General features: G+C 47.0%; 1 protein-coding gene across 1 annotated transcript; it reads right to left on the bottom strand.

Annotated features, from left to right (window-relative positions):
* Nucleotides 1-46,031: 46,031 nt before the first annotated feature.
* SFRP1 (secreted frizzled related protein 1) lies at nt 46,032-95,075 on the bottom strand. Its single transcript, XM_081016465.1, has 3 exons — nt 94,224-95,075; nt 82,142-82,219; nt 46,032-52,263 (listed from the first exon to the last, which is right to left on the bottom strand). The coding sequence occupies exons 1-3, from the start codon at nt 94,912-94,914 to the stop codon at nt 51,941-51,943; spliced, it is 1,092 nt and encodes a 363-aa protein (XP_080872591.1). The 5' UTR covers nt 94,915-95,075; the 3' UTR covers nt 46,032-51,940.
* Between the last annotated feature and the right edge of the window lie 49,104 nt (nt 95,076-144,179).

Here is a 144,179-nt window from a genome sequence, read left to right as displayed (position 1 = left end):
AACCAAGCAAAGGAAAGACATAGCCATTCTTTTCTTGATTATTGTCCTCATCTGCAGACTTCTGATGTGTCACAAATATTGGGGAATCATGAAAGCCTGGTTAAGAAAAAAGTTCCAGAGCTGCACCCCACTGCACCCCTCCTTACTATGCTTCTGTTTTTACACTTCATAACTATTTACATTAAAAGCAAAAAAAAAAAAAAAATTGCCGGACTTCTGGAGGTGGCGCCAACGGCAATGGCGGAATCCCTCTAATTCAGAGGGAGACCGCTCCACAGAAATCGGGTCTAAAACTGCTTCGGAGCAGCGGGGACCCCTTAAACCACAGGCGGGTGAAGCCTGTGACCCTGGGACTCGGCGGGCACTGTTTGCGCCCCCCCAACCTGCAAAGGAACCCGGCAACGGGCTCCGGAACAGAGCGGGGAAGTGGCGCTGTGCTGCGAGTCGTCTGCTTCTTTTGTGGAGTGAAGCCGCGTAGCTGTTGCCGGAGAGCGCTGCCTTTTTTCCTGGACAATTCGGACTTTAAAACAAATATCCGTGAGTACCCAGAATTTGAACAAATTGGGACATTAAATGAAGATTAGTGAAAAGGACAGAATTGGACTATAAAACAAAAAAGAAAAATCGATTGAATTTGGTACGGAGCGGTAAGGGCTAAACAGGAAGTCACCCTTCCGCTCTTTTGTAAATATAACAAAGCAAAGACAATTTACACTAGAGCTTTGAAAATTGCTTTTAAAAGAGTGAATTCCAACATTTCAAATTGGGAATATTTTTTTTGGACTATTTGAAGCAGTAAAAGGAAGCTATTTTCGTCCTGATCCTGGAGCGGGGAAGTCAGGACTGACGTGAACCAATCAAGATATCTGTGTGTGACAGACAGTTAAAAGAAGAGAATTCTCGTGACTCTACTGTTCCCTTTCACATTTTAAAGGAATATATATGGATAAAGTATTTTAAGTAACATGGAAATGTAACAGAAACAAATATAAGTCTTCTCCCTAGGGGGAGCCTTAGAAACTGTAACTAATGCCAAGGACTTGACAGCTGTTACAAAAAATCGTGGGAGTGCAACAATGTTTTCAGAAGTTGTGGTTTGCCTGCTCAATGAAACAAATACTCTACTGGAAGAACTACATGATAAGGTGAACCAGATGGTCAAGTCGACTGGAAATCTTAGACTGGCAGTGGAAGGCGTTGATCAAACTGTGGGAATATATGCGGAGTCTATCCAGGACTCAAACCAGGAGTGTGTTTTGACAGAACAGGGGTTTGTGGCATTAAATCAGGAGTGTGGTTTGACAGAACAGTCTCAACAGGAGCTTGATCCTTCGGATTTGATAATGGAACTTGGAAAAAACCAGATATGGGAAGGGAAAGTTTGGCGTGGTTTGGAAATGGGGGGCTGGATTGACCCCCCTATGTTGGGATATCTGGACTCTTTAAATACAGTAACAGGCTGCGACATGTTTGGAATTGTGGGGGCCCACAACTTTGGAGGGCCCTTGAAGTATGTTTTTAAATACTACATGGATTGCAGCGATGAACAGGGAAAAGGATCTGAACTGATGAGAAGGGTTAAAAACACTATTAAGTTGGAGTTACTACAAGCAAGTGACTACAGCCACAAATATGAAGAAAAGCTGGAAGGGCAATGGAAGTGACCTGAGGGCCTCGGACATAAGGTCACCGGGTTAGATTGAGGAATAAGGACTGACAAATCCCGAAACCAGGAGGAAGGGACGTTGGATAAAGACTGGACTTGTTTATATGCTTTTCTCTTTTTTCTTGTTTTTTAACTAACAGAATGTTTTATAAAGTTGCTGAATGATAGAATGATAGAAAAATGAATGATAGAAAAATGTTGGAAGAAATTACCTGGCTTTAGTAAAGATGTATAAAGAATTATGAAAGAACATTATGAACACAAGAAGCTGGTAAAGTTAAGATCTAAATTTTAAATTTTAAGGTTTATTCTATTATAGAAAGATGGAAAGGATTTGCTGGGATAATTAATAACTAGAATACAAAGGAAGGGAGGAGGAGGAGGTCTAATATTTTCTTTTCTTCTTTACTATTATTTTTCTTCTGTATTTTTCTTTTTTTATATTTTTATTTTTACTTTTGTATCTTTTTCTTTTTACTGTGTAAGTTTTTGTATCTTCTATTTTTTGTTATTGTGTAATTTTTGTATTTTTTCTGAAATCTCAATAAATATCATTATAAAAAAAAAGCAAAAAAATTGCCATCCACATACAAATTAAACTATCACCATCCATTACAAATTAATATCTACCTAAAGTATCCATCTGTTCCATCCACTAAAATTAAGATCAAACTGTATTTCAGGTGTTGGGGGGTGGGGGAGAGAGATAGTATTAAAAGCTGTCTAAAACGAGTGGTTTTTTCCCCATAAGTTGCAATGCCAGCCTGAATTTTAAACTCTGCCCAAGCCACTCCAATTTATTCTTGGTGTTCCTTCCTAATGAGGTGATTAATTGACAAATTATGAATCAGAGAGCGGCGTCTCATTTCTGTTTCCTTACAGCGCTGGAGACTATCAATTTCAGAATGTTCTGGGGACTGAGTTTTACCTTTTCATCTCGAAAAAAGCAAACACAGCAATGTCAAAAAAGCAGGGAGCAATTAGAGAAACAAATACAGGAGACTCCATGCTCCAGAAAGAGGCAGACTGCTAATTGCATCAAAATGGCATCTGCGCTTATGGGACGCAGCCGTTGCACCCGTATGCAGTGCCCTTGCACATTCCCTGAGTTGGTCTGATGGCTGGCTCAGGAGGCATCCCAAATTCACCACAGGACACTTCGAGGCCCATGCTGTGTCCAGAAATATAATTCCAATGTTTCCCCCATCCCAACTATTTTCAATTAATGAAAAATGGATGGATGGCAGCTGTGACTGGTGCCCATTTGGGCTGGCAGGGTGAAGAGCAGGGAGCCAGGGGTCATGAGAGGCAGAGCCAATAAATTCTTGCTAACTGGCAGCAGCCCTCAACCCTGGGAAGCCAGATGAGCAATGCCACCCTGCCTGGCTGCCCTGCTGACTTGTGCATGAATGAGGGTTCTTTTCCCTGACAAAACTATGATTTCCACAGTTCCCTGGGGAAGAGGGACTGATGGTTAAATCAGACTGGGAACTGTAACTCCATGAGGAAGATTCCCTGGTCCTGAATTGGTTAACTGTGTTCCTAAAGGGCAGGGCAGCTGTCTACCAGTACCATCTGGTACGCAGGCTGAGACCCTACCAGCCTGAGGACTGTCTCACCAGAGTGGTACATTCTCTAGTTATCTCCCGCTTTGACTTCTGCAATGCACTCTACATGGGGCTACCTTTGAAGGTGACTCAGAAACTACAGCTAATCCAGAATGTGGCAGCTAGGCTGGTGACTGGGAGCAGCCACTGGAACCATATAACACTGGTCCTAAAGGATCAACACTAACTCCCAGTATGTTTCTAAGCACAATTCAAAGTGTTGGTGCTGAACTTTAAAGCCCTAAACAGCCTTGGCCCAGTAGACCTGAAGGAGCATCTCCTCCCCCATCATCTAGCCTGGACACTGAGTTCCTCTTCCAAGGAACTTCTACTGGTCCCCTCACTGCAAGAAGTAAAGCTACAGGGAACCAGGCAGAGGGCCTTCTCGGCAGTAGCACCCACCCTGTGGAATGCCCTCCCATCAGATGTCAAGGAGATAAACAACCACACAACCTTTAGAAGACACCTGAAGGCAACCTTGTAAAGCAAAGTTTTTAATGTTTAATGATTTATTATGTTTTTGTATATTCTGGGGCAACCCAGTCAGATGAGAGCAGTACAAATTTAAAAAATACGATGATGATGATGATGATGATGAACCTCCTAACAACTCTGAGCACTCTTAACAAACCTCATTTTCCAGAATTCTTTGAGGGAAGCAGGACTTCTTAAAGTGGTATCACAGTGCTTTAAGGGGGGCCTTGAACTGCCTGGCTTACTGGCATACCCTCTTTCGGAAAGGCCAGGAGAAGCCCCTGTCTTCCCTTCTGCTCTCCCTTCCCTGACAGCCTATAGAGTGAGCGCAGGGCAGTGAAGGGTGCACAGAGCGCTGCCATCCTGCAGCCCAGTGCTGCTCTTCACACCAGGAATTGGCCACTTAAGGCGTTCAGCTCCACCAAGGGAGCAGAGTGACTGGCATTTCTTGTGGGGAGAAAAGGCCATCATTGGGAACTTGAGGAGCTAGGCAGGGTGGAACATGGAGCCTTTTGATTTATTGAAAGCCATTGACTCAGACAAAGACAACCAAGAGTTTTGCTTGTGTGTGTGTGAAAATGAAATAGAAAAGAAGATCATTCGAGTACCTGCTGACCACTCAGAAGTTCTGACAAGCACAAAGCAGGACATTTTGCAAGCCTCAGCACCAAAAGCTTCTCAATAGTGCCACTGCCAGTGCCACCCAGCGCCACCTGGCCCTGTTCACAAAGGATGTGCTTACAAAATTGACTCTACCTGGCGGGGGGGGGGGGAGCAGGGAGCAGAAACTCCCTCTCCCTGCAGGTTTGCTTTCCCTACGCAAGTGTTTTTTTGCTTTGCACTCCCTGGAAACATTAACAAAGCCATCAGTATAAATAATGGTACATTATTCCGGACATAATAAATACTATTTCTTGTGTGTGACCCTGATGCACAGTTTCCACAGAGAAATTGGTTTATGTGCAGAGTTTGCCATCAGGTGGCCAATATTAGTATGGCAGCGGTGAATTATGATTATTTTTTAAAGCATCGGGATTTTTTCTTGTGACTTGCAGAACTTCTGGAAACACCTGCAGCACCTGAGCAAGGTAGACTCCAAGTGGAGCCTCTCCTTCAGAGTCCCAGTGCTGCTTGCCGAAGAGGCAGCCCCTTTCCCCATTTCTATCTCAAGGGTCTTGAAAACTATGTTTGAAGGGGTCATGGGCAGAGTGCGCCCTGGTGGGCTTATCTGACGGCAGCGGCATCACTCCAGACAGTGAATCTAACACCCTTTAAGCCTCCCACAACACCTCACAGGGATGTGGGGATGTCCATTCCAGTTGCCCTCTTATTCTTCAAGTCTTAACTTCTCCACATGTCTGCATCAGTTTGTAAAGTCCTTGTGAAAACGCAGCAGTATTCTTGCATGCAATATTCCCCAATTTACTGTATTGCCCCAAATATAAGCCACACTTTTTTTTCCAAATTCTGACCGTGAAAAGTTAAAGTGCGACTTAAATTCGTGACCTTAAAAAAATGGGCTTTTATGATATTGCTGCTGAAACAGACATACGGTAAAACAGAAAGGGTGTGAGTGCCTGCAGAATTTTAAGGGAGCAGCTTATATTTGGGTATTGTCTTTTTTCCCCTCCTTGAATTTTAAAGGTGCAGCTTATTTGTGGGTGCGGCTTATATTTGGGCCAATACGGTACATCTTTGTGCTACAATAATGAAAAACCACAATTCGGTTTTCAAATTGTTCTTTGAAGTGCAAGATTTCTTTCCATTCCCTATACAGTGGTACCTTGGTTTAAGAACAGCTTAGTCGATGAACAACTTGGATTAAGAACACTGCAAACCCAGAAGTAGGTGTTTTGGTTTGTGAACTTTGCCTTGGAAGCAGAACATGTTCCACTTCTGGAAAGCACACCTTGGTTTAAGAATGCTTTGGTTTAAGAACAGACTTCCAGAATGGATTAAGTTCGTAAACCAAGGTACCACTGTAGTTATGTCACATCAGAAATATTGTGGAGTATGAAAAGGAGCACAAGATGGACCACAAGCACTGGGTGTTTCTCAGAGTGCTGCACCTGAAAAAGAATTGGGGGGGGGGGGCAGGATGGGTGCCATCCTTGATCAAGAGTGCATTTACTATATTTTTATGTATTTTATTTTATCTGACAAGATATGTCAGACCTCTAAGTCAGTCACATAAAACAATATAAACAATATAACAATATAACAATATAAAAATACCACTAAAAACAAATGATTATAAAAACTGACATAGAATTTATCAAAATAGAAATAAATTCAGTTGTTTCAGAACAAAAAAATTGTGCTGTTATGGTCTAAGAACTAACACAATAAAAATTATTCAACTCACACAAGGAAATGGCATGCTAAAATAACATGTCTACTGAACATTGCTGTGTGGCACAGAAATACAGCTAATTGATTGATTACTTAATTAAAGACACAAATGGGTGCAAAATAGGAACAGCTGTTTACAAAGGACATGTAACAGAAAATAAGGACTTTGTGATAAACAGGACTCCCATGGCAGGCTCCTTCACCTCAGCCACGTGGCTATCTCCTTCTGGAGCCATGGGAAGGCAAGCTGTGCCCAGGTTGGGCCTTCAGGGCTGTGGTGGCGCTTCCTTCTCCTCACAGCCGGCAAAGGGATGCCCACCCCTGGGCAGAATTCCTGCTGGCTGGAGCCTGTACTTTTCTTAGGGCTTCCCTCACAGCATGTGTCCTTGGGCGAGGTGTGCACCCCACAGCAGGAGCGCAGAGAGGAGAGCCACCTCCTCGCCCAGGACCCACCTGCACCTGCCTTCACACTACTCAGCCAAGGAGAGGCGGCTGGGGAAGGGCTGTGCTTGGCACCTCGGCCTGCTCTCCGCCTGCCTCCTCCCAGACCTGCTGCAGCTGTGGCTCCAGCACTGATGGGACTCTGCCAGGCCTGCCAAGGAGTACCAGCTGCTGCTCCTGCCAGTCGCTCACAGAGCAGAGAGGCTGACCATGCTGATCCCATGCGCAACAGAATTTTTTTCATCAAGGATTTCTGGTTTCCAACTCATTGTCTGTTGTTGTATGCCCCTCATGCATGACAAGAAGGAAGACTTGAACGTGCTTATCCATTTCCAAAACCAGTGGAGTTTTGTTCTTAACAAAGGTGAACAGCTGTGCTTTTGCTTAGTCCTCTCTCATTAACAGTAACCCTCAGCGGGGCTGGATTTGTCCCATGGGTTTCTAATTTATTTAATTACCGGTAATTCATTCTATAAATCATCCCTCCCGTGTTCTGAACTCTGCAGCCTCCCTGGATGCTGACCCTTCACTTGAAGCCCAGGAGAAGGCATCATGATGTAGCCCCTCCCATGGAGCTTTTTCAGGAAGCCCAGGGAGGCTGCAGAGAAATGTTTAATGGGGAGAAAAAGACACAAACTCACTCACATCCCCACACACCACCTTTGGTCACCTTGTAATGTTTATAAGGCAAGCTCAACCCCCCCACTCACCCACTGAAATTTTAAAGTGCCCTGAGAATGAAGCAGAAAAACTGAAGGCTCTTTTGAAAAGGAAGAACATTTTTTTGTGAAATTGAAAGATACAACACGGTCCCACCCCCTCCCCGCACAGGACCACAGCAGACAGAGAGAGAACAAAACAGTCCATGGCTCTTATTTACATAACTAAAATATGCGCAATGAGTCCCTTCACATAATTAACACCACAACTAGTTGACCCAAGTCACCAACTCTGATCTCTCCTGTGCCACAAATCTCCCCTGGGAGAAGCTAATCTCTCAGCTGCTGTCCTCATCATAGCCGTCTGAAATGTGGGGATAAGGACAGCAGTCTACCTGACATAGTTGTGTTGAGGGTCGTATGACAGGATAACTGCCATTTTCAGAAGCAGCTTTGATTCTCCCTGCACACAGCAAGTCATCATTCTGCTGGCTAGCAGAACACAAAAACTCTCCTTTCAAGACACAGTTCCTAGAAGATGTTTCTAATTAAAGTGATTAATGATTTCAGCTCCAGACAGACTGAAGCATGTGGGACACAGTCACCTTATCTTGAAATGGACACAACACAGACACGTCATTGCTAACCAGGGTGAGCAGCGACTCATGGCAGATGAGGTCACACACACAGAGAAGGAGAGCTGGAGCGAAAGAACTTGTAAATCAGCATGCAAGTTTGCACACAGTCCTGCAGTCTGAAGGACTGGTGAGGAACAAGCTGATCCAACAACTGAGGATGCAGCTCTTGATTCTGAAGTTGGAAAGAGTTCCATCCAGATACATGGTCAGGGGCCCAGATACTCTTAGGGGCCACAGTCCCCACGTCTCTGGTCTATAACTGAGCTACACATTATGCCCATCATGAAGGGTTAACCTCATTGGCGGGAGAAGAGGGAGCACCAGGTCCCTGGGCAAATATAATAATCTCCCCACACCCATTGCTTGGACTTCTGTGGTTACTTGAAGGAAAGGCACTTTTCACTTACAAATTATAACTGAATCAAAAAGTGGAAAACAAACAGCTCACTGAGGTCTGAGCATGCTCAGCAGTAGGAATGTCAAAGAATTCCGATAAAAATGGAAGTGGGAACAGAAATGGATGATATTTGCTTATTCATCCCATGTCCAGAAAGGAAATCAATCCAATGAATACAATCAGTCTTCACTGTTGTTGTTGTTGTTGTTGTTGTTGTTGTTGTTGTTGTTGTTGTTGCTGCTGCTGCTGCTGCTGCTGCTGCTGCTGTCTGTCCTCATTTGCATTGTGTTTCCTTGCATTGAAATGGATGGTAGAATAAAATAATGATAATGTAATTTATGAAATTTATACATTTACACAAGTTATGTAATTTTGCCAAGGCAGACAGTGAGACAAATAACACAGATTTCCATGGAAGATGAACTGTGTTTGAACTGAGGCTATGCTGGTGCATGCAACAAACATAGAACAGAATGGAAAATGATGCCGTCTTACATGCACTGAGAAGTCACAGAGAACTGGGGAAGGGCAGGGCATGGCTGGCCAGCCAGCAAAATAATACCAACAGAAGCATCTGGGGAGCAGGGAGTGAGAAGAAGTAGTAACCATTTCTTCTATTTCTTAATATTTCACTATGTATTGGCATGGTGGTTGTGCTCCACTTGTGAACCACATTGGATCAGGCCATGACCCACTAGTAAGTCCTGACACACCTGGTGAAGACCAGTTGAAGTCATCTATTTGATTGTATTGTGACTTTAAAAAACCCCACCAGTGCTTACTGTAATAATCTTACAGAAACTGCTTTGTGAAAACAGTATACAAGAACTTTACATCCATAAACTCTACGCAGGAACACATTTGCTAACCAGTGAGGCTAGCAACATTTTGCCGCAGTTCTCTCTTGTGCACAACTTGAAAACTGACCGCAGAGGAGTCTACAGAGAGGAACCTAGAAAACATAGGTAAAATTAAAATCACAGATCATGCCCCAGTAGAAGTTACCCTTAAATTAGGAGAGAGAACACAAACCACCCCATCATGGTCCTTCAGCCCATCCTAACCACAAATAAACAAATTAGAGACAGTCTCACAAAAACTCTCCAAAACTACTTCAAGGAAAATGATGTAGACAATATAACAACTCCCCTCCTATGGAATGATGCAATGAAAGCGGTCACCAGAGGAGTTTGCATTAAAGAGAAAGCATTCCTTAAAAAACAAACCTCCTCAAAACTTAGCAAAATAGAACAAGACATCACAGCCCTCTCATCACACTACAAACAAACAGGATCTAAAAAACTCAAACTTATTGAACAAAAAAGGAGAGAACTAGACTTCCTAGAAATCAACAAAACAATGATCAACATTCTATACTCTAACAATGCTTTTATGAGTATGGAGGGGAAAACTCCAGACTATTAGCAAATAGGTTTAGGGAAAAAGCACTTAAAACAAGAATACACTGCATCACCAAAAAAGACGGCAACATAACATTCTTCCCCAAAGAAATAACCTCAGAATTTGCAGAATTTTACTCCAACCTATACACCTCCCATAACCCACCTGAGGAGGAAATCTGAAAATTCCTAGAGGGGCTGACAATGCCTACCTTAACTGATGAGGAACAGGAATTCATGGACAGTCCTATCATCCCAGAGGAAATAGATATGGTCCTCAAAAATCTGAAGCCCCACAAAGCCCCAGGCCCAGACGGCTTTGCAGCAGAATTCTATAGAAAATTCAAATAACCCCTTATGCCCTACATGACCCGCCTATTCAATGATATCATAAAAGGGGGAGCCCATCCCCAAAACATGGACCTACTCCAAAATACAGTAGTCTCCATCCCAAAACCACTGAAAGACAGCCTCAAAGTAGAATCATACTGCCCAATCTCATTAATAAACCAAGACTACAAAAAAAGGGGGGGGATGCGGGTGGTGCTGTGGCTTGCCAATCAGAAGGTCAGTGGTTTGAATCCCTGTGACGGGGTGAGCTCCAGTTGCTTGGTCCCTGCTCCTGCCAACCTAGCAGTTCGAAAGCACGTCAAAGTGCAAGTAGATCAATAGGGACCACTCCGGCGGGAAGGTAAACAGCGTTTCCGTGCACTGCTCTGTTTCGCCAGAAGTGGCTTAGTCATGCTGGCCACATGACCCAGAAGCTATACGCCAACTCCCTTGGCCAGTAAAGCGAGATGAGTGCCACAACCCCAGAGTCGTCTGCGACTGGACCTAACAGTCAGGGGTCCCTTTACCCTTACAAGATATTCACAGCAATCTTGGCCAATCACCTAAAAATCTTCCTACACAAGTTAAGAGCCCCAGACCAGACTGGTCGCAATATAAGAGACCCCATCAGGAAACTACTGAACCTGATTGAACACAGCAAGGCAAGTAAACTCCCACTGACAATTATGTCCCTAGACATCCTCAAAGCTTTTGATTGCTTAAAGTGGAAATAACTATTAGCAGTACTAACATGAAATTTGGCCCCAACTTCCTACAAACCCTCAAACAAATATACTCCCAAGCCTCAGCAAAATGCCGGATTAACAATATGGAGTCTAATACTATAGCAATCCAAAGAGGCACAAAACAAGGATGCCCACTGTCTCCCTTCTTATTCATCCTGAATCTGGAACCTTTAGCAATCTGAATCTGAGCAGCCACAGACATCAGACTACATTTTGTACGGACTTAAATACAGCATGTTAAAAGAGTCACGTTTCCAAGCATGTCTAATAACATCCCAATTTAAACTTATTAAAATGAAATTGTGCTTAAGGTTGAAAAAAAAGTAGAGAGTAGTCCTGGGCCATCTTCAATTCCAACACAAGTTCAGCCAGAAATTATTTATTGTTAAATTTCTATTCCCCACCCCCACCCCTTTTTACCCTCAAGGAGCTCAATGTGACCTGAATGGTTCTCCTCCTCCTCCATTGTATCCTCACAGCACCCCTGAAAAGTTCAGCGAGAATTTAGGAGGGTTAGGAGTTGAAATTGCCTTCTCTTTCTGCATTTTGGGGGATCAAGAACCCCATTTCAAGGGGGTGGGATTCAAGAGAGCTCTGTTGCTGTGATTATTTCATTTCATTAATTTTATTTTGTTCCATCTATGAACTACTTCCTATAAAACACTGCAGAGTGATTTAACAATAAGAAGGCCAATAACCAAAACAATTTCAAGTGTAAAATCAATTTAGGATACAGAGACAGACTGGCATAAAAAGAATTTCCAGCAAAGCAAAGGCTTGGCAATAGAGGAGCTCAAGATGGCCCATATGGTTCTCTCCCACCTCATTCAACCCCCACAACAACCCTGTGAGGGAGGTTAGGCTGAGAGGCAGCGAATGACCCAAGGTAGCACACAGGAGCTTCATGGTCAAGGAGGGATTTGAACCCTGGTCTTCCTGGTCCTAGTCTGATACCCTAGACACAAGTGTTTTTTTCTCCTGGTGGTACTCAAGGGTACGCAGTACCGGAACCTTTATTCTAGAAGAAAAGCACTGCATAAACACTACAAATTAATTATAATCGCAACAAAATAAATTATCACAACAATTAATAATAAAACAGGAGCTTCACGGTGGGAGGAAACTCTTTGGGATTAGCACCTCCTGTCCGTGTGTTTGCTTCTGCGCCCCCTTAAAACTTGCTCAAACTAGGCGGTCATTTCTGTTTTTCATGCTCATTGTTGCAAAGGTACTGTAGGTGGGTCTTCGGTGTTTTCTTCTCTAAAGGACACTGGCCTTTAAAGTTGCCATGAACTCCCCGCTGCTTAGGAAAGGGGGAAGGGACCAGGAATGTAAAAGTGTTATCCTAATTTTGACCAGGGCAATCCATTACCCACCAAGGCTGTTGCTCCTGGCTCCTCTTCCACCTCAGTGCTGAAGATGATTTGCTGCTTCCTGTGTGGTGCGGGCCAGTTTCCCAGCCTAGGATTCAGGAGGGGACACAGTTTTCCCCTCAGGAAGAAGTGTTGCTTGCTTAAGTCTGGCAAGAGTATGCTGGGCCAGAGCCAATTCCCCAGTAGTCCTTGGCTGCAAAGAATTGGGGGTGGGGAACACTGCCTCCCTCCCAGATCTTCAAGTGCATTCCCAGGCTTTGGGGGACATGCTTTATGTCAGGAAATGAAAATAAATCTTCGGCATCTACTTCCTCAGTCTGGCGGCAACTTGCCTACCAACTTTAGTGCAGAGGAAAGTAGCTCCTTTTTGCAAAGGTGCCGGTGCTCCAAGTGTGAGTGTCTGAAATGGGCCTGGCATGTCCACACAGGAGTGGTGGCCCTGCCAAGAGGCCAGAAGAAGAAACCATCTCAGGTGGTGGGTTGGGGGGGCAGTTAAAGATGGCCAAGTGGAAGTGTCAGGCAGCCCTGACCCACAGGGTAGGGCTGTAGCTCAACTGTAGAAGAGCATCTGCTTTGTGTGCAGAAGGTCCCGGGTTCAGTCACCTGTATCTCCGGTTTGGGCCAGGAAGGACTTCTGCTTGAAACCCTGGAAAGCTGCTGCTGCTCAGTGCAGACAGTACTGAACTAGGTGGGGCAATTGTCTGACTCAGCCCATGGCAGCTTCCTGTTGTTATAGGTCAGACAATTGTTATTTGTAAGATTTTGGCCTCAGCTGGCCAGTTATGTACCACCCTTTCCATGTCAAGAGACATGTTGCCATAGAGACAAGTGGGCGGGCCTGACTGACCTCACCTGACTGTCATCCTAGCATGGAGGCTAAGGGAGTGTGAGAGAGTTTTGGCTGGGGCTGGAAGGCATGTCTTGCTCTGTGCTGGACCCACAGCTGTGACTTAGGTCCCTGGACCCTAATGGGGAAGGAGGATCTGTGGGAGTGTTGATGCTGTGAGCCCCTCCATCCAATGCTCAGCTTGTATTTTTGTGGGAAATGCTGCTAAGCAAGAGTATTGGAAAGGAATGGAAGCTCTTGTTCAGGACTGGCTCCAAACATCTTGCTTACTAAGAGAGAGGGTGGCTGTGTTCTGCCTCCATTGTTGGGACATAGTATCCCTCTGAATACCAGATGCTGGGAATCACAAGTGGCGAAAGTGCTATTGCGCTCAAGTCCTGCTTTGGGGCTCCCCATAGACACCAGGATGTTCCTTGCAAGAAGAGGATGCTCAACACAGTGGCCTTGGCCTGATTCAGCAGGCTCTGCTTATGTTCTTCAGGAGGAGGAAGTGAAGTAGGAGTGATGGAATTATAATAAATGCATTATCTAATATGAAAAGCCCTGTTTGATCAGACCAAGGAACTACTGTGTGACCGGGCATTCCAACTTAGATCAGCCATATCCCTCTAGGATTCACACAGGCAGCACATGAAGTGGGGGGAAGCTTTCCTAGTTGTTCTTCCCAGCACTTGATATTTAGTGGTCTAGTTCTTCTGCTCATGGAGGCTCCATTTAGCATTCATCAATAATAACCATGGATAGTTCTCCCTATATCATAGGTCCCATCTAGTTTCTAATGTAGCTTGTGGTAGAGTCTTGACACAGTTATCCTTAAGGTCAGAAACTGAGAAATGACTAGCACAAGAATTCAACAAAACAAATGTTACATGAGAGAAAGAGTGAACATTGGTGGTCAGCCCATGTCACACAGAAGTTGTTTTAATATGCCATTTCAACAATATGTTCCTGCCTGAAAGGATGCCACGCCAAACAGAAACTCACTTGATAAGCGACTGGAGCTCAGAAATACTGTATTTTTCGCCCTATAGAACGCACTTTTTCCCCTCCAAAAATGAAGGGGAAATCTGGGTGAGTCCTATGGGGCGAATGCAAGCTTTCGCTGAAGCTTGGAGAGCGAGAGGGGTCGGTGCGCACCGACCCCTCTCGCTCTCCAGGCTTCAGGAAGACATCCGCAACCTAGGCAGCCCTGCGGGAGTTCCCGCAGGGCTGTCTAGGCTGCGGATAGCAGCCTGCTTCCCGGAGCGCCGGGTGCCCTGAAAGCAGAGCACCCGGCGCTTTGGGAACACATCCGCAGCCTAGGCAGCCCTGCGGGAGGTCCCGCAGGGATGTCTAGGCTGCGGATAGCAGTCTGCTTCCCGGAACGCCGGGCGCCCTGAAAGCAGAGCGCCCGGCGCTTCGGGAACACATCCACAGCCTAGGCAGCCCTGCGCGAGGTCCCCGCAGGGCTCCCCACGCTGCGGATAGCAGCCTGCCGCCCGGTGGGCGGGGCGCCCTGAAGCAGAGCGCCCCGCGCGCCGGGCAGACATCCGCAGCGTGGGGAGCCCTGCAGGAGTTCCCCGCAGGGCTCCCCACACTGTGGATAGCAGCCTGCCGCCCAGCGGGCGGGGCGCCCTGAAGCAGAGTGCCCCTCGCGCCGGGCAGACATCGGCCAGCCCCACAAGCTCAGGGGACAGCAGGGAGGCGGAGCGCCGTCATCCCGCTGTTCCTCGACCTTGTTCGGTTTCCCTGACCTGCTTTTGGGGGGAAAATAAAGGGGAAATTTTTTTCCTTTATTTCCCCCCAAAAAACTAGGTGCGTCCTATGGGACGGAGCGTCCTATGGGACGAAAAATACGGTAGGTCCTATCTACATCTAAACCTTTTTTCTCTTTTTTAAAAAAGCAGCTCGTCCAGTCAGAACATATGTACAAAATAAAGCAGGGCTATTCAGAGAAATTGTGACAGGCATTTTCACGAACCAAACGCTTCCCAATAGCCCAAGCTCATCTGTTTTCCAAACCCATGGAGACAGGGGAATATGCCACATTCTGGATTGTGCTGTTGCATTGTAAAAGAACTTTAATCACTCATGATTTATGACTTCAGGAGCCCGAGAGTTCCAAACGTCATGAGTTGTACTTTTGTCAACCAAATGGATTCTTTCTGGTCCTTATTCATGCCTTCTTTAAAATTCTGATTCTCAGTTCCCTTGGAGGGTAACCAAACAACACTGATATAAGATGCTAAGAGAGAATCAATTAAAAAATATCTCATTAGTAATAACCATGGATAGTTCTCCCTATATCATAGGTCCCATCTAGTTTCTAATGCTAAAGTGCTGCCAGAAATCAGAGACCAGCAGAAGGACTGTAGGTGAAAGCAGCATCTTAACCTCTTCCTCTCCACTTATTTTATACCTCCCACCCCCATCTGCTTTTCTCCCAATGAGAGAAAACAAGCAGTTACCAGCAACAGTTTTCCAAGCTCAGTTGCATTTTTGTTTCTTGGTTTTGACCACACAAAAGGTTTCCAGATCCATCCTGGTATCTCCAGGTGAGGTGATAAAGGACTCCTGTCTCTAATTTTAGGGAGACAGCACTGCCTTCAATGGATGGATGGTCTGCCTCTTCATAAGGCATCTTTTTCTTTTCCAGATGAAGGGTAGGAAGTTGGAAACAGAAAACTAGTGGAAAGGAAAGGGTTTATGAAGCCCATTCTCCCCCTGCCCCCCACCCCCCGCCAACCTTTGAAGAAGGCCTTCATTTGGAGACTGTGGCCGTGGGCAAAAGGTGTGGGAGACACTGCAGGGGAAAAGAATCATGAGCCAAGATCTGGTTAAGTTGTGCAAGGATGGTGTGGGGCAGGAATTTGATTAAGTTCACATTGAAAGGTCAGCCTACCTGATTTGCCATTTCTAAAACTCCTGCCCCTTCTTTTCAAACAAGAACAACTCAGACACAAACGAAGTGCAGAGCTGGCCTTCCTGCAAATAAAGAGCTTTAAGTGTAATTACAGGCTGTATAATCAGCATGAAGAAAAGAAATGCATTGTAATTGATGTCATATTTTATAAATATTCTGGCTGCTTCAGAAATTGAAAAAGCTCTTTGTTTTCAAAAGAAATACTTTAGCATAATGATTATAAGGGATTTAATGGGAGGAATCTATTCTCTGAAGCTGGATTTTTGGCTCAATCTCAGGAAGATAAGTAGGGTTTAATTGCCCTGGTTTGCCAGCAAGCTCCCACCAGCACACCCCAACGAAGCACACCCCCCTCCGGTGAGGTGCTGCTCCCTCCCTTAGTGAGCACGGCATATATAGAATCCCTCATTAGGTCGGCCACGTTTAATGGGCTAATCAGTTAGATCCATTGGTTTAAGGGATTTTAATCAGCTTAAACCACTGCTCCCAATTAAATCAGACAGTGGGTTTTTTTAAAGTATCGTTTTCAAAACAAGCACTTATAAAAGCTGCAGGTGACAGTTTTGGAAGGAAAGGCTTTTCTAAAACTTAGGAACAGAGCCTTCTTTTGGCCTGAGGGACACGCCAAAGGCAACGGGGGGCAAAATTCTTACTTTATACAGTAGGTTACATTCCAGCCACACAAAAGTCAAAGGTCTCCAGACACCCCTCTATTCTCCATCCACGCAACACACACTTCAAGGACACATGTAAGGGGTGTGGTCTGAGGGGAATCCCAAGGGCCACCTAAAGAAGACTCACGGGCCACATTTGGTCTCTGGGCTTGCCCACTTCTGTTCTAATATGTTGTCATCCATGGCTCATGGGAGCATCATCTTTACAAAGGGCAGTCTCGTGCTCTGGTTACTCAGAAGTTCCACTGGGCTTCATGGAGCTTACTCCAAAGTAAGTGAGCGTACTGAACACCATATAGGGTTGTACCCTAATTAATGGATTAATGGATTAGTTGATTAAATCTCATGCTATTAATTAAGTCTATAATCCTTTTTAAAAAATTGAATTTATAAAAAGGTAAACAGAAATTATTATCAAACATCTTTTTTGTCAAAAGTAAACCATTAATCTAGATAAAAGCACAACCCACGATAAAAAAAAATAGAAAAAATGAGAAAAAGAGAGAGAAAGAGAATGAAGAAAAAGAGAAGAAATAGTGGGAGGAGAAGAAGGAAGGAAAATAAAGAACTTCCAATTCTTCATCTATCAACTATTTGTAAACATTATTCAATTTATCCACTCCAGTATTATACCTAACGAAACCACTTTGTATAAACCAACATTCTCTTCAGTCTTCAAACCCAAATTTCATTAGTTTGTTTTCTTTTTTACACAGGTGGTAGCACATGCAAGATGAAAAGAAAGAAAAATTAATATGGAAAGAATGTGATGATCTAAAGTGGATAGGCAAGGGGATTTATAACCTCATTTTTTTAAAGAGAATATGATACTGTTATGTAAATATATGAGCAGGAATTGATAAATTGATAGCTGATGGATAATGGGAAAATTTAAAAAAAATTAAAAATAAAAATTGTAAATTGAATATAAGGAAGGAAATGTGAATTAGAGATAAATACGTAATATCAAGCAGCAAGGGGGAAAGCAGGGGTGCATCTAGGATGAAGAGCAGGAAGTCAACTTTTTTGGGGGGAAATTGTAATAAATTTGATGTAATTTGGCATTGATTTGTTAAAAAATTGGAAAAATAATAAATATTATTTGGCAAAAAAAGGGAGCGTTTTTTAAAAAAACTTCAAGAGGATCATCACCCCACATTTCACTCCTTTTCTTGGAGTGCATTTCTGGCAGCTGGGATTACTGGATTACAGCTCTCTCCTTCAGTGGGAGTCCCTGAAAGAGATGGTTAGGGTGCCGTCACATCCCTGGAAGTCCCCTCTAAGTCTACAATCCTGTGTTCCCTGAAAGGGCATCCTGGGACCAATAGATAAATCAGATCTCCCTCCATGACAGCGGAGATTGATTACTGAAATCAGCGAGGAAGATCTGATGTCAGATCTCCCCTCTCCCCACGGCCACATCATCTAAGCTATGTCTGAGTTCTAACGTTGGTAGGGCCAAAAATGGAAGGATAGCTGCTTTTTGAAAGGAGATAGAACAGGGCAGAAGAACATGAAAGCATTTCTCCACCGGTAACTTCCGCCTTCCACAGCTTGGGCTTTGGGGAAGTTGGATATGGTAGCTGAACCATCTTTGGATTTCCAGAACCAAAGTTTTAGGATTACAGCCTATGCTATACTACTGTGCTATTACTTTATAGTTTGCTTTCCAAGGTGCCCTAAAATGGGCCACATCAAATTATCACAATCAACACCATTGTTTTTCTGCTGCTGCTGCTGCTGCTGCTACTACTACTACTTATTATTTATAAAGCAGCTAAAATCTACTAGGCACTGTTCAAAAATTAAAACAAGACTGTCCCTGCCTGCAAGTTTAGAGTACGACAGACATGACAGAGAAGGAAAAGGTGATGGGGGGGGGGGGAGAGAGAGAGAGAGAGAGAGAGAGAGAGAGAGAGAGAGAGAGAGAGAATTAAAACCAGGCACCAGTTTTGAAAGTTACACAATTGTTTTTCTAATGACCAGCAATAATCGGGCACCCAACATTTGTACTTTCCAGAAACAACTGAAGATATTTTTGTTTCGACAAACTTTTCCATTTGGAAGAAAAAGTTTCTCTCTGCCTTGTTCTGCATTGTTTTTAAATAAACCTTGGGTTTTGGTATTTAAGTTTTAAAAGCTGCTTTGAAATGTACATGAAAAGCGGTTAATTTGTTAATTAATCAGTCCTGGCCCAAGACATTCAGCTGTTTGAAGTCCAAAGTGTTGTGGAGGATGGTGGTGAAAAAGAAAATCAATCCTCCTGTCAGACTGGGAATATCCCCTCACTCACCCAAGTTTAGGGTATTCCACCATACTCACGTATATGTCAAACGAAGCTTTAATAATAAAGAAAACGGTAACACAATAACACACTGTGAGAGAAACTGAAAGAACATCATGAGGCCAGAAGGACCTGAAATATACTCGGAGTCCTGCAGTGATTTCATGCTCTTTATTGCAGCTTGTAAAACAGTGATTGAATTTCCTCCCAAACCTCAGGCTTTTATATACATTCTTTACACAATGAGTCCCATCTGATTGGCTGATTCTGCTTCCCTCCTGGAGCCTGATTGGGCTGCTGCTGCAAGCCAATCAGTTGTTGCATTCTAGGATCCTACTAGCCTATTGTTCTAGGATCCAAGCTTAGTACATAACAGGACCCTTGGCCTCTCAAATGGAATGGGACGCCCAAAGCACAATACAAAATCCCCGCCTACCAGATGACAGACATTCTACTAATCCCATTAGGTCCCAGTGTTTTCCTAACAAAAAACACTCCCACCCCCACTGCCCCCCACATCGTCTCCCTGGTTAAGGGTCCCTTTTTAAGTGCTTTGGCTGCCCCCTTCAGACACCCTTTTGGGCCTTCCTCTATGCCCTGCCCCTCTCCTTCCCATGGTACCCCCTTCTAGCTGATCCATGTACCACTTCCTCTGGCTGCCTGGGAAGGCTGCCTGGAAGGCGATGGGTGGCCCCTGCTCCCTCTGCTGCACCCCAGTCCAAGGGCGGCTCGGAGAGGAGAAGCCAAAGGACAGCTGGCATCTGAGCCAGGAGGGCGAAGGGGCTCCAAGGTCTCACCTTTCCCATAACTAACAGGCAGACGCTGGATTTGTGGGCAGCCCCAGCTCCCCTGATCTTTTAACTTGTCTCCTATACCCAGATCCAAGGAGGTGCTTTCAAAAATCCCTGTTTGCACAGGACAGCGGGCTCTCTCCAAATGAGAGGGTTCAGTGGTTGCTGAGTGACAACAATGCCCTTTTTTCTCTGGCAGCAAAAAAGATCAGGAAGAAGAAACTGGATAAAATAGCCATAAACTGTAAAGTAGATTCAGAGTGCAGTGGTACCTTGGTTCTCAAACGCCTTGGTTCCCAAACATTGAAAACCCAGAAGTGAGTGTTCCAGTTTTCAAACATTTTTTGGAAGCCAAACGTCCAATGCGGCTGTCAACTATTGTTTCTGGGGCACCTGCACCAATCAGAAGCTGCGCCTTGGTTTTCGAAAATTTTGGAAGTCAAATGGACTTCCGGAACAGATTAAGTTTGGCACTTTTGTTTTTGCTATTTATTTTGTGTTTTTGCTTTTGAGGCTTTCTCAGTTAATTTGTTTTTGTGACTGTGTGGAACCCAGTTCAGCTACTGATTGATTGATTGATTGATTGTGTGACTGCGGAAATGGATTAAAAAAAAAACTCATCCAAACAATGAGTATCATCAGTGCAGGTAAGAAAAAATAATAATTTTAATTTTTATCATCTACAATACTGTCTTATTTATTTTATAGTACAGTACATTGATGACCTTGAGCCAGACATCGTGGAGAGTGAAGTCAAATGGGCCTTAGAATGCACTGCAAATAACAAGGCCAGTGGAAGTGATGGTATTCCAGCTGAACTATCTAAAATTTTAAAAGATGATGCTGTGCTACACTCAATATGCCAGCAAGTTTGGAAAACTCAGCAGTGGCCAGAGGATTGGAGAAGATCAGTTTACATCCCAATCCCAAAGAAGGGCAGTGCCAAAGAATGCTCCACCTACCGCACAATTGCACTCATTTCACACACTAGCAAGGTTATGCTTAAAATTCTACAAGGAAGGCTCAAGCAGTATGTGAACCGAGAACTCTCAGAAGTGCAAGCTGGATTTAGAAGAGGCAGAGGAACCAGAGACCAAATTGCAAACATGCGCTGGATTATGGAGAAAGCTAGAGAGTTCCAGAAAGACATCTACTTCTGCTTCATTGACTATGCAAAAGCCTTTGACTGTGTCGACCACAGCAAACTATGGCAAGTTCTTAAAGAAATGGGAGTGCCTGATCACCTCATCTGTCTCCTGAGAAATCTCTATGTGGGACGAGAAGCTACAGTTAGAATGGGATATGGAACAGCTGATTGGTTCAAAATTGGGAAAGGAGTACAACAAGGCTGTATACTGTCTCCCTGCTTATTTAACTTATATGCAGAATTCATTATGTGAAAGGCTGTGCTGGATGAATCCCTAGCCGGAATTAAGATTGCTGGAAGAAATATCAACAACCTCAGATATGCAGATGACACAACCTTGATGGCAGAAAGTGAGAAGGAATTAAAGAACCTTTTATTGAGGGTGAAAGAGGAGAGCGCAAAATATGGTCTGAAGCTCAACATCAAAAAAACGAAGATCATGGCCACTGGTCCCATCACCTCCTGGCAAATAGAAGGGGAATAAATGGAGGCAGTGAGAGATTTTACTTTCTTGGGCTCCATGATCACTGCAGATGGTGACAGCAGCCACGAAATTAAAAGACGCCTGCTTCGTGGGCGAAAAGCAATGACAAACCTAGACAGCATCTTAAAAAGTAGAGACATCACCTTGCCAACAAAGGGCCGTATAGTTAAAGCTATGGTTTTCCCAGTAGTGATGTACAGAAGTGAGAGCTGGACCATAAAGAAGGCTGATCGCCGAAGAATTGATGCTTTTGAATTATGGTGCTGGAGGAGACTCTTGAGAGTCCCATGGACTGCAAGAAGAACAAACCTATCCATTCTTAAGGACATCAGTCCTGAGTGCTCACTGGAAGGACAGATCGTGAAGCTGAGGCTCCAAGACTTTGGCCACCTCATGGGAAGAGAAGACTCCCTGGAAAAGACCCTGATGTTGGGAAAGATGGAGGGCACAAGGAGAAGGGGTCGACAGAGGACGAGATGGTTGGATAGTGTTCTTGAAGCATGAGTTTGACCAAACTGCAGGAGGCAGTGGAAGACAGGAGTGCCTGGCATGCTCTGGTCTATGGGGTCACGAAGAGTCGGACACGACTAAACGACTAAACAACAACAACAACAGTACATTGATTATTGCTTTCATTTTATTGATCAATGGTCTGGTTAGATAGTAAAATTCCTGTTAAATTCTTGTTTTAGGGGTTATTTTTAAAAGTCTGGAATGGATTAATCCCCTTTGCACTACTTTCTATGGGAAAGTGCACCTTGGTTTTGGAACGCTTTGGTTTCGGAATGGACTTCCAGAATGGATTATGTTCGAGAAACAAGGTAACACTGTACTAAATTGAAACTCAGTTAGTGTAGAAGCAGAAGAATCCCTGTTGTTAAGTTGTGGGTGAACATATCAGACGACACAGCGATTCTTCAAACAGCTCTTCTTTATTCAGAGGCCAGAACAGAACTGAGCTGAAGGGCTCAGTCAGCCTGCTTATATACAGCTCCAGTACACATAATTGTTACAACTTTCTAAAACTATCCAATCACTGAACGTCACTTTCGATCCCTTATTTGCATAACTATCTACAGTATCCCCCTGCTAGCCCAGGGTGAGAACTTCAGTACACCTGTTATCGGATATCTTGCATTAAATGTCTACTGTTTTTATTTGCAGATTCCTGAGTTATATTTTGTGATTGTATGAAATTGCCATGGCCCTCCGCTAGTACAATAAGCCCCATCATCCAGCCCAGACACTGAGGTCCACCTCCAAGGGCCTTCTGGTGGTTCCCTCACTGCAAGGTTACAGGGAGCCAGGCAGAGGGCCTTTTTGGTAGTGGCGCCCACCCTGTAGAACGTCCTCCTGTCAGAAATCAAGGAAATAAACAACACTCTGACTTTTAGAAGATATCTAAAGGGAAGTTTTTAATGACTGATGTTTTAATTTATTTTTATATTTACTAGAAGCCTCCAAGAGTGGCTGGGGCAACCCAGCCAGATGGACAGGGTATAAATAATAAAATATCATCCTCATTATCATCATCATCCAATATTAGGTGGAGCCAGAGCCAAAGAAAAGACAAGTGGAGCCAAATAATGCTACTTTTGTCCCGTTCTTTTGGAGTCTGCCAATGACACTCCCAACTGCCCACACTTGCATTATTCCATCAGGAGACACCTCCAGTCCATCCAACCATCCACACTCCTCACACAAGCAGGTCTGGATTGCTCTTCCTGAATATCCCCAACATTTAGTCACAATAATAGCTATGGAAATGCTGCGGCCCACTGATGGGAGTTGCAGTCCAAAATGTCTGGCGGGCACCAGGCTGAGGAAGCCTGCATCTTATGCACGGGAAAAAGCAGCCCCCCTTTCTGGTTGCAAAATGAAGTGCCCCTCAGGCTGGGCCTTCAAGAAGACTGTTCCCTATTTTTAATATTTGTTTTAACCTGTCGGTGAGATTTTTCTTCCTCCCTATGTAGCCGGGGCAGGGTCTGGATTTAATCAAGGCTGTAGTCCAAGTGTGTTTGGTTTGGGCGCGCTATTTTAGCAGAGCCATGGAAAGAGTTTCACCAAATGTATCAGCCCCTAGCAGATGGCACCTTAGTGTAAATATACATGATGAAAAGGGGCTTACACAGAGAAGCCACTCTCTGCACTTAGAAGCTCCCCCATCCACTCAAGTGAGTGACAAATGATGAAGGATGATCGCAAGCGGTGGATCTTTCAGCCGATGCTAAGTAAAGCTTTCAGGCTGAAACGGCACAATTTCCTTTTTGTGCCAACTGATGCTTCAGATGGTCAAAGTCTTGCTGGACCTGGCCAAAGCACAGAGTCCTTTGTAGCAGCCAAGCGACTCTGGAAGCTCATGCACAGAGCATGAAGGAGATGGCCTCTCCTAGGGGCTCGTCCCCAACATCTGTCATTTGGGGATATACAGCAACTGCTGCATTCATTTAGCCTGGCTCATAGCAATCCTATGCAAATTGGTAGAATCATTCATTCATTCATTCATTCATTCATTCATTTATTATATTGACAGTCCACTTTTCTTCCAAGTTGGGATTCAAGGCAGCTTCCAACATTAAAAAATTATGACAAAATGCTAAATAAATACTGTAATAGGTTAAGATCTGGTTAACGACAACAATTTTTTGTAATGTATACAAGTCTGTTTTGTTTTCTACATGGGTTCTTTCTTTCTTTCTTTCTTTCTTTCTTTCTTTCTTTCTTTCTCCCTCCCTCCCTCCCTCCCTCCCTCCCTCCCTCCCCCTCCTCCTTGTTTAAAATAAAATAAAATGCTAAATAAAACACATGTTTTTACAGTGTCATATACTTACTAAGTTTTGGGAGAAAGTAGTGGATTATACAATAGGACTGTGTGGAAGAAGCAAAAATTTTCAGAGGATAATATTCTTTTGAACTGCATGCCTACTATATGGAAGTTGACATCTGGACAATGTAAATGGATTTTCTGTGTCCTCACAATGGCCAAAAGACTTGATAGTGCTGCATTAAATATATAAATGTAAGATCTGACGACACTTGCCACCTGTGAGCAGACTGCTTATAGATGCAGACTTTGCATGGACAAGTATAATGAAAGCTGGAACTCATTTATACAAAATACAGTAGTAAAAAAAAAGAGAGTTATATGAGTGTATTAGAAATAACTATATATCTTTTTGTATAACGTCTATATTAGATAAGGATATATGGAATTGTAACTGTTAACTGTTAACATTTATGGCAATATACTATATCCTAAAATAAATAATAATTAAAAAATGCTAAATAATAAAAACAAACTAAAAACAATAGTTAAAATACATCACAACACATTTAAAATCAGCAATTAAAATCCAGTTTGCCAGTGGTTAGCATCATCTGCTCCTTGGTTCTCAAAGGCTTGTCTGAAAAGGAAGGTCTTAGGGTACAGGCAGAAGGAGAACAAAGAGGGAGCCAGTCTAACTTCTCTTGGGAGGGAATTCCACAATGTGGGAGTTGCCACAGAAAAGGCTCTCTCTCGTGTCACCACCAACCGTGCTTCTGGCTTTGATGGGACCAAGAGAAGGTGCTCACCTGAGGTTATTAGGGAGATACAAGAAGTAGATATTTCCAGGCTGCAGTAACCCAAGCTATAGAGCTTTAGATGTCATAACTTGGGACTAATGACAGGCTAGGGATGCATTTTGATTTGCATTTCAAGGCAAAGCTTTTTACCGCAGACTTCCCAGCTCAAGGTGATATTGTTGATATCACTGCCTGAACTCTCTTAGCCAAAATGGCTGTTAGTATTTTAGAACTGATCTTCAGACTGGGGAAATGTTTTTGAGAAAATCAAAAACATCAACAGATTCACCTATGGATCTGTTCAGTCTATAGAACCACTGCCTGAATCCTGACTCTTGCCAAAGCTTGAGGTGTGTGTGAGCATGTGTGCATAATGGTGTCATTTCACTGTTTGATGACCATAAAATTTAGTGACACAAGATAATTTAGTGTTGTGGATCAGGAAATAATATCTCTCAGAAAGTTGTAAATGTGATGGCAGCTCCTTATCCCGAGGAGTATGACAACTTCTTACAACATGTGAAGATTTATGGGTCTATAATAATAAATATCACAGTGAAAATATCCCTCTTGGAGGCTTTGCTGAAGAGTCCTGAAAATGCTGGTGCTAGATGTGGTCTCTGCTACTTCATCATACACAATGTGTGTCAGGTTACAAGGTTAAGTCAAGAACAAGTTCAAGAATCAGACACATCACCACCAATCCATTACAATGGCAATAGGATGGCGGGACAGATGGCTTGAGTAAATAGCAAGGGTTTTTTCCAAAACAAAGAGGGTGGTTAATGCAAAACTGCTCTTTATATTCAGTATAAACACTTCCCACGTTCAGTAATGCCCTTTGACCTCATGGAAATGCCAACATTTTCTTAACAAAACCTTACAGATATTCCTCAGCCTTCTGCAGACATATGTCTGGTGGTATTTTCATTGCTTAAGAAAACAGGTTGCTTGCACAGAAAATGTTCCATATGCAACTAGGACACCCTGGAGAAACAGCCACTCAGGGGTGCCTGACTGAATGAGCCAGGCTGCCTCAAACCTTTGCTAGCAAGCTGCAGAAGAGAACACTGAACTGTACTTTTTCTAATTTAATTCCCTTTCTCAACACCTGTTTTTTTTCTAATGAATTGATGCTCTTATATTTTGCAAATGTCTTACCTTGCTGCAAGTTTCTCATCGGCTTCTGATCTCTACCAAACAGCAATGTGGGCAAAGAAGAAGATGCCACTGAGAGAAAATATATATAAATCAGGGGAGCAAAAGAGTGATGAAGAGCACCAAACCAACACAAACAAGGTGCCTAGGTGGATGTAATGCTCAGTAGTTTGGCTGCATCCAATGGGCTGCTTCTGAATATCAAAACTGGAGATTTTTTGGCACAGTCTTCTTGTGATTGGCTGGTCTGGTAAAGACATGTCCTGCTGGCATCAGACATCTTCACCAGCTCCCAGCAGAAGTCCCAGGTGATTCACTCCTGCTTTCCTTCTCCTTCAGGTAGTTGCTTAGCAATCAAACCCCACTAAAGTAAACATTAAATTAGGACATTTTGCCCCAATATTCAACTCCTTACACTGAATTGCATTTGGCATTTTACTCCCCATTTCCCAGTCTGGAGAGATCCTTTCAGAGTTCTTCACAATCCCTGCACACATATCTCAGTACAGATACTTGGAAGACTCTGGTCTCTACATCCCTCGCTTGGGAGAATAGATCACTTACCTCCAGCTTTGGTTGCAGTCTGGCGCAGCAGCAGAAAGTCAGCACTGTCTCTGACACATCTGGGGGAAGGTGTCACTTCCTCCTCCACCAGGCATGATGGGTGCTGGGGTTAGCCGCCAGGGAGGGCGGGATACAAATAAAAGTTGTTGTTGTTGTTGTCATCATCATCATGGTTGTAGCCAATCACGGGTGAGCTAGGAGGCGTGGCTTGGGGAGCAGACCAGAGGGATGAAGTCTTCCCTCTGATCCAGTCTCTGACCATAAAAGCCAGCTGTGCCCAGGCCCTGGCTGTGCCCCCTCATTGCTGGATTCCCCACCTACCCTCCCTGCTCTTTAAGTGGTTGGGCTGCCCAAGGATAAATAGACAGCCCCTTCAGAGGACCTTGCTACAGAAGTATCGTATTTGGTTGCCATATTTGGAGACAGGAAGGAATTTGCTTTTAAACAAATTGGGCCTGTCTGGGGGTTTTACCTACCTCATAGCAATTGTCACAGCTTGATGGCAGAGAATCATAGAATCATAGAATCATAGAATCATAGAATCATAGAGTTGGAAGAGACCACAAGGGCCATCGAGTCCAACCCCCTGCCAAGCAGGAAACACCATCAGAGCACTCCTGACATATGGTTGTCAAGCCTCTGCTTAAAGACCTCCAAAGGCATTTGGTTGCATCATTTGTGGACAGTGGGTGGATGGGGGCCCACTCCAAAGGATCAGGGTATCCAGTGGGGTGCATTTGTCCAGATGTCTCAGATGGGGGGCGGATGGGCCATGGCACCCCAAAATGCTGTGTTTTTTTATGTATACCATAGGATAGATCCTCACCGTTGGTTAACCCTGCCAAAGTAATCAACTAGCAGATAGGTTGGTTGATTCAGGATACACACCTATTGCCTTCAACAAAACCTGCTGATACCTGTAATCAATAAAGTTGGGGTTTTGGATGTCCTGTGGTGAGTGCTTCCGGACCAGCAACATCCATGTATTCCTGCCATCTGCCTCCCTTTTCTTAAGCAGTTACTGATATACAAGAGGACTTCTGCACTTATTCCATGGCTGCTAAGCTTTCTCAAGAGTCTTTGGTGAGGCATCTAGAGGCTTGCATCTATACAGTGGTACCTTGGGTGACAGACGCTTCAGGTTACAGATGCTTCAGGTTACAGACTCCGCTAACCCAGAAATAGTACCTCGGGTTAAGAACTTTGCTTTAGGATGAGAACAGAAATCGTGCGGCAGCGGCAGCAGGAGGCCCCATTAGCTAAAGTGGTACCTCAGGTTAAGAACAGTTTCAGGTTAAGAATGGACCTCCACAATGAATTAAGTTCTTAACCCTAGGTACCACTGTGCATACAAGTCAGCAGATGCAATTTTTATGCAAATATGTGTCAGCTTTTGCCAACTTTTTTGTTTGGATACATTTCACACGGGGGGTGAGGAAGTAGCTGCCTTACTTGCTTCTCTGGCTCAGATATATAGCATACGTAGGCTACCCCAGCAAAATGAGCAATAACTGGTTTTATTTCTTAGTTTCTGGTACCCAGCTTTTCATCCGGCATCCATCGCAGAGCCACTTCCAAGGACAAAGGCCTCAAGCATGCTCAGTTCCAACAGTTTCCTCAAAAGAACACATTTGCCTTTTGGCCAATGGGGGCAACCACATAAACATACGTTACAGGAGGTTCTTGGGCATCCCACAGACTGCTTTTCCTTTGCGCAAGATCCCTCAGCCTCACATCTGACTCACAACAGCCCACAGCTGTTTGGCACTCTGCAGTGACGTCCCATTCAGGCACCCCAGGGCACTCCTGAGGCACAGCTGCTCCAATGCCACAAAGACTTATGGGCTGGGTGAGGGTCTGGCCAGGCTGAGGTCACAGCCACTCATATCACAACAAAAAAGTAGCAAGGCTCGGAAGACCACACATGTTCTGATTATGGTTTCTCTCCTACAGTCTTCACAGGCCAACCTCATCATCAATCTACCTCTGAAAGTCATCCACATCTTCATAAATAAATGCCACTTAAGGGCTGCTGAGTTTCCCCTTTCTCAGCACAGTTTACATTTGGCACTTATTGGGCTGTAAAATTTTTCCAAGGAAGGAATCAAGCACTTTCTCTATTTGCTTTCTTTCTCTCTCTCTCTTTTAAAAATTAAAAATTCGTGTGCCATACTCCAGGTATAATTCAGGCAGATCCAATAAATAAACGCTTCCTGGAGAGCGAAGTTAAATGGAAGTTGTCCACTTTAGCTAAATTTTCTAAATGCTCCCACCCTAACTCTGCTGCCATTGTGGAATATGAAAGCTGGACATTTTGTCCTGGAAGGAGAAAGCAGGCTGGGGGAAACTTTCTCCCCACAGGGCCACGTTTCCCCAAACTTTGATCAGACAGCCTTTCAAATAGAGGACTGCTCATGCCATTGCCAGTTTATGGGAGGGGTGGCTAACACCCCAGAGGACAGGATCACACTTCAAAATGACCTTGACAGATTAGAGAACTGGGCAAAAACAAACAAGATGAATTTTAACAGGGAGAAATGTAAAGTATTGCACTTGGGCAAAAAAAATGAGAGGCACAAATACAAGATGGGTGACACCTGGCTTGAGAGCAGTACATGTGAAAAGGATCTAGGAGTCTTGGTTGACCACAAACTTGACATGTGCCAACAGTGTGACGCGGCAGCTAAAAAAGCCAATGCAATTCTGGGCTGCATCAATAGGAGTATAGCATCTAGATCAAGGGAAGTAATAGTGCCACTGTATTCTGCTCTGGTCAGACCTCTCCTGAAGTACTGTGTCCAGTTCTGGGCACCACAGTTCAAGAAGGACACTGACAAACTGGAACGTGTCCAGAGGAGGGCAACCAAAATGGTCAAAGGCCTGGAAACGATGCCTTATGAGGAACGGCTAAGGGAGCTGGGCATGTTTAGCCTGGAGAAGAGGAGGTTAAGGGGTGATATGATAGCCATGTTCAAATATATAAAAGGATGTCACATAGAGGAGGGAGAAAGGTTGTTTTCTGCTGCTCCAGAGAAGCGGACACGGAGCAATGGATCCAAACTACAAGAAAGAAGATTCCACCTAAACATTAGGAAGAACTTCCTGACAGTAAGAGCTGTTCGACAGTGGAATTTGCTGGCAAGGAGTGTGGTGGAGTCTCCTTCTTTGGAGGTCTTTAAGCAGAGGCTTGACAACCATATGTCAGGAGTGCTCTGATGGTGTTTCCTGCTTGGCAGGGGGTTGGACTCGATGGCCCTTGTGGTTTCTTCCAACTCTATGATTCTATTATTCTATGATTCTATTTATATGCTGAATTTTCCACAAGCACATTTGTGCTCAAAGTGGTTCACAGAAAAATCAAGTTCTGACTATGGTAATACAATAAAAATCTATACAATAGCAACATAGTGCAACATAGCACTAAAAGAATGAATACTGAATAGCCCACAATCGACAGTTCCTGCATTGCAGGAAGCTGAACTATATGACCCTTGGGATCCCTTCCAACTCTACAATTCAATGATTCTATGAAATAAACATTTAACCAGCCATACAGTTACAGATAGGTACATGGGATATTAGGGAAGGGGTAGGGAAGGGTACATCTAGGGAAGGTAGCACCTCTAGGGAAGGGGTAGTACCAGGGGTAGTACCTGGTGGGGGACATGTCCTGCTCCTTCTGGGGTAGTTTGTGGCTCCTAGAAGCTGCCAGCAGACGACAGTGGCCACAATTCCTGGAAGCAGCTGGCTAACCAAGTGAGGGGAGCTGATGGGTCTCAAACCCTCTATGAGTGAGGGACTTCCCCTGCATGTAAAGACAGGCTCTGGCATAGACAGGACCAATCGTGGGTCCAGTGGGCAAGAAGGCGGTTGGAGCTTTTAAGCTGCAGCCTTTCAGGGGTTAACTTTATGTAGTAGATGAAGATCCTTACATCATACATGGGGCTGCTGCTCACAATCCCATTGGTCGCCAACCCTGCCTACCCCTGGCTTCCGGCAAAGCCATTATTCCGAGGAAACAGACAAATCCCCTCATGGGGGCTGAGTTGCAAATCCAGGACCCTAATGGGGAACTACAAGCTTATGCATTTGGGAAGATAATGGAATGTGAGCTTACTTTTTAACTGCAAGAGATAAGATAAGTCACATGGCCTTATGTTATCAAGACATGAGGTCAGTCGTGGCTAATTACCAAATGCCATGGTCAGCTCTTCAAGACCACGGCCATCAGGGTGACCTGGGGTCCCATGCTAGAAACAGCAGGGGCAGCTTGTCAACCCTCTGATGTACCTGAGAGTCCTATCCCTGGGGCTTCCCCTGGCTGACTACAGGGACAAGGTCAACCATATAAATAGGGGAAATCGAAGCACTGCTGAGATCAGAGACCAGAGGCAGATGACGATCCCAACCCAGATAGAGGTTCCAGCTCAGACTTTGTGATGGCAGGAGGAGACCATCCAGCTCTAGGCATGTCCATTTGCTGTTGGGTCTGATAGCACAGACAGAACATGAGAATGAAGAAGCCTGGGAAGGCAGCGCTAAATGCTTAAGAGTTTGCCCTAGGGATTGTGTGTGTGTTTTGTGTGTAAAAACTTGATGAAGCTAATAAAACTTGTAAATCTTCACCCCAAAGTACGCTTATTGCCTCCGAGTCCAAAAAGAACATCTGCCCTTGAGCAGAACACCATGCAAGGCAAGGATGGCAGTGCACTTGGGATTGTCTTGCAGCCTCTGAAATGGCCGGAGCTGCCCCCACTCCCCCCACTGGAGCCAGGCATTCAGGCTGCAATGCTGCCAGCCTTGACTGATGGGGCTTAACAGCTGCCAGACAGTAACGAGAATTCAGTTCTGTGCAAGATGCTTAGCCAGCCCTCAGGAGCGTAAAAGCAACATCAATCTCAGAAACAAATTTTGGTCAGAGCCTGGAGCTGAGGCACAATGAAAACTGGTTTTGTACCTCCTGCCAGAGATTTTGCAACCAGAGACATCTTAAGGCGGGTCGTGCACAGCCCCATCATGTGTAGGCAGGCTGCCCCATGCCATTTTACAGATAGAAACAGAGACCCTCTTGGATGGTTGCAATATTCCTGTTCTTCCTCTCTCCAAGGTTCTCTGCCCCCATTATACATTACAGAAGACCTTTTGCTTCTTGTACTCTGTACACATTTACTTTGCCATAGCCTGTCCTGAAGTGATTTAAAAACCAAAAGGACTTTGGTTTTGGAGTAGAAGATACACCTAGAATTTTTTTATTACAGTATTATTATTATTAAATTTGTATCCCACCTTTCCTCTCCAAGAAGCGCAGGGTGCCAGATATAAAAAATTTAAAACAGCACAATTTAAAATAAAATAAAAACATATTTAAAATATTTAAAAACAATTAAAATCATCTAAAACATTTAGAACATCTCAAAATATTTAAAAGCATTCACATTCCCTCACAATTATTTATTTCATGGTTGTCTTGGCTGGTATCTATCAGCCATCAAACGCCTGGGCAAACAGGAATGTTTTAAAGTTTCTCCTTCTGAAAATCAATAATGAGGGAGACAGATGCACCTCACCAGGGAGAGCATTCCACAGATGGGGTACCACCACCAAGAAGGCCTTGGCATGAGGCAACGCCAACTGGGCGGCACCATTATTCTTTAGGAATATGCCATCAGCTGGTTAACATGAGACACAGCTGCTGCGGAGTGTGAACTGTCAGGCTGTACATTTCATAGTGTCTGACTTATAACATTTATATCCTACCTTCCCTTCCTGAAGCTCAAGGAAGGGGGGGTAGAGAAATAAGTTCAGCTTCCATGTTAATGAGAACCAGCTAAGTCACACTTTCTGAAACAACTATCCTTTGAAAGTAACAGTTTAAATCCATATTTAAAGTGTATGTTAGGGAAATGTGTGCAAATCTGTGTGTATGAGTGAAAATAAAGTATGAAATCCACTTTATTAGACAATATTGAGAACGCAAGTGCATGCATTAAAAGAAATGTGCACCCAATATATGCAAATGTCAGAGCTGGCTCCAGGTCCCAGCTCACAGAGGACCAACGCTAGCCGGCAGTAATGTACAAAAGTCTTTATTGAAGTACAGTTTCCATTTTCAAGCCGCAGCGCCCCAGCTCTACGTCTAGGGGTTAGATCGGCGAAGCTCCATCTGAGTCTCCGCCCCCTGTACACCAGTTTAAGATTCTAGCCTTACTCCACCTCTTCCGTCTCTCCTTTCTCCTCTGGGTCCTGCTACCCCCCGGGGTCCCTTCCTTCCTGGATTCTTCTGACGCTGACGTTGACCCCCCTGACTCCTCCCCCTCTTTTCGGCGGGCTTTGGGACCTGGCTCCCTATCCGGGCTGCCAACTGCGCCGCCCTCCTGTACATTTGAACTTGGCGCGCGCGCCCAGCCTTCAACCTTCCTCTCGACCGTTTCCTCGCTCCCCGATGGAGGCGTGGCCAATCCTGACTCATGTCCTCCCACTGGCAGTGCGCCGCCTGATCCCGATGCCTGGGACTCCTCCCCCCTACTGCACTCTGGTGTGGACGCTGGTCCTGATTTCCAACTGCTGCTCTCTGAGTCCCCTCTGGCCCCTTCTTCCTGGGGTGTCCCCCTAGGCACCCCCCTTGCTCTGACCATGGGAGCCCCTTTCTGTGAATCTTCCGATTCGCTGGAAAGACTCAGAGACCTCGGACCGCTGTCATCGCTAACATTTCCTTCGGACTCCTCCCCCTCGCTCTCTATTTCCTCCCTTTCCTGTGCCTCTGCTCCTGAACCCCTGACATCCATCCCCCCCTCGAAGCCCCCCCTTCCCCCCTCCCCTCCTTCAGGTGTGGGTACTGGGTGCTCCGTCGTTGTGGGGGTGAGTGCCGGATACAGTTCATCCCCCGTGGCGTGCATCCAGCCGGATAAGTCCGGCTCGTCCTCCGTGCTCTTGCCGACCTCAATTTCCTCTGCTTCCATCTCTTTGCCGCCGTGCTCGAACCCAAGGTCCTCCCCCAACACGTCCATGTCCGTCTCTCCCCCGGTCTCCTCCGGGGACGTTGCCTGCCAAGGACCCCCCAGCCACTTCCTGCGCCACTGCTCCTCTGGTCGATCGTCCCACCAATAGGAACGGTCTGAGGCAGACCCCGAGGGTGATCCCTCCGGGGAACGTGTTTCTAGTGCCGGTTCCTCGGCCGAGGTGAACCCCTGGAATGTGCTGGCTGAAAATGTGGGTGTGAAAAGCCAGTCGTCGAAATACTCGGCTGGCATGGGCCTGTGTGGGAAAAGGGCATGAAACTCGTCCTTGAGAAGAGGTTCGTCCAAGGCATAGTCTGGCACCCAACTGTTGGCGCTGGCCGGGGTACCTTCTCTGGCGAGAAGATATTCTACTCCCTCTTCCCCCCATCTCGAGTCTAAAATCTCTGTGACCTCGTTGACGGGTTCCCGCCTTGGCGACCCCCCCCCCTTGTGGGCGTCTCCCTGAACGGGTCTGGTGCCGTGCCTGGCTCCTGAAATCTATGAGGTGCTTTGTAGGGCGTGAGCACTGATCTATGGAAAACTGGGTGCATTCTGGATCCCTCCGGCAGTGTCAACCGGAAGGCCACTGGATTGACCTGTGCCTCGACTTGGTAAGGTCCTAGCTGCTTATGCCCTAGCTTCTTCTTCGCTAACGATCTGGCCGGCACTGCCTGGGCTGCTAACCAAACCCAGTCTCCCACCTGTATGTCTTCCCCAACCCTTCTGTGCTTGTCAGCCTGCAGTTTGTATGCGTGCTTTGCTAGTTCTAACTGCCTCTGAAGCTGTTCGTGAACCTCCTGCAACTCTGATGCTAAGGCTTCCGCTGCCTGTGGCTCCCCCTCCCCCGCTCTCGCTAATCCCGGGAAGGTTCTGGGATGCCTCCTGTTGTTGGCGAAGAACGGTGTCACCCCCGTGGACACGTGCTTCGTGTTGTTGTAGGCGAACTCAGCGAGCGGCAGGTAGTCCACCCATGTTGCCGGCTGCTGATTTGCGTAGCATCGCAGGTACTGCTGCATGATGGCGTTGACTCGCTCCGCTTGTCCGTTCGTCTGCGGGTGTCTCGCCGACGCTAGGTTGATCTTGACGTTCAGGAAACCCATCAGCTTCTGCCAGAAGTTCGAGATGAACTGTCGCCCCCGGTCGGACAGGATAGACCGTGGCAGACCGTGAACCCTGAACACGTGGTCTATGAACAGTTTGGCGGTCTGTTCCGCCGTGGCCACCTTCGCGCACGGAATGAAGTGGGCCATTTTGGTGAACATGTCCACCACCACTAGCACTGCCGTCTTGCCCCTCGAGCTGGGTAGATCCGTGACAAAGTCCAGGGCCACCCTCTCCCACGGTTCGAGCGGTGTCTGCAGCGGTTCGAGCAGTCCCGCCGGCGGTTTGTGCACTGACTTGGCCCTTTGGCAGGTGTCGCACCTCGAGACGTAATCCGCGACTTCCCCCCGCATCTTGGGCCACCAAAAATCTCTGGCTACTAATTCTACCGTCTTCTCTTTGCCAAAGTGCCCGGCGGTGGGTGCGTCGTGCAACTGCTGCAGTACTTTCGCGCGGAGGTCGTCTCCCGGTACGTAGAGGGCCCCTCTGCGGATGAGCAATCCGTCGCGTATCTGGAACTCGTCGTCCTCCGCCGTGCCCCTGTGCACCTCCTCCATCTTGGCTTGTGCGAAGGGGTCCTCCTGCAGTGCTTGACGTACAGCATCCAGGTCCACGGTTGCTGAAGCGCACGCCCACGCTTTCGGTGCGAAAATGTGCTTGGCCGCCGCTGGTGCCGCCTCCTCGAGGTATTGCGGCTTTCTGGACAGTGCATCCGCCATGATGTTGTTGTCGCCTGGGATGTACTCTATCCTGAAGTCGAAATCCGCAAAGAACTCCGCCCATCGTATGTGCCTCTGGTTCAGGAACCTTGCCGTGCGCCAGTACTCCAGGTTTTTATGGTCCGTGCGGACCTGCACTGTGTGTTTGGCTCCAATGAGGAAGTGCCGCCACGCCTTGAATGCTGCATGAATGGCCAGCAACTCCCTGTCCCAGATGGTGTAGTTCTGCTCTGACTTGCTGAGCTTCCTGGAGTAGAAGGCACACGGTCTCCAGTCCCCATGCGGGTCTTGCTGCAACAGTACTGCTCCCACGGCTCTGTCTGAGGCGTCCGTTTCAACCCTCATCGGTCTGCTGGGATTCACATGCAGTAGCTGCTCTTCGGACGAGAAGAGACGCTTGAGTTTCTGAAAGGACTGCTCCGCTTGCTCCGTCCAGATGAACTTCTTCTTCTTGGAGCTGAGCGAGTCGGTAATGGCCGCCGTCTGCATCGCGAACCCCTTGATGAACTTGCGGTAAAAGTTGGCGAAACCGACAAACCGCTGGACCTCCTTCCGATTGCGCGGGCTCTTCCAGTCCAACACTGAGCGAACCTTGGCGCTGTCCATGGCGAGCCCCTTGTCCGACAACTTGTAGCCCAGGAAATCTACCTCCTTCATGTCGAACTGGCACTTCTCCAGCTTGGCGTACAGCCTGTGCTCCTGCAGTCTCTGCAGAACTTCCTTGACGTCTCCCTCGTGGGTCTCCTCTGATTCTGAAAATATCAGGATGTCGTCCAGGAAGCAGACGCATTTCTTGTAGAGGAGACCCGCCAATACGTGATGCATGAAGGCTTGAAAACAGTGGGAGCCATTTTGTAATCCAAAGGGCATAACTCTGTATTCATAGGTGCCCAGGGGCGTGAACATGGCAGTCTTCCATTCGTCGCCCTCCCGTATGCGAATCAGGTTGTACGCCCCTCGCAGATCCAACTTTGTGAAAACGCGTCCTTTCCTCACCGTTGCGAGCAGGTCATCTATCTTGGGCATGGGAAAGGCTGTGGGCTTGGTTTTCGAGTTCAAAATTCTATAGTCCACCACAAGCCTTTTTTGGGGCGTGTCCTTCTTCTTCACAAAGAATACAGGACTGCCCCCCACTGCCTTCGACTCCTGGATGAAACCGCGCTTCAAGTTGAGGTCTATGAACTCCCTGAGTTCCTGCAGCTCGTCTTCAGACATGGAATACAGTTTCCCGGTTGGCAGCGTCGCCCCTGGCAGGAGGTCAATCTTGCAGTCATAGGACCTGTGGGGAGGCAGCTTGTCCGCTTCCTTCTCGCAGAAAACCTCCAAAAACGCTGCGTACTTGAGTGGCACTGCTTGCAGCGTGCCTAATTGTAGCTGCGGGTCATCCTCTTCCCCTTCCGGGCTAGGCAGAATGCAATGTTCCGCACAGTATGAGGAGCCGAAGGTCAGTTGTCGCTGGTACCACGCCAATGCTGGGCTGTGCCTGTGCAGCCAACTCATGCCTAATACTATAGGCGTGTCCGACAGTTGGGTGACATTGAAGCTGATGACTTCTCGGTGATTCCCAATTTGCATCACCATCAGAGGCGTTTGCTGCACCACCTGCCCCCCCAGCAATTCCCTGCCATCCACCGTGACAACCTTCAGAGGCAGCGTGGCTGGCAGGAGTGCTATGTTGTGCTCTTGAATGAAATACAGTCCTATGAAGTCTGCGTTACTACCAGAGTCAATGGTAATCGGCACTTCCATAGTGAGTCCATTGGGTAGTTGGAGCGATGCTGTGAGCTGCACCACTGGTTTGGGCGGGAGGGGGTCTGTGGGCTGCAAAATCTCTGGGGACGGCTTCATTGACTTGTCTGGCTGGGCCCCAGTGCCTCTTCCTCCAGCCAGACTCTGTCGTTTCCCTGCTGTGGTTCTCTCTGCTGAGTTGCGTCTGTTACTGTTGCTGAGGCTGCAGTGTGCCTGTGGAGCCTCTGGGGACACTCTTTCGCCATGTGCTGAGCACTGTCGCAGATGTAGCACTTCCTGTTCCCTCTAGGAGGCTTCGCTTTGACTGCTCCTGGTGTTAGGGCTCTGGTTGCTGACTGAGCCCTGGCGCCTCCAATTTCCATCGGTTCCTCTCCCCCTCCCTGCGGAGGTGTGGATTGCGCACGCGCTGCATCCTTGGGAAAGAGGGGAGGTGCTCTCACTGGCGTACGTCCCCAACGTCCTTCTTCTCTGTTCCATGGACGTTCTTCCAGACGCACCCCAATTTGCAGCGCCCGCCGGACAACCTCCTGAGTGCTCTTTGGTCTCTCCCCCCTTGCAATCTCATCTTTCACATTTGCATTCAAGCCTTCCCAAAAAAGGTCTCTGGCTGGGGCAGAATCCTTCTCCCATCCCAGCGCATGGACTAATGCAAAAAAGCGGGAATGGTACTGCCTTACACTGGCTCTGCCTTGTTTGAGCCCATGTATGTCTTTTCTGGCGATATCAATGTCTATATTTGATAAAAAACACGAATCCATCGCTTTAATGAATGCATCCGCATTTTGGAACGCCGGATCCTTATCTCTCCACAGATTGCGCAGCCACGCTTTAGCTTCCCCATGCAAATGGGACAAGATAAACCCCACCTTCTCTTGCTCATCTCTAAAGTCTTTATCCAGCAGTTCCAGCGCAAACAGCACGTCTGCTCGGAAGTTAGGGTACTGCTGCAAATTCCCATCGAAATGAGATACCAGGCTGCCTCCTCTTTTCCCCAGCCCAATCCCCTCTGATTTGGGTCTCGGTTGCCCCTGCTTAGCAAGCACTTCCAACCTGGCTTGGAGATCCCTGCAGGCGGCAGCTGCTTCCTCTTCCCTTTTCCTGGATGCGAGTACCTCCGCGTTGAGTTGTGTCACTGCATCTTGCAGGGCTGCTAGTTGCTGTTCTGTAGTCATCTTGCCTGACTTTTGTGAGCTCGCGAAGCACCAATCTTCTTCCCTCGCTGCGTCCACTCACGTTACGAGGTTTTTGGTGCAAAACTTTTGGGAGATGGAGCTTACTGTCAGAGCTGGCTCCAGGTCCCAGCTCACAGAGGACCAACGCTAGCCGGCAGTAATGTACAAAAGTCTTTATTGAAGTACAGTCTCCATTTTCAAGCCGCAGCGCCCCAGCTCTACGTCTAGGGGTTAGATCGGCGAAGCTCCATCTGAGTCTCCGCCCCCTGTACACCAGTTTAAGATTCTAGCCTTACTCCACCTCTTCCGTCTCTCCTTTCTCCTCTGGGTCCTGCTACCCCCCGGGGTCCCTTCCTTCCTGGATTCTTCTGACGCTGACGTTGACCCCCCTGACTCCTCCCCCTCTTTTCGGCAGGCTTTGGGACCTGGCTCCCTATCCGGGCTGCCAACTGCGCCGCCCTCCTGTACATTTGAACTTGGCGCGCGCGCCCAGCCTTCAACCTTCCTCTCGACCGTTTCCTCGCTCCCCGATGGAGGCGTGGCCAATCCTGACTCATGTCCTCCCACTGGCAGTGCGCCGCCTGATCCCGATGCCTGGGACTCCTCCCCCCTACTGCACTCTGGTGTGGACGCTGGTCCTGATTTCCAACTGCTGCTCTCTGAGTCCCCTCTGGCCCCTTCTTCCTGGGGTGTCCCCCTAGGCACCCCCCTTGCTCTGACCATGGGAGCCCCTTTCTGTGAATCTTCCGATTCGCTGGAAAGACTCAGAGACCTCGGACCGCTGTCATCGCTAACATTTCCTTCGGACTCCTCCCCCTCGCTCTCTATTTCCTCCCTTTCCTGTGCCTCTGCTCCTGAACCCCTGACAGCAAATGTTTGACCATCCTAGCTCAAGGTAATGTGGCCTCTTGGGGGACCTCCATCTCCCCCCACCTGCCTGACCTGTGGCCTCTCAGAGGACTTCCAGGCCAGGACCTGCCTGCAGCTGAGCAAGTAGGGAAGAGACCAGGACCCCAGGCAGGCAGGCAGGCAGGCGGCCCTGGAAACACCGGCTGCACCAGCTCAGCAGGCCCCCGCGGCTGGGGCAGCGCTATCAAGCCTGCCTGCTCTGGGGACGCCCCTCCCCGGGGGCAACACCAAAGGGGCTTTTCCCCCTGGGGTGGCACTCTAGAGGTGGAAGGAGGTCCTGGGCCAGCTCTCTTGTGATGGAATTATGGTTTTAATGGAGATAGAGTTTTAACTTTGGTGGGTGTGGTTTTATTGGGGGTGGGGTTCTTTTAAATTGTTTTAAAATGTTATATATGGATTTGTATTTTGTATTTGAATTTGTGAGCTAGGATATTATTTAGGGGATTATGTTGAGGAATGTATTTTTTATTAGTTTGTATACATCAGTATTGCTAACTGCTTTAATTATTGTTATTGTGCACTTTGTGCTTTTTATATTGTAACTTTAAGTTGTGAACTGCCCTGAGACCTACGGGTATAGGGCGGTCTACAAATTTAATAAAGTCCAACTACCTAGGTGGTCTCCTATCCCTTTTTTGCATCCCATGTGCAAAATGGCCACCTAGCCCCATGTCCGTTCTAGGGCCATAGGGTCTGCCCAGAACAGAGGCTGATTCTGTCTGCATGCAGGAACATGTCAGGACCTCTTCCAGAAAAAGAAAGAAAAAGGACAATGCATGGAAAATGTTCCTCCTACCAAAAAACAAGGCCAACTTCGAAAAGTTGAAAGCAGACCACAGTTATAGGGGCGTATCCTCTGTAATGAAAGAAAGCTTTTTCCCTATTAATTTCCTTTCTTTCAATTTCCCATGTTACTGCTCCTGCCTAATGGAATTAATTTGTCATTGCAGCATGTTCTGGCAGTATGTTGTTAGTCTGATAGCAACTGTGACTCAAATGACCTGATTATTTTCTTGCGCCATGGAGCAAGCTTTGTGGCAGAGTTCCATAAAGTGTTGTCTAGAACATACAGTATCTGGATAGCAAAACCAATAACAGTGATGTGGCCTTTTCAATGCCTTCTGAATGCCTACATTTTGTGCAGTCAGAAACTGTGTGGGCTGAAGCAGGACTTCACCCAGCATCCATGTGCTTTACCTCCAAACTTTCCCTTGTTTCTTGTGCACCAAGCAAATGAACATGTGGAGGTGAAGAACGGGGCAGTGGGGGCAATACCACTCTCACCCATACATCCAGGCAATGCCTGGTCTAGGTTTCAGAGTACCTTTGGGGGAAACCTCCTCCAGGGGCCCTAGGGTTGCCACACCTTCAGTGCCAGGTAGGTGTGAGTGTCTTTTAAAAAAAAAAAAAAAAGGTCCGTGCAGCTTGCAAGATTCAGGATTAGGCAAATCCATGGAGCAGGCTGCAAATTATTGTATAGACTTTTTGGCAAGCTTCCCCTTATATATTCTACCCTCTCGGACACAGGGCTACAGTTAGAGATTAGGATCCTGGCACAGCTACCTCTTTGCTCATCCCTTACAGAAAATGACTGTTCTCCTGCACTGTCAAACCATGATTTAGCATTATGAGGATTAGTTTATCTTGGGCTCTCATGTCCCCCCCCCCCCACACTCTAGCATGGCCACATGAAGCAAATCAGAAGCTTACAAGCCAGCTACATAAACCACACCTTGTTTTAGTCAACCAAAGTTAAGACTAACCACAGTTCATCCAGGTTTGGATGTCACAAGATACAAGGGTGAGCCTAATATGGAAAGGAAAGCTTTTGAACTCTGCCAGAAGAGCTGGAAGGAAGGGCACACCAGCCTGAGGCTTGCACAGACTCAGCCCCATGAAGCCCATAATGCCAAGCCATGCTTTCATAATACATGGACATGCAAGGCTCGCTGTTCAGGAGCAAAATGGCTAACCTTGCAGTAACAAGGCCTCTGCAGCAAACTCTTTGTGGCACATTCAGCTGAGATGGATGTCTGCAGCCAGCCGAGGGGTTATCTGTCCAGTTCATCTTGTTTGTGGCCCCCTCCTCTTCCCCAGAGGAGCTGTGGGGCGAATTGTCCCCATCATAAGAGAAAGCCAGATTCTTTTCAATAGTTTTTATTTTATTTCTCTCTCTCTCTCTCTCTCTCTCTCTCTCTCTCTCTCTCTGTGTGTGTGTGTGTGTGTGTGACTTAAGGAGTTGTGAATTGATAAAGGCTTCCTACCAGTCTATAAAATCTGCTGATACTTTAGCTTGGCCATAAACTCATAATCGCATGCAGACTATGCTGTGCCTGTAAGTGCAAGCAGATGTATCTCATTGCTGAAATGCTAAATCAAAGCACAAAGGCCCTCGCTGTTATCTCCAATCATCAATTTACATGAAAAGCAAAGGACAGATTTTCAAATTATATCTTTTGCAGAGCAGAACTGAGAGCTTACATTCCTGAAGAAGCAGGACATTGCAAGAAAAACAAAACAGCTCAGAGAAAAATAAAGTTTTGTTACCTGGGGTTTGTTTACTAGGAAGGTTTTTGTCTCTTTTTTAAAAAAAAAAAAACAACCACCACCCACCCACTCTGAATCCCATACCAAAAGGAATCCCTTCCCACCAATGAATTGTCTCTGTATTGTAGAAGAAAGTACTGACTCCTATGGAAAACTGCCACTGATGCAGGGTGTAAAGATGGAGGGAAACATGCTTTGTTCAGCCTTTTTCCTTTCAGTGTCTGATAGGGAATTTCTGCAGTGGGAAATTCTGCTTTTAAAAAATGCTGCCTTCCCAGGCCTGTGGCAGGTCTTCTGGGGCTGAAGTAATGCTCAGCAAAGGTTAGGTTATCAAGCTGACATCTTTTTAGCATTAGCTTTCTTGCCCTACACAATGTCTAAGCAGTGTTGGCTTTCAGATGTCTATATTAGCATGTTCCAAGCAGAAGGCTACCTCCCAATGTGCTGCGTGTGGGAGTTGGGCAACCCCCAGTGCCAGGGAGCTTGCAGGCCTCTTGTTCTGTCTCCCCCAGGGCCCTCCTGCCTTTCAGCAAGGCTCTCAAAAGCCCCGGGCTTCCCTTGGGACAAAGGCAGCTGAAGAGCCTTCCAGCAAGCAGGAAGCAGGGAGCACTCGTGCCATTCAGGGGCAGTCACCCAGCAAAAAAGCAGGAGCAGAACCTAATCTCCTCACAGTTACCCAGGGAGATTATCCATTCTGTGCAGTTTATTGTGACAGAAATTGTCTGTGTTAGTGACAAGGCAAATTGAACCCAGAAGGCTTGGGGGCCGCTAAGGTCCAGGGCATTTTCTCCATCAGAGAGAGAGAGAGAGAGAGAGAGAGAGAGAGAGAAGCTGCCCCCTTTTCAGCTTGCAGCCTGGCAGATTCTGGAGATGGATGCTCTTCTGCTATTCACAAATTTTAGGCATCTGGGGCTCCAGGCAAAGAGTCTGGCCCAATGGCCAGTTGCATTCTGCTCCCATGGACAGACAGGTGAGTCTGCATTCTTGGTTCTTGAGGGAGGCTTCCAAAAGTGTTTTAGTTTAGAAAAAAGCAAATAAGCAAATAACACTGGAATTCATGGACATCCAATGAAGTTGAATGCTGGAAGATGGAGGATAGATAAGAGAAAGTCCTTCCTCCTCCCCCAGGAGGCAGTGATGGCCACCAACCTGGATGGCTTTCAAGGAGATTAGGACAAATTCATGGAGCCTAGGGCTATGGATGCTCACTGGCGATGAGGGCTTTCCTCTGCCTCTCTTCCTCCTTGTATGTCCCTTTGGCCCTGATCTGCTTTCTGTGGCTTCAGCCTTGGCTCTTTGGCCAAAACCCTTATCTCAGCATCTGACCACCTAGAGCAGATCCCTGCTGAGACCAGACACAACTATACCTCTCAGATCTGATCGCTTCCACAATCAAATTCAGTTGATCCTGGCAGAGATAAGTTCCATAGGTTAACTCTGTGCAGCATGAAAAGGGACTTCTTAAAATCTCCCTTGTATCTTCCAACATTTGGCTTCATTGGATTTCTACAAGTTCTAAAGTTATGAGAGAGGGATGAAAACTCTTCTCTGTCCACTTTCTCCAGGCCAGGCATAATTTTCCTTGCTCTTCCGTGCCTTTTCCCTCCACTAAGAAGCCCCAATGCCGCAACATTTCCTCATAGAAAAGTCACTCTGCCCCCTGGATCATTGCAGTTGCCCTTTTCTGACCCTTTTCTGACTCTACAATGTCCTTTTTGAAGTGAGGTGACCAGAACCCTTCACAGAATTCCAAGGGTGGTTGCACCATAGATTTGAATAAAGAAAGATGAGTGAGTGGAATGTCCTTTGTCAACCTTGGGCACAACAGCAAATGACCAATATCACTGCCATCTAGAGATGGTCCTAAATTATCACCATGCCAAAGAATGGAAAGCAGTTCCATAAATGATGTTACCGGCCACCTGAATCCCTGCCGAGCCATTCACAGGATTCCAGGGGTTCTGGCCTTCAGTCAGTGTCTGTGCTCCTTTGCAGAAATGAAGACATGGCTGAGGCTGCAGTAGCTTTAAGAAATATGATGTATTAACCTATTTACTCCTGAATTTAGATGGAGGGAATCTAGATCTTACAGCATGGTCATCTCAAGAGGGGCCTGTTCCCCACAGCAGTGCAGCGCTGGAGTCCAAGGCATCTCTCCCAGCCAGCTTCAGCCAGCCTGCCCAAGATGGATCTCTGTCTTTGTTCACCCCTTTTCTTACCAGTACACCTTGCTAAAGACTCTCTTTTCCTGTCACCTCACACCCAGTTATACTGGCAACCTTCCAAATCTGCTGGATTTGGTATGTCTCTGTTCATACCTCGGAGCAAGTGAGAAGGATGGTTCTCTTGCCTTGCCAATGGCCCTCGATGCTTTCTTAATGGTCCTAAGCTTGGCCAGGTCATCCTGCATAGGCTAGCTCAGGAATTCCTCTGCAGCTGGTATTTTCCCCTTTTGATCCCAAATAATCAGAATCCTACCATGTATTAATTTCTAGGGTTTAGTGGTGCCCCTTCTAAGCCTATAACATCAGTCTAAGAGAATGCCTTCTCCCATGGCATTGAGGTCAGAGAAGGAGGCCTGGCTGGCAGTCGTTACACAGAATGACTCATGCAGCGCCTGGTTCCATAGAAGGGCCTTTTCAGTGGTGGCTTCACATCTGTGGAGCACTCTCCCTACTTCAGGTGCATTGAGCTACACCATGGTTTTCTTTTAGGAAACTGGTGAAGGCGTCACCTTCTAGCCAGCTTTTGGGTGAGATCATCAGTGACTGAACAATTCATGAATAATTTGGCACTGCTGATTATTATGAATTGTAGTGTTTCAACTATCATTATCATTATCATCATCATCATCACTTCATGGGAACTGTGTTACATATCCACGCTATGTTGCTTTTTGTGTTACTCTGTTGTAAACTACCCTGCACAGAGACCCTTGCACCGTGAAAGCCAGCAGATGACCCTTGCTGCTTGACTAGAGACAGATCTGGCCAGGCCAAATCCCTCCATTGCCCATTCATTCTATTTGAGGAGCTCACAGAGTCCCAGGCTGTGGGGCTCCTGGACCCACATTTGGGGAGGGGTGCATGTTGGGGGCAGGTCTGCCAAGGAACAAGCAGATTTCTTACCATTCCCTAAAGAACCCAAGGCTTCGACTGTCTCCCCACAGCCCGGGTCGTCTCAAGCGAAGTCGAGCTGACAGGGTGTTTAGCAAACATTTAAAGCCAGGAAGCTTAATAGCTCTTTCAGGATTATTAAATAAACATTGAGAATGAGTGAGGAGGCAGGCAAAGGAAATGGTGGTGGGATTGGGGGTGGGTGGGGGCTAACATAAACTTTCCAAGGCTTGAGGCCAGGGGAGGTGGAGCAGGGCAGAATCCTGCCAAGTCACGACGGCCCTCTCATAATTTGAGAAATGCCACAAATTCGTGAAACTTTGCACTGCTGTGTCGTGTTAATTTTGGGAGGGAGAGCCATGCAAATGTTTAGTCTGGCGTTAATATTTCGTTCCAATCAAGGCCACCTTCAGGTGGGAGGCCAAGGCATCTGTTCCCAGTCCTGTTGAGGGGGCTGTGTTAAATTCAGTGACACAGCATTTTACACACAGGTGTCATGAGATCTGTGATGGCGGATGGTGACCTGGGCATATCAGGATATAATGAACCTTTTAATCAGCAGCTGGGTGGGTGTGCTAGAAGAGATTTGGGGGGCAGCACACACACACCCATGTTCAAAGGCAGCCAAGGAGGCTGAGCGCAGAGCCACGCGCAGTGTGGCTTCAGTGGCTGGCTCCTTCTGCTCTTCCTGCCATGGAAGGGAAAGAGCGGGGAAGCAGTCCCCGAACAGTGGTGGCGGCAAGAGCAGCAGCAGGAGGAGCCACGGCCACTGAAATTCCATGGCCACCACATCCAGCTCCACCTACAGCTCTTTCCGCGTCGTGATATTGCACACGCAACACCCCCACAATTCTCCTTCGGAAGCTGGCACCTCTGGACCAGAGAGAGATGGGACACTTTCCTCCAAAGGTTTTCATTCTCCTTTCCATGGTGACCCACAGAGGCATAAATAAGATTATGCAGCATTTTTAACAGTCAGAAGTATGGACACATACAATTTTTTTGTTTTGTCCTGCTGTCACTCCTGATCAAACAGGTTTTGCACCATTATCAAACCATGCAAAGAAAACCCGTACAAAAACTTTTAACCAGAGATAGAAATGTGCTAAGAGCAGACATCCCTCTTGAAAACTGTTTTCCAATTGGGGCAGGAGGGGGGAACTATTATCTGTCTCAAGCCCCAGAAAAGGCCCTTAAGTTAAAGGAAGGGCGAAAACTTAGATACAGATACAAAACCTAAATATGGATTTATTTACAGGTGATCACTCAGGTCGCTTGAAACACAACAAACTAGGGTTAGAAAACAACATTTCTTCATAAAAACTTTAGTTAAATGAACGTGAATAGACACAGGGAAAGCACTTGAGAGGGAAACAGAAGAAGTATGAGCCTGCACATAGAAGTGAAGTGGTTCCATCAAACAGTGTGTCCAATTCTGGGCACCAGCTCCGGCCACTGATGTGCTGGAGTCTCTTCTTCCTTGAAAGCCAGATCCTCGGAAATTGGCCTGGGCCCTAAAGTTGCAAGCCTGTGCCTGCTTCCTTGGCAGTGAGACCCAATCAACTCTCTTCTGCGCAGGGTCAGGCTGCATGTTTTGCAAACACCCGAGGTGGCCTCATCCTCATCCTCTCTCGACTCCATTGGTTTCACTCAACAGCAGACCTCCAAGGAAGCAGGCAAAGGGCATTCCCAGTCCTGCTAGATGATATCCTCTTAGCTGGAGATGCTGGGGATTAGACTTAGGACCTTCTGCCACTGACCTAGGAAAAGGGGGAGCTGCCATCTGCCTTGCCAGATCATGGGCCCATCTTTCTCCATATCATCAACACTGACTGACAGTGGCAGACCAGGATTTCAGGGAGAAGTCCTTCCCTTGTGCAATGACCTGCACACAGATAATCACTGGCCCCAATGTGTTGCTGATAGTGCTGATATGGGCGGGGGGGGGGAGGCCTAGTGATGGCTCCCAAGAGAATGTGCTGGAGCTTCCAGAACATCCCTGCACATTTATTGATTACTTTGCTGATCCAGTGACCTCTACTGACACTCCTTAAGAGACCCAGAGCCACTACATTGCAGGACTGAGGGAGGCAGCGTGTTAACCAAATGCAGGTGGTTTGTTTTCCCCACTGAAACAGGTGCTTCCCTTCAGAGCCAAAGCTAGCTCATTGCCACATACATCGCTCTGCACTTCTGCCTTGGACAAGATCCATCATTCCCCTTCGCTGGGGAGGTGGGGCAGAAAATGAAACTTGCCACTTGAAAAAATAGCACAGAAAAATGTTGTGTGTGCGGAAACCAATAGGTTGCCTTCAGTATTCCGACAAACGAAGGTCACCCCAAGAACTCAGTGCAGGACAGCCTGATCCCATGCATGCTTACTCCAAAGTAAGTCCCACTGAGTTAAGCAGGGCTTACACCCAAAAGGTGTGCATAGGACTGCAGCCATTGGCAGAAAATCCAAACGTTTTATTCAACACCCTTATCAGTATTGAGCACAATCTATGTGAACAATTCTCCTGCTCAAGCCCCACTGGAAATGGGCAAGACCACAGCAAAAATAAGCATCTGAGTTGGGCCTGACTACATGGAACAAATCCGATTCTTCTGCCCAGTAGTCCCACAAAATGGAACTGGAAAAGCTTGATTCTGTGATTGGGAGGGAAATAGGAAGAGACCAGGCAAATTTGCCTCGAGCATGTCTTACCTCTCTATTCCCCGAGAGGAAATGCATTTATAGTATCCCTGCTCTTCATATTCTTGCTCTCTCCACCCCACCCCACCCCACCCCGCACTTCCCAGAATTGCCACTGGCAAAAAGCTCCCCTCATTTTTGGCTTGCCAGTTTTATGTTGGGGGGATCTTATACACAATTTCCGTTTTTCTTTATAAAGCCACAATAAAAATGCATAACTTTTAGATGTGAATCCAATATGCAAACTGGAAATATTTGCATATATTTAGCCAATTTGTAAATGTCTCATATTGCCTCATATAACAATGAAGAAGAAGAAGAGTTTGGATTTGATATCCCGCTTTATCACTACTCTAAGGAGTCTCAAAGTGGCTCACGTTCTCCTTTCCCTTCCTCCCCTACAACAAACACTCTGTGAGGTGTGTGAGGCTGAGAGGCTTCAGAGAAGTGTGAACAGCCCAAGGTCACCCAGCAGCTGCATGTGGAGGAGCAGAGACGCGAACCCGGTTCCCCAGATTACGAGTCCACTGCTCTTAACCACTACACCACACTGGCTCTCACAATGGATATTATGCCTGTTTCCAACCTGGTGTCCCGTCCCCCCACATGCTGTTTGACTACAGCTCCTATCATCCCTGACTACTGGCCATGCTAGCTGGGGCTGATGGGAGTTAGAGTTCAAGAACACCTGGAGGGCACCAGGTTGGGGAAGTCTGGGATATTGTGGCAGCTCTGGTTTGGGGCGGGTGGTGAGTCAAGGTACCTGGGAGCCATGGTTGGGCAGAATTTGGCTGCACTGAGTGCAGAGGCCCCAACCAGGCCACCTGCTTTCTCAGCTTTGAACAATGGATGTGTCTTCTGTCCCTTCCCAGCATCCATGAGGAACTGATACCTATCCCATTTTGAATGGTATTGGAAAGAGAAGTCTGTGTTTTGTGTCAGAGACCTTGCACAGAGAATCATGGGGCTGCTGGGGTTGGGCAAATGTTGAGACTGCTTCTCTCCATAGAGCCTTTGCTGGAGTGGGGGACCTGCAGCTCCCCCAATGTTACTGGACTCCAACTCCCACCAGCTCCAGCCAGCCTGACTAATGGCCAGGGATGCCCCACATCTCTGTTTTTCAGAGTAATACAAAGATTTACAAGTAGCCTAAAAAGATTGCCATATGGCATTGGATGTATTTTTCTGCTTCTTGGGTTCTGTTATTTTTATGAAAATCAATATTAATAGAATAATCAAGAAAAAAGCACAAACTCCATTCTTCAACCTCAACATATCTCACATTTAACAACAAAATAACTGAATTTAAGAGGGGGTGGGGTTCAGGAAACAAGAAAATAGCATACTTTAAAACTAGAAAAAGCTATCAAAAACAAAATCCAAGGAAAGGGAACAGGGTTATAAACAATCATGTAACTTGTCCCTCCTGGGAAATAAAAAGGAACCCAGCAAGGTCCAAGCACAGTTAAAATAACTTGACACATTAATTAGCAACAGTTCATTAGATTACACTTTTCAGTAAATAACTAGAACAGGGATGGGCCACTGTCAGCCCCCAGAGCAATGTTCATCTAGCCTCTGGTGATGTTGTCAAAACTGAAGTCAGTATGCAGTAAAAAGCTTCATTCATAAGGACGATAAAAATGTTTTCAAGTTGCAATACATATTCCATACTTTAATGCTACACATCTCTTTTGCTTTCCCTAAGCAATTTGTAAATGTAAAAATTATATTGGTATGTAATATGCTGTTCCTGAGTGCATGGTGTGCTCCATAATTGTGAGGCTGTTAATGCTGGATGGCACCTGGGACAGCTCAGTGGATAGCGCCAGTGGCGGAGGAAGGGGGCGGGGACAGTCCACACTGGGTGCCATCTCTGAGGGGGGTGACAAGAAGGTACCCCGCGGGGTGCTCGTCCCGCCGCCCTGAGCAGAAGATCCCACCGCCATCCGTACGGCGCTTGAGTGTATCAGTGCCGCGCATGCACTGCCGGGCGGTTTGCCCCGCCCCTCGACACCCCACACTGGGTGCCGGAGAGCCTTCCTTCGCCCCTGGATAGAGCATGAGACTTAACCTCAGGTTTCGGGGTTCAAGCCCCACATTGGGCAATGTTGGAAAAGATTCCCGCACTGGAGGGGGTTCGTCCCTTCCAACCCTACAATTCTATGAACATTCCAGAAGGATCTGTTTCTGCAGCAAAATGCACTTCTTTCTCCGAGCCCTCAGACCATTGTGTACAGCAGCCTCCCCAACCTAGGTGGCAAATCCAATGGTCAGAAATTAGGGGAGCTGTAGTGTAAAACAAATGGTTGGGGGAAGGCTGATTTAAAGAATGCCCCCCCCCCCAATGCAGACACCAGTCATTTCTGAACTATGGCATTATTAAACTTACTCTACCCCCATTCTGCCAATTTAACAATTAACTCTTTATCTGCTTAATCCTGTGCCTTGGCAACACACAGGACAAATGGAGTGGAACCCAGGGGTTCTCGAACTGTTTTGACCATGGTTCTCCCCTCCCTTCGTCTGCCTTGAGGAGGCAACCGGAACCCAAGTGCTTCCATGTATTCCACAGGAGAGTGTGAGGGTTGCACACAACCTTCAGCTGGTTCATGTGATGATATGTGGGCTGAAATACTAGCCGAGCTGTGGAAGCAGAAGAGGAGCCAGATGGGGCATTGAACTCCATCTTTCAACAACCACCTATGTGGAAATTTTGTCAGAAGAAAGAAGCTCTTCTGAGCTTCCTCCTTTCAAAACTGAATTGATGAGCCAAAGGGGAGAGATTTCTACCAATCTAATGTGAATTAATGAGGGTCCTCCGGCAGGGGACACTGAACTATGATTAGGGGAGAAATTCAATTCAGTTCCCATTTAAAGATGAATCTATCAATTCCACACTTTCCAAAACAAAACACAATCAGACCCCTCGTTAGGAAGGACTTCCTGATGTTACAAGCTGTGGAACAGACTTGGAAGGGGGTGGACACCCCTTTGTGAGGGCTTTCTTAAGCAGAGGCTGGACGGCCTTTCAGGGAGGGACTGAACTAGGTAGTCTTCTAAATTCACTTCCAACTCTATGATCCAATGAAATGATTTAAAACACATCAAGTAAGCATGACATATGTGGGTGGTCTTAGGGTCCTCATGACTTCCTGTTGCACCTGCAGACACTCAGACTAAAGCTGAGTTTTTGTTTTTTTACAGACTAAAGCTGAGTTGAAATACCTCACAGTTTTTGTCGATGTTTTTGCCTTGCCGAAAGGAAAGAAAGAAAGAAAGAAAGAAAGAAAGAAAGAAAGAAAGAAAGAGATGTATTTCTATTCAGTTATATATTCCGTTATACTGCCCTCAGTTACCTACAGTGGCATCATCACACAGCAAAATCTAACTGGCCACCTCTTGCTATGACACTATCCCATTCACCACAGGATTCCTTACTGGGTGGGATCATCCACATGGATGGTCACTGAAGAAATAGCCAGGAGAAATGACAGAATCAGAAAAAGGAGGTTATTCAGAAATCTTACTTTTTTAGTGAAAACTTACACCCCAGTGACATTGAAGATTTCTCCATGAAAACTGGAGAGCAGCCAGCACAGCTCTGCTGAAAGTGCTTCCTTTCAAAATCACCTCAGTCAGGGGCTTATAGAATCATAGAATTATATATAAAGTTGGAAGGAATCGAGAGGGTCATCGACTCCAACCCCCTGCATTGCAGAAAGCTCAACTCGATCATGCGTGACAGATGGCCATCCAACCTCTGCTTAAAAATTGCCAAAGAAGGAGAGTCCACGCAACACCAGATTTAGGGCAGTGCCCTGCACAGGGCACTGAGCTAAGGGGGCACAACATTGAGAAGATCCATCACTGAGAAGATTCATTTGGGGTGCCAAATTTTAGCCTGGCTCAAAGATTACCCAAATCTGCCCCCATCCACCACCTCTCATGGGAGTCTGTTCCCCTGTTGAACAGCTCTTACTGTCAGAAAGTTATTCCTGTTTAGTCAGAATCTCCTTTCTTGTAACTCGAATCCACTGGTTTGAGCCCTACCCTCCAGAGCTCCCTCTTCCATGTGACAGCCCTTGAGATATTTGAAGACGGCTCTCATATCCCCTCAGTCTCCTCGTTTCCAGGCTGAACATACCCAGGAGGATGGCCTGGGCAGAGGTGCGTGGCTGAGGAGATGTGTCCCCAATGACAGACAGAGAGGCTTGGAGGGCTGCATTTGGACCTGGGCCTGAGGTTGCCCACCCCTGCTCTAAAGGAACAAACAGAAAGAAATGACAAGGGATCAAAGTTCAGTGTCCACCAGGGCAGAAGGAGCCAAAATGTATGAGCCACCAAGTCCAAAAGAAAGTCTGTGCAAGTTCAGGGCCAGCAACAAAACAAAACAAAGAGAAGAGAAGAAATGTTCCAATCCTGGCACCATCTGATCATTTGAAGACGGAGTGAAATGTGGGGCACTCAGGACTTTTCATTTTCTTCATGAACTTTTTGAACTCTTTGTTTTTCTTATCCCACTTGTGGATGGCCGTCAGAAGGTACTGGGTCTTCACTTTGCGCCCCATGATGAGAAACTGGTGACTGAGGTTGTCCAGTTGGTGGCAAGGACAGTCTGCCCCGTTCTTCAAATAGAGCACCAGCTTCTTGAGATCTTTCTTCTTGATGGTGCCCAATTTCAAGGGCTTCTTCTTCTTGGGGATGATCTTCTTGTCTCCATTTTCTTTTTTTACCTCTTTTATTTTCATCTTTAAAGCTGGAAGTCAAAAGAAATGGGAAAAGGAATTTTTAAAACTCTTACCCATCAGGCACATGTGATCATAGGGCAGGTGAAAGCAGGATCCCATTTCACTGCATGGAATGACTTCATTTCTTATACCACAAAATTAATAAGACATGAACACTGATGCAGCACGCATCAACTTGAAAAAAATAACTGTGGGAAAGGTCAAGAGATGAATTATTAATAGGGGTTAATAGATAGGTTGGCATTATGATTTGCAGGTCTTGGTGTCAGCAATCAGGGAGTGGAAAGGGGTCATCTGCTCTCTTCGTAACAAAAGTGGGAGGAAAGATAAAATGTTATTTTCCTGTTGCAACTTCCTGTTGCAGATAGTTTTCTATTGCAAAACTTTATAATAAAAAGAAATAATTGAGAAATAAATGAGTGCTAGCCTCTTACAGAAAACAACAATAGCCAAGTGTCCTGTGGCCAAAGATGGAGGGATATTGCATATCCCTATATGTGTGTACATACATTTCACCCAACGGCATCTGAATTTAGCACAAACAAGCTTGTTCAAGTCTACACTCACGGTCTCTTAAGTTGTGATCTTCTGTCAATTGCATTGAGGCAGCAATCAAAAAACCAAGGTTTACCTTGATCACCCTGACTTTTGAGCAGGCCTGCATAGGATTGCACTGTGAGCGATCCTAGATATAGGAGCTTTAGTAGCACCCAATCCTTGCAGTTTTGATTGCAACTTGAAACAGAAGAGCAATGCCACTTCCAAAACTCTGGAACCCAAGTGAACTTTTGCAGCCAGACAGGCAGGACTGCCCCTCTCCCTAGAGCCAAGCGCTGTGTGGGTTGTTTGTGCACATTTGTGTAGTGGGGCCAAAAGGTCAAATGTTCCTCTCCATCTCACTGCAGATCTCTCATTTCCAACTGTGGCTGCAATTTTGTGAAATTTTAAAGAAACAGATAGTGGCCAATCAAATGCCTGTGGGAAACCCATGAGCAGGACATGAGCACAGGATCACTCTCTCCTCTCTCCACCTGCAGCTGTCAGCAATCCAGAAGCACAAAGCAGAGCAGTTGCAAATATAGTCACCCCACTCTGGCTTTTGCAGGTCTGGAAGGTACACATAAAGTTAAGAAGAGTCACACTGCCTGCTCCACTCATTTTTGCCTCCGGCACACACACACACACACACACACACACACACACCCCGCGCGCAATGCAAGTGGTTCTTGGAAGGTTGTCTTTGAGGTCATGTGGCCCTCTGGCTGATAAGGCTTGTGCCCCACTCCTGACCTACACAGGGCCACACCTCCCCCACCAACACCACCACTTTAAATACCGGTCAAAATCCACCATTTCTGTGAAGCCCTCAGATTAACTCCTTTGTCCCTCACTCCTTTCAGAAACTAAACCTAAGTATGTGGAACTGGATGTGTCTCATGTTGGAAATGCAACAGCAGAGATCATTCAGTGTATAACTCATGGGTTAATTCTGTTGGTGTTAAAGTCGACTAGCTAAGAAGGGGAATGATGGAGATGTTGCTTAGCAACCAGGCAGAATGGCTTAATCTTTGCTGAAGTGCTGATTGACTGTACAGTTCTGCAAAAACTTTTCTTCTGTATGTCTGGTTATATGTCTGCCTGCTATAAACAAGGTCTGCTCCTTTCTTCTCAAATTATACACTGTTTTTGCTCAGTTTGCTCAGTAAAGTGTTTATCGGGGATTTTCTCTCTGGACTCTGCCTGTATTATTTAAGTGACTTTGCTAAACTCCAACCCAGTTGCCTGTTACTCCTACCTCTGTCTCTTCGCACCCATCTCTGCTGTTCCTTTCTTCTGTCATCTCCCTTGCTTTGAAATTTACACTGTGAACTTTTTTCAGGGCAGGTCTTTCCCTTTGCTTCCTTTACTCTGCAAAGCACCATGTACAACCAAGAAGGTAGCACAACAAGAAAAGGGCGCACGGATGATGCACCATGTTTCAAGCGTGGTGCAATCTGCAGACTGACTAGTCCTGCTGAAGGGCCATATGTGCTTGAGCAACAAACAGAGCCAAGCGGGAGAGAGAAAGGGCATGTTTAATGCACAACACATTGACGTCCTGTTTGCCCTATTAAACTGAATTCCGTCACACCGTCACCCGCAAAGGAACATTCACTGGGGGCTGAAGCTGCAATCCATGACTCAGAGAAAGCTCTGTGCCCAGCTGAGAATATTTTCCATTTAAGTCACAGCAAATTAGCTTCTCTCCCCCCCCCCCCAACACACACAAGTCTGGGGCTGTGCCTGCAGTGGCAAGCTGTCCCGAGCACCTTCACTCTTGGGGTGCAGAGCGGGAAGGCAGAAACTGCATCTTCCCGAGAGAGCAGCACCACGGCATGCCTGGCTGTCATCCACACAGCTTTGCTGCTGACTTGTCAACAAAGCCCAGGCAAAACGGGACCCAAGAGTTGCAGCACCTTAAGCACAAACAACATTTATGGTTGCATAAGCTTTTATGGGCCAAAGCCCCCTCCATCATATGCCTGGAGAACATCAGCCACAGATTGGATCCTCCAGGGCCACATGCAACTAAAGCAACGGAAAAAGCTTAAGCGGTTGAACATCTTGTTCAGTTCATGGTACAATCTGCGCTCCCAGCTGTACATATTTCTCTTGCCTTGACCTGGTCCTGGCTTGGTCTCTGAGGGGGAAGGCAGATGCCCAGGGCAGAGTTAAGATAGCAAAAGGCCCGTCAGGGTAGGGAGCCAAAGCAGGAAGCTGCCTTACACAGAGCCAAGGGGCTGGTCTCTTCCAATAACTAACAACTGGCCATGGGGAGCTTATGTACCTTCATAAGCCAGACTCTGTCAAGTTAAAACGGGTTAGCCCAGCCCTCTTGGCCTTTGCAGAGAGTGAATGGCAAGGCCTGGCCAGGCACAGCGGGCTCCAGCACCCTCTGCACCCTGCCCTGGGGGACATGGGAGCATGCTCCACTGCTGCCCCTACCTGAAAGCCGCTGCCATTCAGCGTAGAACAGGGACAGCCACATGGTGTCCTCAAGATGTTGGTGAACTCCAGCTCCCATCAGCCCCAGCTGGCAGGTCAGGGATGATGGAAGTTGTAGTCCAAAAACATTGGCTTTCCCTGGCACAGGCAATGCTGAGGTGGGTAGGCCCATCGTCTGACTCAATATCAGGCAGTTTCCTATGCTCCTATTGGTGGGATTTCTACCAGATTTCAGGGGAGGAACTTACATTTTTATTTTTATTTTTACTGAATTTATAGACTGCTCTATACCCGGAGGGACGCAGGTGGTGCTGTGGTCTAAACCACAGAGCCTAGGGCCTGCCGATCAGAAGGTCGGCAGTTCAAATCCCCGTGACGGGGTGAGCTCCTGTTGCTCGGTCCCTGCTCCTGCCAACCTAGCAGTTCGAAAGCACGTCAATGTGCAAGTAGATAAATAGGTACCGCTCTGGCGGGAAGGTAAACAGTGGTTCTGTGAGCTGCTCTGGTTTCGCCAGAAGCAGCTTAGTCATGCTGGCCACATGACCTGGAAAAACTGTCTGCGGACAAATGGTGGCTCCCTTGGCCTATAGAGTGAGATGAGCGCCACAACCCCAGAGTCGTCTGCGACTGGAATTAACTGTCAGGGGTCCTTTACCTTTACCTTTATACCCGGAGGTGTCAGGGCAGTTCACAGAATAATTTCTTTTTTTAAAAGAACTGTTTGCTGCCACCCCTGCAGTGGAGGAAGGAGAGCTCCAGGCCCTTCCCAACATTTGCCCACCTAGCTTTTCTGTATTTCCAAATTTAGTTGTTTTCCACCCATTCCTGAGGCAAGTCCACTGTCCTGCATAGCCCTCATAGAATCATAGAATCACAGAATCATAGAGTTGGAAGAGACCACAAGGGCCATCGAGTCCAACCCCCTGCCAAGCAGGAAACACCATCAGAGCACTCCTGACATATGGTTGTCAAGCCTCTGCTTAAAGACCTCCAAAGAAAGACCTCCCTCATCCCACCTGGAGGTTGGTCCGGCTACTGCAAGGACTCCCTTTATCGTTTTCGCCTGCAGAAGTTATTGGGCAAACGGCCAGAGGAGAAGACTGGCTTGGAAGTCTTTACTCTCCTCTGAAAAAAAAGCCTTCACCCCCTAACCCTCCACTGCAAGCACCGCCAGGGAAAGAGTAGAGTTTAAATACAGCCACTTATCATCACAGATCTTGGCTTTTGGCCTTCAGTGGAGCTGCCAAAGCAAATATCCCTTTGCTGGTTCCCCAGCTTCCCCATCAGCTCAACACACGCTTGAGCATCCTGTCCCAGGTGGGATCCCTGAGGTGCAAATTACTGAGAAACTGGAATCCCGTCCAGATTAATGGGCGTTCAGCCACTCCACTGAACCCTGCACCATTCGGTCATCCTTCATCACAGCCATTATTCACCCAGAAAAGAGCTCAGCAAGAACTTAATTATAAATCAGCATGTACAGGAAATACCCAGATGGATGCAGCTAGGCAAAAGAAAAGAAGAATGTACGAATGCAGTGAGTTGCAGTAGGCTATGGGCATCAGAGGACCAGGTAAGAAAGGTGTTATGTACTGAGTTGAATAGGATCCAAACTGCAGCAGTCTGATTGGTCCTAGAACAATAGGATCCAAATTGCAGCAGTCTGATTGGTCCTAGAACAATAGGATTCAGAATGCAGCAATCTCATTGGTCCTAGAACAATGCAGCAGTATGATTGGTTGGCAGGAACCACCCAATCATGCTCCAGATATAAGTGAATCCACAACCTGATTGGCTTACAGTAGAATTCCAGAATTAGCCAATCATGTGCAGCCCATTGTGTAAATAATGTATATAAAGCAGATACTTTGAGGGGACATTCATTCATTCCTCCTCACCACTATGAGCTGAATAAAGAGCATGAAATCACTTTGCGACTCTGAGTATATTTCACTGGCGACGAAGGTGGGATCCCGCTGAGCTGACTGCCACACACAGCACCGCAGCACCGCCACCTGCCGCACCGCTGCCTCGCACCGTGTATCCAGGCTTCAGCTCCGGGACACAAGGAACTCAGAATGGCAACCGACAGCAGCTTCTCGCCGTTCAACCCAGCATCTGGAGACTGGGAAGCGTACGCCTCCCGTTTCACCTTCCTCCTAGAAGCCAAAGGGGTCACCGATGAAGAAGACGCCAAGAAGAGGGCGATATTCTTCAGCATCTGCGGAGAGGAGACGTTTGAAATCGCCCGGGCTCTCCTTGCACCTGAAGACGTCACTACTGTTCCATACAAAACAATAATGGAACAGCTGAAGGGGCACTTTTCGCCGCAGCCCTCAGTGGTGGCTCGTCGAAATGCCTTCTACGCAAAGCGGCAAGCCCCTGGGGAAACCATAACTGGGTTTGTGACCTCTCTCCGCCAAGCCGCCCGGTTCTGCAACTTCTCAGAGCTGGAGAACATGCTTCGTGACCGCCTCGTCGGTGGCCTGAAGGATGAGAAGCTGCAACGACGCCTCTACGCTTAAGAAGGACCTAACGTTCCAGGTTGCTCTGGAGGAGGCCCTGGCAACGGAAACTGCCAAGAGGTTGACGCAAGAGGCATGGCTGAGCCTGCCATCCACCACGAAGACCTCACCGACGACTCAGGATCTGACAGGGAGGAGGTGCACCGAATACAGCAGCGCACACAAGCAGCCCACATACCACAGCTGCCTCGAAGAGAAGGAGGGAACTGCGCAAGCTGCGGGGAAAGTCACGAGAGGAGGACCTGCCGTTTCCGCAACGCAGAGTGCAGGCAGTGCAGAAAATCGGGACACATCGCCCGGGTGTGTCGAGCTCGGCCCACCCGACGCCAGGCATCAGATGACCAATCCAAGAGCCCCAGATCCCGGGGCCCAACGCACCAAGGCAACTCGACGGAGCTCACGGACTTCCAGGTATACCAGTTGCCCCACCCCAACGTAGAGAAAATTTATGTAGAGGTACAGATAGAGGGGGCCCCATGCCGCATGGAGCTTGACACGGGTTCAACTCTATCCATAATCTCGGCAAGGACCTTAAGGAAACTGTGTCCTACTGGGGGTCCCAAACTCAGGCCGGCCCCATTCACCCTCCGGGACTTCCAGAAACGTAAGGTCACCACAATGGGGGTGGGGACCTTCAGGGTGCAATACCGAGGGCGGACGCAGCAACTGGACTTGCTTGTGGTCAAGGGCCCCTACATTAGCTTACTGGGATTGGCATGGTTTGGTCCACTGGGGCTAGCCATCACCGGGGTGAACCACACTACCTTACAAGTGGATGTGGATGCCATATGCAAGGAATTTCCAGGGGTTTTCGATGGGAAATTGGGACAGTATACGCCCCCCCCATTGCTCTACAGCTTGACCCCGCAGTACAACCGGTCAGGCTCAAGGCCCGCCGGGTCCCGTTCGCCCTGAAACCCCGTATAGATGAGGAATTGGACCGGCTTGTGGAGCAAGGAGTGCTGGAGCCGGTGCCTAATGCCCCCTGGGAAACCCCAATCGTCACACCCGTCAAGCCTAATGGTTCGGTCCGCATCTGCGCAGACTACAAATGTACCATAAACAAGGCCCTCACGGCCCATGCATACCCAGTGCCAGTGGTCAGCCATGTCCTTGCCACCCTGGCTGGGTCGAAAATTTTTGGCAAGCTGGACTTGGCCCAAGCATATCAACAGCTGCCAGTAGATGAGGCCACAGCAGAGGCACAGACGATTGTGACACACAGAGGAGGGTTCAGGGTAAAGCGGCTGCAATTCAGTGTCAGTGTGGCACCAGGCATATTCCAGAATCTAATGGACTCGCTCCTTAAAGGGATTCCTGGCGTCACCCCCTTCTTCGATGATGTGTTGATTGCTGGGCCCACACCAGAGGAGTTTGAGGACCGCCTCCACACCATTCTGCACCGTTTCCAGACGGCGGGTCTCAAGGTGAAGCGGGAAAAATGTCTACTAGGAGTGCCTCAGGTGGACTTTCTGGGATTTATGGTGGACGCAGAAGGGGTCCACCCAACTGGGGACAAGGTACGGGCCATTTGTGATGCCCCAGCGCCCAAGAACAAGACTGAACTTCAGGCCTTCTTGGGACTATTGAACTTTTACCATTCCTTCCTTCCCCACAAGGCGGCGGTAGCGGAGCCCCTACACAGACTCCTGGACAAGCGGGCCCCTTGGGTGTGGGGCCAGCACCAGGAGGCTGCATTACAGGCAGTCAAGGACTTGCTTGTCTCAAACTCAGTCTTGGCACACTTCGACGAGAGGCTGCCGGTGGTGCTAGCATGCGACGCCTCGCCCTATGGCATTGGCGCTGTCCTGGGACACCAACTCCCGGATGGAAGAGAGGTACCGGTAGCATACTTTTCCCAGACACTCAACGCAACCGAGCGGAACTACTCGCAAATAGACAAGGAGGGGCTGGCAATCATGAAGGGAGTAAAAAAATTCCATGATTTCTTGTACGGGCGACCCTTCACCGTGGTGACTGACCACAAGCCGTTGCTTGGCATGTTTGCCCCCGAAAAGCAGACCTGCCAAGTGCTGTCTCCTCGCGTCCTCAGGTGGTCATTTTTCCTTGCCAGCTACCAGTATGCACTGATTCACCGCCCGGGGAAGGCAATAGGCCATGAGGACGCCCTCAGCAGGCTACCACTACCGGAAACAGGCCCCGACCCAGCACCTGCACAAGAGGTTATGAGCCTGGAGCTGCTTCCCGACCACCCCATTCAGGCACAAGAAGTTGCACACCATTCCAAGAAAGATAGGGTCATCTCCCAGGTCCTGGACTGGGTGTGGAGGGGATGGCCCAGCAGCAGCCCTGGGCCAGAATTGCTGGCTACACAACCCGCAAACATGAACTGTCAGCCCACAAGGGGTGCCTGTTATGGGGAAGTAGGGTCGTTGTTCCCCAGCCCCTCCACAAAAGGGTCCTCACAGCCCTACACGAGACACACCCAGGGGTAGTAAGAATGAAGGCCCTTGCCAGGAGTTATGTGTGGTGGCCGGGGATCGACGGAGAAATAGAGGCCTGGGTCAAACACTGCCAGGCCTGCCAAGAATCCCGCCCAGATCCCCCAAGGGCCCCAGTCCAGTCCTGGGAGTCCGCCCGAGCACCATGGTCACGCCTGCATGTGGACTTCGCTGGCCCCTTTCAGGGGAAAACATTCTTCATAGTGGTGGACTCCTACACCAAATGGCTGGAAGTCGCACTGGTACCGTCCACTTCTACATCCGCAGCCATCCGGGTACTACGCAGGCTGTTTGCAACGCACGGGCTCCCTGACACTCTCGTCTCAGACAACGGGACTGCATTTACGTCAGGAGAATTCCAAACCTTCACAGCGCAGAACGCCATCCGCCACATCCGTTTGGCGCAATTCCACCCTGCCACCAATGGCCAAGCAGAACGCATGGTGCGGACCACCAAGGACACCCTTCGCCGCATGACGCAAGGGGATTGGGAGTACCGCCTTGCCACATTCCTCCTAGCACAGCACAGCACCCCCAGCTCAACGACTGGCCAGAGCCCCGCTGAACTACTAATGGGTCGGCGCCTTGCAATCAGATTGGACCGCCTTCACCCCAATAGAGCTCAGGATGAGGTAGTGGTGAGGGAAGGCAGGAACCCCCGGACCTTCGAGGCCCAGGACCCAGTGTACACAAAGAATTTTGGGGCAGGCCCAGAATGGGTACCCGCCACAGTCACCAGGGTCACTGGCCCCGTGTCGTACGAGGTGCTAACGGATGGGGGGCAATGCTGGCGCCGCCACTGCGACCAGATACGGCAACGATTCCCGGGAGAAAACCAGGAGGAGGAAAGGTCAGAGGAGTCCCAAGGGAACAGAGGGGCAGTGAGGCCCATAGAGCAGGAGGGGCCAGCAGGAGAGGCAGAATCAGTAAATACAGAGAGGACCCGCGAGGCCGAAAGGACACCGGAACCAGAACCACGACTGAGCGAGCCGGTTGCGCCAGACCAAACAGGCCCATCACAGCCAGCATCCTTGGAACACGAGCCAGAACCTGAACCCCGGACCAGGGAACACCACAGGCCGCAACGCACACGTGGGCAGCCGGCGTACCTCGAGGACTATGAATGCAACCTCCCGGGCAGGACTGGAACTTAGAGGGGAGGGTAGTTATGTACTGAGTTGAATAGGATCCAAACTCCAGCAGTCTGATTGGTCCTAGAACAATAGGATTCAGAATGCAGCAGTCTGATTGGTCCTAGAACAATGCAGCAGTATGATTGGTTGGCAGGAACCACCCAATCATGCTCCAGATATAAGTGAATCCACAACCTGATTGGCTTACAGTAGAATTCCAGAATTAGCCAATCATGTGCAGCCCATTGTGTAAATAATGTATATAAAGCAGATACTTTGAGGGGACATTCATTCATTCCTCCTCACCACTATGAGCTGAATAAAGAGCATGAAATCACTTTGAGTATATTTCAAAAGGGATGCTCAGCTGTAAGCAGGACTGACTCTAGACATTTTGCTGCCTGAGGCAAAGGCGAAGGTGACCCCCACACCCTCCCCATTCCACATACAGAAACAGACCAAACTAATGGCTGAATCAGGATAGAGTCCTCTTCTGCACCTCAGGGCGCCAGGCTTCTGAAGGGGTGCAGGGTGGTCCCCACGGAACACACAGCTCTGTCCTCCGGCATTTCATCTCACTCCCTCTTCCACCTGATGCCTGCTTGCCACTCACTCAAGCATATGCCACAATGCGGCAGTGGCACCGGCCTGCACCCTGTGGGCAAAGCAGCACACACAGGTGGGCGCAAGGCCTGCTGTGATGCACAGCCCACTCATGCAGCCTGGGGGCTTTCCTGGCAGTGCTGCCTCTGGTTACCATCCACAGCAGGTAATCCAGGAGCGGGGGTGGGGGGTGGCATCATCATGTGAGCTTCATGTGAGCAGCTCTTTCTACAAGAAGGGATGGGGGTGAACAGCAGCCTCGTGAGCCCCCATCAAGCCTATCCCTCTGCAGTTCACCACCCTGCCGAAAGAATCCTTAAGAGGCTGACCTCCAGGCTGAAGCTGAGCCCTTTCTGTGGCCTCCTGCCTGGCAAACTCTCTCCACCTTTGGGGTGACACAGTAGGAGCAGTAGGAAGGGCAATCCGGCTTGGAGGAAGCTGCCTCCGTCCTCCCTTCCTCCTCTAACGGGGGCACTGGGCAGTGGAGGTATGGCTGAGTCCTGTGAGCAGTGGCAGGAGCAGCCCTAGCTTCTCTTCCTCGCCTCCAGGGCTGCATAGGAGCTGTGCCCCGGCACTAAGGCGGAACAGAGCTACCTCAGGTGCCTCACCCGGCAGGAGCCAATGCTCCAGAGGGTGGCTCCCCGTAGTCACTGCTTGCACGAGAGGCCACTACTGATGTGAGCCAGAGCTGGCGGTGGCCCAGAGCAGCTCAGGGGAGAGGCTGTTCCATGAATGCCCTCGACTCTGGGGAGGTCAGTGCCTGGCGAGGCCAGCAACACTCTGGGGCTCCTTGTTTGCATGCACAGTGCCATGCGGTGCCCCGGCTGATGCACTCTGCCCTGGGCAGCGACGCTCACCTGGCCTTGCCATACAGTGGCAGAACCTGCGCAAGGCGTCCCCAATCATCTGTGGGGGACTGGCTGGCTACTCCACCAGTTCAAACCGGTTTGAAGTCCACATCCAGGAATCAACAGTCGCCTGCTTCTTCCTCCCCACCTTATTTTCTCCTTCCTTCTTATTTTCAGGCATCGTGATATATCATTATATCACAATGTTTAGCTGGTGATATATGACGATATATTGCCCAGCCCTACCAGGAACTCAATCTTCTTTCCCTGGACTCATTAAACTCCTCCTTCCCTGACTTTCAAGCCAAAGCATCATCACTAAGGATGGGGGCAGGGAATCCCACAAGTCCTGGTGCTAAGTAGAAGCACCAGGCCTTCCTGCCCAGATTCCCTATGCAGGGAACAGGACGGGGCTTCATTCTGCATTGCCAGATGACCACTCTGCTGTGGATTTTCATTCAAGTGGTCTGAGGGAAACCTCTTCTGTCATTTTGCTTTTTTAAAGCAATTTTGCTGCCAGCTAGTGATAATAATAATAATAATAATAATAATAATAATAATAATAATTTTATCATTTATACCCTGCCCATCTGGCTGGGCTTCCCCAGCCACTCTGGGCGGCTTCCAAAAAAATATTAAAATACTGTAATACATCAAACATTAAAAGCTTCCCTAAACAGGGCTGCCTTCAGATGTCTTCTAAAATTCTGGTAGTTGTTGTTCTCTTTGACATCTGGTGGGAAGGCGTTCCACAGGGAGGGCGCCACTACCGAGAAGGCCCTCTGCCTGGTTCCCTGTAACTTGGCTTCTTGCAGTGAGGGAACCCCCAGAAGGCCCTCGGTGCTGGACCTCAGTGTCCGGGTAGAACAATGGGGATGGAGACGCTCCTTCAGATATACTGGACCGAGGCTGTTTAGGGCTTTAAAGGTCACCACCAACACTTTGAATTGTGCTCAGAAACGTACTGGGAGCCACTGTAGTTCTTTCAAGACCGGTGTTACATGGTCTCGGCAGCCACTCCCAGTCACCAGTCTGGCTGCCGCATTCTGGAGTAGTTGTAGTTTCCGGGTCACCTTTAAAGGTAGCCCCACGTATAGAAGGATTTGCTGGAAATACGATCTGAACTAGAATACAAAATTGGGAGGTGAGAGGAGATCATGGAAATAAGTAAAGGGAAAAGGTTATGTAAAGGTTTAATCTGTTTTTGTTTTATTTTAACTCAATGCATTTTTATATTTTTTGTTTCGTCTTTTTTTTTACTCTATTTTATTGTTCACTTTTTTCTTGTTATTTTTTGCTTTGTTATGTTTAAATCTTTCTTTGTATTTTGTATTGTTGTTTTTTTGTAATTTTAAACTTGGAATAAATATCATTTAAAAAATAAAAATAAAGGTAGCCCCACGTAGAGCGCATTGCAGTAGTCCAAGCGGGAGATAACCAGAGCATGCACCACTCTGGCGAGACAGTCTGCGGACAGATGGGGTCTCAGCCTGCGTACCAGATGGAGCTGGTAGACAGCTGCCCTGGACACAGAATTGACCTGCGCCTCCATGGACAGCTGTGAGTCCAAAATGACTCCCAGGCTGCACACCTCGTCCTTCAGGGGCACAGTTACCCCATTCAGGACCAGGGAGTCCTCCACACCTGCCTGCCTCCTGTCCCCGCAAAACAGTACTTCTGTCTTGTCAGGATTCAATCTCAATCTGTTAGCCGCCATCCATCCTCCAACCGCCTCCAGGCACTCACACAGGACCTTCACCGCCTTCACTGGTTCTGATTTTATAGTTATATAAACTATATATATAAACTATAGTGATAGTTATAAAAGAAGAGCCTGCTGGATCAGGCCAAAAGGGGTCCATCTAGTCCAGCCTCCTGTTCTCACAGTGGTCACCCAGATGCTTCAGTAGGAAACCCACAAGCCGGAGTCGAGCACAAGAGCAGCCCTCTCTCTTCCTGCACTTCCAGCAACTGGGATTCAGAAGCACTGCAGCCTCCATTCAGGCAGAGGAGAGCCTGGCTGGCAGCCACTGATAGCCCTCTCCTCCTCCTCCTCCTCCTCCTCCTCCTCCATGAATTTGTCCAAACGTCATCTAAAGCCCTCCAAGTCTGCAGCCATCACCTCCTCCAGTGGGAGGGAGTTCCATAGACTGACTGTGTGAAGAAGTCCTTTCTTTTTTCTGTCCTGCATCTCCCAACATTCAGCTTCATTGTGTGCCTACAAGTTCTAGTGTTAAGAGGGAGAAAATCCTCTCCACTTACTCTGGGCAGCTTATAGCACATACAAAATTGTAAAACATAAGACATAAAAATTTCCCAATATAGGGCTGCTTCTTCTAAAAGTCAAATACCATAGTTGTTTATCTCAATGACATCTGATGGGAGGATGTTCCACAGGGTGGGCCACCACCAAGAAGGCCCTCTGCCTGGTTCTCTGTAACCTCACTTCTTGGAGCTGGACCTCAGTGTCTGGGCTGAACGATGGGGGTGAAGACACTCCTTCAGGTATACTGGGCCGAGGCTGTTTAGGTATCTTCTATCGTGAGTACGCGGGTGGCGCTGTGGGTAAAACCTCAGTGCCTAGGACTTGCCGATCGTATGGTCGGCGGTTCGAATCCCCGCGGCGGGGTGAGCTCCCGTCATTCAGTCCCCGCTCCTGCCCACCTAGCAGTTCAAAAGCACCCCTAAGTGCAAGTAGAGAAATAGGTACCGCTTTATATCAGGAAGGTAAACGGCGTTTCCGTGTGCTGCGCTGGTGGTGGCTCGCCAGAGCAGCTTCGTCATGCTGGCCACGTGACCCGGAAGTGTCTTCGGACGGCGCCGGCTCATGGCCTCTAGAGTGAGATGAGCACGCAACCCTAGAGTCGGACACGACTGGCCCGTATGGGCAGGGGTACCTTTACCTTTTATTGTGAGTATGTACTCAGTCGATAATAGCAAGTAATAAAAGCAGTTTAGCCACTAGCTAGAGATGGAGCAGCCAGCCAGGAGACGGGGCTGTTACAGCCACACAAATGGAAATGAAGCAATTCCCCTGGTGACAGGATGCTGCTCTAGGGGGAATTTTCTCCAAAGAAGACTTCCCCTCAAGTGTGGCCAAGTTATTTTTTTGGAATAATTGTAGAATTTATTGCCTTTCGGTGAATGAGTTTCTCATCTTTTGTATTTTATATTGTATTTTATATCCACTTTGGTAACTTTTGGTTGTGAAGTGGTTTATAAATCCACAAACTGAATAAATTAAATAAAACTTCACATGCAATGTGTGTTAAAGATGTAAAATTCGGTTTGAGACCAATGACAGGTCACCAAGACCCCTCACCCCCAGGGGGAATTGCTACATGGACTTCAAGATGTGCAGCCGCCGCCTCACACAATCACTGGTTGCTTTGAGGCAGCTGAAATTGCCTGGTAAAAACAAGAAAATATGGAGATAGAAAGGCAGCCCTCGGACTTCCTTGTAAGAACTCACGAGGCAGACCACTCTGTAGCATTGCTTTCCTTCATTTTTACATTAAAAACTTATGTGCAACTTATGGAGAAGTTGGCGCACAAGGTCAGAGCCAGACTTTCACAGATGACTTCAGTGCTGGTTGGAAAAGCTTCATCAATTATATTGCAACAACTGAACATGACTGTAACCCCACCCCCGACCCCAACACAGGGAGGTCTGTGGAAAGATGAACTTGGATGGCTAAAAGTCACGCTCATATTTCCTCTTGAACAATGATGTCCAGACTTTGGCCTCATTGAACTTGCTTATGCGTTTGTGACTCTCTTGATGGTTGTTACTGTTTTCTATTTAAATTTACCAAAACAACAGCAACACACAAACATACAACATAACCTGTGCAGATTTTAAGGATTTATACAGAGTCATCCTCAAGAACTTGCACAGTAATGGGATGGAACTGACTTTAGTCTCATTCCATGAGGATGGGCCCAGCACAGATTTTGCCCAGGAAAAGCCACCACTCCTGGAGCACCAGCTCAGAAGAATGGGAACAGCTGGAGGATTCAGGAGAAATGACCTGGGACATCTCAGGAGGAGCAGCCAGGGCAGCAAAGGGGCCTCCACTGGAGTCCCCAAAATCTACTGCCTCGGGTGACTCCTTGGTGGGCAACATTTTGCAAAGTTTTAAAGAAAAGAAAATTGACAATAGCCACAGCCACGACTGTGAAAAGTAACCCCCTGCTCCTGGAACAAAATTCACCACGGTTCAGTGCACCTCAAGTATGCACACACTTGTCATTCAGGCCTCTGTTGCCTCTGGTCAAACAGAGTTTGTTGCTTTTTGGAACAATGCAAAAACCTAGCAAATAGTTTGGCCAGGGACAAAAGTGGGATGAGTGAACTGAGCAAACTTCCACTGTGCAAACTATCGTCACCTCTTTGATAAATATATATCACCACAAATGAAATCTCCCCTCCACCCCAACAAATGGAAAGTCATTAACTCCCTGTAATGACCTGACACAACAGGAACAGGATGTAATTGCTCCCCATTTTTCATGGGCTGCTCCAAAAGCATTCATTCTTCAATGCTGTCCATCTCACTGCTGCTCTTGCCACCCATGATAGATTTTCATTGCTTTAGAGGACTGCTCTCAAAATGCCTCCCAAGGGGAAAGGACAACAGATCCCACACTCCTCTGCATTGCAAGCAATGACCAGCTTGCTATGCACAGGGGCTCTGGATGCTGCAGAAATCTCAAGCTTCATCGAGTGAAGTCTCCAAAAAGCAAGATTGCTGGACCACATTCCTTCCCAAGTGAAACCTGGAGGTCTGCTTCATTCTCACATGGACAAAGGTTTACTTCTGTAGTGTGTGAGAAAAAAAGAATGATCCATCTTCAGCGAAGCCCATCCAGTTCCTTTGTTTCTACATGGCTCTGGATGTGCCTTATGACTGGGAAGATACAACCCCAGCACAGGGACTCATTCATAGATGCAGGGGGCAAGCTCTCTGGTGGCAGGTGATTTTGCAGAAACATCTCCACAGCCCCCTCCAAGAGATGTGGGTGGTCCAACTCTACCTGATGGAGATATGCAGCAAAACTGGACACCCAGGAAGAGGTAAGGCTGGAGCCATGAGTCATGCAGAGACACTGTGGGGACCCCCTTCAGTAAGTGAACTCCTCAATGCCTTCTTTGCCTCAGTCTTCTCCGATAAAGAAAACAATGCCCGACCTGAAGAATTTGGAGCAAATGATTCAGCAGAGGAAACACAGCCCAGAATAACTAAGGAGATAGTACAAGAATACTTGGCTAGTCTAGATGTATTCAAGTCTCCAGGGCCAGATGAACTGCATCCAAGAGTATTAAAAGAACTGGCAGATGTGATCTCAGAACCACTGGCAGTCATCTTTGAGAATTCCTGGAGAACAGGCGAAGTCCCGGCAGACTGGAGGAGGGCAAATGTTGTCCCTATTTTCAAAAAGGGGGAAAGAGAGGACCCAAATAATTACCGCCCAGTCAGTCTGACATCAATACCAGGGAAGATTTTGGAGCAGATCATTAAGCAAACAGTCTGTGAGCACCTAGAAAGGAATGCTGTGATCACCAATAGTCAGCATGGATTTCTGAAAAATAAGTCATGTCAGACTAACCTGATCTCGTTTTTTGACAGAATTACAAGCCTGGTAGATGAAGGGAACACAGTGGATGTAGCCTACCTTGATTTCAGCAAGGCATTGGACAAGGTACCCCATGATATTCTTGTAAAGAAGCTGGTAAAATGCAGTCTTGGCCACTCAGTGGATTTGTAACTGGCTGACTGACCGAACCCAAAGGGTGCTCATCAATGGTTCCTCTTCATCCTGGAGAAGAGTGACTAGTGGGGTGCCACAGGGTTCTGTCTTGGGCCCGGTCTTATTCAACATCTTTATCAATGACTTGGATGATGGACTCAAGGGCATCCTGATCAAATTTGCAGATGACACCAAACTGGGAGAGGTGGCTAACACCCCAGAGGACAGGATCACACTTCAAAATGACCTTGACAGATTAGAGAACTGGGCAAAAACAAACAAGATGAATTTTAACAGGGAGAAATGTAAAGTATTGCACTTGGGCAAAAAAAAAATATGAGAGGCACAAATACAAGATGGGTGACACCTGGCTTGAGAGCAGTACATGTGAAAAGGATCTAGGAGTCTTGGTTGACCACAAACTTGACATGAGCCAACAGTGTGACGCGGCAGCTAAAAAAGCCAATGCAATTCTGGGCTGCATCAATAGGAGTATAGCATTTAGATCAAGGGAAGTAATAGTGCCACTGTATTCTGCTCTGGTCAGACCTCTCCTGGAGTACTGTGTCCAGTTCTGGGCACCACAGTTCAAGAAGGACACTGACAAACTGGAACGTGTCCAGAGGAGGGCAACCAAAATGGTCAAAGGCCTGGAAACGATGCCTTATGAGGAACAGCTAAGGGAGCTGGGCATGTTTAGCCTGGAGAAGAGGAGGTTAAGAGTGATATGATAGCCATGTTCAAATATATAAAAGGATGTCACATAGAGGAGGGAGAAAGGTTGTTTTCTGCTGCTCCAGAGAAGCGGACATGGAGCAATGGATCCAAACTACAAGAAAGAAGATTCCACCTAAACATTAGGAAGAACTTCCTGACAGTGAGAGCTGTTGGACAGTGGAATTTGCTGCCAAGGAGTGTGGTGGAGTCTCCTTCTTTGGAGGTCTTTAAGCAGAGGCTTGACAACCATATGTCAGGAGTGCTCTGATGGTGTTTCCTGCTTGGCAGGGGGTTGGACTCGATGGCCCTTGTGGTCTCTTCCAACTCTATGATTCTATGATTCTAAGTGGGTAGTTTGGGGCTCACAGGGGAATGAATTCATGTATTCATTTGTCAGGGCACACCAGCCACTGCAGCACAGGATTGTGCTTTACCACACACTTGGAAATTTCTGGTTGGGGATGACCATAAGCCAGACAAACATCACAAAGCCCCTGCCAGGAACAGCCAAGAGCTTACCTTGGTGCATAGGCAAACATCGCCCACCACAGTGGCTTGCCAGCTCTACAGCAAAACATTGCAGGGTGGAGTTTTCTGCAAATGTGGTCAGACAAGATTGACTTGTTGCTGTTTAGCATCCCAGCATCCACTTTACACACATCCTCCCATTTTCCATTTTTTTCTCCCCCAAAGTCAGTAAGCATCCCATGGCCTCTGAGCATGTGCAGTCCTCACTGGGCTATTGTTTGCCCCCTTATGTAGCTTTCTGACATAAATTGAAATTGCAGGTTATTGCAAAAGTGTGATGCAGCAGACATACAAATGAACACATGCAAAACTGACATGGGTCAGAAACAGGCTGACCCCTTTGAACGCATGGCTTAAAATTCTCTCTGGTTTAGATTCCTGTTTGGACAAATGAACTGCCTAAACTCATCTGTACATTTAAATTAGGAATGATCTAACACCATGGTTCCCAAAGTTGGTGGTACCACCCCTGGGAAGGGTGGGATTACCTGGGGGGGCTAAGAGTCAAGGGGGCAGCTGGCAGGTGCTGGAGGCGCAAATGACCATCAGACTTTGAAAAGCTGGTATAACTGGATCAAGTTCATCAATTCTGTTTGTTGAATGAATGAATGAATGAATGAAACTAAATAGTTTTCACTGGATTCTGAATAAATGTGCAATTAATGGTTATGATTTTAAATTTAAATGTATTATTTTCTCCCTTGGTGGGTTGTGCAAACTGCTACTCTGAATAATGTTCTTTACAGGGTAGGGTAGGGGGCACTAGGGATGAGTTTATGGAACCAAGGGGACCGTGACCTGAAAAAGTTTGGGAACCCTTGAACTAACACAATCTGGGTGCAACCTCCTACCCTACTATAACTGACGGAGCCCTCCAGTCCAACAGAGCAGCGAACTTTCTGCACTCATCTCAGAGCATTCACACTGGTGTGCCTGAAGCCGTTCTGGACATGATCCCCTGCCATGGGCCCAAGCGGCCCATGTCCTCCTGCTTTGCTCTTTTTAGTGAAATCTATGCAAAATCTTTATCAATCAGATTTATTAAATCTGCAAATGATCATCGGATGAATTTTACGACCTTTTACTGTTCTCAGTTCAAAATGCATCTATCGCTCTTGGAGGAGCCAAGCACTGAGCTACAGCAAGCAAAACCCTTCTAATATTTTTTTCCTTTTCCCAGTTTGTACCATGACTATCACTTTTTAAAAGCTGGTGTCCATTTTATTTCATGTTCTGCTACTTTTATTTATTGCTATTATACACATCTGTAAAATATGTGCTATGGGCCTCTTGTTTTGCTTCTTTGATGCTGGTCATTAGCCGTAACTTTAAATATTTGATTTGATTCATCCATATTGTTAATATGATGGCTGGCAATGTTTTTATCTCCCCCCCCCTTTCCTTGTCTTATATTTGAAAAATGAATCTTTAATTTAAAACAAAACAAAACCAGAAATAGGCTGATCTGCCCATCCCCCAGCTACCACCAAGAAATGGGCTCCTTTCATTGGAATCCCTTTCCTCTCAAAAGACTGTGGGGTGGAGGCATCAAGGGGAGGAAACAAGAAAGCCCACTTCACTCTTCCATCTCGAGAGAAGGAAAGCTGCCAAGACATCCATTAGATCTGTAAAACAAGAAGGCTTTAGGCAACGACCCGCCAGTCAGAGGGGTAAGAAAACAAAACGGGGTATTGATTTAATTTTAGTTTCCACTGCATTTCATAAGGACAGTGCTTTTTTCTGGGTGGATACAGGGGTATGCATACCACTAAACATTTAGTGAATCTTTGTACAGTGGTACCTCAGGTTACATACGCTTCAGGTTACGTACGCTTCAGGTTACAGACTCCGCTAACCCAGAAATAGTGCTTCAGGTTAAGAACTTTGCTTCAGGATGAGAACAGAAATCGTGCTCTGGGGGCGCAGTGGCAGCAGGAAGCCCCATTAGCTAAAGTGGTGCTTCAGGTTAAGAACAGTTTCAGGTTAAGTACGGACCCCTGGAACGAATTAAGTACTTAACCTGAGGTACCACTGTACTTTTGTCCATTTACTGTATTTATTTTTCCCAATTTGAACTATAAAATGGTGATTTTCTTGAGTCAAAATGAGAGTACCCCTAAACATTTTTTTAGGGGAAAAAACACTGCATAAGGACATAAGAAGAGCGCTGCTGGATCAGGCCAAAGGTCCATCAAGTCCAACCTTCTCTTCTGACAGTGACCAAGCAGATAGATGCCTGTGGGAAGCTTCCAAGCAGAAAAGTGGACAGAGAGATACACTTTCCGTCAGCATCTCCCTCTCCCGTCCTCTCTTTCTCCCTGCCTTCTTAATGACATGAGTGCAGTTGCACTCTTGTGAAACCCAGCAACTGCGTGTAGCCATATAGATGTCTAATCTGCTTTTAAAGCTGTCCAAGTTGGCAATCATTATCATTACATCTTGTGGGATGAGTTCCACAATTTAACTATGTGTTGTGTGAAGAAGTACAGTGGTGCCCCGCAAGACGAATGCCTCGCAAGACGAAAAACTCGCTAGACGAAAGGGTTTTGCGTTTTTTGAATCATAGAATCATAGAGTTGGAAGAGACCACAAGGGCCATCGAGTCCAACCCCCTGCCAAGCAGGAAATGAGTCATTTCCGCAAGACGAATTTCCCTATGGGCTTGCTTCGCAAGACGAAACATCTTGCGAGTTCTTGCGAGTTTGTTTCCTTTTTCTTAAAGCCGCTAAGCCGTTAATAGCCGCTAAGCCGCTAATAGCCGCTAAGCCGCTAATAGCCGTGCTTCGCAAGACGAAAAAACCGCAAGAAGAGACTCGCGGAACGGATTAATTTCGTCTTGCGAGGCACCACTGTACTTCGAGAATGACTTGCAGCTAATAGGGTAGCATCAAAATGAAAAAGTAGGATAATAGGTAATGGTAAATGACGCCCTGGACCGTTAAGTCCAGTCAAAGGTGACTATTGGGCTATGGTGCTCATCTCGCTTTCAGGCCGAGGGAGCCGGCGTTTGTCCACAGACAGCTTTCTGGGTCATGTGGCCAGCAGGACTAAACCGCTTCTGGCACAATGGGGCACTGCGACGGAAACCAGAGCGCATGGAAATGCCGTTTACCTTCCGTCGCAGTGGTACCTATTTATCTACTTGCACTGGCGTGATTTCAAACTGCTAGGTTGGCAGGAGCAGGGATAGAGCAACGGGAGCTCACCCCATCACGCAGATTCAAACTACCGACCTTCTGAGGTAAAAGCAGAAGGAGTGAATTCTGAAAGTTGTAGAAATGGACTGAACATGTGAGAAAGTGTTTAGTAGGTTTCTTGATATTCTGAAGGAGAACCAAGATGCAGAAAAGATGAAGGTGGCAGACCTGGGGCACTGCTTGTGGCAGCAGAATAACAGGCAAATGAAATACAACCCCCATTGAAACAAACAGGGCCCCCAGCACCACCCCTGCAGGGACCTTATCATGTCAATTTAGTAGTTTTTTTGCCACTAGAACAAAATATCTCAAGCTGGTTCTGACAGATGAGCTGCCGCAGAATATCTCCTTTCATTTCTTCCCATGAGTTGCGCAGTCCAGCACCACAGAGCCCAGAGCAGCAAGGACCCTCAGTCTGTGTCCACACTGAATACACAAGGGCAGACTAGTGAATTGGGGGAAAGTTGTGGATGGAGTGTATCTTGGTTTCAGTAAGGCTTTTGACAAGGTCCCCCACAATATTATCGCGAAGAAGCTGGTAAAATGTAGGTTGAACAAGATAACTGTTAGGTGGTTGACTGACCGAACCCAAAGAGTACTCATTAATGGTTCCTCGTCATCCTGGGGAAAAGTGACAAGTGGGGTGCTGCAGGGCTTTGTCCTGGGCCTGTTGATGTTCAACATCTTTATAAATGACTTGGATGAAGGAATTGGGATGCCCAGGCCCCCAGGAGTTGGTGCCAGTGCTCAGAGTTCTTCCAGCTTTACACTTCTATGGTTCTATGATTAGCTGACTTGGCAAACAAACATCTTCTGCTTGCACTGCTTGGCTGCCGTTTCCCCTTGAGTCTTTATTAGATCAGCAGCCTGAGTCACTGCACCTCCTCCCTGGTGCCCAGAGTATTATAGGCACCAGGAAGCCTGGGGCATGTAGTTTCCAGGGCCTGCAACATCCATACTAAGGACTTAGTTGTCCTGGAAATGTCCTGCTTGCCCTTCTCCACTCGAGACAAGGCAAAGGCACTGCAACATTTAGTCTGGAAGATGCCTCTGGACAATCAACAAACACCCAGGGCACCAGCCAGTGCAAACCTTGGTGGAAGGCAGAGCTCAAATGGAAGGGTTCAGAGGATGCCAAGCCCATCTCCTCCCCCTGCTGGGGTCATATTCCAAAGTGTGTGTGAGAGTGTGTGTGTGTGTGTGTGTGTGTGTGTGTAAGACAAACTGAACACCCCCCCCCCTCAATTCACATATCATAACAATGCAAGCTTTCATTGTATAGACCTGGCTTTCTCCCCAGAAACTGTTACCTGCCAGTTAACAGTGTTTACCTTGGTGGAAATTCATGAGAATTTTGAGTCTGACTAGATTAGGGTTTGTGTTAAGTGCCAGGCATATGGTTTTGCCTGATAAGACACCCACTAGGGAACGCTTTCCTTCCGAAGAGCTAGCCAGGCTTCTCCAAGCGCTTTCCAAATGTGGAGCCTGTCCTGGGAGATAGTATTCTTCATGTCCCTTTCTTGGCAATCTGCAAGTTGACAGGTGCTGAGGGTTTCATTGGTATATGTTTAATACCTTCTCCTTGTCCATTCTATTTTCCTTTCTCTGTCTCACACTCAGAGGCCCACTATTTGCCATTTGCTATAAGGTGGTGCCACACTTCCAAATAATCTTTTTTTGGCATTTGAGAGGCAGTGGGGATGAAGTGAGCCTGCACCTATGTCTGCACTCTGAGCAGAAGCAAGGGTGTCCTGGGACTGGGCCTTCTCTGTGGCAGCCCCCAAGGGGTGGACTCCCCTCCTCACACAGCTGCATCTGCTAGGCAGCTCTGCGCAGAAGAAACCTTTCTTGACCCTGGCCTGCAACACTGAAGCTGTGCGCTTTCAGAGCCCACCATATTGTGAATGTAATATGTTTTAACTGCTCTTAATTGTGAATTTTACATTGTTGTAACCTGCCCCAGGGCCTGCTGGTAATGAAGAGCAGGTAATGTATTCAAATTATTGTTATTATTATTAATGTTTCTAGTAACGTTGGGTAAATCTGTCAATTTCTGTTTCCCTCATTTTCTCATTTTTTTCCAATCTTAAGCTCAATGCTCCACATTGCCACAGCTTGGGATCATTATTTTTTTAAAGTTCTCATAAAAATTCACCAGCATTCCAGTGTGATTTTCTTCTAAGATGCACATGTATCTATGCAATTTCCCCTAAAAGAATGCATTTTGTATGTCATCCTTACAAATATATGAATTTTTAAGCAGGCATGTGTCTTTTAGCTCACATTACCTGGCTGGAGAACTGCATTGCGGGATTTTGAAAAGTGTGAACTGCGAAGGACGGCTGTGTTTTGGTTCTTGCATGGTTCCATAATGTGTGTGTTAGGTAGGTTCACCTTTAAATGCTACCTAAATCAAAATTCTCCCCTGCCTCTATCTACACAACCTGCAGGTGAGCTGCCTATACTTTACAAGGGTGGATCTGGTAACATAATCCCAGGATTACAAACTAGCCACATTTAGGTGCTGTAAATCAATTCAAAACGCTTTTCCAGAGTTGTAGTCAGGTTGGTGTGCCTGAGGCAAGATATGACTCCCGGCCAACAGCTAAGGGAGGAAAGTCCGTTGACTGAGGCCTGACTTGGCAGGGGTCTTTTGATTCCCCCTTCCAAAAATCAATAGAAGCTATCAAAAGAAAAACAATACGCATAATTGCCAAATAATTCCTAACAGCCCTGTCTGGAAGAGGCCTGAGCCAAGTGCAATTAGGAACGGAAGACTGGAAAAGCAGCAGCAGCAGACTCTGCCAAGCAAAGGGACTCATAATTTGGTTGCAAACACCCCTGGCTGCTCATCCTAAAGTCATCCCACTGCAGCAGGACTACTCTAGAGGAGCTGCTCTCCCGACCATGGCATTCAAAGCAGCTGTTCTAAAACATTGCCTTTGGGCCAAACAAGACATGATATGGGACATTTCTCGAGAAACAGCCGGGGGGGGGGGTTATCTGGTTCATGCAGCAGCACTGGGGGAGGGGGGACTAACCTGGATCCCCCACATTGATTCTCCCACGGAAAATTTCTCTGACACTTCTATTAGCCCCAGAGGGGAAAACACACAGGCACCATTTCCTCCCTAAGGCTTCCTCAGGTGTAATAGCAGCTTCAGTAAGGAGTGACTTGGATCAGGGCTGCAACCAGGTGGGGGGGGTTACACCCCTCGAGCCATGAGGCCATCTCAAATTGACCCTCCCCCAAGTTTTTTTGTTTGGGGGTTTTAAAGCGAGAAAAATCATAAATGTGGGAACATTGGAAGCTGCCTTAGACAGAGACCGAAGGTGGCTCCAGCTAGCTCAGCATTGTCTACACTGACTGGCAGCAACTCTCTGGAGTTTTCAGCCAGGAGTCTCTCCCAGCCTGACCTAGAGATGCTGTGGGTGGAAACTGGGACCTTCTGCATGGAGAGCAGGTGCTCTACTACTGAGCTATGGCCCTCTGCATTGCAGGGGGTTGGACTAAGTGACCCTTAGGGTCCCTTCCCACTTCACAATTCCATGATAAAGCACCTTTTTCTTTTTTTCTTTTTGCATGAAGAAGGTTCCAGGAGCAATCCAGCAGGGCTCTCCTTATTGTTCTTAAAAAGCAGAGCATGTGCCTGTTTCATATCTTCTTGAATATGCATTTATTTTATTTTTATTTGCATCACTTTTTATCACACCAGTGTTTGCCACCCTGGGTTCCTTTGGGCAGAAGTATGGGAGATAAATTTAAATAAATAAAATCTGTGCCATCTCCAGCAATTTTTTAAAAAAAGGATTTGGAAATAAGTGATATGAAAGCCCTTTCTCGGGATCTGTGAAGTGCTGCCCCAGGTGGCAAGCTACTGAACTGCAGGGGGCAGACTCTCAGGGAAGGGCCTTCAGGCGCTGGACTGGCTCTGGACTTGGCCCCACCTTTGCAGTGTGGTTCCGCATTTGCCCTGCCGCTTTCCCCCAGAAAACCCGCTCTTTAGTGCTAAACCAGACCAAGCAGCAGTCTGTGGAAAACCCAGTTGCTGTTTGTTCCAACCCAGCATTGAAGATTGGGTTTCCCTGGGGGCAAATGGAGGTGTGGAAAAGCCCTCTCTCTGCCGATCCAGAGTGGGAAGGAGACTGAGAGGGCTTCCTTCCCCAGCTGACTCCTGAGGTGCACCTGTATCCTTGCATCTTCCCAAGGTGCTGGCCTCCCAAGGCTTTGTCTTGGTTTGTTCTCTCAGCCCCACTCACCACTTTGGTTCTGGCTCCTGGCTTTGGACACATGTGTGCCACACAACAAAAGTGATATAATCACACCTTAACCAGCCACGGCTTTCCCCCCTCAAAAACTTCTGGGAGCTGCAGTTTGTTCAGGATGCTGAGAGTTGTTAGGAGGCCCTCATCCCCCCCCCCATATACACACTGAGCTACAGTTCCCAGAGTGGTTTAACAGTCCATCCCTCTTCATGGCAAGTTCTGGACACTGTAGCTTTGGGAGGAGAGCACCAATTCCTCCTTGCAAATGCGCTTCCCCTGCCCGCCCGCCCCCACTCCCAGTCAGACTTATGTCTAGTCTCTAGAAAAGCTTTCCCCAACCAGGTGCCCTCTAGATGTTTTGGACTACAACCCCCTCCAGCTGGGGTTGGTGGGAGTCCTAGTCCAAAACACTTGCATTCAGCTGGCAGAAGAGGGCGCTCTTCACTGGTGGATGCTGGCAGGGCTGTCCCCACCACCCTGGCTTGGAGCAAAGGGAGCTTGGTTTGCACATTTAGCCTCCTCAGCGCACACTTAAAGGGGAGGATGACAAGATGTTGGCAAGGAATCAAAGACTTGAGCCATGAAATCTCAAGGTCTGAGGTTGGTTACCCAGAGCTATGGGTTCAAGAAAATCCATAGAACATTGGAAGGGCTGTTCTGGATCAGGTCAAAGGCCCCACTTGTCCAGCATCTTCCTGTTTAGCACAGTAGCCGACCGGGACAGGAGAGCAGCAGCACTCTCTCATTCATGCTGCCTCTAGCAGGAAGTCATGCACAAACAGCATGACTAGGTGTCAGGGGCTGGGCAAAGGAGGAGGAATGGTGGAGACCGCCTCCCCGCCTGACCCTTCCAGGGAGGAGGAAGAGCAAGACAATATACAGGGGTCTGCAGGAGGTCGCAGCTCAGAGGCAGATGAGGGGGAAAGTTGGGAAATCATGGGAGAGCCAGAGCATCACCCTGCTGACACATTGTCATTGGAAAGTATTCCAGACCCTCCATCTCCCAAAACCCGGCAAGCCTTCAAAGTAGGAGAGCAAAGAGTTCAAAGACATGGCAACACCTGTAGAGGAGGTGATGAAGATGACGAATGAGGAAGTGGGAGAGATTCACTTGGGACAACGCCACTATCCAAGAGGCTGGGTTCTATAGCCTCTCTCTGTAAAGACTGAAATAAAAAAGGACTTAAGAAACTTTTCCTTGTCTTTATACTTTCCTGGGCAACCAGCCGGGAGCCGCTGACAGCATCCTGACACTAGTAGCCATTGATGAATCCATCATGAATGTTTATCGTCTCTTTTTAAAGCCATTCAAGGGGCTGGCCATCCCTACCTCTTATACTTCTGCTTTATACTGTGTGAAGAACCTGGCTGCTGGATGCCTCTGATCCAGCATCTCTTCTCCTGGTGGCAGAATCTGAACCCAGCAGCAACACTCTCCCCACTTGGGCTCCCTAGCAACTGCTGTACAATAAATGCACCTTAAAAAAGAAACAAAACCCAACAACACTTGAAGAACTCAACAAAACTAGTTCAGCAAAGCCAGGGAACCAGTCACAGCAATATTCAGGGATTTATTTTAGCCCTTCTTTAAGTAAGTGCGTTGTGAGCCTTGGGAAATCCTCAGAAATCAATCACAGAGCCACCACTGAGAAGATTCTTCTCCTTGTCATTGCTCATCTCATTGCTTGAGCAAGGTTTTAAACTGCGGCTGCAGCAACCTTCTGCAGGAATCTTATTGCCCTGTTTAAAGACTTGTATTTCTGGAGCAGGAGCTCTGCCCACCAGTGACAGCTCAGCCTTGTTCCAATGATCGTAAAGACTTCTTAAGCCCCAAGTACAGCAAGCACACATGGAGAGGAGAGCATTCAAAGATAGTGGTTCCTGGGCGTCATGGTCTCTTTAGGATGCAAGTACTGGGGACCTACAATAGCCCCAAGTGTCCTGGTCCCTTCTTGCTCCTCTCTTCACATACAGACAGCAGCCATTTTGTGCAGGGGCTCCATTTCCAGACCTTGCACGCATCAGTGGAATGTATAAAAGCACAGCCCACCCCGTTCCTCATTCCGCCCCTGCTCAGCCTCTTTCTGGTCCAAAAGGACCCGTGTGTCAACAGACACACCTAAAACAGTTGCTGCCTGTACTTAGTTACTCAGAAGTGGGGGGGGGGGTTTCCTCTCAGTTCCCACTGGCCGAGGGAACTCATCACAAGAATTGTTGCTTTTCTCCCAAAAAGCACATCCTGTGCCAAAGACCTCCAACACTTTCAAATCGGGGACAGGAAAACACACAGATAGATATTTGCAGCATCCTTATTCTACAACTAGAAGCCAGACTCCAGGCCAAGGATTGCCAGCATTTTGGGGCTACTCATGGGCACATTTGCAAACCGAGAAAACTTGTTGGCACCACACAGACGTCCCAGCTAAACTCACCTCTCCAACAACAGCTATAAGACAGTGCTTCTTTCAAGCCTGATTTCAGTGGTGGAAGGGCAGAGAAATGGCACCCTGGGGTGCACCCACTGGAGCCATGTTGGTGACCCAGGCTCTGAGTTAAGAGATTTACAAAGCTCTAACCTTTTTCCAAGAGAGCTAAAGCTCTTCCACAATGACAGACAGGCTTGTAAGTGGATATTGGCCTTGTCACTGGAGGTGAACAAGCATTGCTTCCAGCCAACTGGAAAGTTGGGAAGAACAAGGTTTCCAAGGTCCAGCCTGTGTGGTGCCGTGGTTCACATGTCAAGCACTCCAATCTCCACTCAGCCCTAAAGCTCACTGGGTGCCCTTGAGCCAGACATTCACTCTCATGGCCTGGTTGCTGTGAGGAGAAGGAGGCTCCTTGAAGGAAAGGTGAGGTATTAGTATAATAAATAGGATGGGATGGGATGGGATGGGATGATCTACTTCTTCTGGCCACCATTATGTGAGACTACGGCTGCATCAATGGGTTCTTAGTCTAGCATGTACCACTTAAAAGCCAACATCTCATACGACAAACTTGGAATGGCAAGAACCTCCAGCATCACCTCTGAAATGTTAACCATTTTACTTTTGTGTATACCCCACCATTCTTCCTTCCATGGAGATCAGTGCAATAGACCCAAGGGAGCCCCAGCAATCTCCCATCCAGGAACGGAACAGACCTGGACCTGCTTAGTTTCAGCAAGGCTCTTGCCTCACGTGCCTTCAGTCTGTGCCCCAGGAAATAGGAACCTGCATGGTCAGGATGAGGAATTTGGCTAAGGATCAGAATGTTTACAAAGGAGTCAACCTTGACAAACATTTTTTAGTGGAAGTGAGGAATCTGGAATATATATTTTCTCTACTGATGAACTTGACTAAGTATTTCTTTTAGTCTCTCTGGTTCTCACTTTCCCATGTATATATTTCCTTATGTCTCAATGATCCCAATTAGAAAACTACCACCTTGCGCACGGGGTGGGGGGAATGACCTCCGGCCTGGGAGCCATGTGGCCCTCCAGTCCTCTCTCCTTGGCCCTTGGGACTCTCCCCAAGCCATACCTCCTCTCCTCAGGCGACATCCCAATTTCTGCTTGTCTTCTGCTCTATCAGTCCCAATGGGCACCAGCCACCAGTGCCAGCAACTAGAGGGAACCATCTTGGCAATCCCTAGGATAAAGGAATCCACTGAAGGTGCTGCCCTGAGGGGCTTGGAGAGAGATATACTTCACAACTGGGGATAACTTTTCATGCATCTGATGAAGAGGACTTGAGTTCACAAAAGCACTGGCCACATTGAATCTCCTTGTTTCTGCACCAAGACTTTATTATTCATACTGCAGCAAACTATCAGTGAGGGGACAATATTTATAACATCCCTCCCCGACCTGTTGCACTTCAGATGTTTTGGACTACAACTCCCAATGACTTGAATTTTGAATATTTGCAAATGTGTGCTTCTATCCTAGCCTGCACTCAGATGTTGGAAGCTGGGCTGCCATTTTGAACAAAAAGTTGGATGTTCGCCTCCACATCTGTTTTGCCATCCAGGCTGAACCAGGAATGCCCTGGCCAAGCCAGGACTCAGGAGTGGCTGTTGATATTATTTTCCTGGTATAAAAATGTTCCCAATAACCACTCTGGACTTGGAAAGATTTGGCAAAGCAGCTGCCCTGGAGAGTCAAGAATTTGTTAAAAAGAGAGTTCCACTCCCTGCTTTGACAAAACGTGGCACACCCAAGCACCAATCCCAGAGGAATGCCCACCTTCTTCAATAGGCCTTTCATTTCCTTCCTGGAAAATTAAGCTTTGCCAAAAAGGCATAAATGTCACTCGTTTGAACTGAACTTGTGCTAGCCAAATACCAGAGCCGGTCTTGGCTCCAGGGGCATCCTGGCTGGATACTCCCTGCCACAGCCCGCCATACAGATATAGTGCTTACAGACTGCTTTTATTCCAGCATGTAACTCAAGGCACTGTCTATGGCCTCTGCATCATAAGAAGATGAGAGCAGTGGAAACACACCACCGGGGGGGGGGCGGATTAGGTCAACTACTGTCTTGACACCTCACTGACCTTGCCACTTCTCCCCTGCAGCATTGACTCACCTGCTGGGAAGTCAGGTAACTGTCTGCCCTCCACCCCACTGTTTCCAAGTGCTGGTAGTTCCAAATGTAGCAGGCAGGGAGGGAGCCATCAAAGACTGCAAAATCTTCCACACCAAACTATGGATTACTTCCTACTAGCCCAGCCCACCCATTCCATAGGTGAGAAGCCCCTTCCTGTAAGCCAATGCCGCCGTCATTTTTGAGCTGGAAGAGGAGGGTTGGGTTGTTCTGGTTCCTGAGAATACAAGTGTCCTCCATCCCTGGCCTAGGGCAGTTTAGCTCAGAAAAAGGAGGATCTCCTTACCAAATTCACTCGCACACAGGTGCTCCAGGATGGCGTCTGACTTCATCTCATTGTCGCAAGGAGGACATACTGCAGTGCCTGCCAAGAAAGGGGACAGCAGAGGATTAGCATGAAGAGCAAAATAATTATTTGGGGAGACTACCACTATAAGGGCCGCAGTGCTGCCCCTGGGATGCTAGAGGGTTCTGTGGTGGAGCATCAGCTTTGAATGCAGAAGGTCCCAGGTGCTAGGAGATTTAGACTACCTGACCCCTGGAGGGGTCAATGCTGGGTGTGCTCCTTCAGCACAGCCAGAATTTTTTTCAGGCTCATTGGCAAACCTGGAGAAAGCATGATGGCTATATTCTGCCTCTCTGGTTGGAGGCTGTGATGCTTCTGAATGTCAGTTGCTGGAAACCACAGGAGGGGCTTGTGCTCTTGCACTCAAGTCCTGCTTGCAGGTTTCCCATGGGCATCTGGTTGGCCCCTGTGAGAACAGGATGCTAGACTAAAGGGGCCATTGGCCTGATTCTGCAGGCACATCTTATGTTCCTATGAGAAGCAAAAGCCCTGACCGAGACCTTTGCTTAATGGGCTTCAGACCTAAAACCAGAGAGCCCTTTCCCATCTAAACAGACTGTCAGTATCAGCAATCAGAGCCTCCAAAGCTGAACCTGTCTTGTTATTCCCTGTCATTATCTTTACAATGGAATTGCTTTCTCTTCTCTCCCCCCCCCCCTTCACATTTCACTTGCCTCTTCACTCATTTCTCCTAAGATGTCTACACAGGCCCTGAAGTCAGCCATGAAAAATGTGGAGGAGAGCTACATGATTTCCAGAGCAATATGTATCCAAAGAAAACTCCAGCTAGGATGACAGAAGTTCCCAGAACGCAGCCATACCTGAATCCCTCTGTGTGTGTAGGTTTGCAGGTGTCTATGCAACAAATGAAATCAGATTCCATTTTGTTTCTCTACCATGGACCTCAGCCAAGTGAAGACTGAGCTGATGGTCCCCAACAGAGGATTCACAGTCTCTTCACAAAAGAACAGTTACAGACAGGGATGGGGGAGGAATTTGTTTCAATTCACATTTGAAAACTAATCTATGTGACTGGCACTTTACAAAAGCAAAATGCAGCCATTCAAATTTATCTGAAATTTGCAATGCATTTCTCCAACCAAGGAATGGGTACAGAAGACGGTGGAAAAGAAAGGCATAATTGGTAGAAATAACATACAAAAAGGCATCATATTCGAGGAAATGTGACTATAAGGCAAAATTGCATACAAAAATGAGCATATTATAACAAATTAGCACTATAAAATGCTGATGAATTTTCAGGAGGACTTAAAAAATTAAAATAAATTACCAAACGTGGAAATGTAGAGAATGGAAGGCTAGGGGGGAAATGAGAAACAGAAAAATGGTAATTGTCAACTCAGAGATGGTTGGGAGGACCAAGCCTGAGTTTAGAGTGTTAGAGTTGAAAGTGATGTGACCTAGAGGTAAAGCAGCAAGTGGAGAGAGAGGCAAAGCCATCTCTGCTGTCTGTTTGAATTCAAGGCTACGGCTGTGGGAGATACAAGACCCTTGGCGGGGGGGTTAATACTCTGAACTCCATCACGGGCTCAGGTGGTATAGATGTGTCAATGAACCATATCGCATAAAGGCACCTCAGTCTCCGCTGTGCCTTATTTCCAAAAGGAAACACAAACCCTTGGTAAGGAATCCCTGGAATCTGGCCCCCAGCGGAGACTGGGGTGGGAGGCAACAGTTGTAACTATTAATACAAGGTGTGCCGGAAGTGGATATTGCTCGCCGTACCAAAACTTGGGGTCATCCATTGAAGCTGAATGGTGGGAGATTCAGGACAGACTGGAGAAATCACTTTTCACACAGCACACAAGGGATTTGCCACCAGAAGGCGAGCTGATGGCAGAATTTTTTGGCCCTGCTTTTTTCAGTGAGGAGAATGAGGGGAAGGGAAATAAATTAGGTTCAAAAATCACACAAAGCTCACTGTGTGATCTTGGGCCAGCCAGTATCTGTCAGCCTAGTCTGTCTCACAGAGTTGTTGTGAGGATAAAATGGCAGAAAAAAACATGTAGAGCACCCTGACCTCTTTGGAGAAACATAAATGTAATAACAAGTGAATGCATAATATGAAGCCAATCCAAAGCTGCAGTGTAGAGATGTTCTTGGACTTGCCCAGCTAAGCCTGTGTTTCATAAGGTTTTCTTCCCATCTCTTTGCAGCAGCAGCATCCCTCCTCTGACCCTTTGCGCAGCACAGTGCTGCTCAAAGCAAAACCTTACTCCAGGGCGAGGGAGAGGAATGTGCAACGCTCTACTAATCGGCAGCTCCCACCCAGTGCATCCAGCAGGTCTGCAGGCTTTGCCATCGCCGTGCCTAAAGCAAAAGGAATTCAGGCAAGTCAGCATTTCAGAGGCAGGGACAAATCCCACTTCTCAGGCGTTAATAGAGGAAAAACTGGAAATGATTTTGAATGTCTATATAGGATCTTAGAATCATAGAATCATAGAGCTAGAAGAGACCACAAGGGCCATTGAGTCCAACCCCCTGCCAAGCAGGAAACACCATCTGGAGGAACACCAAGAAACTTACACAAACACAAGTCACCTTTGTGGGTTTGATATACAGTCATACCTCGGGTTAAATTTGCTTCAAGATGAGCACGTTCGAGTTGTGCTCTGCAGCAACCTGGAAGTAACGGAGGGCGTTACTTCCGGGTTTCACCGCTTGCGCATGTGCAGATGCTCAAAATGATGTCACTCGCATGCGCAGAAGCAGCGAAAAGCGACGCGCGCGTCCGCAGATGTGCCATCGCTAGATACGTTTACCTCTAGATGCGAACAGGGCTCCGGAACGGATCCCGTTCGTATCTAGAGGTACCACTGTATTACAATACTTTTAAATGTGTTAGAACAGCGGTGGGGAATCTCAGCTCCAGGGACTTAATACAGCCCTCTAGGCCTCCGTACACATCCCTCACAACTTTTCCCAGACCACCCCCTCTCTGTATAGGTCATACCACTCCACACAGTTTGCACCCACCTCGGGCCAGAATGGAAGAGGGGCACCCAGGCTCAGCTGACAGCTGAGGAGAAGGAGAGGAGCAACAAAAGGCGGGTGATGTCTGGACTGGGGAAGGGCGGGACACTCTGCAAGCATAAGCCAATCCAAGGCTGATAAATTTCCGCTGCCAGGAAACACAAAATCCCAGCTATTCTGCGAGATCCAAGAGGTACAACAGACCATGTAGGATGGACCTCCCAAAGAACCCTTGCGCTCCAAACCCACCTTAGCCTTGCTCTTCAAAATGGGACCAAAGGGGGCTGTCAGGTGTGGACACATCCTAGCTTGTGCCCAGTCATGTATATCTTAAAGTCCTGCTTCAGGTTCTGTATCTTGGTCTGTGTTTAAATGGTGTCCTAACTTTTGGAATAAAGCTTTTGGGGATTCTCTAGCCAGGAGTCCATGTACTTTGTCTGAGAGTGAGAGCCAGGACACTCACAGGCCAACCAGGGACAGAGAATAAATTCATTTCAGTTCACATTTAAAGGCAAACTTACTGAATTCACACTTTCCAAAATAATGCATACCCTTCAACTGTCTTGGGAAAACCGGGATACCCCATTTTCTCACGTGAGAGTATGGCAGCCATTTTGGACACCACAACCTTGCCCCCCAAAAGTGCTTTTGTCGTACAGCACCACAAAATGCATGTTTCTGAGCACCATGCTCTCATGGGAGAGCACCCCCCCGGGAAAAAGTGTATTTTGGGGGCCGCACTCTCGTGTTGGTCATGTGACTTGCCTGGGAGATGCATGTCCCAGTTTTTGGCCTGGACATGTTGAAGGGCATAATAATATGCAAACTGAAGTACAAGCCCTCCTTTAAAATGGCAGTTCTATCGCTATGTAACATTTACAAAAAAAAGCATATAATAGGGTAAAGTGTCCATCTAAATGTATATGTTGATGAAAATAACATACAAAAGCACATTACAGTGGTACCTCGGGTTACATACGCTTCAGGTTACATACGCTTCAGGTTACAGACTCTGCTAACCCAGAAATAGTGTTTCAGGTTAAGAACTTTGCTTCAGGATGAGAACAGAAATCGTGCTCCGGCGGCACGGCAGCAGCAGGAGGTCCCATTAGCTAAAGTGGTGCTTCAGGTTAAGAACAGTTTCAGGTTAAGAACGGACCTCCAGAACGAATTAAGTACTTAACCCGAGGTACCACTGTCTATTAGAGGAAATTCCTTTCAGAAGTGTCTATATTGGGAGAAATTTGCACTAAGATGTTGATAAAATTTCAAGTTACAGATAGGTAGCCGTGTTGGTCTGCCATAGTCAAAATAAAAAAAATCCTTCCAGTAGCACCTTTAAGACCAACTAAGTTAGTTCTTGGTATGAGCTTTCGTGTGCAAGCACACTTCTTCAGATACACTGAAACAGAAGTTGCCAGATCCTTCTATATAGTGAGAAGGTGGGGAGGGGTATTACTCAGAAGGGTGGTGGGAATGGGAGATTGGCAGATAGCTGAGATGAGCCTGCTGACGACTCTTAACGACTGTAATAGGTCTTACAGGAAAAGGCAAGGGGTGAGAAGGTGAGAAATGGCTTAGTCATGTATAATGGGATAAGAATCCAATGTCTTTGTTCAAACCAGGTCTCCCCATGGTTTTAAGTTTGGTAATGAGTTGCAATTCAGCAGCTTCTCTTTCCAGTCTATTTCTGAAATTCCTTTGTAGTAAAACAGCTACTTTGAGATCTTGTATAGAATGTCCTGGGAGATTGAAGTGTTCTCCTACTGGTTTCTCTGTTTTGTGATTCTTGATGTCAGATTTATGTCCATTTATTCTTTGGCGTAAGGTTTGGCCTGTTTGTCCAATATAGAGAGCTGAAGGACACTGTTGGCATTTGATGCCATACACAATGTTAGATGATGAGCAATTGAATAGTCCCGAGATGGTATGTGTGATGTTGTTGGGGCCAGTAATGGTGTTGTCCGGGTGTATGTGGCAGCAAAGTTGGCATCTGGGTTTATTGCAGGCTCTGGTGCCAGTGTCCGTGTTAAGTCTGGTTGTAGTATTATTGTGGGTTAGGAGTTGTTCTGTTATTTTCAGACCCAAAAAAGAAAATAACAGAACACCTCTAGTCATCACATACAGCTCCCAAGTTAAAACAGTACAACGCATCATCAGAGATCTACAACCTCTCCTGGACAATGACAGTTCTCTTTCTCAAGCTCTGGGAGGAAGACCTTTCATTGCCTACAGACAGCCACCCAATCTTAAACAACTCCTAACCCACTGCCAACAGTGTCCTTCAGCTCTCTATATTGGACAAACAGGCCAAACCTTACGCCAAAGAATAAATGGACATAAATCTGACATCAAGAATCACAAAACAGAGAAACCAGTAGGAGAACACTTCAATCTCCCAGGACATTCTATACAAGATCTCAAAGTAGCTGTTTTACTACAAAGGAATTTCAGAAATAGACTGGAAAGAGAAGCTGCTGAATTGCAACTCATTACCAAACTTAAAACCATGGAGAGACCTGGTTTGAACAAAGACATTGGATTCTTATCCCATTATACATGACTAAGCCATTTCTCACCTTCTCACCCCTTGCCTTTTCCTGTAAGACCTATTACAGTCGTTAAGAGTCGTCAGCAGGCTCATCTCAGCTATCTGCCAATCTCCCATTCCCACCACCCTTCTGAGTAATACCCCTCCCCACCTTCTCACTATATAGAAGGATCTGGCAACTTCTGTTTCAGTGTATCTGAAGAAGTGTGCTTGCACACGAAAGCTCATACCAAGAACTAACTTAGTTGGTCTTAAAGGTGCTACTGGAAGGATTTTTTTTATTATAAAATTTCAAGACAGCTTTTTACAAAAAGAATTGCTAATCATTGTAAAAATGTGGAGAACAAAACTTAATATCAGAAAAATGAGAAACACCCGTTTCAAAAGCCAACGAAGTGAGGCCACGCACTATAGCTTCAGTCCAGCTTCCACTCTGGTCATGGGACCGAGATGGCTCTGGTCGCCCTAACAGACGATTTCCGTAGGCAGCTGGAACGAGGCGGGTCGGGGCTGTTAATTCTCTTAGATCTGCCAGCAGCCTTTGACATGGTCGATCACGAACCTTTAGACCACCGCCTCGCCGATGTGGGGATTCAGGGCACAGTCCTATAATGGCTGTGCTTGTTTCTTTCTGGTCGGGGACAGAGGGTGGTGCTGTGGGGGGGGGGAGCTAGCGTCGCGCTACTCCTTGGTGTGTGGAGTACCGCGGGGCGCAATTCTCTCCCTTATGCTTTTCAACATCTTTATGCGCCCCCTCGCCCAGCTTGTCCGGAGTTTTGGGTTGGGCTGCCATCAGTATGCTGATGACACCCAGCTTTATCTGTTGATGGACGGCCATCCTGACTCGGCCCGAGACACACTGATCAAATGTCTGGAAGCTGTGGCTGGATAGCTATGTGGGAGCCGGTTGAAGTTAAATCCTTCAAAGACAGGGGTCCTTTGGCTGGGTCGGGACGATATAGGGTTGGGGGGCGAACTCCCATCCCTTGCAGGGGCACAATCAGTGCCAGCGCCTTCTGTCTAGAGTTTGGGTATAATCTTCGACGCCTCGCTTTCTATGGAGGCGCAGGTTACAGCTATAACAAAGGTGGCATTTTTTCATCTCCGCCAAGCTAAGCAGTTGCTCCCTGACCTCTCTCGCCCTGACCTCGCCACTGTGATCAAGGGACAGTCACCTCCAGACTTGATTATTGTAACTCACTGTACACGGGGCTGCCCTTGAAACTGACCCAGAAACTCCAGCGGATGCAGAATGCCGCAGCGAGGCTCCTTACAGGCTCCTTGCCATGGGACCACATTCATCCAGTGCTTTACCAGCTGCGCTGGCTCCTGGTGGAGTACAGGGTCAGGTTTAAGGTGCTGGTTTTAACCTTTAAAGCCCTATGTGGCCTAGGACTCTCGTACCTATGGGACCGCCTCTTCGGTATAATAATAATAATAATAATAATAATAAATTTTATTTATATCCCACCCTCCCCAGCCGAAGCCGGGCTCAGGGCGGCTAACAACAATAAAACAGTACAAAAGTACAGCATAAACAACATTCTAAAATCATTCATTATAAAATTAATTAATTCAAGCCACTGGCAACCATTGGGCCAGAGCTCCGCGAAGATTGCCGAGGGAGGGAGTCAGGCTGTGCCCTGTCCAAAGGCCTGGTGGAACAGCTCTGCCTTGCAGGCCCTGCGGAAAGATGTCAAGTCCCGCAGGGCCCTGGTCTCTTGTGACAGAGTGTTCCACCAGATCGGAGCCACAGCCGAAAAAGCCCTGGATCTAGTTGAGGCCAGCCTAACTTCTCTGTGGCCTGGGACCTTCAAGATGTTTTTATTTGAAGATCGTAAGTTTCTCTGTGGGGCATACCAGGAGAGGCGGTCCCGTAGGTACGAGGGTCCTAGGTATGCCCCATAGAAGACCCCATACAAGTATGCCCCATGGAGGCATTACGGTCTGCTAATAACAACACCTTGAAGATCCCGGGCCCCAGGGAAATTAGACTGGCCTTGACTTGAGCCAGGGACTTTTCGGCCGTGGCCCCGGCCTGGTGGAATGCTCTCCCACAACAGACCAGGGCCCTGCGGGATTTGACATCTTTCCGCAGGGTCTACAAGATGGAGCTGTTCCGCCAGGACTTTGGGCAGGATGCAGTTTGACTTACTTTCCTTTGTATAAAACAAGCCCAAAGGAGGCCCCCAACCCACTCACAGGTCCTTGTATGATCAGTGGAAACAGTTGGTCCTGGCAATTATTAACCACTCTCAATTCCACCCTGATAATTGCCACCTGCCCAGATTTTAACTTGTCTGAATTAATTTTAAGATGTATTTTAATGAATTGATGTCTATTTTTATGCATATTATGTTCTTCTTATGATGTTAGCTGCTCTGAGCCTGGCCTTGGCCGGGGAGATACAAATAAAATATTATTATTATTATTATTATTATTATTATTATTATTATTATTATTATCTGAGAAAGTAGCCCAGCCTTCTCCACATTTACTCAGAGGTAAGATCCATTGAGTGAAATGGGACTCCCTCCCAGGAAACTGTGCAAGATTGAAAAAGCTCATGGGATGCTTTCTTTTCCCTAAATCAACAGCAATGAAGAATATATCAGCTACCCTGGGATCCTTTGGCAAGTAGAGCAAGATATAAATTTAATAAATAGATAAAGATTCCACTAGCACCAAAATGATTAGGAGGGTTGGCGCAACTCCTAAAACAGGGACAAGAAACTTTCAGCTCTCCAGTTGTTGTTGGACTATGATTCCCATCATCCCTGACTGTTGTCCATGCTGGCTGCGGGTGGTGGGATTTGGAGTCCAACATCTGGAGGGCCACAAATTCCCTGTCATTACCCTGCAAGGAAAGCTTACAACATTTGGTGATTTTTTAGTTCAGAGAAAAAGACGAGTAGGGAGCATGTATAAAATTATGACTGCGGTGGAGAAAATGGGTAGGCCTTTTTCACGAGACTAGAATACAGTGTGTTTGGTCACCCAGTGTAGCCGAATGTTGGGGAGATTTAGGATGGACAAGAGAGGAAGCAATTCCTCACACAGCATAGAGTTGCTAAGCCATGGATTTTGCTGTTCATGATAGCCAGGCTACAAAAGGCCCCTTGTGATAATGGCCACCTTACCTCCAGAAAGGGTGCCTCAGAATACCAGTGGCAAAGAAGCATCACCTGGAGACGGCCATTGCCCTCCTGTCCCGATGGCAGGCTTCCCAGAGGCATTGGGTTGGCCAGGTAGGAAACCAGATGTTGGAGAAGCTTTCTTTGCCTCACGGAAGAGCTTCCATTGTTGAGTTTGGGATGGGAGCCAAGACAGGTAGGGTGACCCCTGGATTGGATGTAAGTGCAAAGGCAGGCAGGTGGAGGTTGGCTGAGAGCAGAGAGAGGTTGGTGGGGCAGAGCAGCGTCTGCTGTGCCAATCCCAGGAGAACATCAGAACCGTCACAACAGTTTGACTGTCCAGAGGTCCAGTGGGAAGGGAAAGGTGCACATGGCTGGCTAGCACAGACTGCCTCTCTCACACACATGGATTGCTTTGTGAATCAACCCAAAAGATGTCCCTGATTACTCAGGCAGCTTCTTTGAGGCATACATATATATCCCTCAAATATCATGCCTGTTATGACATATGCATGCCCACGATCTGCAGCAGGGATGAGAGTCATGAAGACTTCCAGATGTTGTTGGACTCTCACCAGCCCCAGCCAGCAAGGCCAATGGCCAGCTGTGGGGACAGAGGATAAATTCAATTCAGCTCACATTTAAAGGCAAATATACCAAATTTGTACTTTCTGAAGTAATACATGAAACACCTTTTGAAATTCGCACGCATAGAGCAGAGTGCATTTACTAGTGAAAATAACATACAAAAATTGAATTGAGGCAATTGCTTTGCAGAAATGTGTGCATTGAGCCAAAATGCATATAAAATTTGTATATTACAAGAAATTTGCACTAAAATGCTGGTGAATGTCATCATTGCATGCGGTCTCCACACTTATTTCTTTTGTCCTATTGTATTATTGAAGCGCTTAAGAAACTCTGTCAAACCAGCGTTTGACCAGGGATGGGAGTAGTGGTGGGGAATGAATTGGAAGGAAACATTTCCTATGCAAATCCCACCCCCCACCCCACCCCCCGCGATCGCCAGCAACTGGTTCTGAGGCAAACTTCCCAGGCCTACTGGAACCTGAACCGTAGGCCTTCTGCATTCAGCACACACTCTAACATTGATCTCCTCTGACCATGTCCTCATGAGCCAGCCTGCTCCCTCCATTGCTCTTGGAAAGGCCTTGTGTCCGTTCCCCGTAATCTGATCCAGGTGCAAGGAATCTTTTTCAGCTGGAGGGACACATTCCCTTCTGAGCAACTTTCTAGGGACCCCGTGCCAGCGCTGGCTGAGGCCAAAGGCAAAAGTGGGCTGAGCAAGGACTGACACTTTTGCACAGAAGTCTCATTTCTACACACACTCCCACCTCCCTCTCTATCCCCTGTGAAGTGAAGCCAGAACCATGGATGCCAAAAACACTCAAAGAGGTGTGAATTGGAGCAGCGAGAAGGCTACTCTGGGAAGGGGAGGTGTGGCCTGGGCAGAGTCCAGGGGCCAGACAGCGAGGACAAAAGGGTCAAGCTCAACTGCTGGGCCTGAGGTTCCCCAACCACAACCTGAGGTAAGGTGGGCCATCTCAGTGGAATAACCTCCCAAGGGAGCTTCTCTAGGCTTCCTGTAGATGGGTTTCAGAACAGACCTGTGAAGTCTGTTAAAACCTTCCTTTGTGATAGGTTTTTTAGAGAGGCACACCTCTTGCAGATGTTGTTCTTGCATTTTCTTACTCAAGTTAATGTTTCGTCACTATTCTGTGCCATCACATGACTGTGCTGGGTTTTGATGCAGCTGTTTTTATTTCAATGCGAGTTCCTTTTCACTGGGAAAACAGAACGCACAGCAAAGCCCCAAACGGCTCAACCACACTGGCTCCAGGGCCAGATCAAGGTAGCTTGAGGAGGAAAAACCAAATGGTTTTGCAAGTTCTGCACTCTCTCTGCATTGGAAGAGGCCTGAGCAGAAGCAATCAAGGCCTTTTCCAAGGGGCTTGCACAAGAGAACGAGGCACTCCTTGGCAGTTCCAAAGTGCTCCAGGTGCTTCAAACACACTACCCTGGCAAACTTCACAACAACCCTGCATGGTGGCTTCTTCTTCTTCTTCTTCTTCTTATTATTAGCATCCCTAACATGTAGGGATTAAAGACAGCAGCTTGCTTAAGTCTGAGTACTTACCATACATTTAAAGCACATGTCTTCCCACAAAGAATTCTCAGAACTGTAGTTTGCCCCCTCACAGAGCTACAGTCCCCAGCAGCCTTAAACTACAGTTCCCAGGGTTCTATAGGAGAAGTTCTATGCTTTAAATGTATGGTGTGGATCTGCCTTCAGTATGTCTTAAGGGTCACACCCCTACATTCCTCATGGCAGAGACGAGATTTGGACCAGGATGCCCTCCTCTGTGTACCAGCTCTTGATAGACCTGCCCACCCAACCTGCTAAGGCCTGCTGGCTTTACTTTAGGAAGGGGGATTGAGCAAGCTCAACGGGGAGGAGAGGGTTCTTTATTATTGGTGGGTTTCCCAGAAGCATCTGGCTGGCCACTGTGGGAAACAGGATGTTGAGATACCTCAGCCTTCGCCAACCCAACATCAGTCCCAGTCAGCAGCCTATCAAGTTGGCAAAGTCTGGTCTAGATGAATCTTGGATTTGATCCCCCACAGCTCTTAGCAAGCCACATTATACCATGTTAAACCACTGATCCATGTATTTTAATTTTCTCCCATGATTGGCAGCTGCTCTCCAGGATCTTTCCCACCCCAACCTAGATGCCAGGGATTGAACCTGGGATCCTTTGCCTACAAGGCAGGTGCCTCTGCCGTGGAGCTGGAGCCCTTCCCTCTTATGTCCTCCTTAACGTCACACAGGAGCCTGCCTTCTACAGGTTCCTCTATCCCAGGATCGTCTGTTCCGGGGGGGCCAACATGATGCTCTACAGGATCAAGGATGATGGGAACTGGTGTCCAACAACATCTTCAGGGCAGCCCATTGCCAGCCCCAGATCTGCTCCAACTGGAAGAAGCTTTCCACCATAAAGGGTTCTTTCTCAGCCCAACTACCAGAGATCCTTAACAGAAAAAGGAGGGGGATTAGGCTGGGACCTTCTGTGTGGAAGCTAAGGACCCTCTCCCTGAACATCCACAAGACCTTCCCAAGAGAACATGCCCCAGGCGGGCCTGAAGTGCCTGTGTCCCCACCCCGCCATCCCTAATCTGCCACCTGAAGCAACCATCTCACCTGGCTTCACAGCAGGGCCATCACAGACTGGCTTGACCCTAAGGTGGTCATAGGCACCTCTCCCAACTTTGCCTGCCTGCTTATCACCAAAAGAGAAGGGTGCTACTCATGGCAGACCCTTACCTTGAGGTTTGGACGCCTCCGTGGCATTTGGGGCGGTCATGGCAATGCACACGTCATCCTGCGGGAACTGGTCGCACTTGAGCATCTCGGGCCAGTAGAAGCCAAAGAACTGCATGACGGGCTCACAGGAGTCACGGACGGCCTCGCAGAGCCAGCGGCAGGGGTAAATGGGCCTGTCCAGGCAGACCGGGGCAAAGAGGGAGCAGAGGAAGACCTGGGTGCCCATGTGGCAGTTCTTGTTGAGCAGAGGCACCCAGCTGCTGGCTTGCTGCTTCACCTCCGCCATGGTCTCGTGGTCCAGGAGGTTGGGCAAGACCATCTTGTCGTAGCCCACGCTGTGGCACAGGCGGAGGTCAGCCGGGATGGCCACGCACTGAGGGGGCTTGGTGTAGAAGCGCCCGCTCTGGTAGGCACTGATGTCGGACTGGAAGCTGACGTAGTCATACTCGTTGCCCTTGGCCAGGCCGGGCAGGAGAAGAAGCCCAAAGGCCACCAGGATCAGCACCCGGGGCCCCTTCCGCGAGGGGCCTCTGGAGCACCAGCCTGCGCCCATTCTGGCAAGGAAGCCCGCGCCTTGCGAGCGGCTGGGCATCAGCCGCCTGCTCTTTGCCCCGAGCTCTGGAGGTTGGCAAATAAGGACGGGGGGAGCCCGAAGGTGGTCGCGACTCCCTCCCCCGGGCGAGACCCCCATCAGCTCCTGCCCCGGCTGCGGCTGCTGCGCAGCTCTTCCCCCGCTTGCTCCACGGGGTCGGGACGCTTCTCTGCTGCGCGGATCCCCTTCCCGATCTCAGTCAGCAGCGGGACCCGAGGGGACCACCGAAGAGCACTTTCTTGCCGAGAGTTGCGGAGCCCCTTTCCCCCGCAGCCAATCAGTGCCGGCCTGCGCCCCTCCCCTTTCCTCTGCCCCCTCCCTCCCTCCCCCAGCTGTCGCTCAGGGGCTGCCTTGGCCAATGGCGTCGCGGGCCGGGGCTGGTTTCCAGGCTGCGCGGGTCGCCTCCCCTCTCCGCGCGGCGGGGAAGGTGAGCCGCGGAGGCGCTCGCTTGGCGCCCGGAGGAAGGCGCGGGCGCGGATCTCGGGCGCCTTTCCTGGCGCGCATCCCCCGCGGGGGCGCATCTGGCTCGCTCGCTCGCGCCGGCAGCCGGCTAGCGCCATCCTGGGCACGGTTTCGAAAGGGGTTTCGTTTCGCTTGGTGGGGTTTCGCACAGAATCGCAGCTGGAAGTTGCGCGCGCTTCTTGGCAAGGATGGGCAGCGCCTCAGCCCAACGGGATTTTTCTCCTGACCCCGTAATGGGCGCAAAAGGTGCGCAACGCGGCTTCAGTAAGCGCTCTCTCACGGAAGTAAAGCCCCGCTGGTTTTCCACATGGCTTACTTCTAAGTAAGTACTCTCGAGGTGGGGGGTGTATTTGTGCAGCCCGGGATTGTGTAGGTTTACCCCAAAGTTAATTAACAGCGCAAGCCTAGCCACGTCTACTCAGAAGTAAGTCCTGTTGAATTCAAGGGGGCTTGCTCCAAGGTAAGTGGGGTTAGGATTGCAGCCTACGTTCCGCGGTGTTCAAGAGAACATCGGGTTTTCTGGATAAGACACCCCACTCCGGACCCCTTTGTGCGTGGCCCCTCTTGGAGTCCTCGGTGTGTTTAGGGATGCAGCCTTCAAGCCCCGCTGACCCGCAGTCTTACTCTGCAGGTCTGCAAGAGAGCAAGCGCTGCTTTTGCCTTTTACCAGGGTCACAGCGTGGCCTCCCCAATAAAGCAAGGAAACCTAGTTAGCTGGTAGTTGCGAAGAGCCAGACTGCGGGGCCACCTCCTGGACCACGAGACTAGAGTGTGGCGCTGAGAAGGCCAAGGTTGCAGGTTTGATCCCCATATGGGTCAGCTACATATGCCTGCATTGCAGGGGGTTGGACTAGATGATCCTCAGGGTCCCTTCCTATGTAAGAGACTCATTTATAATTATATTTTGGGAATGATGCATGCTCTTATGTATCTTCATTGCATTATACTTTCTGCATGTCCCATGATCGTATTATAAAGTAATTGTGCTCTGTGTCATAAATAAAGAACAGCTATGAGTTGTTTCTTTTTGTTTTCCAATGTATTTCTTATCAAGAAGAAAAAAATGATGTGGCGTGAGCAAATTTTTATTCTGAAAGTGTGGCCCAGGCCCCAGAGAAGAAAGTATAAGACCCACTGGCTTATAGGATTGCAGCCTAAAAGGAATTAAGAGATATCAGTCAATCTTCCCATTTTTCAGAATAGGCACAGCAGGGGTTTTTTTTTGGGGGGGGGGGATACCAGTCCAAGAAAAATGATGCTAAGAGGGCCACTGGATTCAGAAACCATTTTATAATCACAGCAGCACACCCTCCTGGAAGTATTTTTAGTCTGTCTTTTTGGAGGGGAGGCACAAGACGTCAGCACATGATGAATGCCGCCACCTACCAGCTTTCAACAAATTTCTGCCTCTGCTTCTTTAGTGGGCAATAATACAATCATAAGCTATCACATTCAACATTGTTGAAATGAGTTTATTACAATCATATGTACACTTGATTATTTTTTTTAAAAAAAGGATGTACATTTTAAGAATTAGTACATTTTGAGAACAAGTAAAAATACTTATCTATCCACCCTTACTACAACAGCACTTTAAAAAATAAAAATGCTTAGACATCCTCACAGGGTGTGTGGGGGTGTGTGCAATGGGCTCTGCCCCAGTTGCTCCAAGGGTCCCTGCAGAGGAAGGGGGTTGTGTTGTTCCTGCTCTCAGAGACATCAATTGTTCCAGGGTTGGGTTCCGACCCTGACAAGTTCAGGGGCTCAACGTGAGCACAAAGTAAGCCTGAGCTCTTGGCTGTTCTGGGCTCTGGTGTTTTTCCTTCACTTGTTTTGATGCATATTAACCAGAGTTTATATGAGAAGGAAAAGTACACACCTGCCTGACAGGTAAAAAGAGGAGACAGGCACTCCATGTCCCTAGCTGGGCGTCCAGTTCACTAACCAAGACAAGCTGGAGGAGGGGCTCCACCCCACCCATTTGCCCCTTTCTTTTGTTTCCCTTAATGGCCCATCACCTCAACACAGGAAACAAGCCTGGCTTCAGTGCTTTTTTTCTAGAAAAATAGGTGCCGGTACTCACAGTGAAGTTGTTACAGTAAGTGCCACACTTTTTAACAACAACAACAAAAGGTGCCGGTACTGCGCACCCTTGAGTATCCCTGGGGGGAATATACTGCCTGGCTTATATTTTAACACTTGCTGGATCCAGGGGTTAGAAGTCTCACAGACAGCCTACTTCCACCCAGCCCAAACTCATAACCATATTGTTTCTTCAGTGCCACTGGGCACATTCAAACAACTTAGATGTAAATGATTTTTCTTCCCCTGCTGGCATTTTCAAAGTTGACAGTGCCTTTGAGGCTTACATAGATGCCCTAAGTGACCTCTCCTCAAGGCTTATCAGAGCGGAAGATGAGCTGCCCCAATGATGGTTGCTGTGTGGAGCAGCAGATTCAAAGGATGCATCATGGTTTAAACTCAATCTTTCCCAAACTGATGCCCCCCAGAGGCTTGAGCTACAACTCCCAGCCTTGTTCATGCTGAAGTGAAACACATCATTTTTAACTGGGTGGCAAGTAATATTGAACAGGCTTGGCACAGTTTCATGTAAATGTGTGCTAATCCCACAAGACACGCTAGATTTACAGATCTCTTTTCTGAACCTAAGCTATTGTAGTCCAGCTGGTTCTCCTTCCTTCAAAAATATATGGGACTATATATGTATTTTCCTCATAGTTGCACTGCATCATGGACATTGTAGTCTCAAGTCCTCCGCAAATAGATTCTTGTACATTATGTTTCACAAATGGTGACGCTGTGTTCATGAATTTCATAGTTTTAAATATATTTAGTTGTATGTACACAAATGCACTCAAATGCTAAGTGTGAACTGGCATAGCACACTGGCTAAGACCTGAGTCAGATGCCCCCAGTTCAGATCTCTTGATATTTTTATCTCCTTATTCTCAAGAAAGAAGCAAGAAAACGAGTGCACAGAGAGACCCGTGTACTTTAAATCCCACAGTATTAAAAATATTAAAAACACAGTACAGCAGTAAACATTAAAAACTTCCCTAAACAGGACTGCCTTCAGAGCCAGTGTGGTGTAGTGGTTGAGAGCGATGGACTCTAGCCTGGGGGACCGGGTTCGCGTCTCCGCTCCTCCACATGCAGCTGCTGGGTGACCTTGGGCCAGTCACACTTCTCTGAAGTCTCTCAGCCCCACTCACCTCACAGAGTGTTTGTTGTGGGGGAGGAAGGGAAAGGAGAATGTTAGCCGCTTGGAGACTCCTTCGGGTAGTGATAAAGAGGGATATCAAATCCAAACTCTTCTTCATTTTTCTTTAATATAATTTTTTATTAGTTTTTTTTAACATATAATTTTCAACAGTAATTAAACATACTTTTTCATCTTATTCAATTTTTGGACTTCCATCAATCCTGTCTGAAAATTTTCCAATCTAATCTCTCAGTATGCATTTCTTATCTTCCCTATTACATTTCAAACTCATAACCAATATCTCTATATTTTTCTACTTTGTAACACTTCATATATTTCTCCTTACAAAACTTCTTGTAATCCTACTAGCGTAATTTGTTGATTACAGTTGCTCTTCAAATAATTCATATACTTCTTCCAATCTTCTGTAAATCTCTGGTCCTGCAGGTTTCGAATCCTTCCTGTCCTTTTGTCCAATTCTGCATAGTCCATTAATTTCGTCTGCCATTCTTCTTTCGTCAGAATTTTTTCTTGTTTCCATTTCTGGGCTAACAATACTCTTGCCGCGGTTGTTGCATATAAAAACAATTTAACATCTTGCCTATTAATGTCCTGACCTATAATACCAAGTACGGAAAAAATGCTTCTGGTTTTTTAAAAAATGTATATTTCAACATCTTTTTCATCTCATTATATATCATTTCCCAGAAGTTCTTTACTTTTTTTACATTCCCACCACATATGATAAAATGTTCCTTCTTTATCTTTACATTTCCAACATTTATTATTTGTCTTATACGTTTTACCTAATTTCACTGGTGTAATATACCATCTATACATCATTTTCATCATATTCTCTTTCAAAGCATTACAGGCTGTAAATTTTATCCTTTCATTCCACAACCTTTCCCATTCTTCAAGCTGTATAATATATCCAAAGTCTTTTGCCCAATGTATCATTACCGATTTCATTTCCTCATCTTTCAAATGCCATTCCAACAGTATTTTATACATTTTAGACATTGTTTTACATTCATTGTTTAATATATCTATTTCAAATTTAGATTTTTTTATCATCAAATCCTTTTCCCTTTAAATCCTCTTTATATATTTCATTGACTTGGTGATAGTGCAACCAATCATTTACATATTCTTTAACCTCTTCATATGGTCAAACTCTTCTTCTTCAGATGTCTTTTAAAAGTAGGATAGTTGCTTGTTTCCTTGACATCTGATGGGATGGCGTTCCACAGGGCAGGGGCCACTACCGAGAAGGTCCGCTGCCTGGTTCCCTGCAACCTCACTTCTCACAGTGAGGGAACCACCAGAAGGCCCTCAGTACTGGACCTCAGTGTCCAGGCTGAACAATGGGGATGGAGACGCTCCTTCAGGTATACTGGGCCGAGGCCGTTTAGGGCTTTAAAGGTCAGCACCAACACTTTGAATTGTGCTCAGCAATGTACTGGGAGCCAATGCAGGTCCCTCAGGACGGGTGTTATATGGTCCCGGTGGCTACTCCTGGTCACCAGTCTTGCTGCTGCATTCTGGATTAATTGTGATTTCTGAGTCACCTTCAAAGGTAGCCCAATGTAGAGCACATTGCAGTAGTCCAAGCGGGAGATAACCAGAGCATGCACCACTCTGGCAAGATAGTCTGCGGGCAGGTAGGGTCTCAGCCTGCATACCAGCTGGAGCTGGTAGACAGCTGCCCTGGACACAGAATTGACCTGCACCTCCAAGGACAGCTGTGAGTCCAAAATGACTCCCAAGCTGTGCACCTGGTCCTTCAGGGGCACAGTTACCCCATTCAGGACCAGGGAGTCTCCACACCCGCCCGCCCCCTGTCCCCCCAAAACAGTACTTCTGTCTTGTCAGGATTCAACCTCAATCTGTTAGCTGCCATCCATCCTCCAACTGCCTCCAGACACTCACACAGGACCTTCACCACCTTCACTGGTTCTGATTTAAAAGAGAGATAGAGCTGAGTATCATCCGCATACTGATGAACACCCAGCCCTAACCCCCTGGTGATCTCTCCCAGCGGCTTCATATAGATGTTAAAAAGCATGGGGCAGAGGACGGAACCCTAAGGCACCCCACAAGTGAGAGCCCAGGGGTCTGAACACTCATCCCCCCAACAGCACTTTCTGGACACAGCCCAGGAGAAAGGAACAGAACGACTGTATAACAGTGCCCCCAGCTCCCAGCCCATTTAGACAGTCCAGAAGGATGTCATGATCAATCGTATCAAAGGCTGCTGAGAGATCCAGCAGAACTAGGAAACAGCTCTCACCTTTGTCCCTAGCCCGCTGGAGATCATCGACCAGTGCGACCAAGGCAGTTTCAGTCCCATGATGAGGCCTGAATCCCAGTTGGAAAGGATCCAAATGGTCCGCATCTTCCAGGCGTGCCTGGAGTTGTTCAGCAACCACCCACTCAATCACCTTGCCCAAGAATAGAAGATTTGAGACTGGGCAATAGTTGGCCAAATTGGCCAGGTCTAAAGATGTTTTTTTAAGAAGCGGCTTAATGACCACTTCTTTCAGCGGGTCTGGGAAAGCTCCCTCACAGAGGGAAGCATTCACCACCCTGCAGAGCCCATCGCCCAGCCCTTCCCGGCTCGCTTTTATCAGCCAGGATGGACATGGATCAAGGAGACAGGTGGCTGGTTTCATTCATCCAAGCAGCCTGTCCACATCCTCGGAGGTAACAGATTGGAATTGATCCCATATAGCATGACTAGACAGGAGTCCAGCACTCTCCCGCCCTGGCCCTGCTCCCATGGTGGAGTCTACCTCCTTCCGAATCGGAGCGACTTTATCTGAAAAAATACTTTGCAAAATCATTGCAGGAGATCTTGGGGTCCCTACCAGGCCCCAGTGACGAAAGTGGTTCTGATAGATTGCGAACCACCTGAAAGAGTCTCCTGCTGCTGTTTTCTGCAGATGCAATAGAGGCGGTGAAGAACATCCTTTTTGTCATCGCTATCGCCACTTGGTAGGCTCGACATTGAGCTCTAACCAGTGTCCGGTCCAATTCAGAATGAGTTTTCCGCCACCGGCACTCTAGCTGTCTCAGCAATTGTTTCATCGCCCTCAGCTCCAAGGGAAACCATGGGGCTGTCTGGGCTCCATGTAATTGGAGAGGGCGCTTCGGAGCCACACAGTCAATAGCCCTGGTTAACTCCGCATTCCAGCAGGTCACCAGGGTATCGGGACTGCTGGGTACTTCCTTAGGAAATCCACCTGTCTCACCAAGGTTTGTTTGTGCTAGTTAGCCGGATCCCCTCCCTCTCTTTCCATCTGTGATAAATGTTTTGTTTGTTTGCTTGGAGAAAAAGAAGATCCATTTCCAGCTCTGCCTGCACCACCTTCCCAAAACCCTCTGTGAGGTCCTGAATCTCAGCCAGGCTATGGAACATTATGAAGAGGCTCTTGTTAAGCCTACCGGGAGGTCCTTCCCCCCCAGCCCCCGCCAGTCAGCATTTCTGCTCTGCTCCTGCACTGAGCACTGATATAGAACACAGCTGGGAAAGTTGGCTTCTGTGGACATGCATTCAAAATCTGAGCATTGGCTGGGTCTACAGAGCACACCGGCTGTTGTTCATAAGACAGAAGCAGAATCCCAAGTGAGATGGCAGGAAGGGAACTCTCCATCCCCAGTTAGACCTTGAAGTGCCCTCTGCAGAAATTCAGTCCAGGGCAGGGGCTGTTCATCAGCATGCGCTATCTGCAGGCAACGTCTAGAACAGGGGAGGACAACCTGGTGCCCTCTAGATGTTGAGAGCTATGGCTCCCATTGTCTCTGACCATTGGCCATGCTGGTTGGGGCTCCTGGGCATGTGGCCCATGACATCTTGATCCAGAGCACACACATGCTGTTTGGCTGTGGAACAGTCTCCCTCGGGAGGTGATGGACTCTCCTTCTTTAGAGGTTTTTAAGTAGAGGCTGGATGGCCATCTGTCATGGATGCTTCGGCTGAGATTCCTGCATTGCAGAAGGTTGGACTAGATGAGCCTCTGGATCCCCTCCAACTCTACAGTTCTGTGATACTATGCCCTGGGTCCTGCTGCAGCTGAGTCAGAGCTGCCATTTTTATTTCCCACAACGTCCCTCATATAAATTGCTCTGGGGCATTGTGGGAAACTTCAATGTAAATGCGGGCCACTAGTGGGGACTTGGCAGCTGCCATTTTAATTTCCCTTGATGCCTTGGAGCTGCACCACATCAGGGGCATTGTGGGAAATGAGCATGACAGCCTCCAGACATGCCTATGTCCACACAAACACACAGGTCATGTCTGCACCATACATGCGCAGCACTCTTGTGCCACTTTCCGAGTCATGGCTTCTTTCAAGGAATCCTGGGAACTGCAGTTTGTGAAGAGTGCTAAAAGTTGTTTGGAGACCCCTAGTCCCCTCACCAGCATCCCCTGTGAAGAGAGAAACTGCAGCTCTGTGAAGGGAATGAGGCCTTCTAACAACCCTCAGCACTTTTGATGAACTATAGTTCCCAGGATTATTTGGGGGGAAATGCGACTATGAAAATAATAGGGTTTAAGTTTAGTGTCGAAGCTGCCAAAATGAAGTCGCCTGGCAAGGTGGTAAAATTCTGGACTGGACTACTGCAAGCTGGGGGGGGGGGGGGGAGGATGGCTTTTTTTTTTTAATGCTCACAGACACAAGCCATGCATGTAGAAAATGAGTCCAGCAAGATGTTTTTGTTTGTTGCTTTCTAATGTGGGGAAACATTATCAAATATTGCTCACCCTCCCACCTCTGTAGGTGGTGCAGTCCACAGTTCTGCCACTTCATTCTGCTTCATGAACAGCCATTAAAATAAACCCAGGATCCATATTTTCCTTGCTCCTGGCTCTCTGAATCTACACTTTACAGAGCCTCCAACAGACCCAACCCCAAACGATGAAACCTAGTTGCACATGAAAGAGGGAGAGTGGGAAGAGAGAGGCAAAATGAATAGCTTCTCCAATACAAATGCCATTCAACCTTTGTTTACAGAGCCCTGTGTCCCCTTCCCCTCCCCACCCCAGCCTGTGCCAGAGCCCCAAGAGGAATGTGCAGGGGCTCTCTCCCAGGCCTGCTGCACAGCTCCCCCATTGAGAGCACTGTTACACCAAATATTACCCTTAATTTGAAACAGATGAGGGAAAGGCTTCAACACTATAGAGCTAGTATCGCAGAATGACCTGACCTTTCCAACTTGCTGAAAGTCCTGCTGAAATTCACAAGAACACATTGCAACTTCTGCAAAGAGTTATTTATTGCAAGCCCATAAATAATATTTGTGATGGATTTTCCCTGCTAATCTAGAAAATGAATTAGATTGGAAGGATCTGTGGAATTGCTTGAACATCAGGCAGATGTGTTGGCTTAGACCTGTTTAGTGATTGCTCATTTCTTCTTCAGTTGCCTAGATAGATTAAGTTTCATCTGCAGGGAAGGAGAGATTTTTAATCAAACCCTTTCTAACTCTTTCTAGTTAGGGTCTGTGTGGATTGGAAAGCAAAGACCTCTCCCCTCTGCTTAAACATTCAGACTTAGATATTAAGAATGCAATACTGGTTTCTAGAAAATGCAGAATCACTAATTCCGTTTTGGCCTCTCTAAAACACACACACACACACACACACACAGAGAGAGAGAGAGAGAGAGAGAGAGAGAGAGAGAGAGAGCATTCTTTGGTTTGTTCAAAAGCAACTGATCTCCAAGAGGAGTCATGGAATTATGCAGTCAGTGATGAGTGGATTCCCCAAATTCACTCTGGAAATAATCTGGGAAAAGCAGAATAATTTTCTGAATGCCTAGGAAATTAATCTGGACCACAGACTGAAGTCACTGCCAGATGGTCTGCTCTTTGAGTATTCATTCTGATTTGCTTGTGGGGAAGTTGGTGGGGGGAGCATCAAGTGTTTTTCCACACTTTCCACAGCATTTCCTCATCACAGACCCTCCAACTATTTTCCAGGGATGCCCCTGATTTAGAGAAGCTGTCCCAATTTCTCATTTGATCCGGGAATGTCCCACTTTTCCTTAGGATGTCCCTATTTTAATTGGAGAAATGTTGGGGGGTATGAAATTATCTGATCCTTGAGCTGTCTGAAGGCAATCCTATTTAAGGAAGGCTTTTAAAAAAAAATGTTTAATGTTTTATTATGTTTTTATATATGTTGGAAGCCGCCCAGAGTGGCTGGGGCAACCCAGTCAGATGCGTGGGATATAAATAGTCAAATATCATTATGGAATGGGATGTCCCTATTTTCATTGGAGAAATCTTGGAAGGCATGCCATCACTCACCTTATCACAAAACGTTCAGTTGGCGTGGGGCATGGCTTTGTTGCCAAATCCACTTTAATTTTATTGACATCAAGCAGGCATCTTCACTACACTCTTTTCGGCACCTGCTTAAAGCATTTTTAGGCAAGCCTACCCAGACACATAAAGCTTGAAAGAAAAAGAAGAAAGCTTTTTCTTCTTTTACTTTTAATTATTTTTAAATGTTTGCAACTGTTTTTACTGAAAACATTTCTTGTAAAGTGGCTAGAGGCTTTTAATATAGCCAAGCAGTATATACATTTTGTTAAAATAGGTTGCGGAACGTGAATGTGTCAGCATGTGGCACAATCCCACCCCAAGATGGCAAAGGTTTGCCTAGGAACGCCCACTGTCTTGGGTTCATGGCCGTCTTTACCCGGGGGTGCAAGGGGTGAGGGCACCCAGGTGCCAAATTCTGGGGGGCACCAGGCACTCACTGCTGAAGCTGCCTAAGCTAACTATCTACCTGTTATGAAATAATAAATAATTTTGATCGAGCTAGAAAAACAAAATGCATATATACCTAGGTATTACCGAAATGTATACCTACTGTTTCACTAAAGGACTTTTGACTTTGTGCGCTCATTTAGCAAAGACGCTCTGCGCCAGCGGCGGCACGTGTCATTCACAACAGCGCTGTGCACGCGAAAGGAACTTTTACATCAAAATATCATGTTACGTATTGCATTGAGCTGCGCTGCTATGTGGCAGCAGGGTCAGCAGCACCTTTGACACAACTGATGTTTCTCCTAAGTAGGTGCCTAAACAATACTTAAAAGTTTAAGTGTGGTGGTTGAGCAAATAAAAAAGTTTGTTTCTTTTTCCTCCCTTCTTTCATAAACAAGAGATAAGGCGTAAGCGTGGTGTCTGACATAAGCATAATAAAAGTTAGTTTGGGGGCTAAACTAAATTTGGGGGCGCTGGGCGGATCTTTACACCCCGGCGGCGCATATGCTAAAGACTGTGCTGCTTGGGTTGTGGCATCATGTGACAATGACACTGCCCACATGTTCCTGTTCAAGGCATTGGTTTCAGATGGAACTGCCCAAGCAGGGGTTGTGGCAGACAAGCCAGTGGAGAAGCTGAAAGCCGCAGGGGATGTCATTAGCCCTGTCGTGCATTCAAAGTTGTCATTTTATTGCCAAGAAGTTAGTTCTTCATTTCAGAAGTTGCCTGTAAAGGGAAGGAGGCTTGACTGGCTAGAATCATGAACAGGAGTATGGCAAACTTCAAGATTTCATTGCAGGGCTGCATACACACCACACATATAAAGCGCATGGCTTTCCCCAAAGACCCCTGGGACTGTACTTTATTTCTCTTAGAGCTACAGCCCCAAGGACCCTTAAACAACAGTCTCATCCTGATTCTTTGGGGAAGCCATATGCTTTAAATGTGCTTCAGATGTTTGGTGTGTACACAGCCTAACTCATATTTGCAAAACATTAAAGATCTACTGCAGAAAATTGGTTGCACTAAAGCTGAGAAGCTTTAGTGATGGTAAAAGTCACATTATGAGCCACTATAGGAAATGAAGCCTTTCCTATTTTGTAAAGCCAGTGTGGTGTAGTGGTTAAGAGCGGTAGTCACGTAATCTGGGTAACCGGGTTCGTGTCTCCGCTCCTCCACATGCAGCTGCTGGGTGACCTTGGGCCAGTCACACTTCTTTGAAGTCTCTCAGCCCCACTCACCTCACAGAGTGTTTGTTGTGGGGGAGGAAGGGAAAGGAGAATGTTAGCCGCTTTGAGACTCCTGAAGGGGAGTGAAAGGCGGGATATCAAATCCAAACTCTTCTTCTTCTTCTTCTAAAGTTGGAAACCATCTTTGCTGTATTGAAATCCTTTTGAAACATATCATGAAGATTGTCTTGAAATATTAAATAAGATCCAATACAGTGGTACCTTGGGTTACAGACGCTTCAGGTTACAGACTCCGGTAACCCAGAAATAGTACTTTGGGTTAAGAACTTTGCTTCAGGATGAGAACAGAAATCATGCTCCGGTGGCACAGCAGCAGCGGGAGACCCCATTAGCTAAAGTGGTACCTCAGGTTAAGAACAGTTTCAGGTTAAGAACAGACCTCCAGAATGAATTAAGTTCTTAACCCAAGGTAGCACTGTATTAGTCAAAACCATTCAGATCCTGGTGATCCCTTCCATCTCTTCTGCAATTATATGATTCTTTGAAGTAAATGGAATCAAGTAGCTCATACCCAGAGGGTCTTAGCCACCTAGGTTCTGCACAGAGGTGGACTGAGGGCAGCCCAACCGATTCCCCTGCACAGGGCATAGGGGCCAAGGGGCCTTCTTCTCAAAGTCTAGTAAGTGTTGGGCTTTGGGAAGGAGGCTTGAGATTCTGACAGGATCCTAGAGTCCTCCTTCCCAAAGCTTTCGGAAATAGGAGGGAGGGCTCTAGGACCCTGTCAGAACCTCACGCCTCCTTCCCAAAGCCCGGGGCCTTGCTTACCTGGCTTTGGAAAGGTAGCAGAAGGGCTGGGGGCAGGTGTCCAATTTTTGCCTCGGACAGGATGCCATATTACCAAGGTCCACCCCCATCCTACTCAGAGTAGACCCACTGAAATTAATAAACCTAAATTAGTCATGTCCATTAATTTATATGGATCTATTCTGAGTAGGACTAGCATTGGATGCAACCCATTGATATTTACTTAAGATTTACTTAAGATTTACTTAAGTGTGACATTGCCCAGAGTTCCCTGACCACAAATGGACCCTCCAATCTGAATTCCAGGTTGGCGCCATCGGGACTTCCGGGTTGGCCCCATCGGTAATGGCGGATTCCCTCTGACTTTCCGAGGGACCAGCTCCGCGGGATCGGGTCTTACCGCTGCGGCGAAGCGGGGGCCCTTCAGAAACCACAGGCGGGTGAAGCCTGTGAACGTGGGACTCGGCGGGCACCCTTTGCGCCCCCCCAATTTGCGAAGGAACCCATTTACGGGCTCCGGAGTGAAACGGGGTGAGCGGCGCGGTGCTGAGAGTCGACTGCTTCTTCCACGGAGTGAAGCCACACAGCCGTTATCGGAGGGCGCTGACGTTTTCCTGGGACAATTTGGTTTCAAAAGCAACTACCCGTGAGTAGGATAAAATTGGATTTAAAGGGAGAAAAACAATTAATTCGGTACCGAAGCGGGGAGGCATAAACAGGAAGTCCGCCTTCCGTTTCTTGTAAACAGATCAAAGCAAAGAGACTGTAAGCGGAAACTTTGAAAGACGTTTGAAAAAGGACTCAAATCCTAACATCAGATAAGCGATCTCCCGTCCGGATTGCAGGAGAGGAGGGGGGAAAGGTTTGAACTGTATTTTTCTGCAAAAAAAGAGAGGAAAGGAAGCTAAAATCCACCGCTTAGAGCCTGGGAACGGACTGCCTAGGGACAATAGGAATGCCGTTCTGTGAAAAGCACTACTGGTAAATAGAGTACTGTTGACAGCTAACTCTGCAAGAGAGATACAGTGTTTCTGGACTTCTCCTGGTTTTAAAGTAACTGGAGATTAAGCGCAATTGAAACTGTCGTCTTTTTGTGAATTGGGGGATTTAAAAAGGTTATTTTCTCTTTAAAGCTACAAGTTTGGACTGTTACTGTGTCCCCCTAGAGGAGGTTTGACATTGTTACAATAACAACTGGGCCAGGGGAATTTTCCACTTCAAAACAAATCCTAGCCGTGGGACTGACCTTGGATTCTAACTAGAGTGTTATGGCAGATGGAAGAGGAAAGTTAGAGTTGCTTCAGGAAAAAACTACGAGGTCTGGTAGATCCTTTCGTACAGATACTGGGTCGCAGCGGAGAGCATCAACATCTGGTCCATCTGGACCATCTGGATTATCAGGGGCTGCACCTGTACAAGTTAAACCAAAAGGAATGTCGTCTGAAGACGTTTTAGCTTTGGCACTAGGAAAAATTAATGAATCTTTGGAAAACCTAAGTAAACAAGTAGCTGAAACAAATAAACAAGTAGCTGAAGCATCAGTTAAAATTGATCAAAATACTACAAGTATTAACAATTTGGGACAGAAGGTGAACACCAACACAGAGACTATTGAGAAATTGTTACAGGAATCTACTTTGACCCGAAAGACAGCTGAAGAAGCAAAGGACATAGCAACTGCTACTGAAGAGAAGATACCACCGATACATAGGCAACTCGAGGACCACAGGTTGATGTTGTCTATGATTGAATTGAAGGAGAAACAAATGAATCTGAGAATCAGGGCCGTACCTGAACTTGAGAAAGATAATTTGATTGACTTTCTTACGCAGGAATTTGCAGACTTCTGGCAACTGGATTTGGGGAAGGAAGAATTTAAGATAGTGAGTGCATTCAGGCTTGGAAGAGGAGGAAAGAAGAACAAGGTGAGAGACTGTTTGATTACCCTTCGAACAAAAGAGGAGAGAGACAAAATCTTGAATCTGCATTTCCGAAAGACTCTGGAAATACATCAGTCAAGTGTGGAGATATTTAAGGACATTCCAAAACATCTTTTGGATTTAAGGTTTAACTACAGAGATCTGGTTGCCCTGTTGAGAAGCAATAGAATCATCTTTAGGTGGGAATTTCCCCAAGGCCTGTCTTTTAAATATAAAGGAAGAAAGATAAAAATAAGATCAGTGGACGCGGACAAAGATAGATTTCTGAAAGATCACGGAGAAGACTTACAGAAAGAAGTGGAATCTGGAGAAGAGCCAAGAGCACTGGAAAGAGGAATACTAGACATAGCAAATTTATCGTTTGGATTGCATGGTTCAGAGAAAGTGACACCACCGACAGAACAAGAACAAACACTTGGTGCAGTTGGAGGTAAAGCAAAGTAATTACATCATGGCTCTGCAACTATTAAGCTGGAATTGTAATGGCCTCAACTCTCCTCCAAAAAGGAAAAGTGTTTTTCATTTACTAAAATTAATGTTGAATTATAAAATATCTGAACAGGAAGTAGAAGGTGCCATTCAAAACATGCAATTAGGCAAATCTCCAGGACCAGATGGGCTGACTTCTAGATACTATAGATCCTTAAAAGAGTGGTTAGTACAACTGTAATGAAATATCGGAAGGGAAAAGGGCACCAGAGTCGTGGAAAGAAGCGTATATTACACTTATACCGAAAACAGAGACTGAAAAGACTCAGCTTAAGAACTACCGCCCCATATCATTACTTAATGTGGATTACAAAATTTTTGCAGATATTTTGGCTAAGAGATTGAAAAAAGTGTTGATGGAAGAGATTCATAAAGACCAAGCAGGCTTTCTCCCGGGTAGACACTTGTCTGACAATTTGAGGAATATAATTAATATTTTGGAAAAACTAGAAGTGAATATCAACACTAAGGCAGTTTTGATATTTGTGGACGCGGAGAAAGCTTTTGATAATATTTCTTGGAGTTTTATGAAGAAGAACTTACAGGGGATGGGGTGGGTGAAGGATTTGAAAATGGTATAGGTGCAATTTATTCTGAACAAAAGGCCAAGCTAATTGTTAACAATGAGGTGACGGAGGAATTTAAGATAGAAAAAGGGACACGACAAGGCTGCCCAATCTCCCCATTGCTTTTTATATCAGTCCTGGAGGTTTTGTTGAATATGATTAGAAGGGACCAGTTGGTTAAAGGTATACAAGTCGGAGCTAGACAGTATAAATTGAGAGCTTTTGCAGACGATTTAGTATTGACATTACAGGAGCCAGAATCTAGTACTAAAAGAGTTTTGGAACTGATTCAAGAATTTGGTCAAGTTGCAGGATTTAAACTGAATAAATTAAAAACAAAGGTTTTAGAGAAAAATTTAACAGTGATTGAAAGAGAAAGGTTTCAGAATGAGACAGGTTTAACAGTGGTTAAGAAAGTGAAATACCTTGGGATTAATATGACAGCTAAAAATGGGAACTTATTTAAAGACAATTATGAAAAATGTTGGACGGAAGTGAAAAAAGACTTAGAAATTTGGTCAAATTTGAAGCTTTCACTGCTAGGCCGTATTGCTGCGATAAAAATGAATGTATTGCCTAGAATGTTATTTTTGTTTCAAACATTGCAAATTTTGGATAAGATGGATTATTTCAAGAAGTGGCAGAGAGATATCTCTAGATTTGTCTGGCAGGGCAAGAAGCCTAGAATAAAATTTAAAATATTAACGGATGCAAAGGAAAGAGGCGGATTTGCCCTGCCAGACCTTAAACTTTATTATGAATCAGCAGCCTTTTGCTGGTTGAAAGAATGGCTGCTTCTTGAAAACACAGACATCTTGGATTTAGAAGGTTTTAATAATGTATTTGGATGGCATGCATATTTATGGTATGACAAGGTCAAAGCACATAAAGCATTCAAAAACCATATTGTCAGGAAAGCATTGTTTAATGTCTGGATAAGATATAAGGATTTACTTGAAAATAAAACCCCAAGGTGGTTGTCACCGATGGAAGCGAAAGCACTGAAAAAGCTCAATATGGAGGCCAAATGGCCGAAATATTGGGAAATTCTGGAACAAGAGGGAGACAGATTGAAACTGAAGAGTTTTGAGAAACTAAAAAATAAAGTGCGAGATTGGCTTCATTATTATCAGATAATGGAGGCATATAATTCGGACAAGAAAATTGGCTTCCAGGTGGAAAAATCAAAATTAGAAACAGAACTGTTAGAACCCAAAACTAAGACTTTATCAAAGATGTATAACTTGCTGTTGAAATGGAATACTCAGGATGAAACGGTGAAATCTGCTATGATTAAATGGGCACAAGACGTTGGACATAACATAATGATGGCTGACTGGGAACAGTTATGGACCACAGGTATGAAGTTTACGGCATGCAATGCCTTAAGAGAGAATATTATGAAAATGATATACAGGTGGTACATGACACCAGTCAAGCTTGCAAAAATCTATCATTTGCCCGATAATAAATGTTGGAAATGTAAAGAAACTGAAGGTACATTCTTTCACCTTTGGTGGACGTGCCCAAGGATTAAGGCTTTCTGGGAGATGATCTATAATGAATTGAAAAAGGTATTTAAATATACCTTCCTGAAGAAACCAGAGGCCTTTCTCCTGGGCATAGTCGGCCAATCGGTGTCAAAGAAGGATAGAACTTTCTTTATGTATGCCACAACAGCAGCAAGAATACTTATTGCAAAGTACTGGAAGACACAAGATCTACCCACCCTGGAAGAATGGCAGATGAAGGTGATGGACTATATGGATTGGCGGAAATGACTGGCAGAATCCGAGACCAGGGAGAAGAGTCGGTGGAAGAAGATTGGAAAAAGTTTAAAGACTATTTACAGAAATATTGTAAAATTAATGAATGTTAGAATGATGTTGGATAGAAATTAAGTGTTTTTTAGCTGTAATACTATAAGGGAATATGAAAAATGGATTACGAATAGGTAAAAATTTAATGTTACAATATTTTAAGATTAAAGACTAGGATAAACAAAGAGGGGAAGGATTTGCTGAACTAACAAACTGAACTGGAATACAAAAAAGGGAGGCGCGAGGAGGTCCGGGAAACAAGCTAATGAAAAATAAGTAATGGAAAGATTGAGTTGTTTTTAACTATTTTTATTCTGTATTTTTCTTTTTTCTTTTTTCATTTTGTAATATCTTGAAAATTTTAATAAATATCTTTTTTTAAAAAAAGAATATTTGTGGTACTTTTATTTCTATATTTTTATGCAAATAAGTATTACTAAATATAAATTTTAAGAGAATGTGTGTGAGAGAGGGGGTGGGGAGAAAAGTCAGTGTGCTCCTTTCTACCTGGAGACAGTCTCCTACTGAAGATTACAGTCTAGGATGCAGCTCTAAGTAATGAGAGGTGGGTTGGGGGACTAGGGCAGGGGTCTGCAGCCCGCGGCTCGGGAGCCGCATGTGGCTCTTTTACACCTTTGCCGCGGCTCCGGGGCGGATACTAGCGAGGGGAGGAGGCGCATTGTGCTTCCTGACACTCCCCACTGTGGCGGGCACTGTACTGACTGTGACGTCGCATGGGGGCGGTGCTTGCATTAGTCACGCACCGTCCCAACGTCACCTTCCCGCCTGCCCGCTACATTGTAAGGGGCATGTACACTGGTCACTGTTTTGAAGGGGAGTGAAGAACACACACACACACACACAAAAAAAGGTAACTTGTTAATTTAACGTTTATTTCTATGAGGAGGAGTAATTCTGAGGGGTCAAACAAAAAAGTAATTAAAAAAGTGACAAAAAAGTTATTTTTATAATGACGAGTTTTGCGGCTCCCAGTTTTTTTTTCTTTGGAAACGGGTCCAAGTGGCTCTTTTTGTCTTAAAGGTTGCAGACCTCTGGACTAGTGGATTAATCCATGCATATTAATGCCATATAAGAACATAAGAAGAGTCTTCTGGGTCAGTCCAATGGCCCATCTAGTCCAGCCTTCTGTTCTCACAGTGGTCACCCACATGCCTATGGGAAACCCACAAACAGGATTCAAATGGTTTTCAGAAACCTTAGTGTCAGAATCTCCACTCGGCCAAGCTGATAAAGCTCATCTTCCGGCCGAGCCTTCGGAATCGCCCTCCAACGAATAATTAACGACCTGAGCCTTTGATAAGGCCTCAGGCATGCTCCCCCATTCAGCAGAGAATCCAGCACAGGGAAGTGATGAGATTTATGGCTACATCTCTATGCTTTATTTCTTACTACGCAGACAACAAAGAAATATACATCCTCTCTCTATGAAAGCAGAGAGCAACTGAACAACAAAGGAACAAAGGAAACAGGAAACCAGTACGTCACATCCGTCTCTAGTCTCCCATGAGACTTCCAATAGCCTGGACTGTCTCTGGAATGTAAACAGAGCCTCGTGACTCTAAGCAGCTGCTCAGTGACAAACAGAAACTAACACTTAGCACCTCCAACTCTGGAGACAGAACATGGCCTTCATAGCTGGCAACCATTGATAGCCATTGATAGCCATCTCTTCCATGAATTTGTCCAGTCCTCTTTGAAAGCCCTCCACGTTGGTGGCCCTCACTGCCTCCTGTGGGAGAGAGAGCCATACTTTAACTCTGTGCTGTCTGTATTGAATCTTCCAACAAGATGCCATAAGTAGTTTGAGCCTGGCAGTGCCCAGCCAAAGAGCCCGCAAGATCCTGGCACCTGCCCTGAAAAGCAGCCTCCGTTTCATTATTTTCTACAATCCTTGAGTCCATCTGCTTATCCTTACTGGTTTTCATCATCCTTGACTGATTCTGCCCACCCTCAATGGCATCTTCATGCAACTAAAGCTGGTTGCCTCCGTAGCATTTTGATATCTTCCTGTTCAGTGCATGGTGCCTGGTTGGCTGGGACTGCCCAGGTGACTGATGCAGGAGGTATTGTCCTTAAACTCAGTTATCTGCCTACCCTCAGTGATGTTATCACGAGGCCCAAAGTGATTGGGAATGCAGGATTATGAAATCCTCCCTTTCACAATGAGATCCCTGATTGTTTGGGGTGTGACTGATCCAGGAACAAGAAAGAAGGAACAGTCCATGAGAAAATGACGCAAAAGCAGCAGTGGCAGTCAGAGAAAACAATGGCCCTGGTTGGTTGGCATCCACCTGCCTTGAGAGACAGTGGAAGACTGCGCCTTGGAGGTGAAGTCAAAGCGTCGGAGGATTACGCCTGTTGCAGCTGCAGAGACGGATATGGGAGAGACATGTTCTGTTGCAGCCGGGCCAGATGAATAATCAAAAAAGAATATTTGCCCACAATGTAGCTTGGGAAATATTAGCACCCCGCTGAAACTGCAATTTTTGAACAAGAAAATCACACCTTAAAAATATTCATCTCAGCCCTTTATTGGGGTGTAAAGGCCTGTGAGGGAGCCCTGAAGCCAGAGGCAGCATTGACTGCACTTTGCACCAGGCTTCCAGGAAGCTGTGGAGGTCAGTGGCAAAGCCGTTGGGCACATAGCCAATGGTACCCTCTCTCCATGTTGTAAACTGGGCCCCAGCAAATGTATGGAAAGTGTCAGACGTGGGCTATCTAATAAAAGTGAAGTCAGCTTTACCAAAAGCAGCAGTCTGGGACACCACTATTGTTTGCAGGAGTTGATCAGAGGGAGTTTGCCAATGGGTTATTTAATTTGAGCTTGAATCTTGTTGCAGTTAAGGAAGCGTTCCCAGTAGAATAAGCCCTAATCAATATAAAAAAAATAAATATGGCAGCAGGTGGGTTGAAGCCACTTGGATTTTCCATGGGGGCACAGAATGTCTTCAGCCAGCTCCTCCAGTTTTCTAGTTTCATGTGTGACAAAGGCAAGCAGGCAGCTGATCCATACATTCCTGAACAATTGACACTGCTCTTCTGCGTCTTTCCTTCCAGGCCTGGAGTGCTCCTGGAAAAAAACTTGACATGAATGATTTGATGTGGCTCTCTTCTGTTATCAGTCCTTGCCCTTTCCCCTCTGGCCTTTGCACTGTTCCAAGGGCAGCAGAGCAGGGCTCTGGCCACAGTACAGGCTCAGCTCCCATGGGAACAGAAGCATCTTTCTGAGCTATCTTCCACTGGGAAGCAGAATCTGGACTGACTCAATTTCCCCAGACCAGCAGCTGGAACAGGCAGAGAGTCCTCTCCAGAGAATTCTGCCACTAATACCAGCATCCTCTCAGGAGCTCTTCCCGTGAGGATGCTTCCCTGCGTTGCTTTCTCCTGTTCTAGGTGGTAAAGCAGCCTGCAAAGAAACAGTGAGCTACAGAGCAGGGCAGAAATTCACATATGTGTATTAATGCAAAACTTCCTGAAACTATATGCTAACCAAACTACCGTACATTTCTCCTTTGAAATTTGCATTCTCCAAATTTTACAGTACAGTTCGGGGGGGTGAGAGTACAAACATGCATGTTTTATGGGAAAATGTGCATTAAAATGCATATATTAGTGAAAGTAGTAGACAAAATACATTATATTAGGGGAAATTGTTTTGCAAAAATATGCAACAAAATTGCAGACAAAAATGTGTATATTAGGAGAAATGTGTGCTAAAAATAAATGCTTTTGTTGTGAGGACTTTGAAAAACCTGATGTGAAAATGTGGCAAACAGAATTTATGATTGGGAAAATTTGAAACTTGCTGCCTTTCGTCTCCTATTTTAGCACAGTCCTAGCCTGGGTTTACCAAAACTAAGAACCAAAACCTATTTTCACTACTTGGCTCATTCATCTCTATAACATCTCAAGTAATAGTAAAGAAACACACCAATGAGCATGTACAAAGTGTCTTTTCCTTACCACTGAGTAAATACAAAGTCCCCACAAATTGATTAACTTTGTTAAAGAATACTTATTACTCCCCTTTTAACTGATGAACAGCCATCTATGTTCACCAGCTGCCTTTGTTGGGTGCCCCGTTTGAAACAGCAGTGGACTACTGTCTTGATTCCACAGCAGTAATTTAACCCTAAAGTCTTCCTTTGCTGCCTTAGACCCTATAGAAACCCTACGGGAGAATGTAGACACCCAGCAATTGGCTTAAATGTAAACTACCAGGCAAAGACTCACCAACAGTGAGGAGTTATTAGCTCCCTCCTTCACTGCTCTGAACTCCCAAGATGCCAAAGCATTTTGCCTAAAGTGAAACATGGAGGTGAAATTGGAGAGCTCTGCTCCAGCAAAACATCTCAGGAATTCCGAGGAGAGAGCCAGCCTTGTTTCTATAAGAACACTGTTCTGATGTTAGCTTGACCATTGGGGTCCTTCCTTGCTAATCTTTCAAAGGAAGTAAAACAAAACCTGTTAGCCATTTCTCTCCTGCTGGAGGGAGGGGTCCCCACGGTGTCCAGCCCTTAGTCCCAATGGCACGCACGGCAGATAGGGTATGCTAGCCCCCAGGTGTGTTTGCATGCAGAGGGAGGCCTGGCTCTGATCCATACCTGGAGAATAATACTCTGGTCAGAAAAAGGCAGCAGTGACAGCAGAGAACAACATTCATCCATTTTAGTCATTACATATCTACACACTACACACAATACAACCCAACCAGGGAGGACAGGGACTACAGACTAATTTTTGCAGTCACTTCAAATTAAAAACCGAGAGGCATCATGATATATAGAACATTCTCAAATCCTTAGAAAAGCCATGTTTCACACACTGCTAAAGCCATTGAGTCCTAAGGCTATTTGCAGCAGTATAAGAAATGAAGTCACTCCACAGAGCATAGAAATGTTCTGGAGTTTCCAGTCCCCCAGAAACATTCAAATTAGGCACTATTTTGCCATATTCACAATGGTCCATGTGTTTTTTAAACTACAGGGAAATTTGTCACTCTTGCAATGTCTTCCATTTTTGTGCAATACATATTCTATCTGCTGCCAACAACCTGTCATGAATTCTTTTAAATGCCATTGTTGAGTCTGATCATTCTGTTGATTTAACAGCAAAAGAGCTGTAGAGTCATTTGAGCGGGAGCCCTACAGATAGCAGAAAACCTCAAACCAAAAGTTTTGTACAAGCGCTGCCAACATAAACGGGGGGGGGCACCCACCCTTGTACTTCACAGCCATGCTAACAACGTAATGTCATTTGTGAAGTTGTCTCTAAAAGCTGGATCAGTGTACGATACCGTCTGTGGAAGATTTTCAGTTAACCTTGCCATATATATTAACTGATGCACATTGATACGGCTTTTACGTCCGTCATTTCTTCCACTTACAGTCTGAGATGACTGTCCTCATATGCAAGCCCCAGAGCATCTTAAGTGTAGGAGAAGCACTGAAGCCGAATTTGATTGATGGGATACCTGGCCTCTAGTGGGCAGGGCTTTCATGTGGTGCTCTAGAATCGGCCTCTCCCTTCAGTTAAAAAGAGGCTAAATGCCACTTGCCTCAAGATGTGCCATTTTTCTCAGTCAGTGTGTCACATTAGTAATTAAAGCTTTGTTTCATAAATATACATGTTATGTACTGAGTTGAATAGGATCCAAACTGCAGCAGTCTGGTTGGTCCTGGAACAATAGGATCCAAAATGCAGCAGTCTGATTGGTCCTAGAACAATAGGATTCAGAATGCAGCAGTCTGATTGGTCCTAGAACAATGCAGCAGTATGATTGGTTGGTAGGAGCCACCCAATCCAGCTCCAGATAGAAGTGAATCCACAACCTGATTGGCCTACAGGAGAATTCCAGAATTAGCCAATCACGTGCAGCCCATTTTGTAAATAATGCATATAAAGCTGATACTTTGAGGGGACTTTCATTCCCTCCTCACCACTATGAGCTGAATAAAGAGCATGAAATCCACTCTCGACTCTGAGTATATTTCAATACATAAGCTGTTTGCTTCACTGGATAAAGAGACAAAACTCTGCTAAAGATGGAGAAGGTGGCATCTCTTACACTGGGTGAGTGAGGAGTTAGTTCCCTGACAGGAGGACTGAGTTTTAGTCACCCCCCTCCATCAAGCCCTATAAGGGGTCCAGATCTAACCATTCCCTATCCGTTGAGGAGGCAAGCTCTTTTCCAAACAACGCTGGCAATGCACAGGGTGATAATCTGCTCCTCCAGTGATTTACCAGATAAGTGCACACAGGGACTAATGGTTTCTAAACATTTTCTAATGACTGTCATAAAACCCATCTCTAGCTGCTCCAGGATGACACTGGAACACCAGAACAAAGCCAGGAAAGCCCCTTCTTTCCTAGATTCAAACTCCGTGTAAATTACAGCACAAATATATATCCTGGGGTCAAAAAAGATTTAAACACCGGAAGTGAAATTAAAAGAGGGACAATATTCTTCTCTCTCTCTCTCTTCCATTGTGGGTTCCCTGCATTTTCTTATATTTGTAAAAATTTGGCTCCAGAACATTTGATTTCCATCTGAGTGCCCCCAAAGTGGGTGCCTGTGTTTTCCTGACGGTCCTGGGAGCTTCTTTTGTAAATCACTGGAGCAGAGCATCATTAGTGAGAAGCGCAGAGACGTTGTACAAAGAGGAACTTGCCAAATTACTAATAAGCAAAAACCCTCATCCATCTTAATGAGACAGGGTTAAGAAAATAGCAACCTAAGCTGCACACAATGAGGGCCTTCCCAAGCTGTTCATTTATTGTGTTCAAAAGTAGTTCAGAGCTGGGATGATGTACTTGTGTGAGATGGTTGTGGGATCTCCCAGTGGTGCCCTTGCAAGCCACAACATTCACATAATGTGCAGACCATCATGGCTAAAATCTGGAGGTTCAGGGATAAATCATTTGGGAACTCTGTACAAGTTTGTAGAAAATGCCACAAGTGCGATATACGGTAAGTATGATGCACAATGCATACTTTCTACCAGGAGATGCATGACAAGAATGGTCTGTCTCAGGATAGACAAGTATCCAGTGTTCAACATCGTCAAGCAAATGCAATAATCATCTCCTACCCAATTATTTGTAAGTGTTATTTGGACACTTACGGCTGATGGTTGCTGACAGATGTATCCATATCCATAAACATGCCAAACCAGTAGCCATTAGGCACGGGGAATGGGTAATGATTTTGTTCGCACTGTGATGCAAAACTACCTAATCTGCACTTTCTGAAACTATATACACACAAAACCTACACTTTCCCAACTTTTGTGAAACAGTCATTCAACCAATACAATCTATTTCAGAGATATTTCAGGGATACAATCTATTTCAGGGATACAATCTATTTCAGAGAAACAGACCAGACAAGAAAGGAGGAGGAGTGGCGTTATATGTCAGGGATGTGTATACCTGTGAAGAGATCCAAGATTTAGAACCTCAAAGCCAAAGTGAGAGCATTTGGGTCAAAATTAAGGGAGAGAAGAATAACAGTGACCTCATTGTGGGAGTTTACTATAGATCCCCAAGCCAAACGGAGGACATAGATGATGCCTTCCTGGAACAGATGGCCAAGCATGCAAAAGGAAGGGAGATAGTAGTAATGGGGGACTTCAATTACCCGGATATTTGTTGGATGTCAAACTCAGCCAAGAGCATAAGGTCAAACAGATTCCTCACTGGCCTTGCAGACAACTTCATTGTCCAGAAAGTGGGAGAAGCAACAAGAGGAACAGCCATTTTAGATCTGGTCCTAACCAATGTTGATGACCTGGTTAGTGGGGTAGAAGTGGAAGGATCATTAGGCACGAGTGATCATGCTCTTCTGAAGTTTACTATACAGTGGAAAGGAGCAGCCAAGCATACTAGGACTCAATTTCTTGACTTTAAGAAAGCAGACTTCATAAAACTTAGGGAAGTGCTGGGTGAGATCCCATGGACAGTAATACTAAAAGGAAAGGGAGTTCATGATGGCTGGGAGTTTGTTAAGAGGGAGATAGTAAAAGCACAACGTCAGGCAATACCAATGAGACGGAAACATGGAAGGTGCCTAAAGAAGCCAGGGTGGCTATCTAAAGAACTTTTAACTGACTTAAGATTAAAAAAGGATGTGTACAAAAAATGGAAAAGGGGGGAAACCACCAAAGAGGAATGCAAACAAATAGCCAGCACGTGTAGACACAAAGTCAGAAAAGCTAAAGCACAGAATGAACTCAGGCTTGCTAGAGAGGTTAAAAGCAACAAAAAGGGCTTTTATGGGTATGTTCGTAGCAAAAGGAAGAACAAAGAAACAGTGGGGTCACTCAGAGGAGAAGATGGTGAAATGCAAACAGGGGACACAGAAAGGGCTGAACTCCTCAATGCCTTCTTTCCCTCAGTCTTCTCCGATAAAGAAAACAATGCCCGACCTGAAGAATTTGGAGCAAATGATTCAGCAAAGGAAACGCAGCCCAGAATAACTAAGGAGATAGTACAAGAATACTTGGCTAGTTTAGATGTATTCAAGTCTCTAGGGCCAGATGAACTGCATCCAAGAGTATTAAAAGAACTGGCAGATGTGATCTCAGAACCACTGGCAGTCATCTTTGAGAATTCCTGGAGAACAGGCGAAGTCCCGGCAGACTGGAGGAGGGCAAATGTTGTCCCTATTTTCAAAAAGGGGAAAAGAGAGGACCCAAGTAATTACTGCCCAGTCAGTCTGACATCAATACCAGGGAAGATTCTGGAGCAGATCATTAAGCAAACAGTCTGTGAGCACCTAGAAAGGAATGCTGTGATCACCAATAGTCAGCATGGATTTCTGAAAAATAAGTCATGTCAGACTAACCTGATCTCGTTTTTTGACAGAATTACAAGCCTGGTAGATGAAGGGAACGCAGTGGATGTAGCCTACCTTGGTTTCAGCAAGGCATTTGACAAGGTGCCCCATGATATTCTTGTAAAGAAGCTGGTAAAATGCGGTCTTGACTATGCTACCACTCAGTGGATTTGTAACTGGCTGACTGACCGAACCCAAAGGGTGCTCATCAATGGTTCCTCTTCATCCTGGAGAAGAGTGACTAGTGGGGTGCCACAGGGCTCTGTCTTGGGCCCGGTCTTATTCAACATCTTTATCAACAACTTGGATGATGGACTCAAGGGCATCCTGATCAAATTTGCAGATGACACCAAACTGGGAGGGGTGGCTAACACCCCAGAGGACAGGATCACACTTCAAAACGACCTTGACAGATTAGAGAACTGGGCCAAAACAAACAAGGAGAAATGTAAAGTATTGCACTTGGGCAAAAAAAATGAGAGGCACAAATACAAGATGGGGGACACCTGGCTTGAGAGCAGTACATGTGAAAAGGATCTAGGAGTCTTGGTTGACCACAAACTTGACATGAGCCAACAGTGTGACGCGGCAGCTAAAAAAGCCAATGCAATTCTGGGCTGCATCAATAGGAGTATAGCATCTAGATCAAGGGAAGTAATAGTGCCACTGTATTCTGCTCTGGTCAGACCTCACCTGGAGTACTGTGTCCAGTTCTGGGCACCACAGTTCAAGAAGGACACTGACAAACTGGACCGTGTCCAGAGGAGGGCAACCAAAATGGTCAAAGGCCTGGAAACAATGCCTTATGAGGAACGGCTAAGGGAGCTGGGCATGTTTAGCCTGGAGAAGAGGAGGTTAAGGGGTGATATGATAGCCATGTTCAAATATATAAAAGGATGTCACATAGAGGAGGGAGAAAGGTTGTTTTCTGCTGCTCCAGAGAAGCGGACACGGAGCAATGGATCCAAACTACAAGAAAGAAGATTCCACCTAAACATTAGGAAGAACTTCCTGACAGTAAGAGCTGTTCGACAGTGGAATTTGCTGCCAAGGAGTGTGGTGGAGTCTCCTTCTTTGGAGGTCTTTAAGCAGAGGCTTGACAACCATATGTCAGGAGTGCTCTGATGGTGTTTCCTGCTTGGCAGGGGGTTGGACTCGATGGCCCTTGTGGTCTCTTCCAACTCTATGATTCTATGATCCCGTTAAGCAGCAGGGACACTGCTGCTGGGAAGGAGAAACTTGTGCCTAGCTCTGCTCCACTGGGCAAGGGGGGGAACCCGTTTCTGAGTGGCAGCTACTTTTTGATAGCACAACAGCCCCATTTTGCATCCTCTGCAATGTCCTGGACTTGGAGTCATTCTGAGGCATTGGGAGGGGGAGAATAGCAGCCACCTCCAAAAATGGTGGATAATATTTGGAGAAAATTCTGCAAAGTGGCCCCCTTTTTCTCGGAGGGTGAGAAAAAGAAACCTATCAGAGAAAAGTATTCTGATCAATTTCAGCTGTGGTCTACTTCAAGAACTAGATGCCCCCCCCCCCGCCAGCTCTTGCATCCCCCCCCCCCCGTTTCCCTTCTGCCTTCCATGCAGACAGCTGTGGTGTAAACCCTTCTGAGAAATTCCAATGTTTGGGAAACCTCTACATCATTGAAGATCATTATGGAAAGGAATGCCTTGTAATGCAGCTGTTTCATTGGAATAAATATTTATAATTACAAGGCATCTATTTGACATAGGTTTCCATCTGCTTAACGTGACAAGGAGAAGCATTCTCCAGTAACTTTTGATGACGATGACAATGTTAAAAGGCCCACTCCCTGGCAGTTGAGACCAGAAGGAAGAAAACGCCAAGGGAGCTAGCAGGGCATGCCTTCTATTTACAGAGGACAGTCCTCAACTTAAAGGACCATCTAGTCCCACCCCATGTTAAAGAGAAAGAATCCTAAGAGATGGGGGGGGGGGTGAGCACCTGGGAAGCCGGCTGAAGAGGCACACAGCTCACCTGCTTACAGTCTCCCCCATTGTGACAAGATGCACGATGTCTATTACTTATTTATTTGGTATATCTGTTGTAGGAGTCCTCACAAAGGGGACCCAAAGCAACATTACAACCATTTAAAACAAACACAACCAATCAAAGCCTAAAAGCACATATATCCAGAGAAAAGACAGGTCTTACAGATCCCGCTCCGCTGAAAGAGGCCACAAATGCCCCAAACCCTTCAAAGACTGAACAAGTTAAATCCGTAATGATACACTGGGCAAGGGATTTGGGGCATAATATTCAGCTTTCAGATTGGGAAAGGTTATGGAAAACAGACTTGACATTCACGGCATGTTGTACGCTGAAAGAAAACTATACGAAAATGATGTACTGGTGGTCTTTGACTCCTAGTAAGTTAGTAAAAATGTATAAAACAAGTACAAATACCTGCTGGAAATGTAAAGAAAAAGAAGGTACCTTTTATCATATGTGGTGGTCATGAAAGGTAATAAAAGCTTTCTGGGAAATGATATATAATGAACTGGAAAAAAGTTTTAAATAACTTTTGTAAAAAAAACCCAAAAAACAACCAGAAGGTTTTTTTTATTAGGAATTGTGGGTACCGACATCCCGAAGGAGCAGAAATGACTAGCTACTAGCCCAGAGAGGGAAAGATGAGTCCCTGCCATAGAGAAACGGCAAACCAAGCCTTTAGTCTACGCCGAAATGGCAAAGCTGGCTGGAAAGCTCAGGAACCAAGAGAACAAAAACTTCAAGAACAAATGGGGAAAATGTATACTTTATTTAGGACCCACCACTGTAAACAGATGAAAACATTAGCAGGATTTTAATTTCACTTGTAATGTAACAAACATTATGAACAACATGGACAGATAAAAAATATAGATTATGAATTAATATGCAGTTGTAAATGTTGACAATGGGTCCCATGGAGGGAATGGGGGGGAAGTCTTGAGATTCAGATAAATCTCTATATATGGATATGTTTTTGTTACTGTTATAAATTTACATGTGTAAAATCAAATAAAAATGATTTTTTTAAAAAAGGCCCAAAGACTGGGTAAAGAGAAAGTATTTGCTGGTGCCTAAAAACAGATAGAAAATGCACCAGAATGCATGCCTCCCTGGGGAAAGCGTTCCACCAAGTGAAAAGACCTATTCTCCTGCTGCCACCCTCAGGACCTCCCATGGAGGGAGCACACAAAGAAGGGCTTCAGATGTCAATCACAGGGTCTGGATTGGTTCATGTAGGGAGAGGTGGTCCATCAGGTATTGAGCTTTATAGGCCAAAATCAGCACTTTGAATTGAGTCAGTAACCAGTGCAGTCATGCCAAAATTTGTGTTATATGCTCCGACAGTCCTGCCCCAGTCAACAATCCAACTGCAGTTTGTGAACATCTTCAAAGACAGCCCCATGTATTGCAGTAGCCCAACCTAGAAGCCACCAGAGTGCAGAAAACAAAAATTAACCTCTCCTTCCCAGGATTGGGGCACAGATGGGCCACCAGTCAAGGCTGATGGAAGGCCACACATAGACTACTTGAGCCTCAAGTGACTGATGGATCCAGAAGTACCCTGAGTACATCTCTGCTCCTTCAGAGGAAGTGCCGTTCCATCCAGAGCAGGGCACATCTGGGTTGGGAAGCGCATGCTAAGAGCGCTGTGGTCCTGTTTGAATTAAGCTTCAGTTTATTGACTCTTATTCAGTTCGTTTCCAAGGCAAGACATTAATCTGGCACATCCACCACATTCCCATCAGCAGCTGAATTATAGTACTTTTTTTCCTAATTTTGCATACATTCATATATACTAGGCATACCCCAGTTTTAGGCAAATGAGTGTCCTCTTTTTTGATCATTCAGAAGTGGCCACCTGAGAGGGAGCAAGAGGCAAAGACCGGCGTTGGAAGAGAGCAAGACAACTGCTTAGACCAGAGCATCTGTTTGACTAAGAAGCTGTTATAAAATTCAGGGAGTATCACCTGACTTGGCCTGGCTTATCAATGCAAGACAGTTCCTTAGCTCCTGCCCTTCCTCCTGCCCTTAGTCCTTTTGAATAGCACAAGAAGTGTGGGCACCTGGGAAGGTTGCAGAATGATATGTGGAATGAAAGGAAGAACTTTGTGGGGGTGGGACCCTAGACTACCTTGGAATGTGGTAAGTACAACAAAATCCTGCATCCTGCCCATGAGAATATCACTGACGTTATCTCCCCTTTGACAATTTTGAAAGGCAATTTCTTTTCTCATTAATTGAGGCAGAATAGTTTTTTTAAATAATAATAATAATAATAATGCAGAAGTCATTTTCAGCACAGCACTACTTTCAACTAATCCAACAGACACTCCTTGCATTCAGAAAATGAAAGGATGCTTTGTGCCTTGCCACTGCTTCCTCCAGGACTGCCTGGTTTAGACCAACAAAGATCAGCTTGGAGTCTGGTAGCATCTCTATGCAGATGGAATGTGATGAATTGGCACACCTGTCAAGACTGAAGGCTGCCGTGTGTTTGAAAACAGTAATCAGAGGGATGTCAATCAAGGATCCCATCTCACGTGCCGTCAGCCAAGGATGCTCATAGCATTAATTTGCTAGAGTGGCTCTGGCATGGTGTTTTAAGGAATAGGACAGTCAGCCATTCTGTACTAGGTCTTGGTTATCAAACTTAGGTCGTAAAAGGTTGCTTCTTGCTTTCAAGGCTTCCAGCATGCTGCTCCTGAAACCTGAAGAGGTTGCGCTGCATTTCCCCGCTTTCGTATGGAAACGTGGGGAGGTTAGGGTACCCCAGTACCAGTGGCTGCAGAGCGAAGGCCATTGATCTGCCTCAGTTGCTGCGCCTGAGAGGGGACAGCAGGACGCCAGAGGCCACCTAGAGATTTGAGCCTCCACCTGGCAAACCTGGAAACTACTTCTGCCTCCCGTCTGACTTATCAGAATTGCAACACCAGGATCACACCACGGGCGCAGACCCTGCTGTCCAAATGGCACATCTGTCTTCCTTTTGACGCATCAGAATTGCAGCCGGGGCTGGGAAACAGAGTTTATTGGAAAGCGACTTTGTGGGCCTGTTAGCAGGAGATGTTGCGCCAAGTGTTTTCTGTGAGAGCTGAAACTCTGCCTGGGTGCGGGTGGGGAGGGAGGGGGCTCTTCTTCTCAATATTCTTTAGCTCTTAATCATGAGAATGGGAAAAGGAGTCCATGTCACACTCTGGGCTCCCGGACCCGGGTTCCATTCAGGTCTTTCAGAAAACAGGGTCAGACGTGTCTTCTGACCTCCGACCTCTCGCTTCCCTCCTCACCATAATTATCTTATACTGCGCTCCCCCTGTCAACTACAATGAAACAATTTGTCAGTTCAATTGTCTGTCAGTCAACAGTGAGCCCCTTTTCAACAGGCCCAACACATGTTTTTTTGAGAGCTTGTCAGCAAGGCCTGTCTAGCCAGACACCATAAGCACAGAAAATAGGACCTTTGTTAATTCTGGTTCTTAGAAAAGTAAATCCTTTCACTCCCCCTCTTCCCCCCAGAGCCTCTCCCTCTCCCTCTGCACCCCCCCCCCCAGCCTTCAATTGGGTGTTTCCACCAGAAGCTTGAATTGCTCCTGATCCTTAAATGATTGGTCAAAGGATTTGCATGAGGAAGCAGAAAATAATTATTCTTTTCTTTGGCTTGTTTTATTTTCTTTGCTTTCTTTTTCTTTTTCGTTTCTTTTTTTAAAAAATCTGTAATTGTGTGTTTAGAAATGAGATTACATTATGGAGCAGTGCAAAGGGTCTTGGAGGAATTACTTTGCATTTATTTAGCTCCTTAGAGTTAAGATCCCCCTAATCATTTAAAGCATTTCCTAAGAGTCTCTCTGCTTTTACTCTCGACATTAATGACTAAACAAAGATTGGGCTGTGTTTCCCGAGAGTTTTTTGGCAGCTCTTTTGGGCTTGGGAGAGTAGGGGAACCTGGGCTCTTAAATCTCCAGTGAATTTTTGGATTATGTTGGCAACGTTTTGCTACCAAAAGGTCTTTGCCACTCGAATCAAAGATTTTGGAAGATATTAAATGTCACCTGTGCTGTTGTCTGGGTGTCCTTTTAAGCATCTGAGCTTCAGCCTGGAGCAAACTGACCCAAATGTTTTCATAATCGCTGCTGGGCTTTTGTTCATTTCACAGAGCCAGTTCCAAATCAGCTCTGTAACGTCATGAGTCAGTCTCAGATGGGGACCCAGAAATAATCTACTACTAGGACAGGCCGAAAAAGAAAAAGGACAGAATACCACTTGCCACCTCCAGCTAAAACCATTGCTAGGACAGAAATTCTATTCAGTTCACATTTACAGGCAAACTTACCCAATTATCACTTCCCAAAACAACAGAGGAAGAAAAACACAACCATCTTTCAAAATTTGCACACCCACAGTCCCCCAGCCATGTGTACAAAATGTGTACAAAATGCATATACTAAGGCAAAGAGTACATATAAATGCCTATATTAGTGAAAATAACATACAAAATGCATGATATTAAGAGAAATCGCATGTACATATTCTGCAAAGTTGTTTACAAAAATGTGCATATTAGGAGAATTTTTTTAAAAAGTATAAGAATTGCAGACTGATATGCAAATGTGGAAAACTTCAGAGCATCAAAATGAGAAATAGAGAAAAAGTTTTTCCCATTCCTATTACAAACCGTCCTGAACAACTATCTTTCCCTTTCATGGGCTTGGACTGCGCTTGATACATAAAGTGCCCTAACCTAAAGGAGCTCCCCACCAAGAACAAGAGGCTCAAACACAGCATCAGAGCCCCTGCCATGTGCACAGATGCTGGCCCTCTCCATGCAAGTGACACAGAAAGGGGGCTTTGGCCTCAGCTGATGTCAGTCCTAACGAGTCTGGCCAGAGCTCTGTATGAGCCAGGCGTATCTCCTAGAATGGGTTCCAGAGTCCTCTGCAATTCGTAGGATGGGGAGAGTGGGGTTGCCCTTGTCCTCCTTGTGGGCTTCCCATCAGCTTCTGTTTGGGCACAAGGAAAACAGAATGCTGGACTAGAAGGGCCACTGGTCTGATCCAGCGCGGCTCTTCTTGTGTGATATCTACACAGAATAGGCTCAAGGGAGGTAAGAAGTCTGGAAACTGCTAATTTACTAAAGTCTATAGCAGCCACGTTCTCCTGCCAACCTAGCAGTTCGAAAGCACGAAGTGCAAGTAAATAAATAGGTACTCCCGCTCCGGCGGGAAGGTAAAACGGCGTTTCCATGCGCTGCTCTGTTTCACCAGAAGCGGCTTGGTCATGCTGGCCACATGACCCAGAAGCTGTACGCCGGCTCCCTCAGCCAGTAAAGTGAGATGAGCACCGCAACCCCAGAGTCCTCTGCGACTGGACCTAACGGTTAGGGGTCCCTTTACCCTTATAGCAGCCAGGTTAGAGCATGGACATCTTAAAGCAAAATTCAGCATTTAGGGCTGCTGCTGTCATAAATGCTCTGCCTTGGATAGAAAGACTGTGACGGACAATGAGAAGGAAGAAGACGGCAGAGTGAGACCAGGGAATGGAAGTACTCCCCTTTCCTGAAATCTGGCATCTTTGAATGGGGAGACAGGGATTCTGACTCACCTCTTCCCTACTGGGGAGAGGAGAACATCCATGGGGTTTGGAGAAGGTATTGACTAGCCACTGGTGGTGGAGAACCAGAGTCAGAAGGGGAAGGCAGAGGACGAAGCAGCAGTTCCACTTCTGGAAACAGACCCATCCTCCTTGACACAGTGCACGTCTTCATGCTTGACATTTCCACAAAGCACAGGAGTCACCTGAGTAAGCTTCCTCTCCTTTAAAGGACAACTGTCAGGACACCTCCGTTGCTTCCACAAGGTTCTGAACTTCTTGCCCTGATCTTGGACTCCTCAAACTTGAACTGCTGCATCTAGCCCAGTAGATTCCACAGTTCCCATCAACTAGTTCAAGCCATGAGGCTGTTGTGATTCAGTTCCTTTTGCTGAGCCTGGACCTTAAAGACACCTCAATAAATATATCTTCCTTACTGTCACATGATGGCTTTTGTTGTCATGGTCTGAGCAGGAGCCAGGACAGCTGCTGTGCTCAGGATGCTCTTTCAATTTCAGCACAGTGACCAAAGCTGGACTCTTAGCCAACCTGTCATCCCAGGGTCACCTCAACAACCTTTCTTCCAGCCAATGTTTCCTCCATCCAGACATTCAGACTCCAGTCAATGAAACTCCGGGGAATATGATGAGAGGGCAAAGTTATACAAAAGGTTTGCCTCATGTTACATGGCTGATCTTTGGGAGGCAAAGGAATATGGACTGTGTTTCTTCCATTACACCAAGATGATGGAAAATGTAAGGCTTGGGTCTCTCCCAGACACATGAGACAACTTCAGCAGTTACCGTAATTAAGATTTATTGGTTCAACAAAAGCCCCAGTTGGAGCTCCGTTAATTTCAGTCTTCCTCCGATGCCACTGTTGCCGGGACTGAGCTTTGCCCCCTTCTCCCCAAACAGGAGAAACCCCACCTCCTCTTCCTGTAATTTTCACGCTTCTTGCCTAATCTCATGAGTCTTCGAGATCGGGGTGATTGCACTCTCTCTATTTCTGTGTCTGTATCACTATCTGAGCCTTGCAGCTGAATTCCTGCTCTCCGTGTCTCTCCTTTTCTCTCTGTGTGTGTACAAAGGCCGAATTCCTGTGGCTAACTGCTTCTCCCCCCTCTTCCTCTGCGCATGTTCTTTCGCTGCTTGTCAGAAAGTCCAGTTTTCTGACACCACCACCTCCACTAAGCCCCCCTTCCTCCTCCTCCTTGGCTTCACTGCCTGCCACAGAGGGCTCCCTCGCTGCAGGTTCCCACCATGCCTCACTCTCCTCAGCTTCTTCTTTGCTGAGGTCAACCTCCTCCCTCCACCCTCTGGGTTTGGGTTTGTGTGGGTACCTACGGTGGAACTGCCGCTGCAATGCTGGGGCATGCAAATCTTGGCTTCGTACCCAGGAGTTTTCCTCAGGACCCTAACCTTTCCAGGACACAGTTACAGATAGGTAGCCGTGTTGGTCTGCCATAGTCAAAATAAAAAAAATCCTTCCAGTAGCACCTTTAAGACCAACTAAGTTAGTTCTTGGTATGAGCTTTCGTGTGCAAGCACACTTCTTCAGATACCAGGACACGAAATACTGCAGCTGCATTCTACAAAACCTCGAATCCAAAATTTGTTGGATCTCATACACCTCTTGGTCTTCCACCATAACTGGAGAAGGAGGTGCCTGCTTAGGTTCCTGGAAATGGTGCGCCAGAACAGATGGCGACAGAAGAGCCCTATGGAATACAGGATGTATCTTCATTGAGGCAGGCAATTTAAGTTTGAACGATACAGGATTTACCTGTTCTGCAACTTCAAATGGCCCCAACCGCCTTGGCTCTAGCTTCCTGCACCTCCCCTTAGTTGGTAAGTCTTTAGTCGACAACCACACCTTATCCCCCACTCTGGTCTCCTCTCCCTGCTGCCTATGCTCATCAGCACTTCTCTAGCGTCAAGTTTCTCCTTTAGCAGTTCCTGTAGAGCCCCTGTATTTCACCCATGAACTGCTCTGCCGCTGGCACCAACAAGGCGCTCCATGGCTCTGGAAACGCTCTTGGATGTCTTCCCTAGTTGGCCAGAAATGGAGTTTGCTGGGTAGACACATGCACTGTGTTATTATATGCGAACTCTACTGTAGAATAGTGAGTAGACATGGCAGATGACATAGCAATTTCTCCAAAGCAGCTCTTTATTTTGTAAGCTGGAACAGACTGAACAGCAAACAGCTCAGCCGGCCTGCTTTTATAGGCAGCCGGCTGTCAACATTGTAGCAACAACAACCCAGGCTTTCCCGCCTAAAATAACTGACGTGGACCTGAGTGAAAACTATCTACAGTATCCCCCTGCTGGCCCAGGGTGAGAACTTCAGTACATAACAGCCCTCCCCACCGAGATAAGGCGTTAGTTACAATCGTAATGGTTTCCTTATATACAGCACTACACGTAAAGGTTCAATTAGGCACAAAAGCATATCGGTTACATTTCCCATACTTAGACCAACAGTGATACATGTCCAACAACATAGTCCTTTAAATAAGTTGGGCGCTTGGAAACTCTGCCAGACCGCCGGGGACTGGTAGCCAAGTCCGGGGGGCCACACAATTCTTGCTGAGGCTGTGGTGCAACCCTAGGTGGCGTTGAAACCAAATCCCCTGGATCCGCTGCTGTGGGTGGAGCCTCAGCAAGTGGAGTGGTCTGAGTCTGTGGTAAGTCTCGCAGACCCTCTGAAGCAGCTTGGTTCGGCTCCACGCTGGCAGTTTGCGAGGGAGGTGTAGGTGGAGCCTCGCCATCTGTAAGTGTCTCTTCTGGAGCCATGAGCGCAGTTGGGGGCACCACGGTAGTGTCCAAGTCCCCAACCCTGCGCCTAAGCTGGTCTATGTGCCGGCGCCACAAGCGTCCGTCTTCGAGTGCCACCTGGTACAAGTGATGTCCAGTGACTCCCACTACTGTGGCTGGCACCCAAGGAATGTCCCCCACATAGTTCCGGGCAAAGACCTGGTTTCCTGGAACAAATGACCGTGGGGCGTTGGCACAGCCTGGGGGTTCGGCCACGGCCAAGTCCAGGTGCAGCCAGTCAAGCGGTGACCTGAGGCGGCGGCCCATAAGCAGTTCAGCAGGACTTTGCCCTGTGGTCGCATGAGAGGTGATGTGTTGCACGAGCAAGTATTCGGCGACCCGCTCGTGCCAGTCTCCCCGGTCCAGGCGCGCCAGTGCCTCTTTTGCCGAGCGCACCATTCTCTCCGCTTGCCCGTTGCTGGATGGATGAAAGGGTGCCGTTAGGGCATGGCGGATGCCCAGTCCCAAAAGATACCACTCAAAAGTGCCTGACGTGAACTGCGGTCCGTTGTCAGAGACAAGGACATCAGGACACCCATGCGTCGCAAACAGGCCTCGCAACACCCGGATGACGGCCTCGGTAGTTGTGGAGGGCATCAGGGCCACCTCCAGCCATTTGGAATGGGTGTGCACCACTACCATAACGGTCCGGCCATGAAAGGGGCCGGCCAGATCGATGTGCACCCTCGACCAGGGTGTCTTTGGCGTCTCCCAGGTGTGTCCCTTAGCTGCCGGTGGCGCAGGCCTCGATTCTTGGCACACTTGACAGGCGGAAACCCAGGCAGTGATGGCATCGTCCATGTTAGGCCACCAGACGTAACACCGAGCCAACGCCTTCATTTTGACAATTCCTGGGTGGCCAACGTGCAGAGCCTCCAGGACGAGTTGACGGAGTCTTTGGGGAATCACGACGCGGTCTCCCCACAGCAGACAGCCGCGATGAGCCGAGAATTCATGTTGTCTGGTTGCGAAGGGCTGGAACTCCGATGCAAAAAGCCCTTGTGGCCACCCCCTCCGCACCCAGTTGAGCACACGGCTGTGGTGCAACCCTAGGTGGCGTTGAAACCAAATCCCCTGGATCCGCTGCTGTGGGTGGAGCCTCCGCAAGTGGAGTGGTCTGAGTCTGTGGTAAGTCCTCTTGCTGGTAGTTCACATAGCAACGAAGGTATTGTTGCAAAGTAGTGTTGGTTCTCTCAGACTCCCCATTGGTTTGTGGGTGTCTCACTGAGGTCAGGCACACTTCTACCTCTAAAAGCTGCATCAGCTTTCTCCAAAATTGCACCCCTCTGTCTGAAATCACTCTCAACAGCAGCTTAAACACATGGTCCACAAACATCTGTGCCGTCTCCTGGGCCAATGGCAGCTTTTGGCACGGCACAAAGTATGCCATTTTTGTGAACAAGTCTGCCACTACCCAGACTACTGTCTGTTTCTGAGAAGCCAGCAAGTCCATGATAAAGTCCATTGCAATCATCTCCCAAGGTCCTTGCAGGGTCAGAAGTGGTTGCAGCAGTCCTGCAGGCACTACCTGAGGCGTTTTTACCCGTTGGCAAGTTTCACATGCCCTCACTTACACCTTAGTCCCTTCCTGTATTCTTGGCCACCAAAATCATCTCGTTAGTTGATGCAGGGTCTTGTAATGTCCAAAATGGCCCGCCATCAGGTTATCGTGACACTGCCGCAGCACTAGTGTCCGCAAGTGGGATTCCACAGAAGGTAATGGGATCTTCTGAGATGGCAACGGCTTAGCAAGCAGGCTTCGGAGCTCCACAGATAACAGGACTGTAATTAGCACTGATTTTTCCTTTTTTTACTTCTCTACTTTTAAACTTTTTAGTTCCCGCAAGTCCCCTTCTGGCACGTAGAGCACCTCTCCCTTAAACAAAAGACCTTCCTTTTCTGTGAAACTCTTGGTGCTGTTCTCACCTCTCCACACCGCTGCCAGTTTCTGCCACACGAATTCATCCCCTTCCGTTGGTCGTTTAAACCCCTCAGCCCCAACAACAGGCACCGCCACCAGTTGCAACTGTTCCAGCTTCAGAATGTGTCTCAACTCTTGTTTCTGCTCACCTTCCATGTACTCAGGTTTCCGGGACAAGGTATCTGCCCTCTGGTTTAGATGCCCCGGCACGTATTGTATGCTGAAGTTGAAACATGCAAAGAACTGTGCCCACCTGATTTGCCTCTGGTTCAGTTGCCTCACTGTTTGCCAGTATTCTAAGTTCTTGTGATCTGTGAGCACCTCCACTTGGTGTTGCTCTCCCTCTAGGAAATGTCTCCACATGGCCAAAGCTTCTTTTATAGCCAGTAGCTCTCCCAAACCATGTAGTTCTGCTCCGAGGTGTTCAGCTTCCGGGAGTGGAATACGCACGGCCTTAGATTCCCATTGTGGTCCTCCTGAAGCAGCACTGCTCCTACTGCCCTTTCAGAAGCATCTGTCTCCACCACCACCGGCCAATGTGGATCTGCATGGTGCAAGTACGCCTCTGCTGCGATCATCTCCTTGAGTCTCTCAAACGCACATTACACCTCCTCTGTCCAGATGAACAGCTTCTTGCCCCTCAAGCAGTCCGTAAGGGGCGTTGTGAGCTGAAAGTAGTTGGGCACAAACTTCCGGTAATAATTCATGAAGCCTAAGAACCTCTGCAAGTCTTCCTTAGTCTTAGGCTTCTGCCAATCTAGCACCGCCTTCACCGTAGCCGGGTCCATGTACACCCCGTCAGGAGACATGTGGTATCCCAAAAACTCCTCTTACGTGGAACTGGCACTTCTCCAACTTTGCGTATAGTTGGTGTGTCCTCAGCCGTTGCAGCACTTCCTTTACGTGTTGCACGTGCTCTTTGGGCTCTCAGAGTATATCAAAAGATCATCAAGATAAGACAAAACTGTATTGTCTAACAAGCCCGCCAACACATGATTGATGAAGGCCTGGAAGGTGGCTGTGCTCAATTGTAATCCAAACGGCATAACTAAGTACCCAAAATTTCCATATCTGGTATTAAAAGCCATCTTCCACTCATAACCTTTTCTCACACGTATCAGATTGTACGTCCCCCTCAGGTCCAGCTTGGTGAAAATTTTTGTTGACCTCAACAGGTCACCAATCCGTGGCAAGGGGTACCGGCTGGGAATCATGAGTTGGTTGGTCCTTCTGTAGTCCACGATGAGCCTCTTTCCCGGGGGGTCCTTCTTGCTCACAAAGAAGACTACACCCCCCGGTGCCTTAGTCGGTCGAATAAACCCCATTCCAAATTCTTCTGCAAAAACTCCCTCAAATTGGCTAGTTCCGCTTCCGACATGCAATATAGGCGACTGGTGGGTATTTTGGCTCCTGGCACCAGGTCTATTTTGCAATCATAAGGTCGGGGGGGGTAGCCTATCTGCCTCTTTCTCACAGAACACATCCCTATAAGCTTTATACTGTGGGGTTATGGAACTCTCTTCTCCCCTCCTACCTCTGCCCCCTTTGCTCCCCCCCCCCTTCTTGGCGCTTCAAGCCCCAGGCAGTTCACTTGGCAATAAGCTGAAGCAAACATTAAGAAACATTGCCCCCACACTATTACTGGGTCATGCTTTATGAGCCACGTCATTCCCAGGACTAGGGGGTAAGTAGCTAACTTGGTGACGTGCAAACTCATTGTCTCCTTGTGGCCAGTTATCTCCACCCCCACCGGCTGTGTGGCATGGGCAACTTCCCCCCCACCAATGGTCGGCCATCAATTGTTTGCACCTCCAATCTAATCGCTGCATCCCCAGCTTCTGTTAATAATAATAGTAATATTTTTTTATTTATACCCCACCCTTCCCGGTTCAAAAACCGGGCTCAGGGCAGCTAACAACAAATTTAAAATACTTAATTGTAAAAGCAGCATAAAATACAGTATAAAAACATGAATAACAATAAAATTCAAAGTTCAGAAATCAATTTAGGGGAAATCCATCTAATAAGCGTTAGATAATCAACAGGGCTAGCTGGCTGAATTAGTCCTACTTGGGCCAGCGAGGAGGCCAGGGGAGAATTAGCTGTGGGGTCCCAGAGCAGATAAGCTTCATAAAAGGGGAGGGGGAAGGAAGAGAAGGGAAATAAAAGATCAAGCTGAATTCAAATTAAAGGCCAGGTGGAATAGCTCTGTCTTACAGGCCCGACAGAAGGAGGTTAAATCCTGAAGGGCCCTGGTCTCCTGGGACAGAGCATTCCACAAGGTCGGAGCCATCACTGAAAAGGCCCTGGCCCTGGTGGAGGATAGACTTCCTTAGGGCCCAGGACCTCTAAACTATGGTTATTCATGGACCTTAAGATCCTCTGTGGGGCATACCAGGAGAGGCGGTCCCATAAATACGATGCTTTGAGTTTCCAGACTCTCTGGAATGGGGAATATAGGACCATCCTCTACTGTTGTTCCACAGTCTACATCTATAAAGTCTAGAGAGGCCTCTGAGTCTACCAACCCCTGCATTTGCACCCAACAACCGTCTGGGAGTTGTAGTGTCATGGGCAGAGCTATCCCAGGGACTGCTGATTCCATCTGAGGCCCTTTTACTGACTTGCCTCCCAGCCCTTGGCCTCTTTGGTGGGCTGGGACCTGCCGTTTCCCACCTGTGCCTCTTGAGGTTTGAACCTTTCCTCTACACTGGCCCCCAACAGGGATCCCTCTGTCTTCCTATCAGGACACTGCTTTGCCAAATGCCCCTGTCAACCACACACAAAGCAACTGCACGTCGGCCCTTCTTGCCATGCCATTCTAGTCTTCCTCCTTCCTGCCTTAACCCCAACTGTAGGGAAGCCCTGACTATCTCCTCCAGTGACTGCATTGGCTGCATCTTTGCCATTTCATCCAGGATCAATGCATTCAATCCTGCCCTATACATGGCCTCAAGAGGCCCATTGTTCCGTTGCCAGTCAACCTTCCGCACTAACGAATTGAAGGCAGTCCAGTAAGAGGCCACAGATCCACCCCCTTGTCGCAGATTCAACAGTTGTTGCTCAGCTGCAGCATTCTTCAATGGACTTTGGAACATGGCATCCATCAACTCCCAGAACTCCCGCAGGTTTCCCAGGGCACTGTGCTGGGCCTCCATTAAAGGAATCGTCCAGTCTTTAGCTGGCCTCTCTAGCCAACTGATCAGATAAGCTGTGTGATGTTTATCTGAGCTGAATTCTGCTGCTCTCCTGTCCAAAATGTATCTGGCTTCCATTTTAAAGGCAGCATAACGTTCTGGGTCCCCATTGTGTTTGGAAAGGTGAACCTGAGGTTCCTTTCAGGCTCTGTGTTCAATCTTTGTTCATTTAGGGCCCCTGTGAGGGTATCCAACTGGGATTGTAGCTGCCACGTGTAGTGTTTCAGCTCCATTATGGGGCCTGTGGGCTCTCCCGCCCCTCCCCCTGCTCCCCCAGCTTGTACTTGCCCTTGCATCTTGCTCCCTGTTTTCCTCCAGCGTGAGAGAGATGTCAGTCCTGGCAATCTGTAAGGCTTGGGTCTCTCACATGAGATGACTCCAGCAGTTAATTAATTAAGATTTATTGGTTCAACAAAAAGTCCCAGTTGGAGCTCCGCTAATTTCAGTCTTCGTCCGATGCCACAGTTGCCAGGACTGAGCTCTGCCCCCTTCTCCCCAAACAGGAGAAACCCCACCTCCTCTTCCTGTAATTTTCGCGCTTCTTGTCTAATCTCGTGAGTCTACGCAATCGGGGTGATTGCACTCTCTCTATTTCTGTGTCTGTGTCACTATCTGAGCCTTGCAGCTGAATTCCTGTGTGGCTAACTCCTTCTCCCTGCTCTTCCTCTGTGCCTGTTCTTTCGCTGCTTGTCAGAAAGTCCAGTTCTCTGACAGAAAAGATGCAAAACTCAGCCATTACGGGACCATACCTGAACACTGAGTTTTTCTGCTTTTTTGGTGCTGTACTAGTGGTACACCATGTTATGTTTGAGCTGCATTGTACACCTGTCCAAAGATGAATTTATTAAAATCCGGATTTGTGCTCCTTTTTCCAGATATTAAGTCAAAATCAAGTGATTCATTATGCAACCAAAGGCAACATAATCAGTTAAGTATTTTCATATTGGACTCACATCTTAGTAAGAATGTGCTTGTTTGCACACAGAAGGTCCCAACCTCAATCCATGGCATTTCCAGGTAATGCTGGAATAAACCCCTGGCAAGCTGCCGCCAATCAGTGTAGACAATAATGATCCTTAGGAACCAAGGGTGTGACTCTTTCTAAGGCAGCTTCCTCAGTTCTTAATAATTTAGGATGGGGCCATAGCTCAGTGGTAGAGCACATATTTGCATGCAGGGGGGCCCAGATTCCATACCTGGCATCTCCAGGTAAGGTTGGGAGAGACACCTTGTCTAAAACCCCAGTGCGGATATTAATGCTGAGAGAGATAGACCACAGCCAGGCTTGGTATAAGGCAGCTTCCTATGTCCCATGCATTTTGACCAGTAGCTTCTCAAACTCTTCATCTCTACCTCTGCTCTGCCCACAGACCATTTGAAAGTTGCGGAGAGTCTCAGCAGATCACCTAATGCTTTTTCTGCCTGTTGTAGCAATTGTAATGCATGGTGCTCAACGTGTATGATTTCTAGTTGAATCAAAATTAAACCTTAATTTTAGCCTCCCATTTACTGTCTTGCTTACCTTTCGGGTTAACTGCCAGGTTCTAAGAATGATGGAGCAGCTCCAGCCCCAGCCCCAGCTGTTCTTCACAGACATGTCCCAGACCTCCTCAGTGAAGCTCATGGACCACTGGTGGTCCACAGAGCACTATTTGAGACCATATTCCTAAATGGGACTTGAGCAGGAGACTTTCTGGGGACCTGGTGGTTTTGATCTGCCTTCCCCTGATCTATTACAGTATTATTAATAGCCTTACTTTTCCTCATTGCACATCAGTTTCTGCAAGAAGACCTGATGGACTCAGATTGAAGTTTTTTATCACACAAAGCACAATGCATCTCTGGGGGAATGGATTTGCTCCTTCTGCCCTCTCTACAGGCCATGGCAGCATCAACTGACAAATGCTATGGGTGAAGCTAATGGAGCCATGACAGCAGAGAAGGTCAGAAGGGCATATACCGACTGACTGCTAACACAGCATGTTTAAAACATTTCACACAGCAAGGGAGTTGATACTGCAGGGTCACAAAAGCAGGAGATAGACGGAGGGGGGTTGAAAAGTGATTTGAGTTGCTGGGGGAAATGAGTGGGAGGAGTGCCATTGCGCTCAGGTCCTGCTTGTGGCTGGGAACATGAGTACATCAGAAGAGTCTGGTAGCTCAGGCCAAGGCCCTTTCTGGTCCAGCGTCCTGCTCTCACAGTGGACAACCAGATGCCTATGGGAAACCTGCAACAAGGCTAAGCACAGCAGCTGCCTCCTTCCCTGTGACGTCTAGCAACTGGTATTCAGAAGCTTTGCTGCCTCTGATCATGAAGGTAAAACAAAGCCATGTGGCTAAGTAGCCATTGATAGCTCTCCCCTTCATGAAACTGTCCAATCCTCTTTCAGAGCATCCAAATGGGGGCCATCCAATTCCATAGTTTAAGTGTACATGGCCTGAAGAAGTACTTTATTCAGCTTCATTGGATATGCATGAGTTCTAGTGCTAGGAATAGGGGGGACAGGAATTTTATCTATCCTCTTCTCCATATGATGCATTGCTTTTTATACAGGCAACTCCCCATTTATGTGGTGGTGATGTTCTGAGGTACCACGTGTTTAAGTGAAACTGCAAATATTGGGAACTCCATTGAAAACCCAGCAAACACCCTCTAAACCTCTGGAAATGCAAAGGCTCATGGGATTGCTAGGCACTATTTTTGTCCACTTTGGCCATTTATGCACTCTTTTAGGGCCATTTTTGTCCCTTTTCGTGTGACAGCAATGCACACATGCAGTCACATGTGCCTTGAACATGCATAAATGGGGAGTTGTCTGTATTTCTATCATGCTGACTCTTGCTAGCCTTTGCTCTGCAGCGACTACTCCTGAACTCTGCAACCTTTCCTCATAGTGACATCCCTCCAGCATCTTGATCATTTGGGTTGTCCTTTTCTGAATCTTTTCCAACTCTGCAATATCCTTTTTCAGGTGTGGTGAGCAGAACCACTTCATGAGAAAACCAAAACTGAAGAAAGATGGAATTCTGTCTGCTCCAAGCAAAGGCCTATTTGGGAAACAGTCAGTGGTTTCCAGGCCCCTCCACCACCACAGATGCCCATATTCAAGAGGTTAGAAAAGCAAGGCTCCTCCAGCAAAATCCTGACACCCCTTCTGGGGAGCATGGCAGGCTAAGGAAATAGAAGGCAGCTCCTGTTTCAGCTGAAGCCTAAGAGAGCAGGGATTGGCTTGCCCTCCCAACCTTGAAAGTTGAGGCAGGAGCCCAAAGGGAAGTTCGTGAGATGGCTCATCTAGTGGCATAGCTAGCTGCTCAGGTGCCCGGTGCGGCACATGCTGCCCATGGGGGTGGAGCGTGCTGCATGGGGCCTCTCCACCACCTCCCCCTCAGCTGTAGGGCAGCTGAGGGAGATGCGGTGGGCAGACGCAAGCCCTACGCTGCTGTTTCACTCCCAGGAGAGATGTGTGGCTCAAGCATGCTGCAGACCCTGCGGTAAGTGCCAGACTCTGCGGTGTAGCGCCTAGTGCCAGCTGCGTTTTTTTACGTTTGTTGACTGAACGAAAAAGTTTCGTGAGCCCAATTTTTTTTAAACTTATATTTTTGTCATTTTGTCACCCCCTCCCCCAGTGATGACACCCATGGCAGCCCACACCCCGCTTCCTCTGCCACTGGGTTCATCCATGTTCTTGAGAGCCAGCCCATCGGACTCCCTTCGCTCTCTGACCAGAGCAGTTGCTCCTTCACACAAAGGCAATCTGGAGGTGAAATCAGATGGCGCAACCTCGCCTGTATGTGGTTGTTTAGAAGGCGATTCATAAATTAAGGATGATAATAATATTAATGCTTCCTAGCTCTAGCATAGGCTTGCCCAACCTGGTGCAAATCCCATCAGCCCCAGCCAGCACAGCATGATGGGAATTTGAGTTCAAGCCATCTGGGTCCCAGACTGGGAAATGCTGCTCCAGGAACTGAAGACTACTCCAGGCAGTCTGTCGACTAAGCATCTATCCTCTTTTCCTTGCAAAAGTTTACAAGGAGGTTAGATAATGTCCAGGCCTTACGAAGCCTTTCTTCTAACTGGTTTTCAGGGATATTATGGGACAATGTGCTCTCATCCTCATTTGCTGTGCAATGTTCATTCATTTCTCCTTAAATCATTTATCCACCCCATGCTTCTCAGTGCGCTTTTTTAATGACTTTTTAAATGGCAGAAAGGCTGTGGGGGTTTTGTTTTTATTAAGTGGAGTTGAGGAGCAAGGGTGACAGAGCAATTTAAAGGTAAAGGTAAAGGTACCCCTGGCCCGTATGGGCCAGTCGTGTCCGACTCTGGGGTTGCGCACCCATCTCGCTTAAGAGGCCGGGGGCCAGTGCTGTCCAAAGACACTTCCGGGTCACGTGGCCATCGTGATGAAGCTGCTCTGGCGAGCCTGCACCAGAGCAGCACACGGAAACGCCGTTTACCTTCCCGCTATAAAGCGGTACCTATTTATCTACTTGCACTTAAGGGTGCTTTTGAACTGCTAGGTGGGCAGGAGCTGGGCCCGAATGACGGGAGCTCACCCCGCTGCGGGGATTCGAACTGCCGACCATACGATCAGCAAGTCCTAGGCGCTGAGGTTTTACCCACAGCGCCACCCGCGTCCCACGACAGAACAATTTAATCCTCCTTAATTGTGCAAACTGAGAGCTTAGAAGAGAAGAAGAAGAAGAAGAGTTTGGGTTTGATATCCCGTCTTTCACTCCCTTTAAGGAGTCTCAAAGCGGCTAACATTCTCCTTTCCCTTCCTCCCCTACAACAAACACACTGTGAGGTGAGTGAGGCTGAGAGACTTCAGAGAAGTGTGACTGGCCCAAGGTCACCCAGCAGCTGCAGGTGGAGGAGCGGAGACGCGAACCCGGTTCCCCACATTACGAGACTACCGCTCTTAACCACTACACCACACTGGCTCTCTTATCCTGGCTTCCTTTTGTGCTGTGTTTCAAGGCACAGGTCCGCATTTTAAAGCAATGTGTCTTAGTGCTTTTGTGGGTTTTTTGCCTCAAACTTTCCCTCTGAAAACTTGCTTTTTCCTGCCTGCTGAATCAGAGCATTTATTCGATTTAGCATGAAAGAGCAGAGTTTTCTGGGGAGAGCAATGGGCAAAAAAAAAAAAGTGCTCAGAGATGGACTGGGAAAGCAGGGACCTGTCCCTAGAAAGCACAGGGCAAAAGGTGTGGGGGAGCCCTTAAATGTCTGATATGCACTTAAAACCCTCCCACAAAATGCTGGCAGTCTGGAGGTGACCAGCCTGGTCAACCACCTGGAATCATTGCCATTATTCCTCCTCAAAACCATCCAAGTTGCCCTTCAAGCCAGGCTCCACCTACCCACGCGGAAGTTGCTGTTTCTGAGTTTACATGAAGCCACTCCCAGGTGCTTCCTTTGGAGTTTCTCCCCAGCAGCTCAGTCTTTAGCACATGCACCGCCGGGGGGGGGCAAAGATCTGCCCAGCACCCCCAAATTTAGTTTAGCCCTCAAATTAACTTTTATTATGCTTATTTCAGACACCACGCTTACGCCTTATCTCTTGTTTACAAAAGAAGGGAGGAAAAAGAAAGAAACTTTTTTATTTGCTCAACCACCACACTTAAACTTTTAAGTATTGTTTAGGCACCTACTTAGGAGAAACATCAGTTGTGTCAAAGGTGCTGCTGACCCTGCTGCCACATAGCAGCGCAGCTCAATGCAATACGTAACATGATATTTTGATGTAAAAGTTCCTTTCGCGTGCACAGCGCTGTTGTGAATGACACGTGCCGCCGCTGGCGCAGAGCGTCTTTGCTAAATGAGCGCACAAAGTCAAAAGTCCTTTAGTGAAACAGTAGGTATACATTTCGGTAATACCTAGGTATATATGCATTTTGTTTTTCTAGCTCGATCAAAATTATTTATTATTTCATAACAGGTAGATAGTTAGCTTAGGCAGCTTCAGCGGTGAGCACCTGGCACCCCCCAGAATTTGGCGCCTGGGTGCCCCGCGCCCCTTGCACTCCAGGGTAAAGACGGCCCTGCTGCCCAGCTGGATAGGCTCAGCACAGCCAATGGATGCCCGGGGGGGGTGCATGCGTGCGTGTGCGTGTGTGCGTGTGTGCATGTGTGCAAGTGGTTAAAACTAGCAAACCCCATTCCGCTGTGAAAAAACTTGGCTCCAAAAAGCAACATTTGGCATGTCTCAGAGGCTGGATCTGCAGCCTTCAGATCCCAGCTGGTTCGACATACCAATAACAAATGCAAACTTTTTTAGTGGGCTTCCCACCTACACAGGTTCAAATCACACTGCGGGAGGGAGAGCAGAGGACTCTTGGACTCCTCACGGCTGAGCTGCAGATAAAAACACAAGGATGGATTCAAAGAAGGAGGCTGAGAGCAGCAGGAGGAAGGAGATCTGGTCATTACTAGAGTCATCAGCCTTTTTAGGACCCTAGGAAGCTCTCTTCTGCCAAGTCACGGGAGCATCAAGCTCAGTCTTGTCTATACGTCCCACCAGCCCATCCTAATACTCAGGGCCAGGGAGAGTTGTGAACCAGCAACATCTGATTGGCCACAGGTGGGGATGGTTGTATCTGTTGATTTGGGTGTCTTTCAGTTTTTCACTTAAATGGGCTGGCATAGCTCAGTTGGTAGAGCATTAAGCTCTTAATCTCAGGATCATGGGTTTGAGTCCCATTGAGGGGGGTTGGCCTAGATGACCCTCATAGTCCCTTCCAGCTCCTACCATTCAATGTTTCTGTAATTTTTCCAGTCTTCATTTCTCTACATTTCCACATCAGTTTGCAGAATTTTTGGGTAAAAGTCTACATACAAGTTCACATTTTAGTGTGGATTTCCCCTAATATACAATTTTTTGCAAATAACATTTCCCCAATCTAATGCATTTTTCTATGTTATTTTTGTGGGATAACTAGCCTCATATAACCCACATGTTTTAGTCTAATTGATACATGAAGGGGTTAAGACCATAGAGCATAAGTGCCAGCTCTAGGGGGCCTGGGGTTGCAGGGCACCCACAACATGGGGCTCCGATGTGACTTCCAGTTTCTACTGCAAGTCACATCAGAGCCCCAACGCAACCTCCCAGATGATGTCCGAGGCCCTACAAAGCCTCGGAACACAATTTCCAGTAGAAAGCGCTGCTGTGCCACCAATGTAACGTGACATCAGGGTGTCAGGACGTCACATTGTGTCATATGTCATTATGCCATTGGGCCCCTATAACTTGGGGCCCAAGTCAGGGCTCCTGCCAGGCTTAGCTCCCCTTGGGAAGAACTAGGTAATCAGGCCTATTATTCTCCTCCAGTCTGCCAAAGAAGCTCAACCTGTGAAGAGACTTTGAACTGGTTGCTGCAGCTCAGACCACATGGCTCTTGCAAGCCATTCTTGTGTTCCTATACTAATACCGGTAATTTACAAATTTTCACCACTGTAACTAAGCCAGGTTTTATTGCCTGTACAACTTTTCTGAATGCTGTGTGGAAAAGCACATGAATCTGACCACTGTAGAGTTTGTAAGTAAACCATTTTAAACTTAACTAAAGGCCTCCTCCCTTGGGCAGCTCCTAGGGGCTGCAGGAGAGGGGGCAAGGAGCAGAGGCTGCTGCCACTGAGGTCCAGCCCTGCAGGACACACTGGCTCCGAGGGGCAGGCAGAGGGCAGG

This window comes from Podarcis pityusensis (assembly GCF_964106645.2).
Source record: "Podarcis pityusensis genome assembly, chromosome: 8".
NCBI lineage: Eukaryota > Metazoa > Chordata > Lepidosauria > Squamata > Lacertidae > Podarcis > Podarcis pityusensis.
This window is presented reverse-complemented; position numbering and strand designations above follow the sequence as displayed.

Coding starts and splice junctions, on each gene's coding strand:
- SFRP1 (XM_081016465.1), bottom strand. CDS start 94,914: ATGGGGGTCTCGCCCGGGGGAGGGAGTCGCGACCACCTTCGGGCTCCC. Junction 82,220..94,223: donor GGAGGCGTCCAAACCTCAAG/GTAAGGGTCTGC, acceptor CTTTCTTGGCAG/GCACTGCAGTATGTCCTCCT. Junction 52,264..82,141: donor CCTGTGTGCGAGTGAATTTG/GTAAGGAGATCC, acceptor TTTGACTTCCAG/CTTTAAAGATGAAAATAAAA.